Here is a 124489-nt window from a genome sequence, read left to right on the forward strand (position 1 = left end):
TTTTAACCAAGATTTATAATGTGATTTGTGTAACTTGTTACGGTCTTGTGGCCTGAGGATTTCCTGATGTATGACCTCAGGTCATAAACTTTAAGCCAAGAAAAAGAATATATAAGTTGAAGCTTTGCATGAATAAAATTGGAACAGTCACCTGCAACCTTTGAGTCATGTGGTTTCTGTCTCCCACTCGCCGATGCCGTGACCCACCTCGAGGGACCCCCCGGCCTTGCTGCAGCTGGACTGCGGCAACTGTTTTAAGACTTGAGTTTAGGATCTGGCTGTACCAAGTTTATACTGTTTTCTTCGGCTTATTTTTATTGATATAATGATCGATAGAAATGATTGTTAGAAAGCATAGTTTGTAAGCTCACTGTTTCAGCCATTAATTTGAATCTTTAAATGGGGGTAGGGTGGGCCTGCCTACAAGGCTATGGAAAGCTAAACCCCACCCCATGTCATGAGTGCTCAGGACATTCCAACAGGAAAAGACTTGCCTAGGGGGCTGTTGGCAGATTGAAGGGTTGAAGGGGAAACAAAAGGAACAAGTTGTCTTAAATTTTGAACTAGTGGTTTGTGTCAGAAGCTGGAAAAAATTTGGAACCATGAAGAAATTCTCTTCTCTAAGAGGCAGCCTGAAATGCTTGCTAAAAGACCACCCAGATCCACTTGTCTAGTGGAAGTGGGAGAAACGCAACAATAAAGAGACCGGTTGAGTCGTAATTTCCTATCAACTTGGGTGAAGATTGACAGTATAACCTGCCAATGAAGTCACAGCCAATGGTGCCTCTGTGTGGGCCTGGCCTTCTCCTGAGGATTCTGGGAACTCCTGTCTTCCTTCCTAGAGGTGGGGCACACTCTCTTTGGCTTCACATTCCTGTTGACAAGCCATGTGGAGCCACGCTGATGGCAGCTTGAGGCCTGGAGATGCACTCACCGCCACTGGACCCACAGGACTCTCCACCCACCTGCCTGCGATCTTCCTGCATTCGGCATCATTGCATGTGTTGCGTGAGTCTGAAGAGGAATTTATAGACTGTATCGGACATATGAGCTAATATCAGACTTAAGGACTTGATCTGCACTGTTTTCTTTTGAGATGTCGTCTTAATATACAATTACTCTTCGATATAAAGTTCTCTCTTACACATAAATGTCAATGAATTTGTTTATGTCGCGAGATAGTTAAGGTTTATTGTGGGAACCTGGCCAATAAACACATGTGGAATTAATTGAAGGGCAGAGAGATAAATGGCTCGGTGAGCCCCACTTTTCTGGTTCTCTGGTCTCTTGTTCTCTGATGGTCGGACCAGGGAGCCAGCCCTCTCTGCCTCAGCTTGCAAGGCTCACTTCCTGGGAGACATCCCTACGGAGAAACCACATGGACCTACCCTGATGCAGCCCTGGGTGCTGAAGAAGCCGCGGAGAGACCCCTGCCAGTGCTGAGATGCTTACACTGCCACTGGATTCAAAGACTTTCTACCCACTGGCCTGTGATCCTCCTGGATTCGGTGTCATTGTGTGTGAGTTTGAGGAGGTCTTTGTAGATCAGTGTGGGGCATATGGGCTAAGTAGGACTTGTGGGCTTGGACTAGATGGGGTTGGGATGCTTTCTGCATGTACACTCACCCTTGATAAAAAACTCTCTCTTTTACATATGGGAGTTTCTGTGGGTCTGTTTCCCTAGTCTACCCAGACGAACACGTCTTGTCGACCCAGCCCTAATGGAGGATGGGGAGACGACTTAGTTCTCAAGTGAAAGAACCGTCAGCGGTTTCAAACATCTTTTAATATGAAAAGTTAGAAAACACTTTCTGTTTTGGTGAGCAGCGATGGCGGAACCCTGAGCAGCACCCAGTGGCTCAGGAACGCAGCAAAAGCACCGAGGGGCCTGGCCACGTGGTCCAGGGTGGAGCAGCGGCTGGGGAAGGTCTCAGTCCAGGGGTAAGTTCAAGTCCACGGGAGAAACTGCCAGGATACCCTCCTGTGGGGGAAGGAGAGTTGTACAGAGCTAGTGAGCAAGGCGGGGCTCCTATCGAGCCCGTCCCCACCTCAGGAGGTCAGAGACACGCAGCAAGGACCCAGGGGTCCAGAGGGAGAGGGGTACAGTTCTAGAGAGAGCGGGACAAAACCCCAGAGAGACAGGAGACAGAGACTAAGAGAAGGGGGATAAGGGGAAGACAGAGATCAGGGGGCGGGGAGGGTACAGAGAGTCAGAGAAAGGGAGACAGAGGCCAAGAGAGTGTGGGGGAGAAGAGACCCAAAGAGAGAGGGACAGAGGTCCAGAGAGAAAGCAGAGACCCAGAGAGAGTGAAGTGTCCCAGAGAGAGGGGGACAGAGACCCAGAGAGAAAGAGACAGAGATACAGAGAGGGAGGGGGGCAGAGATACATAGAGAGAGGGGTGGACAGAGACTCATAAAGAGACAGAGATACAGGGAGAGAGGGGGACAGAGACCAAGCGAGGTGGTGGGGGCAGAGGCTTAGAGACAGACTGACAGACACTCAGAAAGGACAGAGAGCCGGGGCTGCACTCTTATTAGGTCCCCCCCCCCACACACACACAGAGTCAATTACAGACAGGGATAGAGGGAGAGAGGCAGGCAGGGCCAAGCTGAGGTTCAGAGTTCTCAACTCTGACCCGGCGATGCACAGACGGCAACTGGACACAGGGAGCAGCATGAGCTCTGCAGACGCTGCCGTGCCAGAGCCCGTGACGCCAAAGCAGGTCTGTTCAAGCGACAGAGCAGAGCCAATCCCTTGAAGCACATCTTTCTCTTTAATCAGAATCGAACTCACTGCCATCAAATTGATGCCAGCTCTCTGCGAGCCGACAGGGCAGGGCAGAACGTCCCCTGCGGGGGGAGGGGGGGTTCTGAGACTGTACCTCTTTATGGCACCCGCAGAGCGTCGGGTGGTTTCGAACTGCTGACCTTGCAGTTAGCGGCCCAACGTGTAAAACCCACTATGCCCGCAGGGCTGCTGGCGCTCACAAATGCAGAAAGTAGGTCTGAGAGATCTAAGAAGGACTCCGACAAGCCCACCCACTCCCCACAGGGCAACTGGATCAGGAGAGCGGGGCGGGGGAAGGGCTTTGGCGGCTCACCCAGCCCCCGTGGGCCTGGATCCAGGGGGTGAAGCTGTGCACGTGCTCCACACTGAGTCCTGCCAGGGTGCCGCCCAGCCGAGCCACGCGCCGGCTCAGCTCCATGGCCAGGGCCAGGCGGGCCAGGGGCTCCGGGGAGGGCGGTGGGGGCCCGGGACACGGTGACAGTGGTGGCGCACGGCCGCCATGCGGGCTGGCTTTGCGACTGCAGAACAGCTCAGCGAGGCGGGCGAAGGAACTGGAGGAAAGGCGAGCCAGCCGGCGGCGTAGAGCTGGGTCGGAGGCCAGCTGCGAGACAAAGAAGAGAAGAGGTAAGGCCCGCCCCTGGGCACACCCCCTTGCCCAAGGCCAGCCAATCAGAGGTTGGGGTGTGTGGCTTTGGGGCTCTGGTCCAACCTCTCTCAAACTGCAGCGACTCACAGTGACCCTACAGAGCAGGGTAGAACTGCCCCTGTGGGTTTCGGAGACTGTAACTCTTTGCAGTAGGAAGCCTCGTTTTTCTCCCCCAGAGCGGCTGGTGGTTTTGAACTGCTGACCTTCAGGATGGCAACACAATGGGTAACCATTATACCACTAGTCTGGTGCTGCCTAGATGCTTCCTATCCAACCACGCCTCTACCCAGCCCATCACCCAATCACCAACCAGCTTCTACCTATCCAACCACGCCTCTACCCAGCCCATCACCCAATCACCAACCAGCTTCTACCTATCCAACCACGCCTCTACCCAGCCCATCACCCAATCACCAACCAGCTTCTATGATGACTTCTACTCCCAACTATGCCCAGGGAAGTGGTCCAGCCCTGATGTGAAGCCACGCCTCTGCGATGCCTCAACAGCTAATCCAGACCAAGCCCCACTTGATTGGGGGCTGATTTCTAGCCCCACCCACTACAAACCTCCAATCAGAGCCCTGGCCACGCCCCCTACCAATAAACAACCCTCCCCAAAGCAAACTCACTGCCATTTAATTGAGTAAAAGTCTTAGTGACCCTTACAGGGCAGTGTAGAACTTTCATAAACTGTAACTCTTTATAGGGGTAGAAAGCCTCATCTTTCTCTGGAAATGGGGCTAGTTGTTTTGAACTGTTGGCCTTGAAGTTAGCAGCCCAATGCATAACGATTATGCTACCAGGTCTCCAGAATCTCAGAAGGCTATTCATCTAAAGTACTTGTCCTGCCCTTTTCCCACCAGTCCATTCAATAAAAATGAAGATCTAGCCTCTTAGCTGGTGCCCAGCCAGCCCCCCAAATTCCTGTCTCCTTTGGAAAATGGGCCAGCCCCGCCCATTACCTTCTGGTTGATGACTTCTGCTTCCTCCTCCAGCAAGACCACCAGCCTACGCAGCAGGGCTTCCTTCTCGGTAGTAGGAGGGGCGCCCTCTTGTTCTGTGAAGCAGGAAGAATTCAGCTGCGGGCAGCACCTGCCTAGCTTCCTGCTGTCGGCTCTGACCCCAGGCTCCACACAAACACTGCGATCCCTAGTTTCTCCTGACTGGTTTTCCGGAGATTACCAGGCCTTTCTTCCGACTCTGTCTTGCTCTATAAAACCTGCTCAGCATCACAGCACACAAGCTCCCACTGACAGGTGGACAGGGAAGGTACGTGAGGCGGAAGGGCCAGGAATCGAACCTCGGTCTCCCACAGGGAAGCCAGGGACTCTACCACTGAACCACATCTGCAGCCTGACTGGCCACACTCCTGGCCCCATCCTTCTGCAGCGACCTCTTGGCCTCACCTGGGCTGGGAGGTGATCTCAGCTGCTCTTTGACCAACTGCTCCAGCCGCTGGGCCACCAGGGTGTAGAAGTCAGGTGTGGCAGTGCCTGGGGTAAAAGTTGGGGGTGAGGGGTCTCCAGGTATCAAAAACTTAAGACCTCTCTCCTCCCAATTACCCTACCAGGCAGTTACAATTTCCATGCTGGGCTTTGACTGTTGACGCTGCACTTGACCCTGAAGAGCATCCCAGCCAAGGAAATAAAAAGTCTGGTATTCCCAGAACTATCACCCTAGCCCAGGTCTGTTTCAGACATCACCAATGGATCACAGCACTCTTCTCCCCAGCTATAAAATCTTGGCCAAGAGACTAATGCTATCACCAGTCCTCAGCCTCACCTAGCAGAGGAAACCTGTTTGACACTGAAGTCCCACGCCACCCCATTGCCATTTCTCCTTTGCTCTCGGAGGAAACGGGGGGATCAGGAAGGGAAAGGACGTCCTCAGTTGTGTCCTCAGCCAGGGAACAGCTACTGAAAACTAGGTCTCCTATCTCTTTCCAGTGGGAACCGGTGGCTACAAAAGTTCTGGGGGGCATGGATGGAGGAGAGAGGCAAGAACTAAATATCAACTAGCTATAATTAGGTGGAAAAGAAACGCCCTCCCCTAGCCAGCACATGGAATCGATAAATTAAAATATCTAATTGATAAGAGCCAGTCAGGGTGCAGTATAGCACAGATGAAACATACAACTTTCCTCTAGTTCTTTAATGCTTTACCCCTCCCCACTATCCCCCGATTCTAGCATACAAATCAGGCTAGGCCAGAGCATGTACGCTGGTACAGATAAGAGACTGAAACACAGGGAATACAGGACAGATAAACCCCTCGGGACCAATAATGAGAGTAGCCATACCAGGAGGGTAAAGGGGAAGGTGGGGAGAGAAAAGGGGAACTGATCACAATGATCAACATAGAACCCCCTCCCAGGGGGGTAGACAATAGAAAAGTGAATGAAGGGAGGCAGCGGTTGGTGTAAGACACGAAAAAGAATAAATGATAAATTATCCAGGGTTTATGGGGGAACAGAGGGGGAAGGGGAGCAAATGAGCTGGCACCAAGGTCTCAAGTAGAAAGAAAATGTCTTGGGGATGGGCACAGAACAGGATGGTGAGTTTGGCTACAGAGGCCATACACCGCATCCCTCTGGCTTCTGATTCCATCAGTGCTTCAGGAATGGAGGCTCCTGGCCCTGCTGGTTTTACAGGTGATCCAGGAGAAACTGCTTACCAGGTTCCGAAGCATAGCAGGGGTGGAGGGGCAGGAAGCAAGGCCGAGGGGACTCAGGGGGCACTGCCCCTCGGCCCAGGGGACAGGGAAGGCATCGGCGAAGGCGGCTCAAGAAGTCTGTGGACTGCTCCTGACTGGGGCTCCTGGGAAGGAGGTCTTCAGACACTGAGTCCACAGGACCCCTGGAAGCTGTTTCTTCTTCGAGGCTTCGAGGGTCACCTCCCTGCAACCTCGGGACAGGGACCAAAGCCAGTAGAGAGGAAGTAAAGGAAACAGACTGAGTCCAGGAGCAAGAGTCTGAAGAGGTTCCATGCTGAATGCAGGCCCCCCTCTTTTACCTGGGTGGAGTGATCACCGGAGCCCCGGCAGCCTCACCCTTCTTGAGGAAGGCTTCAAGGACCCTCATGGTGTCCTCTCGGAGGCCCAGCTCCTCGGAACCCGCCATGGGGGTCCCTGTGAGGGAGGAGGCTTGAGCTTGGTGTTCAAGGTCCAGAGGGGCGAGGCAGCTTGGGGTCCAAACTCTGAATGAGGAGGGGCCCAGGGGCTTGAGATGGTTAATCCCCAAGGCAGAAAGGTGCTGGAGGTCTGGGCTGTGGTCCAGAGCCCAGAGAGAGAAGGGAACTGGGGACTAAGGGTTTGGAAGTCTAGGTGAGGAAGGGGCAGAGGGAGAAGGGGTTGGGGACCCAAATTCCTGGGTCTGGAGAAGGGGAGCTCAGGGGAGGGGGCGCGGGGGGGGGGGCTCCTAGGTCTGAGGGAGAAGGAGCTAGCTGATGCTGGAACCTCCTCCCGGGTCTAGGGGTCTGGGGACCCGAACTCCTGGCTTCTGAAGGCCACATTTGCCAAACTAGTAAATTTAGAGGATCCGGGCACTACCAATCCCAGGCGGTTCCCTGGCACGCGTGCCCCCGCGGTTTGCTAGTGCTGGCAAAGCAGCCAGCCGGGAGGAGGGGTTCCGCTGTTGCTCAGCCTGGACTCACGTGGACGCGGGACGCGCGGGTGTCGGAAAAGCAGGGAGGGCAAGCCGGCCACTGAGTCCCGGTCCCTCCTCGGTCCTGCGGCCCATCCCGGGTTAACAACCGGCTCACCTGGCCCCGGGGCCCACCTCCGCCTCCACTGAACTTGCGCAAACTTTTCAAAGCTTAACTTCTATGCGCCTGCGCACTGGGCCGGAGGACTACCGGCCCCGGCGTCGAGGGGCGGGGCGCTGGCCGCCGGCAATTTTTGGCTTGTGGGGTTCCCAGCAGGCCTGAGCCAGGAAGACCTTAAAAGAGCGTGGGGGTGGGGCCTGGGCTGGCGGGACCGCCCCTTGAGTCTGGAAGGGTTGCACGCACGGAGCTGGATCGGGTCGTGCTCATGGAGAGGAAAGCCCCACTGCTTTAGAATTCCGGAAAGAGAGGGGGTCGCACAGTGTAGAGACCGATCCCAAAGACCGGGGAGACCCCCAGCACTCTGCGACCCTCGACCTAGGTGACGCGGAAGAGCCGGTGCCATCTCAGGGTGAGGGACTGGAGAAGGCGGGGGAGGGGTGGGTGGGTGGTTGGCAGCGAGGCGAGGAGGGGGCTCCGTCTCAAGAGGGGTCTCCACTGGGGTGTCCAAAGAGGACGGTGAGGATTGTGCATGGACAGTGGATATGGGTGCATGGGGGGGTCTTCAGTGGGTGGGGGCACTATCGCAGGGGTCTGCTGGAGATAGACGTCTACATGTAGTCAACGTACCCACTCATTGCCATCCGATCTATTCCGACTCACAGCCACCCTGAGGAGGGCAGGCTCTCCAGACGCGAGCAGCCAGCCTATTTTCCGCAGTTCTGCGGAGCGGCTGCTAGACTTGAACCCCAGACATAGGAGTTAGCAGCCCGAAGCTTACAGGGAGTAGCATCTGACATAACTAGGGAGGGTGATGGGTCGCAGCCTGGACACTGGGGTGGGGGTGTGGAACTGTCAAGGAATATGGGAGGGGGTCCTCGCTGCGTCGAAGAGCGGGTGGGAGGAGGAAGGGGCTCTGTAGGGTCTCAGGCGCCCGGAGGAGGCAGGCTGGCACCCCAGGAGGAGCCCGCGAGGGTGGGCCTGGAGAGGGAGGCGCGGGTGGATCGGGTAGGGTCGCGCCCACAAACTGCCTGACCCTCTGCCCGCAGGCCGGAGCATGGGGACCCAGAAGCCGCGGATTCTGCCTTGGCTCATTTCGCAGCTGGACTCGGGGCAGATGGAGGGCGTGGCCTGGGTGGACGCGAGCCGCCAGCGTTTCCGTATCCCATGGAAGCACCGCCTGCGCCAGGACACGCAGCAGGAGGACTTCCGCATATTCCAAGTGCGGAGGGCCGGGGCGCGGGAAAGCCCGAGCGGGGCGCCGGCGAGAAGGGGGCGGGGCGCCGGCGAGGAGGGGCGGGGCTGTCGCCCATGGGGCGGGGCCCTCCGCGGTGGGCGGGGTCAGTCCGACCGGCGAGCGGAGTGGAGGGAGGATGCTGTCCTTTGAAAAGGGGAAAAAGCGAAGGGGTTTGGCTTGTGACGGTGGGGCTCGGAGAGTTCGGAGGAACCTGTGGGTGGAAGTGGGCGGAGCTATGCCGATGGAGAGGCTGGTGGGCTGGCTGCTGGCGGGTCCTGGAGCCGGTTCTGTGAGGTTCAAGCACCCCAAAGTGGGGGTGCCAGGCGCAAGGTTGTTACAGAGGGTGCCCAGGGCAGGTGGTCGTGGGTTCGAAAGCAAACACCTTTGAACGCTGTGGGGTAGATCTTGGACCACGCAGAACCCCACAGTTCAGGGGGTCAGGGGTGGAGGCTTGTGGGGGTAGCCTTGCTGCTAGTGTTAGGTCCCCAGTCTTCTCCCCTCCTACCCCTAGGCCTGGGCTGAGGTCAGCGGCGCCTACAATCCCGAGAAAGATAGGCCAGACCCCCCTACCTGGAAGCGGAACTTCCGGTCAGCCCTGAACCGGAAGGAGGTGTTGCGTGTAGCCGAGGACCACAGTAAGGACCCCGTGGACCCACACAAGATCTATGAATTTGTGACATCAGGTGTGCGACCAGCGGGCTTTTGCATGGAGACTGGGATTTAGGGGGGTCCGGCACCCCTACTTGGCTCACCTTTCTTTTTGACTATAGATCGGGACTTTCCTGAACCGGACACTCTTCCAGGCACCAATGACTGGGGAAGTGCTTCTTGTAGTCAGGTAAGAATCACCCCCCTCTCCTAACCTTCCTGTGGGCACCCTGTTCCTGTTTGGCCTACCCTCTCCCTTGCTCCCAATTCCCTCCCCCTCACCCCCACCGCGGTGGTTCGCCAGTCTCAGGATTTTGAAAAGTTTTCCTGCTTGGCAGGGAAATTAACCCCACTACCACAAGGTCAGCAGTTCAAACCCACCCGCCGCTCGCAGAAGAGGAGGCTGTCTGTGTAAAGCGTTAACTCTTAGGGCCACTTCGCCCGTCCTCTACAGACAAGTGGCTCTCAACCTTCCTAATGCCTCGACCCTTCCATACAGTTCCTCATGTCATGGTGACCCCCCCCAACCATTAAATTACTTTTGTTGCTCCTTCATAGCTGTCATTTTGCTACTGTGAAGGATCTGTTTCATTGTTACAAATTGAACATAGCGATTAATTACAAAATTATATGTATCGGTAATTACTATCTCGTGAAATATTTGTGTTTTCCAATGGGCTTAGGCGACTCCTGTGAAAGGGTCGTTTGTTCAACCCCCAGGGTTGAGAATCGCTGCTTTAGACCCTCTGTGGAGTGACCCACGATCTTTGAGAGCACCCAGGTGGCACAGTGGGCTTATGCATTTGGGTGCGGTTCAAGCCCACCTGCTGGCTTCTTCTGGAAGCCCCATTGGGATGGAGGAGCAGGGGGGGGCTATACCTTTGGGGGCTTCCTAGGCTGTCGCCAGGCCTTTCTGCCTCGGCCCTTAGGTGGGTTCGCCAGTCTTGTGGTGAGCAGCTGATTGCTTAACCCCGTAACTCATGGCCACTGCAGTGCCCGGGCGGCTGTCTCTTCTTTTCCAGGACGACATCCTGGAGGACTTACTGGACAGAATGGTGCTGGCCCCAATCCCAGATGGGGGTCCCCCAAGCCTCGCCGTGACCTCTGAGGACCCCTTTCCGCTCTCACTGAGCCCTACTGTGGACCCGTCTGTGCCTTGCCAGGGATTGGTCCCCCTGGCAAACCCCCTGAAACAGCTGCTGGTCCCTGAGGATGGTGGGTGCCAGGGGTGGATGAGTAGGTGGTGAAGAGGCCGGAGTGGGGGTCCCCGCTGGCCCCTCTTCCACTGGCTAAACCATCTCTCCTCTGCTCAGACTGGGAGTTCGAGGTGACAGTCTTCTACCGGGGTCGCCAGGTCTTCCAGCAGGCGGCCTTCTGCCCCGGGGGCCTGCGGCTGGTGGGCTCCGAAGCGGCAGAGAGGGCCCTGCCTGGGCGGCAGATGCTGCTGCCCAACCCCGGGCAGGCCCTGGCAGACACGGTGGCGGTGGAGTACGTGAGGCGCGTGCTGGGTTCGCTCGGGTCAGGGCTCATGCTGTGGCGGGTGGGGCAGCGGCTCTGGGCCCGGAGGCTGGGCCACTGCAGCGTCTTCTGGACGGTCAGCGAGGAGCTGCTCCCCAAGGACACACACAGTGAGGTCCCCAAGGACTTGGGAGGCGTTGTGTTCGACCTGGGACCCTTTGTGGCAGGTGAGTGGGTGGATCGGACGATGGCTCGATCTGCCGTGGGTCCTGGGCCGAGGCTTTGGCTGCTCTGGGTCCATGTCCCCCAGTGCACTGACAGTGCCGCTGTCCTCAGTGCGCCAAACGGTGGCTATGGTGGCGGAGACAAATGCCTGGTGGGCTATGCTGTCCACACGTGACCGCCAAGGGCCGGTATGGTCAAGTAATGATGACTCTACGAGGTCCCTGGTGGCCCAGTGACTAAGCATGTGGCTACTAACCAAGAGGGTGGTGGTTCGAACCCGCCAGCCGCTCTCCAGGAGGAAAATGAGGCAGTCAGCTGGGGTGAAGGAGGCAGTTAGCTTGGAAATCCCTGGGCAGAGCCCTTCCTGCCCTGCAGAGTGTCCGGGTGTCAGAACCCACTGGACTGGGCGGTGGTGAGTGGTGGTGGCGAGGGGCCTGGTTTGGGGTGAAGTGCACAGGCCGGTGGCCCACACCCACCAGTGGCTCGGAGGAAGAGGAGGTGGGTGGTCTGTTTCCGCCGAGATGTCAGGTGCAGTGCTCCTCTGCCTTGCTGGGTCGGAAGCCAAATGGCACAGGCCTCAGGGCTTGGGGGCAGGTGACACCCAACACCTCCTCCTCAGGGACCACTGATCATCTGCAGAAAGCAGACGTCCCTCTGGAGCAGGGGGGGGGGGGGTTGGCTTGGTGCAGGGAGGGGGACAAGGGTCGCCTCTGTCCCTGCCAGGGCTGTGGGGACTTTGCTGGAAGCAAGCGCCCCTGGGTTGTGGCATCAGAGCTGTGAAGGGCCCTGGGTTGAGGAGGTGGAAGGTGGTGAACTCGCGAAGTGGGAATCCTTCCTGCCCCCGACACCCTCTCCTCACCCCCAGATCTGATTGCCTTCATTGAGGGAAGCATGCGCTCACCCCGCTACACCCTGTGGTTCTGCATTGGGCAGCAGTGGCCCCAGAATGAGTCATGGACCAAGAGGCTGGTGATGGTCAAGGTTGCCTGGGTCTCCTGAGGCTGAGGGGTGGGACTGAGGGGGTGGGATGGGGGGAGAACACGCTCCCAAGAGACAGGACCCCCCCCCCCCAGAGAGCCCTCTGGGAAATGACAACTTCCACTAGTTTCAGTTCTCCTAGGACGTCCCGTCAGTGGCCTCGCCTGGACAACAGGCTCCCTTCTGACCATTGGCCCCTCAGCCCTGGGGGCTTCTGGGAACCTGTCTCTTAGAAACCGGCCCTGGCCCCCCCTGTTGGTCAAACTGCAACTCCCTGCAGCCCCAGGCCTGATGCTGCACCATCCAGACGCCACAGCGGGGGCAGCTGGGAATTGTAGTCTGAGGCTGGCGGGGCAGTGGGGTTTGCCCCTAATTCGGCCATTCTCCGCCTCCTGCAGGTAGTTCCCACCTGCCTCCGGGCTCTGTTGGACATGGCCCGGGAGGGGGGTGCCTCCTCCCTGGAGACCGTGGACCTGCACATCTCCAACAGCCCCTTGCTCTCCCTCACCTCCGACCAGTACAAGGCCTACCTGCAGGACCTGGTGGAGGACATGGAGTTCCAGATCGCCGGGGAAGCCTGACCCCCAGTGAAACACCCTGCTGCAGGGCCACCGCACCCGACCCCCAACAATAAACTGGTCCCCATGACAGCCAGCGCTGTCTGGTGTTGGGTGGGCTCCGCCGGGCATTGTCGGGCCCCAATATTTACTCACAATTCTCACTCGACACCCTCCCAGTGGCTAGCTTCCCAGTGACCTGGTACGGAGGCAAAGGTCACTTGGACAGGGGCAGGGGTCAGGAGGAGGTCACACCAGGTCCACATCCAGGGACAGGCTGGCTGGTTACCCAGGGGGCAGGTCTCCCGCCTCACTTGGACCTAGGGGGACACCCTCAACTATGTCCCAGTTCTGCTGCAAGACCCCATCAAGTCCCCTTGGCCCTGGGCTCCAGCCCTGCCCGGCCTGGTGGCCCTTGTCGTCTCCTTGCAGGGAGCAGTGAGGTCCTCCCACTCACAGGGCTGCTCCCCAGAAGCTGACAGGCCCTGGGGCAGTGAGCCCCCTTCTGTGGCAGCCAATGTGACCCTCAAGGCCTGGGAGGAAAGGAGGGTGGGGGGCTCACATATCCTAGCCCTCCCCACACGGGTCTGAGAGGCCAGAGTGGAAAGGAGGCTGGGCCAGCAAACGTCTCATGAAATCTTTAATGGATTTGAGGGTGAGAGGCATGAACAGAGTGGGGGCCACAGGGTGGGCTCAGGGGCAGGGGGATGGACAGCGGGCTGGGTGGGGGTGGGGTAGGGGAGAACGACGAAGACTCTCTTCCCTGCAGCAGCCCTCCCTCCTCATCCCAGTGACGGGGGAGGGACAGGGAGGTGGAGCCATAAATATGTCCAGACTTTCCACAAGGCAAATAGGGGGTCAGGGTAGCAGGGCCTCAGAGCGGGGGCAGGGGCAGGCCCGGGCCGCCCTTGTCAGGGGGACCTGGCTCCTTGGGCACCCGCGGCGGAGCAGGGGGATCCCCAGGCTTGCGGCCGTGCTTGCGGAAGTAGCGGTAGCGCTGGACGTAGGCCCGAACCAGGTTGCTCACCTTGACGGGGTTGATCTCCCCGCTTTTGCTGTGGCAGATCTGGGGGGTGGGGCAGCAGGTTACCACCTCCCTGTGGGATGTCCCCCCTGGGACCACGTAGCTCAGTTGTGAGGACAGAGCTCATGCCACCGGTGTGGTGGACCAGGGGGCGGGGTGGCGAGGGCTGAAGGAGGTGCGGCCACCCCTACCGGCTGCCTCCCCGCCCGTCCCTCGGGTCCCACCTTGTGGACGGCCTTCCTCAGGATGTCCTTGTACTCCTCCTTGGTGATGTCCTTCTTCTGGTAGTACGGCTTGATGGCCAGCTTGACCTCCTCCACTGCCCGCTCCTGCGTGTGCAGTTTCTTCAGGTACTGCAGGGAGGGGGGCAAGACAGACAGGGTCACCTGGCAGAACCCACCCATTGCCTCCAGCATCCGCCCTGTGCTTCCTCCCCTGGCTGCCTGGCTGCACCTGACCCTCAGCCTGGCCCACGTCAGCTGTTCCCGTCCTCAAAGGCGGCCACTGGTGGGGGCAGCTGTGGGCAGAGCCACTAGACCCCCGCACCGCTTGTTGAGCGGGTGACTGCTGGAACCCAGGACTCTGAAGGGCAAGTCAGCATCCTGGACTGTCAGCATGTGGAGTCTGGGGCAGGGACCCTCATTCTGGGATCCGTGTTGCAGTATGGTAGCCTGCCGTGGGGACAGGAGCCAAGGAGGGAGAAGTAGTCTTGTGGGCAGGGAAGGCCAGCCTGTGACTGCAGGCTGAGGCCCTGTGGGGAGGCACCCTGAACCCCACCCCGTCGCCTAAGAGCAGGCTCGACGGAAGCAGGGGGACCTGCCCCAGAGACACCTCACTTGAGCCGGGCACTTCTCTCTACAGTTCCTGGCCTGAGGCCGATGGGAGCTGGTAAACGGAGGCCTGGAGCAGGGCCAGCACCAGCCCAGCCTCCTGTCTGCGGAGCTCCTGGGCACCTAGAACCATGGGCTGCCCCAGACAGCTGGGAATTCCTAAGACGAGACCCCAGAAAGAGGCATGCCTGTGCCCTATTGGTCACGGTGAGGGAGGACAAAGGGCGGAGGACAGACTCAGGGGCCCTTCCTGTACCCACCCTGCCCCACAGGGCACAAGCCAGGGCCATCCCACCCACTCTGTCTTCAAGCAGGAGACCAGCGGCTGTGTGGACAAGACAAAGCTCATGCTTCCACTGGGTCGGGGTCCAGAGAGAATGGCGGGGTAGTCACCGAGGGGAGGCTGGGCTGGGTTGGGAACCACCAGCAGGCCAATCCTGATGCCTGGCAACCCCCAGGTGAGGGAGAGCAACCCTGGAGCGGCCCCCTCCTCGGGCAACCACCTTCTGGTTCGCAGCCCAGCACCTGGGTGGAGAGGGGTGTGCGTGGGAGGTGGGATGTGTGTGGGTGGGTGTCTTAAAAAAACTTGTGCAAAAGCAGAATGGAAAGAGGACTGGCTTTTCCCGGCCACTCTGAGCCGCCTGGAGGAGGGCCGCGGGTGGCTGGGGGTTCCTTCCAGTTGAGTTGGTGCAGACCCTGCAGGGGTCTAGCCGACCACAGTGCCCGAGGAAAGGCAGATGGGGTTCCCTGGGGCCTCTCATCACGGCACCACACCAACTGCTCATGGACAAAGCTTGCCATCTGCACGTCTGTCTGTTTAACAAATCCATGCCCTTTAGTCCATTCTGACCTCACCCCACAGGGTGGCACAGAGCTGCCCCACCAGCACTGTGGCTATCAGTCCTCATGGGACCAGCCGACTGTCTTGCCCATGCAGAATGGCAGCTGGGCTGGGTTGGGCTGTGTGGTTAGTGACCAGTACCTCAACCCGGGGCCAGCCACACGGCCCCTGGCTCCTTGGCTGCAGGCTGAGTCACACATCACAGCCCTTGCCCTGTGAGCCCGTGACAAGGCAGCCCGTCAGTCAGCTCTTCACCGGGGGCCTTTACCCAGTGGAGCCACGAGAAGGCGGCACTAACACGCGATGGAGGCGTGACAGGTGGTGTGGCTACAGGGAAGCTCCTTAGTCTGAAGCGGCAAGGGAGGGCTGGGTGGCCCTGACACGGCTCAGACCCTCTGCCAGAGACTGGAAGAGGGACCCGCGGTTACACAGATACCGTCGTGCTCGGAGCCTGGGACCCTTGCATCCTGCCGTCAACCTCTGTCCCCGTCCCCTGTGCAACGGCTGCATCGAGGGCCCCCCCCACTCACACAGCTCACCTTGTCAGTGTCCCCGCGTCCCTCTGAGCTGCTGCTGCCCTCTCTCTTGTCGGACGCTGCAGCCAGCCCCGTAGGGGTGGGCGGGGTTGAGCCGCAGCCCCCCAGGGGGAGGTTGCCAGGAAGCAGGTAGCTGGAGGGGCCGGGAGGCAGACCCAGAGAGGTGGGCACAGGAGCTGGCGTCACCCCCAGACTTGACGGGGGCTTCCTGTGGCTGAGGATCTGCAGTGGAGGGGGTTGGGGGGGGAGGTGAGCAAATGGGTGGGGATATTGATGGGGAAGTGCGGGGAAAAAAACCACCCACCCCCATGATTTCCCAGCAGCTCCAGGGCCGTGGGCTCCTGGCCCAGATCCAGGATAAGAGCAAGGCAGGGACCAGCCCTGGGAGCCCACCTGGTTGGTGGCCTGGATCAGCTCCTGGGCCTTCGCTCGGCTGGCCAGGTTGGCCTCCTCCATCTTGAAGAGCAGTGCTGTCACTGCAGGACACCAGGACACAGGGGCAGATGTGAGGCACGTGGGGGCCCTGACTAGTGTCTGCCACCCATCCCAGTTCCTGGCATTGGCAACACCACTCAGACCAGGGCCTTGGCCAGGACATGAACCTCCACCCAATCCACCTGAGCTGCTCTTGCAGTCAACAGGGTGACTGACCTGAGGCCTGGACATCTGGACCAGGTGGTGGCAGGAGAGCATGTCTCTAAACCCCCACCACCCTTGGCCTGGCTTCTCCCCCTTCCCTCTAGCTGCCCCCACCCCACTACATGCCCCCAGGCCCAGTGTCCACCGTCCAGCTTCCCGGGACCCCACCTGCTGCCCAGACCCTTCGAGTCCCTCCAACCAGGCCGAGCCCGCCCCAGGGACACTCACGGGCCAGGACGCCGCTGGTGGTACAGTCCACACCCGCCGGCAGGTTCCAGGGCATGGGTGGTGGCAGCGTGGGCAGCTGGGAGACCCGGGCGGTTGGCCCATCCTCAGCCCCCGAGTCACCGGCGGTGGAGCCTGCACTGGGGGCAGTGCTGGGGGCGGCGGCAGCCGTGCTAGTAGCTGTGGTGGTGGCTGGCTGCTGCTCCTCCTCCTCCTCCTCTTCCTCCTCCTCCTCTTCTTCCTCCTCCTCCTCGACCACATCCCGAGCCCCAGCGTCCTCACAGACCTCTTCAGGTAGAAAGGAGACCTCGGGTGTCTTGCAACTGCTGTCCACAGTCTGGGAGTCAGGGGTGAGCGCCGGAGGGGGCGGGGGCGCCGCCTTGGGGGGCGGGGTGCTGGGTGCTTTGGTGGCCCGCTCCTCCCCAGACCAGGATGGCTCCTCAGCACCCTTGGGGCCAGCAGCCTGGCTGCAGCTGTCCGCCTTGGACTTCTTCAGCGTTCCGGGGCCCCCACCCCCGCTGCTGCGCACTTTCTTGCGTGTCTTGGACGGCTTTGTCTTGCCCTTGGTCCCCTTGGCCTTCTTGGCCCCAGCTTTGACCTTGACCTTGGTCTTCTTGGGCTTGGTGCTGCCCGGCGCAGCCTTGGCCACCTCAGCGGGGACCCGTTCGTCGGGCTTGAGGAACGGGGAGCGGCTCTCGCGGTCGCGGCTGAACTTGACGCCTATGGAGCCCAGGCCAGCAGAGGCGGCCTCCTTGGCGGGGGTGGTGCTGCTGACGCCCTCCCGGATCAGCACCGCCACCTTGGACTGCAGCTTCACCTTCCGCGAGGAGCAGGACGAGGACGACGAGCCCGAGCCGGAGCCGCTGCTTACCGGCTTTGGGGGCGCTGGGGCGGGCACCGACTCCTTCGGGGGCCGGGCCTTCTTGGATGACCTGTCCCTGTCCCGGTCGCCCGCGTCCAGCGCCTTCCTCCGTGACCCCTTCTCGCGGGACGAGGCGGCGGCGGCCCCGGAGCGGCGGCGGTCCTTCTCGCTGCCCTTGACCCCCCGATCATCCCCGCTCAGGCCCTCCGAGTCGTACAGGACCTCGCGCTTGGGCGACGAGGCGGGCACCGGCGAGGGGGCCCGGGGGTCGCGCTGGTCGGGCCGGCCCACCGTGATGGTCCGCTTGATGGCGAAGAGGTCGTGGTCCGTGAGGTCCTGAATGGACGGAGGCACGGCCCCCCGGCGGCGGCTGTCCCGCTCGCTGCCCGGCACGGCGGCGCCCGTGGCCGGAGGCACCAGCAGCGAGCCCTTCTCCGAGCCGCCGTCCCCCGACCGCTTCTCGCCCCGCGACCTGGACCGCTTCTTCTTCTTCTTGCTGCCGCCGCCGCCGCCGCCATCCCGGCGCTTCCCGCGGTGCCGCTCGCGCCGCGAGGACGAGGACGAGGAGGTGGCCGGCGGCGGGGAGGCCGAGCGCCGGCGCCGGCGCCGCTTCTCCCGGGAGCGTGAGCGGCGGCTGCCCCCGCGCCGGCGGTCGGCGCTGCGCGAGCGGGAGCGGCGGCGGGCGGAGCGGGAGCGGCGGCGGGCGGAGGACGAGGCGTGCGAGCTGGGCTTGCGGTCCCGGGAGCGGTGCTTCTTGGAGTCCCAGGCGGCGGCGGGGGGCGCGGCGGGCTGGCCGCCGGGCGCGGGCGAGGTGGCCTCCTTGGCCTCGCCGCTGCCGCCGTGGCGCTTGTGCTCCCGCTTGGACTTCTTGCGGGCGGGGGGCGCGGCGGGCGTGGGGGGCGCGGCGGGGGACGCGGAGCGCTGGCGGTAGCGTTCGCGCCGCTGTGTCAGGATCTTGCGGCGGAGGTCCAGGCCCCCCCAGCGGGGGTCGGCGGTCGGCGTCACTGGGGCCGGCTCCCCAAGGTCCACCTGCAGGCCGCCCTCGCCGTCCGAGTCGGCGTGCAGGGACAGGAAGTCATCGCCCTCCGGCGCCCGGGGCGCGGGGGCAGGGGCCGGGGGCTGGGCCGCGGCGGGGGGCCGGGCGCGAGCCCGGAAGAGGGCCGGCAGGGCCAGCCTGGGCTCGTCCTCAGGCTGCACGATCTCGCCCTCCTCGATCTCCGGGTCGGCGGGGGTGGGCAGGGGCACGGGGAAGGCAGCGCCCCCGCCGGCTGTCACCACCTCCACGGAGACCTTGCCTTCCCGGCAGGCCTCCGCCTGGGTGCCCACCACGAAGACGCGCCGGCGGGTGGCCCCTTCGGCCCGCGTGGAGTCGGCCTGGGGCGGGGTGCCCGGCTCAGGGGCAGGCTGCGGGGCCGCGGGCTCTGGCCGGGGGCTTTCATCGCCTGGGAAGTCCTGGCTCAGGCTGTTGTCGTCGTAGATGCCCGCCAGGGTCTCTGAGATACGGCTGATGCTCTGGGACAGGGCCTCTTCCTCCTCCTCTTCCTCCTCCTCCTCTTCCTCCTCTGGCGAGGGGGTCCCGGCTGAGGAGCTGGGGTTGGAGCCGGTGGGGTCAAAGGGGTCGTACTTCTGCTCCGGGGCGGGAGGTGGGGAGTAGGCCTCGTCGGTGGGGTGGAAGGGGTCATAGATGTCAAATCGAGGGAGGGGTGGGGCGGGAGGCGCTTGGGGGGGTGGAGGGGAAGGGGAGGATGAAGAGGGGGACGGGGAGGGTGAAGAGGAGGCAGAGGAGGGGGCAGGGGGTGGGGCAGGACCCCCGTCCCCGGTGCCCAGGGTGAGGAGGTGGCGGGCACAGGCAGGTCGAGACACATGGGACTGCGGAGAAGCTGCAAATGGAGTAGGGACAGCGGGAGGTCAGGGGCCAGAGCTGCCCTTCTCATGCCAAACAAGAGCACCAGCACTGGCACCAGTCTGCCCCCAGCACGGGCACACAGGCCACACGGCCCCCAGGATCTTCACACTGGACCACCCAGCACTGCTCACTCATATCCACCACCTGCTCCCAGCTGGCAAACAGGCCCTTCACACAGGGCCTCCAGCAATTTTGTCTATACCCGTCATCCGGCACCTTCACCCATGCACCTAGCACTCAGAACCTCCCGCAACAGCACCCCAGGCCCTGGGAAGGATGGGGCAGCCTCACCCTCTCACCCGAGGTCTCGCAGCCGCCCTCAGGGGGCAGAGGAGACCATGGCAGGAGGGGGGCGGGCTGCTGCCATGCCTGCAGAGCAGAGGCAGTAGGTGACCAAACTGCGGGGGTGGGGGGAGGACGGCCCAAGACTCCCCAGTGCTCTGCACCAAGGCACCCCAACAGGCATTTCTGACATCAGTACACAGACCAGCGATCCGGCTCACCACAGAGACCCCAAGAGGCTGCACCACACCACAGGAGGCCGGCCGGGCTGGGGTCAGCATTCAAGCCCCCACTGCCCAGCCCCACGACCACACTCTCAACAAGTACAAGGCCCCGTGGGCTGGGGAAGCCCCAAAGTAACCCTCCTAGGCGCCTGGCCTTGTGAACACAGGTGGGGTTGCCTCCCCAGCACCCTGGCATGAGGGGTACTATAGCTGGGAACCAACTCAGGGGCACTGGGTGAAGGTGGGGAGCCTGCCAGGTTATGGCCATGTGCCGTTGGGTGGACCCGGGCGGCAGAGCAGCCCGGCAGATGGCCAGGCCTTCCTTGGCCACCAGAGGTCCCACCTAAAACCCTGGGGGCCCTGTGTCCCGGGGATGGGGTGGCAGCAGCAGTACCGCCAGGACCTTCCACTCCCCACCCTGCACCCCAGGGGGCCATCTACGAGGTCACACACAGACAGAGGAGATAAGTCTTTCCCCTGGTTCTGGGAGCAGGGGAAGGCCGTGCCCTGAGAGGTGGTTAGACCTACCTGCTAAGGGGGATGCTGAAGGGTGGGCCACACAGTCTAGGGTTGAACAGGCCTGTCCGCCCAGGGGGCCGCAGACCCAGCAGGACCATGGGGCCACTGCAAGCCTGCACTTTGTAACCTGGAGGAGGTGCCCCCAGTGGAAGAAGGGGTGCCAGCACCCCAGGGACAGGCAGGTCAGCCATGCACTCAGTGGAGGCCCCGGCCCCTCACGCAGGGTAGCTGGGGTAGGTGTGTGTGCACGCATGCGTGCCTCTGACCCCCCACCCCACATCCCCCACCCCAGATGACTATCTGCATCTGTGTGCCCGCACAGCCCTGCCGGCTGGCAGGGAGCAAGACCTCAAGATCCAGGCCACATCATCGCCACTCCAACAATGATAAGCTGACTAGAAGCCACCGCCCTGCCCCGCCCCCACATACCTGATTTGCCTGTCCTCCAGGCCCGGAGACGGGGCAGCAGGCTGGGCACAGGCAGGGGGCCGGGATCCCTGTCCCCGATGCGGACCTCAGCCACCAGCTCCAGCAGGTCCTCGCTTCTGTGTGCAGAGGGAGCAGTGAGGCTTGGCCTTGGGGCTCCGCGTGTGGCCTGGCCACCTCTTCTACTTGGTCACCCACTACTCACTCGCCAGGCCGCAGATCCAGCCGGCTGGACACCCAGGTGTCCGGGGGCTCCAGGATGTTCACCAGCCCCGCCAAGAAGCTGTCAGCAGCCACGTCCAACACCTGGAAGAGGCCAGGTGGGTTCCAGGTGGTGATTGCCCCCCCCCAGGCACCCAGAAGTACCAGCTCCCCATCCCCGCCTGCTCACAGGTCAATGAGGCTCCAGCCCCTCCTCTTGGCCTGGCAACCTTGGGAGTGGGTGAGGCCCAGCCCCTAGAACCTTCCACATAACCCTACTAGCACCTCAGAACTGAGAGCTCAAGTCTCTTAGTTCCCTCTTCCCTCAGACCCAGGCTCCAGGAGAGAAGAAGGGTCCCCCTTACTCACAGTCGCTGTGTCTGTCCCCCCGGACTCCTGGATCCGGGGCTCTGACCTCGGGCTCCGGCAGCGCCTCCAGCGAAGCCCATAACACCTGGAGCTATCTGGAGAGAGAGGGGGGGTGTTGGGCAGGGTTTACAGCCCCTGGGGATGGAGTGGGAGAAGGGTGGGTCCCCTCCTGACTCACTCCCCTGGAGAATGTCCCCAAGGTGGCTCACAGGTGATCCCACGGCCTGTCCTGAGGAAGAGTCCACCACATGCCCCTGCAAGACCTGACCCTCCCCACTGCCCACCAGGATGCTGTCTAGCTGGTGGGTCACTGGAGGCCCCTCTGTGGTCAGGGCTCCCCTCCATCCAAGGAGGGGAGGCCCAGAAGGCAGCCTACCTTTCTCATTGGGCAGCTCCCCCTGCAGCGAACTCCCCACCGCCTGCTGGATGGCCCGCTGCGGGGGGAGGGAAAAGGCACCAGAGGAAGTTCTCAGCCTTCCAGAGACCCCACTCGGGGGCTTCCAGGGCCCCCTGGGATGTGGGCCCCCCACCCTGCTCTTCCTGCCCAGCCAGCTGCCTCACCAGGATGAAGGCAGATGGCGAGAGCGTGGGGTCTCTGTCGGGAGGGCCGTCACCACGTTCCTCACCCGACTCCTCTGCCGCCCCTCTAGATTCATCCTCCTCCTCCATGGTCACCTGGCGAGTGGAGGGGGCCAGTTTGCAGGGGAGGCAGTGGGAGGGGCGGAAGCATGGGGCCTCCCACACTGCTCCGACTGGTGTTCTGGGTGTGGGATGCTCTCCATCCCACCTCCCCTCCAGGACACAAGCCAGCCTCCCATCACAGGGGTCCCTCCCCTGCCTGGCTTCCAGCTGCCTCTTCCATTGAGAGAGAAGGCCCCAGCAGGCTTCTCTCTCATCCCGCTGGGGCCATGGCAGGGGCCCTAGGGCTGCCCCCCAATCTCGCCCCACTCCAAGACCTACTCCCAACCCTGGTGAGGGCTGCTCCAGCACAGGGGCGTTTATCCACTGATCTGTGATGCCAGATCCCATACTACTGCCTGATGTTAACCCACCTTCCCTAAATCCACCCGAATGCTGGTAGGAGGGGCGGGGGGTCCCGGGCACATCGCCTCAGACCCCACATGGCTCCCTGCGAGCATCAACTGGCCTCACTAGTAAGGGACGAGGGCAGTGCTCCTGGGTGCATGGAGGGGCACTCGGGGAGGGCCTCCCACACACCAGGGTGCTGCTTTTCAAAGGAACACACTGACTTCCAGGGAAAGCCCACTGTCCCCAGGACCTGTTCAGCAGGAGCCTCCGGCGAACATCTGGGCAACCTTCACAGAAACCCTACAGATCTGTGGCCCAGGTCAGCCAGTGGGAAAGTCACCTTCGGGCTGGAAGACGAGGGGGTTTGTCCTGAGTAGTGGGGTCTGGGACACACACGCTGACTTCAGCGGTCAGCGCTCACCCCCCATGTGCAAATGGGGGCCACCCTGCAAACACCACCCGGGGCTGCAAAGATTCGATGCCTGCAGACCCACTGTGTGCTCCGTTTGCTTCTCCAGAAAGCGGGCCAAGTGACCACAGCTGCTGCCACCCAGAAGGGTCTGGAGGGGAGGCGAATCTGACCCTGGCCATATGCTTGTCATCACGTCTGGGGTGCTCAAGACAGTCACTGGTTCCCAGGGTCCCAGCTCCTCCTACACCTGTCTCCACCCTCCCAGCTCCACATCTGCATAAAGGGCTCCCCCCACCAATTTCTAAGTGAGCCCCAAAGTCCCCACTTTCAAGCTTTTGGCATACTAAGCCTGCGGGCCCTTCCCCTGCCCACCTGTGATGAGTAGCACCTGGCCACTATTCTCACCCATCCCCAGTCCCAGTGGGCAGCTCCTGGTCCAGGGCTGATCTTGAGCACTTTCCAGACAAGCCCAAGCTACCAGGACCTGAAACTGCTCTCCTGACCAGCTCGAGCGTCCAGGCTGTGAATAAAGCTGGTGTTGGGGTCCAGGCCAACAAAGTAGACCCACCCAAGGGCCTTGGCAGATCAGAGGGCCCTGGGAACACAGCTCAATCTCCAGCATTTCCCGAATGAAGGCAATTCCGCAGCAGATGGCATCACGAAGGGGTCAAAAAATTTTTTTTAATTTAAAAAGCCCACAGCCATCAAGTGCATCCTGACTCCTTGTGACAGTGCAGAATTGCTCCCCAGGGTCTCCAAGGGGACAGGCAGCCTCATCTTTCTCCCTCAAGAGCTACTGGTGGGTTTTAACCCCACACCTGGAGGTCAGCAGCCCAAGGGCTTCACATCAAAAGGAGTACGTGGAAAAGGGACGTGGTGGGACTTTGACCTCCTTACAAGTGTCTCTGTAGGCAATGTGCTGGGTCTCCATGGAAACTGTATTTCTTATGGCTGATCAAGGTCAAAAGCACTGGGCTTGCAGGTCCTCTAGACTTTTTTCCCAGGGTATCAAGGCCCTAACCTAGGGCAATGCAGGATACTGTAACTTTTCCTCCTCAGTTCCTTTCTGAGGTGGGGACACAGTTTCCAACACCCTCTTCTGGGGGAGGGGCGAAGGTGGGACTTACTCTCTTGGCCCAAAAGTCATTCGAATTTCCGCCAGGCTTACAGGCCTGGCATGTGTACCCCCAGGTACCATTCTATTACCGCACCCCTGGAAGTCACACCCTAAGCCACTCTGGATGGCAGCAGGCCCTTCTAAGCGCCTCAGTCTCCTGTCATCCTGATCAGACGCCTCCCCAGACCTCGGGTGGCCCTCCACGGCTCTCGGAACGTTTCTGAATCTGCCTCCCGCACCGTGGGCACCTCCAAGTCTTCTGGGAGTGGGGAGGGGCCCTAAGAGTCTCCCCCCAGCCCGTGAGGACGACTTGCAGGCCCACTAAATGGCCCCAGGGCCCTCGTGGACGAGCAAATCCGTGTAGACACTGCCCAGACCTAACAGACTCTGCAGAACGCCCTCGCCCCCAGGAACCCATCTCAAGATGGCCCCAGAAGCCTCCCAACAGCCCCCAACCTCCGGTCAACCCAGACAAGCAATCCCCAGTGCCCACGACACGGCCCGGGCCGGCGCGATGGCCGGGGGCAGGCCCCAGGCGGGGTCTAGGCCCAGTGGGCGCTCCCTGTCCTCTCGGAAGAGCCCCATAGACGAACCCCGGCAACCACCGGGGCCCCGAGAAGGCCCCCCGCTCGGCGCCAGGCTCGGCCGCCGCCGCCGGGTCCGAGGCCGCCCCGCTAAGCCCTCCGGGCCCCGCGGCGTACAGAGAAGGCCCCACGACAACTAGAGACCCGACTCCGCCCCGCCCACCCCAATAGGCCGGAGCCCCGCGGGCCCGGGCACCGCCGCCATCTTACCCCGCCGCTCGGGCTGCGGCTCCGGCCCCGGCGCGGGGCGGGGCGGGCTGGGGCGGGGCTCGCCAGTCCAGGAGGTGGGGAGGGGGCGGGGCTACGGCGCCGCCGAGCTTGTCGGGATTTCAAGTACTGAGCACGGTAACGTGAAGGCTAGCGGGGGGCGACCGGACTCGGCTTCCCAGGAGGCAACGGGACTCTCGGGCTGGCTTCGCGCGGTGTACGACGGGAAGCGTAGTCCGAACGAAGGACAGTGAGAGGGTGAGAGGTGAAGTGGGCGGGACTGCGGGAGCCCGCGAGAAAGCCCCACAGTGCCATGCGCGCGCGCGGAAAAGGTGGCGGAACCGGAAGTGACGCAAGGAACTCCCGTTCAACAGAAGATGCAAGGGACTTGTAGTTAGTTCCGCAGAGTGGGCTGGAATATAAAGCCCGGCTCGTTAGACTCCGAAACCATAGAGCAAGTTCTGCTCTGTCCTGTACAGGGTCGCTGTGAAACGGAATCGACTCAATAGCAGTGAGCTTTTTTTTGGTTTTTTTTCAATGAGTGGACGACTCATCTCTGCCCACACTCTGAGGAATCTCAGACTCCCATTTGACAGTTCTCTCCAAACTTGGAAGCATGAAGCCCGGATCTCAAGCCTGTTCATTAGGATTCCCCACTCCTCTCATTTAGAGCAGGGGGTTAGAGAGACCTCGTTCGTCAGAGCCACCATCCCGCGACTAAAGCACCTCCCTTTCACACTCGCACTTTACAGGAACAGAAGACTGGGGTCTCCCACCCTAGCGTTCCGGACCCCCAACTCCCTCCTTCACCAAACAATCATCAAGACCTGTCCCCAAGACTCAAGAGGCCAAGTCTTCGGCCCGATCCTTTCTCAGGGACCCAGAAATCCTAGCCCCAAGCCCTTCCTGACCCAGGCGTCCGGGCTGGGTGAGCTGGCTCATAGGTTAGGAATGCGGTGATCTCACCGCTCCTCCCTGCTCCGTTACCCGACTGTCCCCCTCCAGGGCCCCAGCTCCTCTCCCAGGCAATCTTCCGTTTGGCTTGGGCAGCAGGAACCGGAAGCTTGGGTCCCTACGCAGCGAAGCCGCCAGCCTCTAACCCAGACATTCTGAGTCCCAAGCTTGGCCAAGCGCCCAGGTGGGAGGTGGCGCTCCCCCGCAAGACCTGCGCGGGCCTCGGAGCGCGCCTATATACGGCCGCGGGCGCGCAGGCCAGCGAGCTCCGCCTCCCAGGATCCGGCCTCTGGGAGAGATGCCCGGAGAAGTGGTTCAATTGGACGCTTATTTGCATAGCCACGCCCCAAGCGAGTCTCCCGCCCCGCCCCCAAGCGGCCAGCCCGCCGGCGCGTGGCGCCGCTTGGAGTGAGCAAAAGGCACTGATTAGCATATGCCCGCCCCCTTCGGAATTCCCCCTCCGCCGCGAACGCTGTTCACCGGACCTTAATTAGCATAGTCCCTCCTCCTTGGCCTTGCCTCCTCCTTAAGTGTCCCGAGAGGAGAGCCCTCCACGCCGCATCTCATGAATATGCAGTAGCCTCATTAGTGTGGATCCGCCCCTAGACCCCGCCCGGCTCCCACCGCCCCCCCCAGGCGGTAGCGGCGGCGGCAGCAGCGGTGGCGACATGAGCAGCGGGGCGGCGTCCGGGACGGGGCGGGGGAGGCCCCGGGGCGGGGGGCCAGGGCCCGGGGACCCCCCACCCAGCGAGACACACAAGCTGGTGGTCGTGGGCGGCGGCGGCGTTGGCAAGAGCGCGCTGACCATCCAGTTCATCCAGGTAGTGGGCCCTCTCCCTGGGGGGTGCCCCCTGGGGACCATGCACTAAGCCTTTTGGGGTGGGGAGCCCCGAGCCTGAGGAAACCCTGTAATTGAAAAAGAGCTCCTCAGCTTGTGATCCTGAGCCCCCCTCCACCCTTCGCCCCTCTAATCAGGCCCGGCATCCTGCCAGCCACTTTCCTTGCCCTCAAGACCCCGGATTCACTGTTTGCCCAGCCCTGACACTAGCCAGGTGTCTCCACACCCTCAGTGCCACCCCCTTCTCCCTAAGCCCCATCTCACCCAGCCTCCACACCCCACCTACTCTGAACCCCTCTAGAGCATGCCTCTGCCCCCTCCCACCCTTGAAGGGACCCCATATCTCATTCCCTCAGGGTCCAACGCGTCCTTCAGCACCCGAACTCCCTCAGCCTGAAGAGATTTCAAAACCATCCTACCCCTTAGCCAGTCTAGCGAAGCCCAAGAACCTAGTCCTCCAGACCTCTGTCCCACCAGACCCAGGTCCCCTCCCTGCAAAAGCCCAGCGCCTTGTCCACCTTGTGTATTCCTCTCTCTCTCTCTCTCTCTCTCTCTCTCTCTCTCTCTCTCTCTCTCTCTCTCTCTCTCTTTCTCACTCACTCACTCTCTCCTGTGTCATTTCTCTAGAAGTCCCCCTGACAGCTGGCACTCTCAGAAAGACCTTGGGCCACCCTAAAATTGCACCTCCGGGCTCCTCAGAGTCCCTTGACACAACTGTGCCATTCTGCCTCAGTTCACCCCAGGCCCTCACCCTTGACCTTCTCAAGCTGTGCTCTGCCAGACACACCCCTAAACACCACCCCCAAGCTGCAACCTGCCCACGGCAGGAGTATCCTTGCACCCCACCCCGCTCTGACAAGCCCCCACAGAGGACTCCTGTAACAGGCAGGACACAACCTATCGCCTCCAGAGCCCCCGCCACCAGACCACCCCTTCCCTTGCATCTTGGACCCCACTCTGACATGGGTCAGAGAACCCCCCAGAAAGGTGCCTGTCCCTGAGACGCCCGCCGGCAGAGGTCCCTGGGATCCCAGACTCCGTGGGAGACCCTGGGTGGGAGCCCTTCCTAGGTCCAGAAAGCCCCAGCCCTGGGCCTCAGGCACCCAGGGGCTGACCAGAGCAGGCCAAAGGCCGGCTGGCGCAGGAGGGACCCAGGCAGGAAGGGAGGGGCCGGGCTGAGGGCGGTGCGGCTTCTCCGAGGCCGGGTTGGAACCAGGACCTTCCCCAGGGAGGAGGGGGAGGGGGAGAAGGAGGAGGAGGGCGAGGCCCGCCCGCAGACGTTCAGAATAGCTTCCAAACCTGAACCCTTACTGTGCTCTCCTGCGGGTCCCCAGGGCCGGACTAGATGCCCTGCTGCTGGTTCCCTTGGTTTCTCAAGGTTCCCTTGGTTTCTCAGAGAGGGGAAGCAGGCCCTCCGCTGTCGAACAGCCAGGAAGCAGTCACTGTGGCAGAGATGCATTTTGTGCAGGAGAGGGAAGGGGAAGAGGCTCTGGACAAGGGACCAGCAGAGCTCTAGAGGGAGGGAGGGACAGGGCTAGGACCGAGATCCAGGGAGGGAGGGCAGTGGCTCAGGGAGAGAGGGGCAAAGACCTAGAGAGAGGCAATGGCTGAGACTCAGAGATATAGAGGGCAGAGATTGGGAGAGAGGGGGACAGAGACTCAGAGGGAGGGGGTACAGAGGCTCAGAGAGAGAATCTTAGAGAAAGGGAGACAGAATCAGAGACCTAGGGGAGCAGACACTAGGTACCCAGAGAGAAAAGAGGACAGACCCAGGGAGAAAGGGGGACAGAGACTCAGAGAGAGAAAGAGAATCTTCAGAGAAGGCGACAGAGAATCAGAGACCTAGAAGAGCAGAGACCAGGGACCAGGGAGAAAAGGGGACAGAGACCCAGAGAAAAGGTCATAGACAGGGAGGACAGAAGCTCAGAGAGAGAGAGAGAGAATCTTAGAGAGAGGGAGACAGAGATCAGAGACCTAGAGGAACAGAGACCAGGGACCCAGAGAGAAAGGGGGACAGAGACCCAGAGAAAAGGTCACAGACAGGGAGGACAGAAGCTCAGAGAGAGAATCTTATAGAGAGGGAGACAGAGACCTAGAGGAGCAGAGACCAGGGACCCAGAGAGAAAGGGGGACAGAGACTCAGAAAAATACGGGCACAAAGACCAGAGAGATGGGAGTAGAGTCTCAGAGAGCAAGGGAGACCCGGGGTGGGAGGGTGGGGTGGGCAGAGACCTAGAGGGTGACAAAGAGGCAGAGAGGAGAGAACAGAGACCCAGAGAAGTAGGGGACAGAGACCCAGAGAGCAAGAGGGACCCAGACCTAGAGGGAGAGGGAGACAGAGACCCAGAGAGGGTGACCAGGGTGGGTGCCCCCCACCTGCCCCCACCCTGTGGAGCACCTTTGTGACAGCCCCTTCCCCTCCCTCAGTCCTACTTTGTATCTGACTACGATCCCACCATCGAAGATTCCTACACCAAGATCTGCACCGTGGACGGTGTCCCTGCTCGCCTGGACAGTGAGGACAGGGTCTGGGGGGGTGGGGGGCTGCGGAGGGTCCCTCGAGGATAGGGGCAGGTGGGGGGCGGGGCAGCCAGGGTGGAGGGAGCCTCCTGACACTGACATGGTGGCCCTCTCTCTGCCTGTCTCCACAGTCCTGGACACGGCGGGCCAGGAGGAGTTTGGGGCCATGCGTGAACAGTACATGAGAGCTGGGCACGGCTTCCTGCTGGTGTTTGCCATCAACGACCGGCAGAGGTGAGGGCTGAGGGGTAACAGAGCAGAGTGGGGGGCCCTTCAGTCTCCCTCCCACCTGGCCCAAGGGCGCTACTCCGGCTCACAGATCTCCTCCGTAGCTCTCTAGTGCCCTCAGATCAAAGTCCCAGGTCTTCCAGCCTGTATTGGATCTCCCTGCATGGTCTCATCCCTCTCTCCCCCTGGGAAGGGAGGCTGAGTGGTGCAGTGGTGAAGGGCTCAGCTGCTAACCACAAGGTGGGTGGTTCAAACCCACCAGCCACCCGGCCGGAGAAAGATGAGGCTTTTTGCTCCTCTGAAGGTTTCTAGCCTCCGAAACTCACAAGGAGCAGTTCCACTCTGCCCTGTGGGGTCACTGGGAGCTGGAACTGACTAGATGGCAGTGGGGTTTGGGTTCACTCTCTAGGGCAGTGGTTCTCTACCTTCCTCGTGCCGCGACCCTTGAATACAGTTCCTCATGTTGAGATGGCACCCTGCCAACAATACTGTGATGAATCTGGCAATGCCTGTGAAAGGGTCTTTTGACACCCCCCCCAAGGGGTTGTGACCCACAGGTTGAGAACCACTGCTCTAAGGAGAGGGCCCTGGAGGCATAGTGGTTAAAGCAGTCAGCCGATGACCGCAAGGCTGGCAGTTCAAATCCACAGAGGACACCATCGGGAAAAGAAGTAAAGATCCCAAGCAAGCAAACAAACTCAATGCCATCTAGTAGATTTTGCCTTCTAGCAGCTATTGTACAGAGCAGACTCACCCCTGTGGGTTTCTGAGGCTGTAAATATCTATATCTATATCTATATCTATATCTATATCTATATATATATATATATTAATCATTCTATTTGGGGCTCTTACAACTCCTCTGAGAGCTGTCAATCTTTACCCAAGCAGAAAGCCTCGTCTTTCTCCCTGAGGAGCAGCTGGTGGGGCTCAAACTGCCAACCCTGCAGTTAGTAGCCCAACACATAATGCACTATGTTACCAGGGCTCCCCCCTGCCCCACCCCTTTGCATTGAGTCTGTGAAATCTTGGAGCAGAGCAAAAAGCCTCGTCTGTCTCCGTCGGAGCTGCGGAAGGATTTGAACCACTGACCTTGCCGTTCTCACTGCCATTGAGTCATTGCTGACTCACAGCAATCTGAGACCGTAACTGTTTTCGGGAGTAGAAAGCCCAGTCTTTCGCCGCTGGTGGTTTCAAACTGCTGACCATGTGGATCGCAGCCCATCGAGAAACCATGATGCCACCTTGACCTTGCCATCAGAAGCTAAACGAATGTGTGACCCACGCCGTAACTGGGGCTCTTTTCCTGAAAGACTTACGGTCTTGGAAACCCACCGGTGACTCTGAGTCGCAATCCCACTCTGGGGTAGTAGGTTTGCATTCGGGTTCTCCCCTGGTAGCGCAAAGGCTTAAGCTGTCCTGTGGGGCGGCGTCTCTCTCCCAGTTTCAACGAGGTGAGCAAGCTCTTCACTCAGATCCTCCGCGTCAAGGACCGTGACGACTTCCCCGTTGTGCTCATCGGGAACAAGGCCGACCTGGAGAGCCAGCGTCAGGTGGGGGTCCCCAGCACCCCATCTCTGGCCTGGCCGGCCCCCTCCCCGCTTGCCTCCTGGCTCCCATGCTGGTCTCATCCTCCTACACTCTATAGCAGATGTGTTAATTTCAAGTTGGGCCCAGGGAAGGAACCAGCACCCAGGAGAGCCCAGAGAGGGGCTGGATGTAAGAAAAGGAGTCTGTCGCCCTGTCAGCCACCTGTCCCCTGAGTCCCTCTGCCTTGTCCCCTTGTCCTTGGTGGTACTCCACTTGCCTCCTCTCCCACCTAGTCCCTCACTCACGCTGGCTCCCAGCCACCTGTTTCGTTTCTTTCTTTCAGTCAACTGGCCCTGCCCCTTTCCCTGGGCTCCCACACCTCCCATGGCTCCCTAGTGCCCACAGGACACTGTCCCCGCTCTTCCACCTGGAGTTCTGTACCCTGAATGGCTTTATTGCTTCGTCTGCTCTGAGGGGGAGCCCCGGTGCTGCCGTGGGTTACAAGTTGGGCTGCGAGTTGCGAGGCCGGCGGTTCAAAACCACGAGTCACTTGGCTAGAGAAAGACGAGGCTGTCCACTCCCATAGAGAGTTACAGCCTCAGAAACCCGCAGGGGGCAGTTCTACCCTGTCCTATTGGGTCGCTGTGAGTCGGCATCGACTCCCGTGGGCAGGGAGTTGGAGCATTTTGTTTGTTTGAAGTCAACCGTGTGTTGGAATATTGAAAGCAACACAGGTGCCCAAAAGGAACAAATCTGTCTTGGAAGGGATGCAGCCAGTGGTCTCCTTAGAAGCACAGATGGTAAGGTTTTGTCTCACGTACTTTGGACATGTGGTCGGGAGAGACCAGTCCCTGGAGAAGGACATCACGCTTGGTAAAGTGGAGGAGCAGCCCAATAGATGGACACCGCAGCTGCCACCCCGGGCTGGGGCTCGGCTTTAGGACGGCGCAGGGCCTGCGGGTGTTTCGTTTCGTTCTGTTGGGTGTGCATGGGGCCGCTATGGGTGGAAGCCGCCTCACTGTCCCCTGAGGGCCACAACAGTGAGCAGGTTTACGACACACCCACACTGGTGTGGCCTCCTTAACATACCGGCGCAAACTGTCCCCCACATGGGGCGGGCTCTGCCAGTCTATGCTGGGGATTTGGTGCTAACCCACAGTGACCCGAGGGGACAGAGGAAGAGCACCTACTGAGTTTCCCAGGCCTCCACCTGTATGTGGTGGTTGGGTCCAGTCCATTCCAATCACCGCCACCCTCTGTGTGCACGGAATCAGGCCAGGTTTCCTTCTGCGACACGCCAGGTGCTCTGAGGCAGAAGAGCCGCGACCGTGCCAAAGCTGAGTGCCCGTCTTTTCCTCGAGCGCGTGTGAATCGCCAGCTTTCCGTCACGTGGCTGGGTGCCAACTCACTGTGTCACCACGGCTGCAGTATCCACCGCCACGGCTCTTGTGGTCAGGTGCCATGGAGTCGGTCCCGGCCCGTAGCGACTGAACACAACAGGAGGAAACACCGGCCGGCCCTGCGCCCGCCACCATCCTCACAATCGTAATGTCTGAGCCCATGGGTGCAGCCAGCTGTGTCCATCTATCTCTGGTAGAGGGGCTTCCCCTCTTTCTGCCGTCCCTCTACTCTACCAAGCATGACGTCCTTCTCCAGGGGCTGGTCTTTCCCAACGACCTGTCCAAAGGATTGCATGGAAGACGACATCGGAAGGGGGAGTTGCACGATCCTTGCCTCGAAGGAGCATTATGGCTGTACTTGCCCTGAGTCAGATTTGTTCATTCTTCTGTCTGCCTGGGCTTCCATCGCATGGCCTGTTCTCATGTCTGCTCCACACTCGGCAGGCCCTGGGTTCGCGCCCTCGTAGAACCGCCTGGCATCCCCAAACATTCCTAAATCAAACTCACCGCCATCCAGTCCAGGTGGACTCAGAGTGACCCTGTAAGGCAGCGTGGAACGGAGGGTCCTCTGGGTTTCTGAGACTGTCGCTCTTGGTGGGAGAAGAAAGCCTCTGCTCTCTCCCACTAAGCCGCTGGTTGGTTCGAACTGCTGGCCTGGCAGTGAACAGCCCAGTGTGTTGTCCACTCCGCCACAACAGCCCAGTGTGTTGTCCACTCCGCCACGAGGGCTCCTACTTCCCCCAGGCAGAGAGGTTAGGATCTGGAGCACCTGTACCTAGGACACCAGGGGTTGGGAGTTCAGATCCACGCAGAGAGAAGGCTCGGAGAAAGGCCTGGTAATCTCCTTTGGGGAAACCAGCCGCTGCACACAAAAGGCCAAGGGCACCATCGCAGTTCTTCCCAGAGACGCACGGCGGGGGCGGGGGGGGGGTGCCAGGTGGAAGACATGTGTTTGCACTGATTGCCCAGAAACCCAACTTTTAGCTTGAGCCTTTGGGGATTCCCAGTCTTGCCACTTTCCTAAAAACTGTCTCCTCCCCCACCTGAACTGCCCTTTCTTCTTCTGTGCCTGAAGAATTTCCAGTTCTCTAACCTGAGAGGGCCCAAATCGCCCCGGGGCTCTCAGGCTGCTTTCTCCCAAAGAAATTCCGATCTTGCCACACCTGGAGGCCTCAGGATGCATATTAAACCACCTGCCTGAGCCTTGGGGCTTTAAGGCAGGGTGAGAGAGAGAGAGAGAGAGAGAGAGAGAGAGAGAGAGAGAGAGAGAGAGAGAGAGAGAGAGAGAGAGAGAGAGAGAAAGAGAAAGGGAGGAGGGGAGGGAGGGGAGGCAGAGAGAGGCTCAGAGCAAGTGTATCTGTCCAAGTATAGTTTAGATTCAGGGTTTCAGCCTTTTTAGGGCAGCTTGTTGGGGTGGGGTGGGGGGAACTTCTGCAGAAAAGCGAACATGGCCTTTAGGAAAATAAGGGGGGGCTTCTGGGGGGTGGGTGGGGGAAGGGTTGGCACACAGAACTAGGATAGGGCAGCCCTATTGGGAAGGTTCTGGAACGGAGACGTAACTAGCTGGCATCTTGGGCACCATTCTGCCTGCCGGTGCTTTGTCAGCATGAAGAGGTGGGGGGCGGCACGTGACAGCCCCTCCCACATTAGAGCTCACACACAGCACTCACAGTCCTAACTGCAATGGGAGGGGGGGCGCCCTCCACCAGGCCAGGGCCCTGAGCCCTCCCTGCGTACCCCCTCTTCCTCTGCCAGGTCTCCCAATCAGAAGCCTCCAACTTCAGCGCTGCCCACCACGTGGCCTACTTCGAGTCGTCCGCCAAGCTGCGCCTCAACGTGGACGAGGCCTTTGAGCAGCTGGTGCGGGCTGTCAGGTGAGCTGAGCCCAGTCCACCCCACCTATGACCGCGCCCGTGACCCCGCCCCAGCTCACCGGGCGGGGCCTCTCCCTTTCCCGTCCCCCCCAGGAGATACCAGGAGCAAGAGCTGCCGCCCAGCCCGCCCAGCGCCCCCCGCAAGAAGAACAGGGGCTGCCCCTGCGTCCTCCTGTAGCCCCGGCATGCAGGAAACACCCACACACGCTCTCTTGGGACCAGCTGCCTTCGTGCACCTTGCTGAGCCTCAGTTTCCCCATCTGGGTCTCCCAGAATACACTACACCCCCGCTCCTACTCCAGGGCCCCCTGGAGCCATCGCCACTGTGTGCCTTCTGCCCATGCCTCCGGTCCCTACCTAAGGTGGGGGCGCGGGGCTCCCGGGATCCCAGATCACTGCTGTACATAGCTCCACTCCCCGGAGGAATAAACGTCACTGCCAACACCCGGGGCTGGCTGCTTCGTAAAGTGGGGACAGGGTGCATTTGCAGGGTGCACGCGCCTCGCTGGGACTTCGCTGGAGCGGGACGGTGCTTCCCAAGGTGGACGACACAGTCCCCTAGCCGGCAGCGCCAAAGTGACCCTGCTAGCAGATACCTACACTTTATTTTGGATTGTGCAAGAGCCCGGCTGGCAGGGTGGTCATGCATCCGACTGGTGTGCATAAGGTTCCTACTTCGAAACCACCAGCTAACCCGAGGGAGGAAAACGGGGCTTTATATTCCTGTAAACAGTCAAAGTCTCTGCAGCTCAACAAGGCAGATTAGGGACGACTCCACAGCAGTGAGTTTTTGAGTTTACAGGCCTTCGTAATTTTTTTTTCTTTCCTGAAAAGAAAAAGGTTGGCCAAATACGTTTGGGAATCTATGGTCTAGAACGGGTTGAGCAAGCTTTGGAGAGGGAAGAGCCAATCCTGTCCTTCACAACAATCTAAAAATTATCCAACCTCCATATATAGATTTATTTTTTCATATATATATATATATATATATATATATATATATATATATATAAAATCATTTTATGGGAGCTCTTCCAGTTCTTATCATCCACCCATCCATTGTGTCAAGCACATTTGGGCATATGTTGCCATCATCATTTCCCAAACATTTTCTTTTTATTTGAGCCTTTGGTATCAGCTCCTCATCTTTTTCCCTCCCTCCTCCGCCCTCCCTCCCTCATGAACCCTTGATAATTTATAATTTTTTTTCATGTCTTACACCAACTACGATCTCCCTTCACCCACATTTCTGTTGTTCATCCCCCTGGTGGAAGTTATACATCGATCATTGTAATTGGTTTCCCCTTTCTCTCCCCACCTCCCCCTTCCCCTCCTGGTATCGCTACTCTCATTATTGCTCCTGAGGGGGTTATCTGTCCTGGACTCCCTGTGTTTCCAGCTCTTATCAGTACCAGATATCCTCTGGTCTAACCGGATTTGTAAGGTAGAACTGGGGTCATGATAGTGGGGTGTGGAAGCATTAAAGAACTAGAGGAAAGTTGTATGTTTTGTCAGTGTCATACTGCACCCTGACTGGCTCATCTCTTTCTTGTGACCCTTCTGTGAGGGGATGTCCAATTGTGAATAGTTGGGCTCCGGGTCTCCACTCTGCACCCTCACCCTCATTCACATCCATTTGATGCCTAATACCTGATCCCATCGCCACCTCATGATCACACAGGCAGTTGTGCCTCTTCCATGTCAGATATATATATATATATATATATATATATATATATATTTCCCAAACAATTGCAATCACCGTGATCTGAATAATAGTTTCAGTTTCAATTCTTCAGAGCCCAAAGTCCACACCAAAAGAGCCACATCTGGCTTTGCCAGCTCCTGGTCTAGAGCCATGTACCCAGAAATCTGCTCTGGTGAAGCACTGGGGTAAGGCAAAGAGAATCAGGCATCTGGAAGGGTGAGCAGTGAGCTTCCAGACACCCAATTTCCCTTCAAAAGAACAACTGTAAATTTTCTGTTGTAGTGAGAGGTCCTGCTAGGCTAAAGCTTAGTTGTTGTGTTCTAGAAAGTTCTAGAACTTTCCATTGCCCTTTTTTGACAGGCCCTGTCACCCTGTGCAGTAGAATCCATTCTGCCTCACAGCGACCTCGTGTGACAACGCAAAGCTGTCAGGTCAAATGACAGAAAAATGAAATATGGGGGTTCCAGGATAAAACAACAGAGACAAGCTCTGCTGGGCAGAACTTTCATAGTACACATCCCCACCCCCACCCATCCCCAGTAGGCAAGCACTGAGTAACTCACTCTGAGTTAGTGCACCCAGTGGAAAATGTTAAAGACAGACAGACAGTGGGGCAGAGGGGCTCCTCGTCCCATGCCAAGACTGAGAATGTATTTTTCTTTTTTAAAATACTTTTATTGGGGGCTCTTACATCTCTTATCACGATCCATTTATTTATCCAGTGTGTCAAGCGCATTTGCCGCCATCATCATTTTCAAAGCCTTCTCTTCCCACTTGAGCCCCTGATATCAGCTAGATAATCTATTTTTCAATGGATATATGTAGGGGGGCTTACAGATCTTGCTTAAGGCATGCATGTCATACAGCCAACATATACATGGTCAGTGGGCACTATCATAAGTGATTAACATAATAAACCAGCAATGAGGTGAGTTAGTTTCTTGACCTGGTTCTAGTTGACCTCAAGTCCCCTGAGCCCTCCCCAGGGGTAGCTATCTCTTATCAGTATCAGCAAGAGATGTCCAAACAGAGTTTGCTCCATTTTATGGTGGGTTGGCTATGGAACCTGATTGCTCTTATCTACAGATAACCTTTAGGCATGGTGAAGTCGCCAGATACAGAAATGATTCATCTTGTATGGTAGCTCCTCTAAGACAGTTCTTTGATGGGGGGGCTGTGTGATTGGAGGGACTGTGTCCAGTCATGAGAATATGTATTAAGATTTATTTATATCTAATAACTGTGAGGATCTTCCCCCACCAGAGTCGGCTTTCCAGCCCCATAATTGTGAGCATGGGTGATTGAGCTGTATTCCATCTCATCCAGTCCCTCAGCTCACCACAGGACTGCTCTGGACTAGGGTGCTGGTAATACAATGGGTTATGCAATGAGTCACACTAACTCCCAACATCAGCTGTTCATAACCACCAGCTGCTGCAAAGGAGAAATACGAGGCTGTCTGCTCCCATCGAGTTAAGATCTCAGAGACACCCAGGGGCAGTTCTGCCCTGTCCTTATAGGGTCTCTGTAAGTCAGAACCTCCTTGCTGGCGGTGGGAGTTCTAGAAGTTTCCAGGATCAGAGACGTGGGCAGCAACTGCTACAGGTGGGCAGACTGGTGCTCAAGCGGCTGGCTGACGAGTTCTCAGATCCAGACAGTTCCCAGAGGGGCTGACGTGGGAGTCTAAACCTCGAACGTAGCTTGGTGCCCATGTGGCTACACCCTTTCTCTCTCTCTCCGCCCCCCCTCGGGGACTCAAAGATCATTCATGTCTTAGGACCATCTGGACTCCTCCATTTTCAGCCCCTGGAAGCCCTGATAGAGTAATGCTCGTGCATTCAGCTGCTAAGCCCAAGGTCAGTGGTTCAAAACCACTGGATGCTCCAGGGCAGCGGTTCTCAACCTGTGGGTCGTGACCCCTTTGGGGGAGTCAAAGGACCCTTTCACAGGAGTCGCCTAAGACCATATTTCCGATGGTCTTGGGAACCGAGACACCTCTCCTGTATCCGTCTCCAGGCGGGTCCACCCACAGGCATAGACGCCCACATACCAGGTCACCACAACAGGAGGAACTGTGTGAAAGGGTCGCGGCATTAGGAAGGTTGCTAACCACCGCTCAGTGGGAGAAAGATGAGGCTTTCTCCGTGATAGTGTCTGGAACCCACGGGGTCAACTACGCCACCCTATGGGGTTGATAGGAGTCAGAACTGACTCAATGGGGGTGAGCTGTTGTGAGTTGGCATGTACAATCCGGGTCCCCCAATTCTGCACTCTCGTCGCCCCCCCCCCCAGACAGCTGGAGCTGGAATACCAGACCCCTCCCAAGGTTATTTCGACAGACCAGGTCTGGACTTCAAACCTCCTCAGTACACCAGGCCAGCAAACTCCACCTAGATGTCCATGCGTTCTGGGACTTGGCCCACCCTCATCACTGGTCAGGAGTCCTGGTGGCTTAGATCAGCGGTTCAAACCCACCAGCTGCCCCTCAGGAGAAGATGCAGCTGGCTGCTCGCAGAACAGATTCCATTCTTGGAACCCCAAAGTGATAGACTCAGTGGCAGGGCTGGTTTGGGTTCACCCGTCAAGGATGTATTCTGCCCACCAGGATGGTTTGGAAAGCTCAGCAGCACCCCGAGGCCCTCGTCTCGAGAAGCAGCTCTAAAACCATTCCCCCTCACATCCGTCCCAGAGCCTGGTTCTGTAGGGCAGGGAGCTGCCTGCACCCTGGAGCCTGTGGTGGTGGAGCCGTCCCCCACTCTCATGGTGACCCCAGACACAACAGAATCGGTCCTGCTCCGTTGACTGATGTCTGGAAATGCCCAGGGCTTGCTTTTCAGTCCACCTTAGTCTGGAAGCTTCCCTGCAACCCACTCAGCGACAGAGTAGCACCTAAGCGTCATGGGTGGTGGCTCCCCATGAGGTGCATTGTCTGGGAATTGAACCTGGGATGGTTGCGTGCTCATCTGGGTGGACTACAGAAATTCATAAACACTCATGTGTGAAAGAGAGAGCTTTCTATCAAAGAGAAATTGTCTATTAAGAAAGCCCACTCCAGATCAAGTCCATAGTCTGATATGAGCCCCTATGTCTGATACCAGTCTATAAACTCCTCTTCAGACTCATGCAACACATGCAAAATGACGCCAAGTTCCAGAAGATCACAGCCCAGTGGGTGGAACGTCTGTGGATTCAGTGGCGGTGGAAGCATCTCAGCGTTGGCGTGGGTCTCCACGTGGCTCCTCCAGCTCCAGGGCTCTGGCTCCATCAGTGTGCCTCCATGTGACTTGTCAACAGGAATGTGAGACAAAGCAGAGTGTGTGTGTGAGCCATTTCTCTCCATTGAGCCTCCAAATGAGGTCATCAAGTGGTGGCCTGATTGAAAGGCTAGACTCCACCCCTTCGTAAGTTGACAGATTATGTAACTGTCACATAATTGGGTGGACAGGGGAGTTTTACTACAGACCATGGGGTTTTACCACCATGGGGCTGAATGGGTACTGCCGAAGAGAAAGGACCATGTACTGAAAATGATGGTGGCAACCTATGTACAAATGTGCTTGACACAATCGATGTGTGGATCGTTTATAAGGGCTGTAAGAGTCCCCCCCCCAGTGAAATGATTTATTAAAAAGAAAAGACAAAGACGGGCTTTTGTTTCTTTGTTTTGGGCAAAGAAGGTTTTTGGGGCGCTGACAAATGGTCTGATTGGGACAAGTGAGGCGAGGGTTTGTACATTTCTCATATTCGAATATCCTCAGATCAGCCCATCTCTCCAACAACGTGGAAGAGTGTGTGGACAGCAGTATCCTTTGTTTTTTGGTCTGCTTTAAAGAGGTCTTTAATATAGCTCTTAATCCCTTTTTCTCTTTTGCTGTTTAAAAAAATCATTTTATTTGGGGGCTCGTAGTGCTCTTATCACAATCCATCCATCCATCCACTGTGTCAAGCACATTGGTACATTTGTTGCCCTCATCATTCTCAAAACATTTGCTTTCTACTTGAGCCCTTGGGATCAGCTCTTCATTCTTCCCTCCCTCCCTCCCTCCCTCCCTCACCATCCCTCCTTCATGAGCCATTGATAATTTATAAAGTATTCTTTTTTCTGACAGCAGTATTCCTGGTTAATTATCATCATTGATGAGTGGGTGCCGAGCTCTCTGTTACTATTAACCATTACAGGTACCCCCACAGCCTCTGCTTCCTGGGAGCTCCTTCTGCTGGATTTCCTATTAGTTATTTACACACAGCTTGCTTTTCCCTAAAATCCAAGGGCTTTCCAGTTAAAAGTTTAATTTAAAAAAAAAAAAAGAAAGTACCGTGGACTGTGTCGCAGTTATGTCATCTCCTGTCAACCTGAGTGAAAGGGTGGAGTCTAGCCTGTCAATGAGGTCCCAGTTTGATGACCTCATTTGGAGGCACAATGAGCTCACTGGAGGCCAGACCCAGTCTCTCTGCCCTCCCTTTCCTGCTGCGAGACCCTCAGAGAGCTGGAGGAGCCACGTGGAGACCCACACCAGAGCACTGAGATGCTTCCACTGCCACTGGATCCACAAGACTTTCCACTCACTGGCCTGTGATCTTCCTGCGTTCGGCATCATTGCATGGGCTGCGTGAGTCTAAAGAGGAATTTATGGGCTAGCATTGGACCTATGGGCTAATATCAGACCTATGGACTTGATCTGGACTGGGATGTTTTCTGAATATACAACTGCTCTTTGATATAAAACTCTTTCTTAGACACAGATGAATGTCCCTGGATTTGTTTCCCTAGTCCACCTGGACTCACACAGACTGCCCAAGGAACAAATCGATGAACCTCTCTTGGAAGAGCTACGGCCCTAAGGTTCTGTGGAGACAAGGCTGGTGAGGCTTCCTCTCGTGTTCCCTGGCCGTGTGATCAGGAGGGACCAGTCCCTGGAGAAGGACATCATGCTTGGTACGAGTGGGGCAGGGAACAAGAGGACGGACGGCTCTCAACCAGACGGATGGACACGGTGGCCGCTACCATGGGCTCAGGCATAAGAACATTCGCGAGGGTAGCATGAGACCGGGCAGTGTTTCCTTCTGTCGCACACGGGGTTGCGGTGACTCAGAACCAACTGGACAGCACCTAAGAACAAGGAGCCATGGTGCTGGGGTGCAAAGCCAACGCTTCCCTCGCTGCCTCCAGGTGGAGGAAACAGGTCCATGGCAGAACCCAGGGAGCCAGGTGGGTGAGCCCGGGGCTCAGGGAGCAAGCAGCCCGTCAGGCAGGTACCAAGTGGGACCTATCAGTGACCGGTGGCCCCACTGTTGTCCCCTTGCCCCAGAATCATGAATGCCCTTCTGTTCTCTACAAGAACACCGGCTCGCTCAATAGCCCTTGCCGGGTTTCATTATCTCTGCATCTTGGCCGGGCTCCAACCTTTCCGCCCTGAGAATAAGCCGTCTTGTGTTTTAAATCTGTCCTTCCCAGGAACCCCAGCATCCCACCCCTGCCCCAGCGCCTACGGCAGAGGAAGGCGGTGGCCTTGATGGGTTTCCCCAACCAACACGCGGCATCCACACCCAAGCCTCCCCCTCCTCTCCTGGCCAGAGGTGAGGCGCATCACCCAAGAGAAATAAATCCATTGGTCCTCTGGCCCCTGGGTGGAGGCGGTGGCTGGGGGGCAGGGACACTGAGCCACGCCGGGAATCCCCTCCCCCTACTTCCCTTCCAAAAGGTCAATTCCAACCCTTTTCGATTTGGGTATGGGAGATTCAGTTGGGATCAGGTTTAACCGAGAGAAGGAAGCAGGGCGGGGAGGAACGTACTAGTTTGCCAGGCGGTGGTGCTTTTAGGTAGTACCTAAAAGACGAAGATCGTGGATTGCGGCTCGGGTCACCCTCACAGACCGGGCAAATATAGAAACGTTTCCACCACCTCAGCTAGTCCTGTTGGGCAGCGCGATCCCAGAAGGTTCCAGAAGCTGGCCAGCGCCAACTTCATCCCCCGCCGCCACCGAGTCCCACCATCCACAGTCCCCCAGCAGAGGGGCCGAGCCTGCCCCTCCTAGGGCCAGGTTCTTAGCCAGGACCCCTGGCTCCTGGTAGGCCCAAAATATACGTTTCATATATATTCCCCAAGATCCACTTTTGAGAGGGCGACGAAAGCTGTTTCCCCCAGGGGAAGGCACTCGAGCGATCACATGCAACAACTGGCAGGCCATTTCTGGAAGGTTCCTGAGCTCCTTGGACAATGGCTGAGAGGCCGGGCCAGTCTAGTTGGCTCCTCAGGGCACTTGTGTCCGTGGTTCCTGCCCACCCCTGGGCCTAGGCCCCTTGGTTCTAAGGCTCCTGGTTTGACATCTCAGCCTTCTCTTCTTGCCACGTGTTGGGGGCTCAGTCCAGCCTCGCGGGGTCTCCTGTGATGGGTCCCTGGAGATGTGGGCCCAGCATCTTGAGGGTTCCCATTGCATGGTCTTCCTTCGTCTTGACAAAAGCCCTATTTTTCAGACGACAGAATTGAGGGTCAAGGCTATTGGCTGCTGTGCCTGTTAAGTACTACAGCTTGGGGGCTGTTGAGCCCAGTGGAGTCCTGGTGGCATAGTGGGGTGTGCGGTCAGCTGCCAACCTTAAGGGCTGCGGTTCAAGGCCATCGCTCACTCCACTGTCTGTGGGGTCGCTGTGAGTCAGGAGAGACTCAACATCAGTGATTTTTAATTTTTCCGACCCCGAAGTCCAACCAAGGCTATTTTGTCCCCTTTGAGATGACTCTGTCCCAACACTCATGCTCCATACACACCACCAATGTTCCCCTCCAGAGCTCCGACCTGGGACTCCGCACCCATCCTGGAAGTGTTGACCCTGGATTGGACAGCCCAAACAGGTCACTCCATTGCCCGCAGTGACATCGCTTGTGTTATAGGCCATGATTGAGGGAGTCGGATGGTCCATCCTCAACTGCATATCTACCATTCTAGAGAGTCGACGGTCCCCAATGGGCTCCACCGTCATGGTTTTGGAATGTATCTTACTGGCCCTAAACTAGGCTTATAGGATGTAGATGGGGGTGCAGGGGATACCCAGAATTCTAAAACAAGTAGATTGTGGACTGCCAGGGAATGAAGTCCAGCCAGACTGCTCCTTAGAAACAAGGCTTGACTTCTGGCAAGATGGTGCCCAGGTACGCAGCTTGCTTGAGAGCTCCATGGTGATCAGTAAACTCACTGATAAGAGACCAAGTGGGGAATTCAGCAGTTGATAGTTACATAATTGCGTGTCAACTTGATAAGTAATGTGTAGGGGTGGAGTTGAGCCTCTCAATCAGGTCACAGCTTGATGACCTCTTGGGGGGGGGGCATGACTTAGATGATGGCTCCCTGGAGGTGGGCCACACCCCTCTGCTTCACCTTCCTCTTGAGAAGCCACAAGACCTGTGAGAGCCCTGGAGATGCTTCCACCACCACTGGATCCACAGGACTTTGCACCCACCAGCCTGTGATCTTCCCGCAGTCGGCATCATTGCATGTGCTGCACTGTGGGAAACCAACACGGAGGGAAACAGGATGAGGACTAGATTCCCTAACTTACCACAGAGGGAATCTGGAAAGCTGATAGTCCACGGTAGGAAAGCTTCCACTTTGGTCAGTTAGAGGTCAAGTGCACGTACATGATCCTGCTTTAAACATCATTCCCACAGATTCTCCCCAAATAGCCATGCTGCCTGAAAGTGAGCACATGGTTGATTCTATCTCCCTACAGAAGCAGACGTCCTTTTCTCTCTTCCCACGGTGTCACCCAGCTCCCCTCCTACCTTCCCCCAATGCAGGTATTAGGCTTCCTCACCTGTGAATTCAGGGACTTTACTATGGATACCACCCACCTTGTGCTGCATGTAGCTACTGAATATGCATGTCTATGGCTACCTATAAATGTCCCAGTTCTACATGGACCATCCAGAGGAGCTGAGCATGCTACCATAAAAATATGCCTGGCTTCTTCTCTATCTTCCTTGTCCTCTATGACCTTACTCTCATCACAATAGATCATCACCTTACAATTGCACCTACTGGCCCTCTGGTGGTTGGAGGCTGGATTCCTCTGACACTGCATGAGTCTGAAGAGAATTTATGGACTAGTATCGGACTTATGGACTTGATCCGGACTGGGCTGGGACGTTTTCCTCAATATACAATGACTCTTTGATATACTTATGAGTGTCAAAAAAAAAAGGGCACACTTCCTTTCCCGTACTTTGCACCTGAGGATGGGCCGGTCTCTGGGTGACATTGTGCTCAGTAGAGGGTCCGTGAAAAAGAGGAAGTCCCTCGATGGGATGTGGCTGTTAACAAAGAGTTCAAGAAAAAACAAACAAAGAGCTCAACCTACCAACCGTGAGGACACAGGACTGGCCAGTGTCGCACTCTGTACACACGGGCCACTGCATGGGAACCACGTCCAGGTCCTTGTGTGTGTGTGTACCAAGTGCTCATGAAGTTCAAGTCTACCCAGAGACACCTCGGAACACAGGCTGGCAAGCTCCTTTGGGAAAACCAGCCGGGAAAACCTTGCCGTTGCTAGGTGCTGTGGCCCGGTTCCAGGTCAGAGCGCCTGCACAGCAGGAGGAAACGCGGTGCAGTCCTCACAATGGCTCCTGGGCTCAAACCCACTGTGCCCATCCGTCTCGTCGATGGCCTTCCTCTTTGCCCCTGGCCTGTCCACTCTACCAAGCATGACACCCTTCTCCAGGGACTGGACTCTCCTGACAACACGTCTGAAGTTAGGGGAGACCAGATGGCACCATCCTTGCCTCTCAGGGGCACTCTGGCTGTGCTTCTTCCAAGGCAGAGCGGTTTGTCCTTGTGGCCAATCGTCTTTGCCAGCACAATTCCAAGGCCTCCATTCTTCTTCAGTCCCCCTTGGTCAACAGCCAACGTTCGCATGCACACTGGAGGCGACTGAAAATACCAAGAACACCCCCTGAAGTCGTCTCCAAACCAAACCATTGCACTTACTTCAGGAAGAACGGTTGCCCTGAGCACTTAAAAAATTAAAAAAAAACACCCCACAACAATCTAGAGTCCAGGGTGTAAGTTGACAAACAGTAATTTAAAAGATGAGCCAGCAAACGGGGGGAGGTGGGGGTGGAAGGGGGGCAGGGAGTTCCTAGAGAAGAGGAACAACTCAGAGGAGGAGGAGGAGGAGGAAGATGGTGGGGGACACACAAAGAACTTCATCCATGACACTGTATGGCACATGTAGACATGGCTGAATGGGTCTGTGTTGCGCTATGCACGGAAGAACTCTCTGGAGCCTAGTTCCACTCCAGTACACAGCACGGTTCCCATCAGCCACTGGACGAGCTGACAACTGACTTGCAACATTGAGGGTAGTGACATAATTGCGTGTCAGCTTGAAGATATAAAAAAGCATCAGGGTGGAGTCTAGGCTGTCGATCAGGCCACAGCTTGGTGGTGCCTCCTGGCGGGTGTCGCCTTCTTATGAGGTTCCTGGGAACTTCCTCTCTCTGCTTCACCTTCCTGCTGTCAAGTCACTGGGAGAGCTGCCAGACACCACTGGTGGTGTTACATAATCTGGTGTCAATTCAAGGATTCAGAGTGAATGGGTGGAGTCTAGCTTGTCAATCACATCAGAGCCAATGAGGCTTTTGTGTGGGCGTGGCCTTCTCCTGAGGATTCTCAGAACTCCGGTATTCCTCCTTGGAGGCGGGAAACACTCTCTCTGATGACACTTTGGGAAACATTGCAGCTGACAAGACACATGGAGGTACTCTAGTGCCCTAAGTTGGAGGAGCCACGTGGAGACCACTGCCAGCGCTGAGATGCTTCCACTGCCACTGGATCCACAAGGCCATCCTGCAGTCGGTGTCACTGCATGTGTTTCACGGGTAATATGGACTTGGATCTGGACTGGGCCAGGCTGTTTTCTCAATATTCAATTGCTCTTGTCTACAAAGCTCTTATACATGAGTTCCTATGAATTTGTTTCCTAGTCTACCCAGACTTAACACACTGCCATTGCCACTGGATACACACAATCCTGCACCCAATGACCAGTGATCTCCCTGCATTCTGCATCATTGCATATGGCTGTTAAGTCTGAAGTAGGATTTATGGACGAGTAGTATCGGACTTACGGACTTGTTCTGGACGGGGCTGGGCTGTTTGCGCTCTCTCTCACATCTGCAGGAGTATCACTGAATTGTTTCTCTGGTCAACCTGGGCTAACACACTCGGCTTCATCTAGATCACTCGGGTGACCTAGATCAGTGATGACCACCTTCCCAGGTATGCCCACTGGCCATCCATCCTCAAAAGTTGGAAGCAGTGTTCCGGTCTGGGGGGAGGGCACCTGGTATGCCCACTGGCCATCCATCCTCAAAAGTTGGAAGCAGTGTTCCGGTCTGGGGGGAGGGCACCTGTTGACAATGAGAGTTTGGGGTCTAGAATGACCAGGGCCTTTCCCCTAGAGTTCTGCCAGCCAGCTGCCAGCACATGGAAACCCGCTCCAGAGCAGTGCTCTTCCAGCTTGAATGCTCCTCGGTATCTCTGCCTCGTCTTTACCGTCAAGTAGATTCAGCAGGATCTGAGAAACGGCTTGAGATTCCACAGCTCTACAAGCCCCTGAGCGATGGAAAGTGTGCCGATGTCCAGCCCGCCTTTTGAACCCCTAAAGCCCGAGGGTACAGCCACCTATCCTCAACGCCGCCTTAGAGGGAGGATGGTGAGACTCCCGTCTCGAGTCCTTTGGACGTGCTGGTCAAGAGGGCCCAGTCCTTGAAGGGCATCAAGCTTGGTCGTGGTCAGCGAAAGAAAAAGAGGAAGACCTGCAATAGGACGGACGGACTGATGCACACAATGGCCGCCACAGTGAGCGCCCACCTAACAGTGGTGAGGTCGGCCCAGGAGGGGGTGATGAGTTAGAACCAACTGGCTGGCGCCCAACATCCTCAATTCTGCAGGCCAGCGTCTACCATGCTGCAGTCTAGCAGTGGCTCTGGAGCCCCGGGATTCAAAGACCCAGAAGCCCACCTTGACTCCCGGACACAGCCAAGACAGTCAACTGCTGATGTCCACCACTCTTCCCTTTAGCAAAGAGCTTAACTGTCCCCTCTGGACTGAGCACTGGAGGAGTGACCAACTAAGTTTTGTGGCTTCGCCTCCCTTCTCTGGCTCGGACCCCTTGCTCGGGGTGAAGCCGGCGGCCAGGGGGGAGGATGCTCGAGCAGCACGGGAGGGAGGCCCAGGAGGTGAGCAACTGAGACCTCTCGCCCACAGCCAGGTGAGTCTCCCGGCACCGTCACGCCCTCACATGACGACAGCTTTGTGTGGCACGGTCGTTGAGTGTGCCCTTTCCTGAGCCAGAACCAACCCGGCTCAGCCACCCTCAAACTCCTAAGCCTCAGGACAGGTGATCGGAGGAATGTACGAAGAGTCCCAAACATGTGGAAAGGGCTCTTAGGTTAGGAAGGCTGCCCCAACGACCTTCTGGGGCTTTTACAAGAACTCCTGTAACAGCCCCTCTGACACGATCCCCCCAAGCCCCACCAGCCCCCCAGATGCCGAAGAACAAAGCACGCCAGCCTGCTGGTAAAGTGTTTGCCGTTGGATTTCGTTTGGCTGGTTGTGTGTACACAGTGTATACAATTGAGTTGTACAGAAGCCCAACAAAGAGACAAAGGGTGGGGGGGTAGGGAAGGGGGGAGTCGGGTCAGAGAGATGGGGGAGGGGGCAGTGGCGGCAAGGAGACCAATAAAAAATAGAACCATACCCAGACAACAGTGGGAGGAGAGGATGGGGACGGTGGGTGGTGAGGGGGACAGACACAGACAAATTGCCGTAGAAAAGGGAGTGGGGTGGGCAGAGGGAGGGGACCCATCACCCCCTCCACCTCCCCAGCCTGTCCCACCACCCCCTCCCCCAGCCCCAAGGTATGTACAATAAATAAGATTAAAAATAATTAACAAGATGCGTTTTTTTCCCCCCTTTCCCGCTTCCACCCGACAGGGAATGCCCTGGGGAGAGGATGGCCCTTTACCAAAGATCTTGGCCTGAAGGGGGGCTTGGGGGGAAGGGGGCCCCCCAGCTTGCTGAAGCCGCCTCAACCCCCTCAACCATACATAGACTTTCCTATACATTATGTACAAGGTGGAGGGGGGGGCTATGGCCGTGGGGGGGAGGGGGAGGGAAGAGGAGGGCAGGGCAACCGTTACTAAATAGACATTTATACATATATATAAATAATTTCTCTGTACACCGAACAGCAGGGGGGACAGGGAGATAAAGGAAGGAAGGAAAGGGCTTGGGAGAGGAAGGGAGCTGACCTGTGAACTCTGCCCGGAGTAGGGGGTGGGACAGCATGGACACACCTTGACCCATGACCCGCCCTCCCACCCTTACCCCGCCCCATCCCCTTCCCTGGATACAGGGCTTGGGCCGAGGTCAGGGTTCTGTGCCCACTCTCGGGGTTGGCGCGGTGTTGGCTGGCGGACGGGTCACCCGCAGCGGCTGTGGGCCTGGGCCTGCGCCAGCAGCTCGCTGAAGGCGTCGAAGAGCTGCTCCAGCCACGGCTGGTCGCGCATGCACTGCTGCACCACCTCCTCCTGGCCCAGGTCCTCAGCGCCGCCCTCGATGGCCAAGGTCTGCGGGAACACACGAGGAGCTGGAGCTGGGGGCCAGCATCTCCTGGTCTGAGGGGGGACGGGAATGGGGGGATGGCTGGACTCCTGGGCTGAGGGAGCAGGGCTGGGGGTCAGGACTCCTGGTCTGAGGGAGGAGGAGGGATGCGGGTCAGGACTCCTGGTCTGAGGGAGGAGACTAGGGGGTCAGGACTCCTGGTCTGAGGGAGGAGGAGGGATGGGGGTCAGGACTCCTGGTCTGAGGGAGGAGGAGGGATGGGGGTCAGGACTCCTGGTCTGAGGGAGGAGGGCTGGGGGCCAGGACTCCTGGTCTGAGGGAGGAGGGGCTGGGGGTCAGGATTCCTGGTCTGAGGGAGGAGGAGGGCTGGGGTCAGGACTCCTGGTCTGAGGGAGGAGGAGGGCTGGGGGTCAGGCCTCCTGGTCTGAGGGAGGAAGAGGGATGGGGGTCAGGACTCCTGGTCTGAGGGAGCAGGGCTGGGGGCCAGGACTCCTGGTCTGAGGGAGGAGGGCTGGGGTCAGGACTCCTGGTCTAAGGGAGGAGGAGGGATGGGGGTCAGGACTCCTGGTCTGAGGGAGGAGGAGGGCTGGGGGTCAGGACTCCTGGTCTGAGGGAGGAGGGCTGGGGGTCAGGACTCCTGGTCTGAGGGAGCAGGGCTGGGGGTCAGGACTCCTGGTCTGAGGGAGCAGGGCTGGGGGTCAGGACTCCTGGTCTGAGGGAGCAGGGCTGGGGGTCAGGACCCCTGGTCTGAGGGAGGAGGAGGGCTGGGGGTCAGGACTCCTGGTCTGAGGGAGGAGGAGGGCTGGGGGTCAGGACTCCTGGTCTGAGCGAGGAGGGCTGGGGGTCAGGACTCCTGGTCTGATGGAGGAGAGGTTGGGGGTCAGGACTCCTGGTCTGAGGAAAGGGGATTCTTGGGTCTGCAAGACCTAGCCTACCCGGATCTGAAGAGTGGGGGGACTCCCAGAGCTGAGAAGAAAGGGGGCGGGGAGCCTGGACTCCTGGGTCTGCAGTGGCGGCTGGGGCAGGCCAGAGGGAGGGGCGGGTGCTCACCTGGTCTCGGCAGCGCAGGAAGGTGTGGTACTTGTAGTGGTGGAGTGAGTGGTACAGCGTGTAGTACCCCGATTTCTCCAGCTCCACCTTGAACTCCTGGGCAGGCAGAGTGGACTGATTCAGTTTCCCTGTCCAGCGCCGGGCGGGCAGCCTCCTCCCTGTGTGGCCCAGCCCCTCCCGGCCCCCAGCACTCACCTGGGCTCGGACCACACTCCTCTTGAGCTTGCTGAGCGTCTTGCGATTGTAGGGCTCCCCGGCTGGCCGCAGCCGCACAGCCCCGTCCTCAGGGGGCTCCTCGCCAGTCTGCTCAACCTGCAGCTGTGGGAACGTGTGCAGAGCATCCTGGGAAAAGGCAACGGCGTCAGTGAGACGCCTGCCTGGGTGGCCACCCAGGAGCACCTCTTCTGTTTGGGATCCTTCAACTTTCCCACCCCGGATGCTCCCCATCCTTCTCAGGGTTAACCCAAGCATCTGCGCCAGAACGCTGGGACCCTGAATGCCCAACCCCATGGGATGACTCTAGAACTTTCCAACACTTGAACGATCCACGCAGACTTCTCAGGCATAGCCCGGCAGTCTGCAGACCACCTTCCCATCAGTTCAATGTCCATGCAAACCTTGGGGGTGGGGGGGGGGCAATCTATTCCACAAGTCTGAGGAGACTAACAAGAGCATCTTCCAGAATTTCCAGAGCTGCTACGCCTCCATTCAGAATACTTGGCGTCACCAGTTTCTGGGCTCCCGGATCCTGGGAGTGAGAGGAAACGTCTTCCCAGGAATTCCCCCACTGCCCAACAGGCCGGCCGTTATCACAGAAGTCTCGGGCCAAGCTCAACAAGCGGACTCCACAACGCTCCAAGACACCCAGACATTCCAGCCAGCATGCTCAGAGCTAGAACATTCCATTCCAGAATGCTCTGCGCCCGTCTACGGACCCGTCCCAGAATCCTCTGGGCCACCCCCGGAGTGTCCCGGAATCCACCACAGCTCCTGTGACAAACTCTCAGACGCAGTGAACACCCTCTCAAGAGCATTCAGGATGGCACGACCTTTCTACCTCGGAATTCTCAACACCGGCCTAGGAACCAATGCGTTCCAGACTCCCCAGTCACCCTGACAGCCTACCCAGGACTCTCCAAACATCACTCTTAACCCCCCACCCCCACCCCACCCCTCTTAACCTGCGAGCTCATCGCCAGCCTTCAATTCTATCCCAGAACCCTCGGGGAACAAGTCTCCCCGATCACTTCCCGCATTTTGACCAGACGACAGACTATGCTCCGGAGTTTCCCAGAATTCTGAGTCACCCAGTAAGCATACTCCAGAATTCTCGGGACGAACTGAGCCGGCCTACCCAAAATTCTCAGTGCTGGCTGAAAACATTCTCTCCCAAGATTCTCAGCAACAGCCGTGCGGCTCACCCACAGTTGCCCAAAAGAGCCCAGGAATCCGCCGCCCCAGGATTCTTCAGTTAAGACTCTGGGTCAGAATGGGAAAAATGAGGAGCTGATCCCAAGGGCTCAGGTGGAAAGCAAATGTTTTGAGAATGATGATGGCAACGAATGTACAAATGTGCTTGACACAGTGGATGGATGGATGCACTGTGATAAGAGCTGGATGAGCTCCCAATAACATGATTCAAAAAGAAAAGACTGGGTCCACCCAGGAATTCGCCAGTCTGGACCAACTTCCTGACCAGACGGCTCATACTCGCCCTGATGTTCTAGACTGGCCTTCCCGGCACCAGCCTCACATTGCATCTCAGCGCCTTAGCCGGGACCTGAACGTGTCAGACAGGAAGCGACAGAGGTCAGAGGACGGCGGGCAGGGCAGGCTTTTCACACCTGCATGACCTCACTGGAGAAACACTGAGCACGGACCCAGGGGCTGGCATCCAGCCCTACCTCTCCTCCGCATGCTGGGCCACTCTAGGGCTTTCCCGGCAGCCCACCCTGGACCTTCACGGGGCTCCGACCCACACCTGGCCAAGACCTGCAACACCTCCTTCCTCTCGGCCCTCAGAGCTGTAGGACAACCCCCACACGGCCATCTCTCCGATGTCCACTGTTCTCTTGGCCATGTGCACCCTGTCTGGTGAGCCCCCGGTGGGACCTGATGCCCTGGCCTGTGCCGGCTGGAGCCCTCTGAGCCTGAACCCCCAGCCCCAGCCCAGCCCTGGCACCTGCAAGGCGGGGCTCAGCGACAGCCGCTTCAGGACTTTCTTCTTGTGTTCATTTAGGAGGCCGTCAATCTTCCGCATCGGTGGGAGGTACAGTTCGTCTGGAAGGTGAGGAAGTGGGGGTGTGTGTGTCAGGAGAACCCCGGCCCCATGATGCACCGGGCCAAGGACATGTCTGGGGCTTGGACCCTAAGGCTCCTCCTGTCTCTCAGACCAGGGAGTCCTGGCCCCCAGCCCCTCCTCTCTCAGACCTCGGAATCGGAGCCTGCCGCCCACCATCCTTCAGACCCAGGTGGCCCGGCCCCAGCCCTCTCCTCCCTCAGACTCATGAACTCCAGCCCCCTCTTCCCCCCGACCCATGAGTCCAGGCCCCAGCCCTCTCCTCCCTGAGACCACAGAATCCCGGCACAAGCCTGCACCCTTCCCCCCCACCCCCCGCCATCTCACCGTGCGTGTCCTCCAGGGCCTGGATCATGTCTGGATCGAGTGCCGTGCTCACCAGCATCTCCACGTAGCTCCGGTACATCTCCCGCATGGCCCTCGTCTTCAGCAGACGCCCCGGGACAGCCCGCTCTGGGAAACACAGAAGGGGGCTCCCTGACTCAGGCGGTCTCTGAGGCCAGGGAGGTCCAACATGGGGATGGGGCCGTGCACCCAACTGACAGGGCCGACCGGGTACCCGGAGGCCTCCGATTCAGCCTGGGTAGACGGGGAAGGCTTGTGCAAGGTCTTGAATAACAGAACAGACCATTCCAAGCGGAAGAGCTTGAGGTTTAAAAGGACTGGCTGTTTCACCGCGCTTCTGGCCCAACAGCAGTAAAACCAGAACCCAAACTCCGTGCCATTGAGTGGACTGTGACTCTCGGAGCCCTTATGAGAGGGTAGAACTGCCCCCCGTGAGTTTCCCAGATTCTGAATCTTAAAGACTGCATCCTCCTCCTCCTTCAGCATGGCCAGTGGGCTTGAGCCATCAACCCAACACGGCAGTTCTCAGGCACCGTTCCTAGCCCACTGTGCCACTAGGGGGGCCTCGTAGCCAAACACGAGGATCTAATCTGGGGTGGGGGGGATCTTTAGCCCTCTGACCCAACAATTCTGCTCGGAGGTATACCATTGGCCCTTCATTCTAGGAATACAGACACCCTCCCGTATCCGCCACCCCTGATTCCAAGACCCCCAGGGAGTGCCTGAAAGTGGAGATAGGAAGTACTGCATCCTACAGACGAGGAGCTTCTAGAAGCTCATGGGGAGAACTACCACCTCTTCATTCCATAAACGTTTCAAAGCCCTCCCGTACACCGAGTGTGTCCTGTACCAACACATGGGCAACAAAGGCGTGAGCTCACTGCGTTTCATCCCTCAGACGGATGGACAAGAACCAGGGGGCAGTGAGTACTTCTACAGACACCGTCCCTGGATAAAGCTGCTCCTTAGTGGGGAGCAGAGGGGACAACTGGGAAGCAACGGGGAGCTAAGAACCGGAAGGAAGAAAATGCTCTAAAACGGCTTGTGGATTTAGCAGGGCAGCAACAAAGCCCGCACAGAAGAAGCGCACCAGCCTGTGTGATCGCGAGGTGCGGACGGGATCCGGTATCAGGCATCAGAAGACGCTAAATAAATATATCGACGCAAATGGTGGGGGTCGGAGTGGAGACCTGAAGCCCATCTGTAGACAACTGGACATCCCTTCACAGAAGGGTCACAGGAAGGCAGGGGACAGCCAGGGTGCAGCCCAGCACTGAGGGAACACACATCAGACCGCTGTTCTTTGACGCTTCCTCCCCACCACTATCATGACCCAGTTCCACCTTACAAGTCCAGCTAGGCCGGAACATGTACAGTGGTACAGATAAGAGCTCTTGACACACAGGATCCAGGACAGATAAACCCCCCAGGAACAGCAATGGGAGTCGATACCATAAGGGTAGGGGGAGAAAAAGGGAATCGATGACAATGATTGACATATAATCTCCCCGCCGCCCCCCCAGCCCAGGGAGATGAACAACAGAAACGTGGGTGAAGGGAGATGGCAGACATGGAGAAGAGATTTCTTTTTCCTGGTGGGGGGTAAACAGGGAGCCATGGGAGGTCTATAAGCAGGGGTGGGTAGTCTAAATGGAAAATATTAGGAGGCTATGGGGTGGGTGCGCTGGATCAGGAAGAGGGGCAGCCAGGACCTGGACCAAGTGGGAAAGACAAATCTGAGAGGAGGCCGCGAGGGGACAGGGAGACTGAGAGGGTGGAGAGCAGGGGGCTGGGTCAGGGCCCAGGTGGGTCTGTTTGGGAAACAAACACTGAGGGAAACAGGACGAGGACTCCATTCCCTAAACTTAAAACAGAGGGAATCTGGAAAGCTGGTATTCCACGGTAGGAGAGTCTCCACTTTGGTTAAGTCCAAGTCTGTGATCCTGCTTTAAATATCGTTTCCACAGACTCTTCCCTGACAGCTGTGCTACCTTACAGTGAGCCACATGGTCGATTCCGTCTCCCTGTAGAGGCCGACATCTTTTTCTTCTCTCTTCCCGCCGTGTCACCCAACCCCCCTTGTGCCTTCCCCCAATGCAGGTATTAGGTTTCCTCACCTGTGAGCTCAGGGACCTTACTGTAGATACCACCCACCTTGTGACGCTTGTAAGGACTGAAGATGCATGTCTTAAGGCTACCTATAAATATCCCAAGACAGTAAAGGCTCGCTCTCCCTCCTCCCAGTTCCACGTGGTCCATCAAGAGGAGCTGAGGTGAGCATGCTACCATACAATGTGTCTGACTCCTTTAGTTTAGCAGCACCAAGGTCCAGGACAGGGCTGTGGGGAACACATCACAGCGAATCCCTAAACCAAGAGACTCAGGGAAGAGACACGCAGGAAGGTCAGCAAGCGGTCCCAAAAATCTCCCAGAAAGAAGCCTTTGTGATTCACCCAGGCTCTCGGGCAGCTAGGAATGGCCACGTGAGAAGGTCTGGCCTATGGGCTATATGCGCAGACAAGATGTTGGCCGGGACCAGATGTGGAGGCATTACCAAGGGCCACGGGGGACTGCTTCACGATGTGAGGCACAGGCCCCCCCTACCCCATGTAAGATAATTGGACAGTCCCTCATAGAAGGGCCACACAGAAGGGATGATAAATCCAGGGTGCGGTAGGGCACTGATGAAGCACCTAATTTATCCCCTGGTTCGTTTTTATTTCCTCCCCTCACTATCCAGGCTTGCTTTTTACCTCAATATTGTTAGACCCACACAGGGTCATTTGTGTCATTAAGGGTGTTCGAAGCAGGAATGCCACGATGGATGACCCTTCGGAAACAGTATCGGGAGCAATGATTCCCTGAGGATGCGGGAAGAAGGGGGAGGGGTGGCCAGTAACAGTGGCGACTGCATAACCCTACTTGAGGACAGCAGGAGACATAATGGTAGGTGAATGAGTACATCAGTTGAGGTGAAAAAGCCAAATATACTTAAAATAACAAATACATAACAATCACAATAAAAGTTCCCAAGGGGAAGGGGAGGGGAAGGGTTTAAAGGGGAGCTGATATCAAGAATTCAAGAATAAAGAAAATGTTTTGATGTGGATTATAGTAGCAATTGTACAATCATGCTTGGTCCAGTTGAATGATGGGATCTTATGACCTATATAGGAGCTCCCAACAAAAGGATTTTATCGATTGGTTTTTTTTCTGACTTCCAGTCCATCCCGATTCCCACTGTAGTTCTGTCTCCCTCTCTTTTTATAAAATAGATCATTTAAGAAATCATTGGGGGCTCTTACAACAATCCATACATCCACTATCTCAAGCACATTTGTACATATGCTGCCATCGTTTTCAAAGCATTTTCTTTCTACTGGAGCCCACGTTTCGGTTGTTCGTCCCCTGGTGGTATGTGCATGTGTGTTATATGGGAATCATTGTGATCGGTTCCCCTTCTATTCCCCACCCATAAAATGGCTTTAAAAAAAAAAAAAAAGAGGCAAGGCAGGCAGAACCTCCCATTGTCTCCCCAGGGCAACGCCAACATCTTGCCAGGGGGGTCTTAATGCCCCAGTTCCTTTGTGTGTCAGTGTGGCCCGAGGAGGAGGAGTATGAGGAAGAGGGGAGCAGGAGGAAGAAGAGGAGGAGCAGGAGGGGAGGAGGAGGAGGAGCAGGAGCAGGAAGAGAAGGAGGAGCAGGAGCAGGAAGAGGAAGAGGAGGAGCAGCAGCAGGGCAGGAGGAGGAGGAGCAGTAGAAGGAGGAAGAGGAGGAGGGGAGGAAGAAGAGGAGGAAGTGGGCAGGAGCAGGAGGAGGAGGAGCAACGGAAGCAGGGTCGGACTACAAACACAAAGCCACCATTTGGCTTCTTCACAGACTCAAGGACCCAAAACCTGCAACCCCAGGGGTCTGTTGCGAATGGCCCTCTCCTCCGTCTCCTGTGGTGAATGGAGTACCCTTGTGTGGCCTGGTACCTTCATTCTTTAGAAAACAACTCGCGAGATGTCCCCTGTGCCCCGAGGAGTTATCTTTACCCTGGGTTTTCTACCTCAGAGGGGGGTCTGTGAATTTAGTCCAAGGTGAAGGCTACTTCCCCTGGGCCCAGCTTTTTAACCATGTGTGGGTTACTTTTTGCCCAGTCCTGGGCCGCTTGCCTACTCTGTCACTGGATGCCGCCTGCCAGGGATTCGTCAACGGGTTATGCAAATGAGGGACCTGAGCTTCCTGAGATGGGAATGATTGGTCTGTGGCCCTGGGAGAGGGAGGGACATACCTAGAGAAGGACCAGGCGTTTGTGTATTTAAGCAGCCAAGCCCTTTCAAATGAGGGGGTGCAGAGTGGACACCCATAGTCCATCTGTAGACAAATGGACATCACCTCACAGGAGGGTCACAAGGAAGGGACGAGCCAGCCCCAGGCTGCAGTATAGCATTGATGAAAACATACAACATTCCTCTAGTTCTTTAATGTTTCCTCCCCCATCATGACTTACAAATCCGGCTAGGCCACAGCATGCACCCTGGTACAGATAAGAGCTCACGACACATGGAATCCAGGACAGATAAATCCCTCAGGAACAATAATGGGGGTAGCATACCATGAGGGGAGGGGGAACGTGGGGGGGAGGGGGAACCAATTACAGTGAATGACGCATAAACCCCAACACCACCCGGGGTGATGAACAACAGAAACATGGGTGAAGGGAGACATCGGACAATGTAAGATGTGACAAAATAGTAACAATTTATAAATTATCAAGGGTTCATGAGGGAGGGGGGAGCGGGGAGGGAGGGGAAAATGAGGAGCTGATGCCCAGGGCTTAAGTGGAGAGCAAATGTTTTGAGAATGATGAGGGCAATGAATGTACAAGTGTGCTTTACACAATGTATGTATGTATGGATTGTGATAAGAATGAGCTCCCAATAAAAATGATTTTAAAGAGATATGACAATTATAATAATTTATCAAGGGTTCAGGAGGATGGGCGGAGGGGGGAAGAAAGAAGAGCTGATACCAAGGGTTCAAGTATTAAGAAAACATTTTGAAAAGGATGATGGCAATCTATGTACAAATGCGCTTGATGCTGTACGTGTGGATTGTTAAGAGAGCTGTCCGAGTCCCTGATAAAATGATTGGGGAAAAAAGCAGCCGAGCCCACAGGGGTTTGACAGACAGAAAGACAGACAGAAGCAGGCAGAAGAGAAGGAAGCTGAGAGAAAGAGGAATCGGGCGGGGCGGGGGGAGGTTGGAAAAAGGGGTAAATTTTTTTAAATTAAAAATTTAAATTAAAAAAGAGGAATCAAGGGCACTCCTGAAAGAGCTGTTAATTAACACCGAAGTTCAAGAAGACAGGGCCGCACAGGGAGGGCCTCTTGACAGTCAGTGGGACACACAGCTGTGACACAGCACTGCCCTGGGTGCATCAGCTAATGTGGTGAAGAGAGCAGAGTGTCCAGCTATCAAAAGATACAGCGTCTGGGGTCTTAAAGGCTTGAAGTAGCCATCTAGCAGGGAAGCAAAGAAGCCCACATGGAAGAAGCCTGTGTGGTCATGTGATGTCCACAGGATCAGGTATCAAAATATCCCAAACAAACAACTGGATGAGACCCAAAGCCCATCTGTAGACAACGGGACATCTCCCCACAGAAGGCTTACAAGGAAGGGGTGATTCAACCAGGGTGCAGTGTAGCACCTACGAATCACACATCACTCCTTCTAAACCTTCCTAATGCCTGAACCCTTTCATATAGAGCTCCCCCACTACACCCAACACCATAAAACTATCTTCATTGCTACTTCATCACTGTCATTTTGCTACTGTGATGAACTGGATGAACCCTGTGAAAGGGTCGTTAAACCTCCCAAAGGGGTCGCGACCCACAGGTTGAGAACCGCTGTTCTAGTTCCTGAATGCTCTCTCCCACCCACTAACACGACCTGCTTCTACCTCACCAACCTGGCTAGATCAGAGAACACACATTGGTAGATATGAGCTCTCAACACATGGAATTCAGGACAGGTAAACCCCTCTGGAACAGCAAAGGGAGTAATGCTGTCATGAGAGTAGGGAGAAGGCTGAGGAGGGAGAGAAAGGGGGAACCCATCACAACGTTGATATATCGCCCCCCTCCGAAGGGGATGAATAACAGAAATGTGGGTGAAGGGAGACAATGGCTAATGTAAGATATGAAATAATCATAACACTATAAAATTGATTGAGGATTCAGGAGGGTGGGAAGGGAGGAAAGAGGAGCTTATACCAAGGGCTTAAGTAGAAAATGTTTTAGAAATGATGATGGCAACATAGGTACAAATATGTTTGATACATATAGTTGATGTATGGAATTGAGTCCCCAATAAAATGATTTATTACAAAAAAACATATCAAAAAGGTTGGGTCGTGTTGAGCTATGTCAGACCTCTACTACCAGGGTGGGGGGGCGGGGCGCTGGGAAGAGGGTCCTGCCTTGAGTTGTCCCTCTAGTGAAAGACAGGCACCCCACGTACTTCCTCTCTCTCACTAAGCTCCAGCCATACCAGGCTCCTTGCAGATAATGCCCCACCCAACCCCCAAGGAACTCTGCGCCCTCAGAGTCACATGACCCAACTGCAGGCCCCTTCATCTGCAAGGACCTTGTCCTACTCAGAATCGCCATCAAGATTTCTCAGGCTGTTTTGTGTTCAACTCTAGAGTCCGTATCCGTCCAAGCGCCAAAGAGGTCCCTGCGAGGAACTCCAGCTCACGGCACATAGTAGGTGTTCAAGAAACGCCTGCTGAGAGGAACTGGGGGATTCAAGGGAGAGGGGACGTCACAGCAGCCTCCTTTGAGAACTTCCACCACTGACCATTGTGGAAAGCAGTATGGAGCTGCCTACAATAGCGGGTGTGGCAGTTACATCACCTCCTGTCAACTTCCGAGGGTGAAGTCTAGCCTGTCAATCAGGTGGCAGCTTGATGACCTCATCTGGAGGTGCAATGGAGAGAAAGAGCTCACTGGAGGCCGACCCACGCCCTCTGCTTCCTCTTCCTCCTGACAAGCCACCTGGAGCCACTGGGATGAAGCCAGAGTCCTAGAGCTGGAGGAGCCACGCCCACACCAGAACAGAGATGCTTCTACCGCCACTGGAGCCACCAGGCTTCCTACCCACTGGCCTGTGATCTTCCTGTATTTGGCGTCATTGCATGTGCTGCCTGAGACTGAAGAGGAACTTACTGGACTAATATCAGACTTAACGGATTTGAACTGGACCGGGCTGGGATGTTTTCTCAGTATACAATTACTCTTTCACATAAAGTTCTCTCTGACACACATATATGAGTGTCTACGTATGAATTTGTTTCTCTGGTCAACCCTAACGAACACAGCTGGGTGTAGAAATTCTGTTAAGATCCAGCCAGCCCTCTGCTGGGCAGATACCCCACAGAAGAATCCTAAGCTGGACACAGGCACACCCATGTTCACGGCAGCAAGCAGATGGAAACCACCTAGCGGCCCGTCGTGGAAGAAGGGATAAGCACCTGCTGGTACAGACACACAAGGGGCCCTACGCTTCACCGAGGAGTGGGGAGGGAGCCTGACGCACCTCCTGGTCATGGGTGGACCCGGAGAGGCAGTGTGCCGCGTGGGAGTCCAACACCAGAGGACGGATACTGAGTGAGAACAAGGGAATCCAGGACCAAGGTTTGCATTCCCGGAGAAACTGATTTTGATGGTTACCTGGGCAGGAGGGCGGGACGATGGAGCACCAGGCTGAAGGGCAGACAGGTGCTAACCTGGGTGAATGGGGGAAGACAGCAATCCCCATGAGGAAGAGAAACAAAAGGTAGGGAAGGGCACAGGGTACCTTTTTTTGATGGGAGGGGCACAGAGGGGCCTGGTGTAATCAGTAGGCCGACGCTGTTAAAAGCGAGATGATCGACAGGAAACGCAAACCCTCACGTCATTCACAACAAAAAAGTTAAAGGGGGGAGGGGCTCAAGTAGAAAGGAAATGTTTTGGAAAGGATGATGGCAACATAGGTACAAATGTGCTTGATTCAATGGATGGATGGTGGTCAGAGTTTGGGGTAAGGCAAAAAAAAAAAAAGTTAAAGGAAAAAAAAAGAAGAAAGGAGAGAACTCGAAGTCACAACCTAGACTTAGAAGCTTCTGGAAGGAGTCGGATGTGAGCCATCTCAGAGAAGGCCTGGGGACTGAACAACGGAAAGCAAGTGGGCTACCTGATAGGTGGATTAGGTGGCAATAAAAACTGGGGGGTGGGGGACAAACAAACAGAAAAAAGAGAACTCGAGTGGGCTGAGGTCCCTGAGCTGGTGAGGCAGGGCCTCTCAGACTCTGAGAGGCCCGCCCTCCTGTGACAGGTCTTGGACTAAGTCGGGAGGCAGGGAGGATGCCGAGCTGGACAACAAGGACACGCTGCTCCCTGAGAGCCGACGCCCCGTTCTGGAGCCTGTGAAATGCTCCTGGAGCTCCTGGTGGTGCAGCAGGCGAGGCACCTAGCTGCTAGCCCTGAGTTCGGCAGTTCAAACCCAGCCGCCGCTCTGTGGGAGAAAGATGAGGTTGTCGGGCGCCTGTGAAGACCGTTAACGTCAGAAAGCAAAAGGAGCCAAGCTGTGCCACCTTCATAGGGGCCGGAAACCCGTGAGAGGAGCGAGTCTGGGTTTTGGGGGATGGGGATGTTCACAGCAATGTTGTTCACGGAAGCCAGAGAATGGAAGCGGCGGCCAGCGCATCGCAGTCCAGAGAAGCGGCGGCCCCTCCACTCGGCGGCACAGTGGTCAGGCTTTCAAAGCAAAAAGCAGCACAGGAAGGATGCTCTGGGCATTAAGCCAAGGGCAAGCGATGCTTCATGTGGCAAGGCCACGTCTCCTCTGATTCCTTTTCCGTGAAGTACAGAGAGCCATGGAGACAGAGAGATTCTGGCTGCCTTGGGCACGCATGCCGGCATGCCTGTGGTGGAACCCTTAAGCCTCATGCCACGACCCTTTCAGACAGCTCCTCGTGTGGTGGGGAACCCCCACCATCAAATGATTTTTGTTGCTACTTCATCACTGTCACTTTGCTTTCACAGTGCGACCCGTCAAAGGGTCGTTGGACTCCCAGAGGGGTCGCGACCCACAGGTTGAGAACCACTGCCTAAAGCAGATGGCCTCAAAGATGAAGGTTGGCGGTTCGAATCCACCCGTGACTCGGGGGAGACAGGACCTTGCCTAGAAAGAGGACGTCGAAGAGAGCCCTTGGTGGGTCCGGGGGGGGGGCGGGGGGTTCTGGTATGCTGTGTAGCCGTCCATCAAAAGCCCCGGAAGCTGACACCAGGGCTCGAGGAGGAAGAAAACGGCTCGGAGGTGATGGCGGCAATCCAACGGAACGATGGGCTTGTTACCATATTTCTGAGCGTGCCCCCTCCCCAATCAAGTGAGCCATTAAAAAAAAGGCTCCACGAAGGGGCCCGCAAGGAGCCCAGTGGGCAGTCCCACGCTGTCATGGGTCGCTATGTATCAGAACAGACTCAACAAAATCGGGCCCCCAGGGATGGGGACTGATGGCTGAAAGGTGTCGGGTTTCTTTTTTTGGGGGGTGGTGGTGAAAATGTTCTGAAGGAGCCCTGGTGGCGTAGGGGGTGATGCGCTGAGCTGTCAGCACAAGGTTGGCGGTTGGAGACCACCAGGAGCCCCACAGGAGAAAGACGAGGCGTGTCCGCTCTTGTCAAGAAACGCACAGGGGCAGTTCTGGACTATCCTGCGGGGTCCCTGTGACCCCGAGCAGGGAATGACTTGGTGGCAGTAGGTTTCTTCAAGCCAGTCCTTTGGGCGCTGGTGGTGTCACGGCTCGCCGGACAACCTGCGTCCTGAGCTCCGAGGAGCAGGTAGTGTCCCAGGCAGAAGTCCAGCCCAGGTGGGTCTGGTGCCACTGAGAGCCAAGCATGCTGCCCCTGTGCTGTATCTAGGACGACCCCGTTTCATAGGTGAGGCCGCTGAGGCACGAGGAGGCAATGCCTCTTTCCCAAGGTCACCCAGCGAAGTCGCGGGCAGCAGTCACAGCATCTCTCAGCCACTCAGCCCTCAAGATCTCAAGCACACCAGCCTGTGTGATCATGAGGTGTCGCCGGGATCAGGTATCAAAAGACCCCAAATGAACAACTATAGCAATGCAAATGAGGGGGTTTGGAGTAGAGACCCAAAGCCCATCTGTAGACAATTGGACCCCCCCCCCACCTTCCACAGAAAGGTTACAAGGAAGGGACAATTCAACCAGGGTGCAGTGTAGCACTGATGAAACACACAGCATCCTCTAGTCCCTGACTACGTCCTCCCTCCCACTACCACGACCCAGTTCTACCTTACAAATCTGGCTAGAACCTGAAAACACAGAATGGTACAGTTAAGAGCTCTCAACACATGGGATTTGGGACAGGTAACTCCCCCCACCCCCGAGGAAGAGTAACAGGAGTAGCCATATCAGGAGGGTAGGGGGATGGATGGCTGGGGAGGAACAAGGGGGAGCCTATCACAAGGTTGGATATAAAGCTTACCCCCCACCCACCCCCGATTGGGACGACTAACATAAATGTGGGTGAAGGGAGACAACGGACAGGGTAAGATATGAAATAATATTAACAATATATAATTGATCAAGGATTCACGTGGGTGGCAGGTGAAGGGAGGGAGGGGAAAAAAAGAGGAGCTGATACCAAGGGCTCAAGTGGAAAATGTTTTGGAAATGATGACGGCAACCTATGTACAAATATGCCAATGATGGATGGAATGTTACAAAAGAGCTGTAAGAGCTCCCGATAAAATGATGGAAAAAAATATATATCTGTTCTCAGACAAAACAGCACAGCATAGAGGACAAACAGGAACAGCATGGGGAGCCCCTGGATGTCCCCCAATCCTAATGGGGTGGGACCCCACATCCCAGCCGCAGGGCACCCTCTCAGTGCCTATCACCTAGTGTATGGAGGAAGTAAACAGTAGCTACTTTGTAAACTCACTGCTATCGAGTCACTTCCGACTCAGACTCACAGCAACCATGCAGGGCAGGGTAGAACTGCCCCTGTGGGATTCCAAAGTGGTAACACTTTCCGGCTGCAGATAGCCTCGTCTTTGTTTCTTAGAGCAACTGGCGATCTTGAACCGCTGACCTTGCGGTGCATGGCCTCATACGTAAGTAACCGCTGTACCATCAGGGCCCCTGACCGCTATCATCCACGTTGCATGGATGTTTCCAGCAACGACGCGACAGTCCTCACCCAGGGACCCCCCTCCCCACGCCTCCCTGGCCAGCCCGGGGGGTGCCGAGGGCAGAGGGCTCACCATCCTCACTGGGCGCTCCGGGGGATGATTCTGAGTCCGAGGAGCTGCCGGGGTTCCCCCCGCCTGTGGATGCGTTGCCCCCCGCCTCTTTCAGCCACTTCTTCCTCTTCTTGGGGGGCGGCTCAGCCTTCACCTTGTTGGGCCGGGTCTTGGCCAGCCGAGTGGCGGTGGACTGCCCTGTGGTCAGGCCCCGCTCCGGCCGGGTCTGCCGTCCTCCTGCAGCCCGCTCCCCCCGCACTGGCCGCTCCCCCCGCTGAGGCCGCTCCTTCTCCTTGTCCTTCTCGGTGGTGGTGGTGATGGTGGTGGTGGCGGTAGTGGTGGTGGTGGTGGCGGTGGCGGCGGCAGCAGTGGGCCCCGGTGGAGATGGCTGCTCAGGGGGGGGAGGCTCGGGCGTCTCCGGCATTGGCTCTGGGGGCTTTTCAGAGGTTGTCTTCTCAGGGGTGTCTGGCTTCGGAGGTGGTGCTGGGGCTTTGGGGGGAGGGGCGGAGCTGCCCCCAGAAGATGCGGGGCCCCCCTTGGCCTGGCCAGAGCGTCTGGAACAGGGTGGAGAAGGCACTGCGGTCAGCGGCCAAGATGCCCACTTCGAGCCCTGGAGGCGGCCAGCTCAGGGCAGACAACCCCGAGTTTCCCTCTGCTGCGTCTCCCCACAACCCTTGCCCTCTGTCCCTCCAACCCCGGCCCGGTCCCTCCTTTCTCTGGGTCGCTGTCCCTCCCCCACATGAGTCTTTGTTGCCCACTTTTGCTGGGTCCCCCTCTCTCTGGGTCTTTGATTCCGCCCTCCCACCCTTCTCTGGTCTCTGTCCCTCACCTTCTCTGAGTCTTTGCCACACACACGGCCCTGAGTCTGTCCTCACCCCTCTCTAGATCTTCACACTCCTGGATCTTTGTGCACTTCTTTCTCGGGGCCTCTTTCCCCCTACCCCTATCTCTTGGTCTCTACCCATCTATCTCTGTGGGTCCCTCTGTCCCACTTTCTTGGGGTCTCTCTCACTTTCCCTCTGGGTCTCTGTACCCTCCTGTCTTTCTTTCTGGGCCCCAGTCTCTACTTCCTCTCAGGGTCTCAGTCCCTCTGCACGCCCCTGACTCCATATCTCCAGTGGGTGATCCCATCCCTATACCCATCCTCCTGTCTCCCAGGCCTCCCTGAGCCCTGGTGGTACCTGATGGGCACGGGGGGCCGGTGCCAGGGCTTCCGCGCACAGACCCTCACGTAATCCTTCTTGTTGACGTTCTCCAGGAACTTCACGTACAGGCGCTGGTACCGGTTTTTTGCATTCCCAAAATACCCCAAATACTAGGGAAGGGCATAGGAAGAACTCTCACCACTCCAGACACATGCCTGTGACTCCCACCTGCCCCAGCCCCTGCCTGGAGCCTTCAGGGGGTTGGGGGGGGTGCCCCAGAGCACAGGAGTCCAGCAAGAGGGGGGAGAACAAGGGTCCCACGAGCTTAAGCTTAAGCCTTGCTCCCCTACCGCAGAACCCAAACCCAGGGGAGCTTGAGCCCTGTTCCTCCACGCCCCCCCGCAGAACCCCGAGCCCTGCCTCCCCCACAAGCCCGAGCCCTGCGTTCCCCTCAGCCAACTTACATTACTTGTGGCACAAAACTGTCTCTGCCCGTCCTTGATCTCCGGGGTAAATTTCTGCAACAGGGCCTTCTGTACCCGCCAAATGGGTGGGGGCTCGCGTCCCGTCTGCAGCGCCAGCTGGAGAACACACCAACCAAGCCAGCTGGGTCAGTCCCCATTCCTGCACCTCCCACCCTCATCTACACAGACCCAAACCAATCCAACTCGTAGTGGCCTCTGGGCAGGGCAGAGCTGCCCCTGTGGGCTCCCGAGACTATACACCTTAATATGGGCAGACAGCCTCACCTTTCTCTCTCAGTGCGATTGGTGGGTTGGAACTACCGACCTCGCCATTAACAGCCGAATGCTTAACCGTGAGGGCCACCGGGGCTCCTTATCCAGTGCAGCATCCACTAACATGTATCCGACACGTGCGGTAGGGCTCCACCCACTGCCATGCAGTCGATTTCCACTCAGGCTGTAAATCTTTACAGAAGCAGACAACTACATTTTCTCCCTCCCGAGAGGATGGCTGATTCGAACTGGCAACCTTGATGCTTACAGCCCCCACGTTTTACCTACTGTGCCATCCAACTCTTCTGGTATTCCCCCAAACTCCCTGCCATTGCTTGGATTCTAACTCGCACCAACTCTACAGGACAGGGTAGACTCGCCCCTGTGGGTCTGGGAGACTCCAACTCTTCACCAGAGCAGAAAGCCTCGTCTTTCTCCCTCAGGACACCCGGTGGTTTCAAACTGCTGACTCTGGGGTTGGCGGCCCAGTGAGGAACAACCACCTTACCAGAGCAGCTCTGTCCGAGCTCGGACACGCATGCTAAATGCTAGAGTAAATGCTGCTTCCATCTGGCTGCATCCTCCCAATGCTCTTCAGATGCGGCATCATGAAGTATTCCATCGGGCGGTGACATAAAATCCCAGTGATTACCCACTGCCCCCGAGTGGATTCTGGCTCATAGCCACCCTCCAGGACGGGGCAGAACCACTTCTGTGGGTTTCTGAAGCTGTCCATCTTTCCAAAACAAACCAACTCACTGCTATCCAGTTGACGCTCATCCACAGCGACCCTACAGGACAGGGTAGAACTGCCCGTGTTTTTTTCTTTCTTTCTTTTTTATTAAATACTTTTATTGGGAGGCTCTTACATCTCATATCACAACCCATATTTTCATCTATTGTGTCAAACACACTTGTACATATGTTGCCGCCATCATTTTCAAAGCATTTTCTTTCTACTTGAGCCTTTGAGATCAGCTAATTCCCCCCCCCCCCCCGACTCCCTCCCCCACCCGCCCCTGTGGGGTTTTTCGAGACTGTAATTCTTTATGGGAGTAGGAAACCTCGTCTTCATCCAAGGAACAGTTACTGGTTTCGAACTGAAGGCCTCTGAGCTGTAACCACCAAGAGCTCCCTTAACTCTTTAAAGGAGAACAAAACCTCATCTTTGTCCCTCAGGGCAGTTGGTGGGTCTAAACTGCTGGCCCCGTGGTTAGCAGCCCAATTTGCAACCCACACCAGCGCTCCTTCATCGGAACTCACAGGGGGACTGTAGGGTTTCTCAGGCTCTAAATCTTTCCCAGAACAGAAATGCCTCCTTGTTCTCAGGAGGCATGGTGGTTTGGGTTTGAACCAGTGACCTATAAGTTTGCAGCTTGACGCCTATCCAGCAGTGCCCCCTCCATCTGTGAGGGCAATGTAGCAACCTGCGGCTGTCCAGTCTCTCCCAATTCACAGTGACCTCAAGTGCTACCCAGATAAATGCTCCCTGCATTCAGGCTTTCGTGGCCCGGCGTCCTGTTGGCGCAGTGGTTATGAATCGTGCTGATAACTGCAAGGCCAGCAGTTTGAGACCATTAGCCGCTCCTCGGGAGAAAGACGAGGCTTTCTACTCAAGAGTTCCAGTCTTGGAAACCCACAGGAGCAGTGCTACGCTGTCCTATGGACTCCCTAAGACTCTGAATCGAATTGATATCAGTGCATGCCTTTTTTTCCCTTCCCCGCAAAACTCGTCAGAAGCAGACTGCCAGGCCTTTCTCCCGTGGCACCGCGGGGGTGTGTGTTCAATGCCGGCATCAGGATTAAGGGTTGAGAACAGGCTACTGGCGCCACGGAAAGTTCTTGCCGATAACCTCCGCACTTGTGACTCTTGGGCCCGAGGGTGGCTTTCCGGCAGGTCCGCCCGCGACGTCACTTCCGGTTGACCTCATTCACGGTCAGTGTCCACACGCTGACGCTCGATTCTATAGGAGCTCTTACTGTTGTCCTGCTTGTTGGAGGTGTCGTCCAATGAGTCGAGTCCGACTCTTTGCGTCACGCACGACTCTTTACGGCACGCGCGCACGACTCTTTGCGGCACGCACGCACGCACGCACGCTATGGCAGAAAGACTCCCTGTCCTGCGCCATCTTCCCCAATAGACCTGGTTCTCCACACGGCTCGACCGGGCGCTTGAAGACAAGGGGCCCAGGCACGGATCGTCTTGCTGGATGTACAAGGAGGCTCGGGAAAGTTGGTGGGGAGTGGATGGAGGTATGGATTGTGACAAGAGTTGCCCGAGCACCCCATAAAATGACTTAAAACAAGCAAAAATAAGAGAGACACCGGAGAAAAAAAGAAACGTTGGTGGGGAAATGGAATAGACGGTAAAAAAGAAAACAAAGGTAACAGCCTCCCAACCATGAGACCGGAAGAACTAGCTGGTATCCTGCGACCACCACCCGACTGCTCTGAAAGAGATGCCCCAAACGGATGTCTTGGATTGAGTGGGAGAAAAATGTAGACCAGAACTTAAGATCCCGAGAGACCAGGCTGACTGGTCGGACAGAGAACGGAGGAACACCCCGGTCTATGGTGCCTCCTCAACCTTCAGGTCTGAAAACGAACTCAACCTCATGGCTCAACTTTCAGTCTAGTAGAGAGGTCTGTAATGTAGACAACAGGGACCCCTGGTGCATAGTGGTTACCTGTTGGACTGCTAAGCTCCAGGTCAGCAGTTCGAAACCAACAGCCACTCGGCAGGATAAAATCCAAGGTTTCTGCTCTCCAGTCTTGGAAACTCAGAAGGCAGCTCTACCTCGCCCGAGCCATGACTCGATTCCACACGGACCCGCTAACAGTAAGTAGGAGCCACACACACCTTTACAGTAGCCAGATAGTGAGAGGGGCTAATAGAGGAGAGACCAGACTACCACCAAGAAAGAAGAGCTGGGAATAGAACATGTCCTTGGGACCCAGGCTTCCTGTGCTGAGAACCTCCTAGACCCGAGCAAAGATTGGTGCCAAGACACACAGAGAGAGCTGCAAAGGACGCTGGGTCCACAGATGTCAAAAGGGACACAAGGACCTCCTCTCAGAACCAACACACAGAGAGAAGGCCTTTGCCCTAGCGCCTGCACCCTGAATTCATGATTAGAGCCCCCTGAAGCGTGAGAACATAAATTCCTGTTCGTTAATTAACCGTTAATTAACTCACAGGCGGCATTTCCGTTACAGCATCCCTAGATAAGGAAGACAGCACTCACTGCCATCCCGTCCATGTGGACTCACAGGTGACCTTCCAGGACATGGCCGACCAGCTCCTGTGCGTTTCTGAAATGGTAACTCCTTTTTTTTTTTTTAATTTAAATCATTTTACTGGGGCCTGTTACAGGTCTTAGCACAATCCATCCATTGTGCCTAGCACCTTTTGTACATGTTGCCATCATCATTTTAAAAACATTTTCCTTCGACCTGACCCCTTGGGTTATCAGTTCGTTTTTTCCACCTGAGATGGTAACTCTGGATGGGAGTAGAAAGCCTCATCTTTTACCTTTGGAGCAACTGGTGGTTTCAAGTTGCTGACCTTGTAGTCAGCAGCCCAATGTGTAACCACCATGCTACTGGGGCTCCCTAAAACGGTGGGTTTTCAAATATACATATTATGTTAAATACACATTATGTATAAAAACATATATAAGTATATAAATGGATATATGAGTATATGCATATAGTATATTCATTTATGCAGTGTTTCCAGCCCTGAAGATGATTAAAGATAATGGTCATCAAAGGTAATAATGAAAACTGAAAGCAACAGAGGGAGGGAGAGATCCTGGACTTATGTCAGAGCCAATCTCCAAGGGAGGGTTGTTGGAACAAACCCGTCATTTGTCGGAGACCCCGGCACGATCACTTCATAACACAATGACACAAACTTTCCAAGCAACACTGGGAATCCAGAGAGAGTAGCGATACCAGGAGGGGAAGGGAAAGGTGGGGGGAGAAAATGGGAACCGACCACAATGGTCTACATATAAACCCCTCCCAGAGGGACGGACAACAGAAAAGTGGGTGAAGGGAGACACCAGACAGTGTAAGACATGAAAAAATAGTAATTTATAAATTATCAAGGGTTCATGAGGGAGGGGGCAAAATGAGGAGCCAATACCAAGGGCTCAAGTAGAAAATGTTTTGAAAATGATAGCAACAAATGTACAAATGTGCTTGACACAATGGATGAATGGATGGACTGTGGTAAGAGCTGTACGAGCCCCCAATAAAATGATTAAAAAAACCCAAAACACTTTCCAAGCCACTCAAGTCAGGACATTCCCCAAACACCCCGCCACCATCTGCCCGCTCAAGGACGTCAGCCTTCTATGAGGCAAGAGAAGAGGACAAGCGTGTGGCTTGTGCCAGGAACACCAACGGGTGACAAGTGGTGGCTTGTCCCTGTGAGCTCCCACCCCATCCCCATAGTGACTCCCTCCACTGGCAGGAGGCGCCCCGTGGCTCAGTGGGCTTATGAGTTGGGCTGTGAACCCCCAAATTTGGCGGTTCAAACCCACCAGAGAAAGATGAGACAGTCCATTTCAGAACCCCCCAGGGTGGGGGGGGCGCAGTGTCGCTAGGTGTGGGAACTAACCCACTGCCCCCGAGCCGATTATCCGACGTGGAGAGAACCCTTAGGACCAAGGGGAACTGTCCTGGCCCCCTTGTTTTTCTAAGGCTGTCCGTCTTGATAGAAGCATACCCCCCCCCACACACACACATCTATCTCTTGGGGTGGCTGGTGGCTTCTGAACCGCTGGCCTTGCGTGTAACGGGCACTGCCCCTGGTGCTCAACCCACTGTAACACCAGGGCTCCATTGGCTCATTCCTAGAAGGTACGATATCACCTCCCAGCCACACCTGCATACGTGTGTTCATGAGGCGGTATCCACCAGCGTGGGTGTGCTTTAAGCCCACTGTGGACTTTTCAGACAGGGAATCCAGGACAGATGAACCCCTCAGGACCAATCATGAGAGTAGCCATACCAAGAGGGTAAGGGGAAGGTGAGGGGAGAAAGGGGGAACTGCTCACAACGATCCCCCTATAACCCCCTCCCAGGGGGATGGGATGGATAACAGAAAAGTGGGTGAAGGGAGACATGGGTCAGTGTAAGACATGAACCAATAATAATTATAAATTATCAAGGGTTCATGAGGGAGCAGGAGCGGGGAGGGAGGGGAAAAAATGAGCTGATTCCAAGGGCTGAAGTAGAAAGAAAATATTTAGAAAATGATGATGGCAACATAGGTACAAAGGTACTTGACACAATGGATGGATGAATTGATTGTGATAAGAGCTGTAAGAGCCCCCAATAAAATGATTTTAAAATAGTTTAAAAAGTGGGGAAAATGTTTGGAGAATCATGATGGCAACTAATATACAAATGTGCTTGTCACAATGGATAGATGGATTGTGATAAGAGTTGTACGAGCCCCAATAAAATGAATTAAAAAAAGAAGATTAGAAATGGGGGTAAAAGATCCCCAAAGGGGGGTAGGTGAAAAGATCAAGGAGCTTCTTTCTCTTGGGGCTGACAGAACCAGAGAGCCTTCCGCCCCCCAAAACCGGTGCCCAGAATTGGGGCTTCCTGGCACCGTCCGCTGGGAAGGGCCAGTCTTCGGAGAGGGACCTGGTGGTTCGTGAAGTTGAGGGTCTGGGAAAACGAGTAAGACCCTTCTGTGAGACGCATCGGGGCCGCAGATGGCCCTGGCCACAGTGATCAGTGTGAAGGATGAAGACCGAAAACATAGGCGTCAGGATGAGGCGCAGGGGGCCCCCTGGCAGTGTGCTACTGTCATGCTGTACCCAAAATTGCCGGGAGCCAGAGGCGACAAACTGAGAGAATATTGTTTTTACTTATGGAAGCCACGACCTTGTGGGGTTGCAATGGCCCCTCTAGAGGACGGGGATACTATGTTTAAACAGGATGAAGCCTTGTGCCCCAGAAGAGTGTGTCTCACAGCCTTGCCTGCGGGGCGTGGAGGGTCAGAACCTTGTACACTCAGGCCATGTTTCCAAACCGGCTCCCTCTGACCGGAAACGGGAATGGAAAGTCCCTCTGTTTCCACCCCACTCCTTACAACTTGAGACACTCCCACCCTGGCCTGCGCCCAGGATCTGACCTCAGGGTCACAGAGACACAAATGTATGACTCTTATCTGCTCCAAGGAGGCTTCCTGGAAGAGGTGGTGGTGCCTCTGAGACTGGGAAGGAGCTTCGTATCCTCGCCAGGGGGTGGGGGTTTGGCAATGACCGTGGTTGCCCAGGGGCAAGGAAGTGACAGCTGTGGGTCTAGAATAGAGAAACTGACAGACATGGATAAATAAAGCACAAGGGCATTGTGGGAAAGCCGACAGGCAGCACCAGGGACGTTGGGAGAAGCCAGAGATAAACTAGAGGTGGTGGCTGCCTTCACACTGGATTCAGAGGGTGATGCCAATGGATTGGTCATGGTGGCTCCGAGCACTGGCCTCAGCGGGATCGGGTACTGGGATCGATTAGCGATGTCTGTCACGGGCACCTGCTGGAACACTGGGGGTGGGGTCTGCTGGCTACGGATTGGTGATATACCTACGGTTTTACACCCCGCTTGTCTTGACCTTTGGAACAACAACGGGACACCCAGAGAAGGGGGTTACCACCCTTGTTCGTAACTGGATGGAAATGAGATCCAGGGAGAGGTCTTGCTCAGCTGCAGTCACACAGTCCATGTGAGGCAGGAAGAGACTGAGCAGGTGTCCTGGGCCATCCCCACCCCCACTCCCACCCCCAGGCAGTGAGAGTCCCTTTCCTCCCCACCGGGATTGAACAACCCAAGGGCTACCACTTCCTGCCTGACTCCAGACCATCGGGGCTTCCATCTCCAAAGGCGACCGTCGCTCGCCATGTGACCTCACTGCCCTGTTGTGGCTCTAAGGAGCCTTTCAGAAAGTCATCAGACCATTCCTGCCTGAAGAGACATTCCCCCATAGCCTCCTGCTCACTGTCCTCCGAAGAGCGAGCAGATGCTCCCTGGGGCCGGGGGCCTCCTGCTCACCCTGTGCCCACAGAGTTCAACCTCTCTCCCTACACAGATCCTCCTGGATTCTCCACCAGCCTCGCAGTGATGAACCTCTCCTGGGCATTTGAACCAATCAGAGCCTCTCCTGAGAGTCTGAACCGGGATGAGCTTAAGGCCTGGAAACTATGAGCAGCCAATGTCTGAAACAAAGTGTGGGCTCGAGGAGCCCAGGGCCCATTAGCAAGGGATAGGAGGAGCCAGAGTCACAAGACATGGGCAACAAAATGCCATCCAGGCCTAGCCACCTCCCTGTTTGTCAGAGGCCCATGTCCACAAAGCCCATGGGTGGGTCATGGGTGGGTTTGAACCATCTCTTGTTAGCATTTAACCCATGCCACAGGGCTCCTTAATTCCTTCCATAGCTCCCACCCACTTCACCCTGGTATCCAATGTCTAGCGTGGCCTGGTCCCGGCACGGCCTTGTGCCCAGCCTTGTGCTCACTGCGCCGGCCACCTGCCTGACACCTTGCATCCCAGCTCAACACAAAGACACCAGGTTCCCCTCTACACTTGGGTTCCCCTTCCCCATTCTCTTCTGCACCCATCTAAGAATAAGTGCCTGAGCTTCACCACTTGTTCCTCCTCACAGCTACCCACGGAAACGGGCAGTTCATGGTACTCCCCGTTCCCCACACTGGGAAGCTGAAGACGAGCGGGATGTAGCTCAACTTGCATCATAGACTCAGCTCTGAGCACCAGACTCAGCAGAAGCAAGTGCTGTGATCGATTAGTGATGTCTGCCACGGGCACCACCTGGAACACAGGTTCTGGACATCCATACCTTAGGGCCAATTGCCTTTTTTAGTACTCAGATCTGAACTGAGAGATGCCATCAGATGTGGAAATCTGAGAAACAGGAAGAGAGTATATGCAGACACCCTAAGTGTGGCCCACTCCCTTCTGTTAAGGATTATATAGCTCCCCTGGAGAAGAGCGCTGGGACACCTAAGGTCAACTAGCTCAGGAAGGCCAAGGTTAAGCATGGTTCTGTATGTGCCTTCCCGTCACGTGTATGCCTCTAGCACAGTGGTTCTCAACCTTCCTCACGCAGTGACCTTTTCATACAGTTCCTCATGTGCTGGTGACCCCCAACCATAAAATTATTTTCGTTGCTACTTCACCACTGCAATGTTGTTACTGTGATGAATCGTCATGTAAATATCTGATAGACAGGATGTATTTTATTGTTACAAATTGAACATAAAGCATAGGGATTACTCACAAAACAATATTGCAGTTATACTGAAATATTTATGTGTTTCCCGATGGTCTCAGGCGACCCCTGTGAAAGGGTCGTTTGACCGCCAAAGGGGATGGCGACCCACAAGTTGAGAACCGCTGCTCTAGTACATGTCCTTCCTGTATGCCGTGGCTTCTGTGGCCGATGGTTATGTACGCCTGTGAGAGAATACATTCTCTCTCTCTCTGGTTCCAGAATCCGTGGAAGGAGGTGAGCCCTTGCATGCCTTGTCTGATGTCTCTTTAATGTACCCTTCAATTACACAACTGCCCTTTAGGGCCCATTCAATTGTGGAGACTGGTCCCCCATAATCAGAATACATTGGCACGCTGCAATGATACTGGAAAGATTTTGGCAGTTTCGAAGATAGACTACAAAGAAAGGCCTGGTGAGCTTGTCCTGAAAAATCAGCTCATGGAACCCCATGGGTCCCAACAGCCTCTTTTCTAACCGACCTTCAGGAGGGCTGGCGTAGGGCTGGGCAGGGGTCCATCTATTGGGCGTGCGTGCCCATGAGCTGGGGTTCAACCCAGCACCGCGAACCAACCAGCACGAGCATAAAACACACGCTGGGCTTTGAACCAGCGGTATGAACAAAAAGGAAAATGTATACGAAACATCTCACCGAGCGTCTGGCACTCTTGGACGACGACAGTCGCGATGTATTGTGGGCGGAGAAAATAGGAAGAAAACTCTTTCCAACAACTAAGGTCACCCGATCTCTTTCTTTTTTCAATGTAGCCCCCCCACCCACCCACCCACCCAACTTTTAAATGACATAGATGGCTCACACAATCATTTCTATTGGGCCACACCCCTCCGGGATGCCCTGGTGGCACGGGGGTTAGGCAGTGGGTAAGCTCGCCGAAACGTCCATGTTTTGAACTCCCTAGCCACTCTGGGAGACAGAAGCGGCAGCCTGCTTCCATTTAGTGTTACAAACCAAACCAAATTCACTGCCATCCAGTCAGCTCCAAATCATAGTTCCCTATAAGGCAGTGTAGAGCTGCCCCTGTCACCTAGGGATACACTCCTTACGTAAGCAGACAGCCTCATCTTTCTCCCTCAGAGGGGCTGGTGGTTTCGAACTGCCCAGCTTGGGGTTCGCAGCCCAACAGGTCAGAGAAAGAGAGACGACCGTGGCAGAGACCGTCATGCCTCCCACAGAGCTGACAAGCCACTCTCAAAGGCTCAGGCTCGCGAGAGGTAAAAAGGGACCCAGTCTTCAACCACGGGCCTTGCCCAAGGTCACTGGGATGAGGAACAGAAAGGAGCACTGGGCGGAAGCCACGGGTCGCCGCCCAATAGCTGAGGTCTCCAAGCCACCAACAGGCCAGCCCTCACCCTGAGGGAGCCAGCAGGGCCCTCGTCCGTTTTACAGCCCCAGCCAGCCTGCCCTCACCTCCCCACCCCGAGGCAGCAGGAGTGGCCGGGCCCGCGTCCACCAGCACCCACGCCTGTTGTATTTTAGGCAGCTGAGTGCTTGCTTGCTGGCCACCGTCCCCTGTCCCTCGCCAGCTGGGGGTGGTGTCAGATGGCACTGGCTCCCATCCCGGCCTGGCACTCACCAGCTGAGGCCCCCCCACCCCCCAACCAGCTCTCTCAGAGTGCACGTCCTCCTCTGTCAGACTGAGGGTCATGGGCCCCACCCAGGAAGCTGTGGCCTGCGGCTGACAAGTCAGGAGGAGGGCACCCCCAAATCCTAACCGAACCCCACCCTCTGTCCAGGCGGTTCCCACTGGAAGGGATCCTGAAAGACAGAGAACTGTCCCACAGGGCGTCCGAAGAGGTCATCTTTACACAGAGGAGCCCTGGTGGCACGCGGATTGCAGGCTGGGTTGCTAATCGCAGGATCAGCAGTTCGAATCCATCAGCTGCTCCACAGGAGAAAGAGGAGGCTTTCCGCTCCTGTAGAGTGACAGGGTCAGAAACCCCAGGGGCAGTCCCTATGCTGGCCTAGGGGGTGGCGGCTGTGAGTCAGAATCAACGAGGTGGCAAAACTCAAACACACTGGCATTGAGTCAATCCTGACACACAGCAACCTTACAGATGGGGCAGAGCCGTCCCTGTAGGCGACGGGACAGCCTGTGCTCTGTACTGAGGCAGGCAGGCATGTCTTTCTCGCTGGGAGCAGCTGGTGGTTTCGAACGGCTGACCTCTGACAGCAGTAGGTATCAGGAAGGAGACGATGGGTTTCACCAAAGGTCATGAGCCCAGGGGTCCTGTGAAGGGTGATGAGAAAATGTCGCAGCAGTTAACGGTGCCGGTGGCCCAAGGTGAACGCGATGTCACTGAACTGTACCGGTCGAAACGGCGCCCAAAGTCTGGTAAACTACGCCACACGATTTAAGAAAGGACCAGCAGGGCGGAGAGGGGAAGGAATTCATTCAATTCATAGAACTGACTCAATTAAGAATGGCCATGATGATAATGATGCCTATCCTTAATGTATCCCATAATTACATCCCCCACATTTTTGAAAAAGTGACTCCCCAATCCCCCCAATCGGCCCACCCCCGCCCCGTAATGAAATGAAACCCAGAACTGTCCAGCTAGGGCCAGGTGTTCAACCCAAGTGGACCATGTAGTTTAAAATAAAATGAAATAAAATGGGATTGGCGGTTCACATCTACCCAGAGGCGCCACAGGACAAAAGGACTTGGAGACCTGCTCCCATCCAAACACACCCAGCCCGGAAAACCCTCCAGGCGGTTACATGGTAACAAAGGAGGAGGGGGTAACATGGTAACACAGGGCGGTGGTTACACTGTTAACCAAGGGACTGGTGGTTACACTGTAACACAGGGGCTGGTGGTTACACTGTAACACAGGGGCGTGGTTACACTGTAACACGGGCATGGTTACACTAATGCAGGGACAGGCCTGGAAATCCACTACACTGAAACTGACAAGCAAATCCAAGGTCCCCCAGGTCAACACCACATCCGTCTCTTTCTGTATGCGATGGCCTTGGCCATAGCCTGCTGACCTCCTCAGCCGGCTCCCCCTCCCATTCCCTGCAGAGCACCACTGACCACACGTGCTGCCTGTCACAAATCCCCCAGTCTTGTCGTAGCAGAGAAGTAGCCACGCCGGCCTCGTCCAAGGGCCAAACCTCAGCAACCTGAAGGACCCTGCTTACCAAAAACCACAGGGCTAGAGACCACATGCAAATGAGCAAGCGTGCCCATTCCCACGGGGTCCCCCAGACTCACCATGGCGACGCTAGGGGACCGAGTAGAACTGCCCCTGTGGGTAGCTGAGACATGGCTTTGTGGGCACAGCCTAGCCCCTCGTCGCCCTGGGAGCAGCTGGTGAATTTGAACCGCTGATCTGTCGGTTAGCAGTTTAATGCACAGCCCATGATGCCCCCAGATCTCCTGGGTTCAGGTACGGGTTTCCAGTAAGACTTGATTTACAGAGGGTAGAGGGGACATGGCAGGGAGATGGGGGAAACATCACAATGAACAACGCATAACACGCCCCGCCGCCCGGGGGACAGACAATAGAAATGGGGGATGAAGGGAGGCAGCGGACGGTGGACGATAAGAAAATAATCATTTATAATTTATCAAGGGTCCATGAAGGGTGGGGGAGGAGCTGATACCAAGGGCTCAAGTAGAAAGAAAATGTTTTGAAAAGGATGATGGCAACATATGTACCATTGTATTTGATACAATGGATATATGGATTGTGATGAGAGCTGTCAGAGCCCCCAATAAAATAATTTATATGTATGTGTGTATATGTATATATATATATAAGTCAATCAAGGTTTTTATATATATATCACCATAAAAACCAGTAGTGGCCTGGATTTGGCCTGTGGGGTATAGGCTAACTGCCCCTTAAGGGAAGGATGAGGAGGGAAACAGACTGGTCTATAGGGAAGATGCTGAGGAAAACACAGTGAAATTCATTACTGGCCAGCACCTTCAGACAGGTTCCCAGGCTGTACTACGACTTTGCGGTAGAAGACAGCCTCACCTTTTTCCAGCGGAGCGGCTGACGGGTTCGAACTGCTGACCTTTTGGGTTTCCAGCCACAGTGCTTCCTCTCTGCACCATCAGGGCTACCTGAAACCTAGGCAGTCTCCCGTTCCCCGCTCCCCCCAACAAGCCTTCAATTTACAAGCGGGGTAGTTGCCTGGGCGTCTCCGTGGGTGTCCTCACGGACTAAAGGGCGTCCTCCCCTCCACTAAGATGTGCTGACATTCTCACCTGCAGGTCCCTTAGAATGTGGCCTCTTCTGGATGCAAGGCCGCCGAAGATTTGATCAGTTAAGTTCACACACAAGGTCCCACAGAGCAAGTCCTAACCCCACAGAGGCAGCTAGGAAGAAGGCGGCCAAGGGCCCCGAGTGGAGCCGGGCAGCAGCACAGAGAATATCCCCAGAAAGACCAGGTTCATCAGTCCCCTTAAAAATCACAGCCTACAGGAAACCGATCTGCACAGCCAAGATGTTACTTTAATAAACTATGGGGGGGTGGGGGTGGGACAGGAGCTGACACTAAGGGCTCAGATAGAAAGTAAGTGTTCAGAAAAGAATGACGGCAACATAGGAACAAACAGGCTTGATACAATGGATACACAGATTTGTTGTAAGAGCCCCCATAAACCATCTTAAAAAGAAAAAGACATTATGTGATACTTTGTTGCAAAGCCCTGCTCCTCGGTGATTCCCGTTTCCACTTTTACAGCAACAAATCACTCACATCCCCTCCCCTCCGTAAGCGCCAGGAGAGAGCCTCATTCTCTGGCCAAACAGAAGGCTTCACTTCAAAAGCAGCCCACTGGGTAACACAGGTACTTGGTGTGCTTGATACAACTGATGTATGGATTGTTATAGGTGCTTTAGGAGCCCCCAATAAGTGACTTTTTTTTTAAGTAGCCTGTAAGCTGCAAGGTCAGCTATTCAAATCCACGGGCTGCTCTCCAGGAGAAAAGCAGGGTTTTCTAAAGGCAGGGTTTGTAAAGTTTGTTTTGGAAATGCTGTGGGGGGGATGGCAGGTCTACCTTATGTCACAGGGTCCTTGGGGGTCAGCATGGACTCCCTGGCAGGGAGTTTGGTGTTTAGGTTTGGGTATACTGAGTCAAACGTTTAATGAACTCACCCCTGACATCATAGAGCCCTGGTGGGGTAGTGGTTAAGTTAGCAAGGTATAGGCAGTTCAAAACCACCAGCCACTCTCCCCACGGGGGCAGTTCTGTGTGCTATGGGGGCTGCTATGTGCCGGAATCTGCCTCTCTTTGGTGAGATGCGTGGTGTCAGCTGGTATTGATGATTTCTCGGGCCTTCTGCGGCCTCCTGGCCAGACATCCCCCACCCGCCCCACCCACTCCTGCAGTAAAGCACCGGCCCCCACCCATCCCTCCAAAATGTATTTGGTGAATCGCCCTCTTTTCAGAAAAATAGCTCAGCAGGACTTTGGTCATGAAAAGCTTTTGTCATCAGAGAGGATAAAGTGGAGGCATCTGCTATGGCAACGCCCCTCGGGGCAGGGTGGTGGCGCCCACTTTGGGCAAGACCGGCCTGGCGAGCGCGGGCGGCGATTACACAACTTGTGTTCAAGGCTGTTTAGTCAATCACGGGGAGAACCAAAAGAAAGCGTTCTGAAACGACCAAGGTAGCGGCCGGACAGTTCGTCTTGGTAGGACTGAACTATGGGATAGCGTGATAGGTGGATTAAGTGCCAATCAAACGGGAGAGGAGGAGGAGGAGAGAGAAGAAGAGGAAGGCCTCGTCTGGGTTGTTCATGGTTGTAGCCCCAGCACCCAGAGAGCTGGACCCCTGCGGGGAGTAAGGGTCACGGGCTGGGCTGCTAACTGCCAGGCCAGAGATTTCCACCCACCCGCTGTTCCCGGAGAGACGGATGAGGCTCTCAACCCTTGTAGAATGACAGTCTCAGAAACTCACAGGACCAGTTCTACCCTGTCCTGGAAGGCCACTGGCAGTTGGGACAGACTAGGTGGCAATGAGTTTGGCTTTTCTGGTTTCTTCCAGACGCATCCTCAGAATGTGCAGGAGCCCCCCATTGGATTCGACTCGACGGCGGTGAGTTTAAGAGTGGACACGCAGAGCACTGGCATCCTGATGCCGCAGGGGGCAAGTGCCGGACTGCTGGACGCCAGGTCAGCAGGGAAGAGATTTGAGGTCAGAGGGAGGGGTTTGAGGCTTTCTACAAGGGAAATCAGCTTCCGTCCCAGAACCCCGCAGGGCAGTTCTACCCTGTCTACAGGGCTACTGCGGGTCAGAATCAAATCAACGGTGGCGGCAAGTCTGGAGTTTGGTGAAGTGGCCTCACCAAGCCCCTCAGCCTCGGCGCCAACCTACAGGCAACCACCTGCAGGACCGTCACGGCAGTTCGGCTCTGTCCAGCAGGGCCAAAGTGATCCGCCCGCCATGACGGTCCAAAACAGCCCCCAGAGAAGCTTCCTGGAGCCACAGTGGCCCCGAGCCACACCACCAACCGTCTCACCTCACTCACAGGTTGAGACGAGCCACACGGCCTCCCACCAACCATCCAAGCAGTTGCCAACCAGGGCTTCTGACTCCCGGTCACCCCCACCTGTGAGTCACAATAGAACTGGGCTCCCCCCAAGTCTTCGGGGCCTGATTTCCCAAAGCGGACGGCCAGGCCCCTCCTCCACAGTGTGCCTACAGTATATGAGCACAAAGGGCTTGGCCTTCCGGTTAGAGGCCTCCCTTGCACCATCGACCCAGGAGCGACAAGGCTGGCGGTTCGAGCCCACCAGCCGCTCCAAAGGGAAAAGCCGAGGATGCAGGCTGATCCCAAGGTTCACAGCCTCGGAAACCCTAGCTAGAGCAGCGGTTCTCAACCTGTGGTTTAAGACCCCTTTGGGGGACAAACGACCCTTTCACAGGGGTCGCCCGATTCATGACAGTAGCAAAATGACAGTGATACAGTAGCAGCGAAAATAATGTGATGGTTGGGGGGGGGGGGTCACCATCACATGAGGAACTGTCTGAAAGGGTCGCAGCATTAGGAACGTGGAGAACTTCTGCCCTAGAGTGTGGTTCTACTCTGTCCCGCTACGCGTCGGGATGGCAGCAGACTTGGGTTTCGTTTCACGCACTTCTCTGAGCCAACCTGGGTCTATACTTAGGACTTGTCTCAGTTAGGACCCACAGACTCAGTTCTGCATCCTGTTGAACAGAAGGAAAGCAAGCTGCCTGTCCTGCATCATCCTCATCATCGGCATTACGTCTGAGCCCACGGTGCACCCAGGAGCCCTGGTGGTATAGCGGGTTGCATTGGCTGCTAAGCACAAAGTCGGCAGTTCAAAACCACCAGACGCTCCATGGAACAAAGGCGAGGCTGTCTACTCTCTCTGAGAGAGTAAAAGTCTCTGAAACTCACAAGGTCAGTTCTACCCTGCCCTCTAGGGTGGGTCTGAGCATGGACTCAGTGGCAGTGAATATAAGGCAGACACGCCTTTCCAACTGATCAAAGACCTGACAACCACCGAGCAAGAAGGGCCAGGAAGCAGTGGATGTCCTTTGAACCCGAGGTTCCTACGCTGAGAACCTCCTAGCCCCAGGGGATGAGTGTGGGCTCTCTGGGGAGATTGTTACAGCCACCGTGTCATTCCATCGCATCGCGAGTCTCCTTTATCTGCTGCCCCTGCCCTTCACCAAGCGTGATGTTCTTCTCCGGGGACCGGAGACCAATGACAAGTCCAAAGACACACGCACACGCCATGGACACACACACACACACGTCACATCTCGGGAGCCCCTGCTGTCCCCCCAGTCTGACGGGCTAGAGCACACTCACCTTCAGAGAAGGGATGTCCTCGGCCCGGATGACGAACTCGTCCCGCTCACGGAAGATGCCTTCCCCGCCACTCTCGCCTGCCTCCTCGTCTGTCTCACCGCACACGGCTGCCGTCTCCTGCTTCTTGGCCAGGTGCAGGGGACGGGCATCGGGCGGCTCGGGCTCCTCTGGGGATGGGGCCGTGGCGGCCGCAGCAGCGGCGGTGGGTTCCTCTGGAGGAGCAGCAGCTGGCGCTGGTGGTGGGGGCGGTGGTGGTGGGGGCAGAGGAGGAGGGGAGGGCAGGGCAGGTGGTGGTGGGGGCGGCGGCAGCAGCGTTGACGGTGGTGGTGGTGGTGGCAGTGGTGGTGGCGGTGGCAGCTGCTGTGGCGGTGGTGAGTTGGCTGCAGGGGCCACCAGCGGCGGTGGAGACGGCAGGGCTGGTGGTGGTGGTGGTGGTGGAGGAGGAGGCTGAGGTGGCTGAGGAGTGGGAGCAGGAGGTGGGGAGGGCGGGGGCTTCTCCTCCAGCATTGGAGGTTCTGGTGGTGGGGGGAAAGAAGGGTGCCAGTGGGGGGAGGTTCAGCTTGTGAGACACCCCGCCCTACTACACTTTGACCTCAGTAGCTTTCAATCTCCTTCAAGCCCCTGCTGCCCAATCCATGCTGACTCGCTGTGCCCCCAGGCACCCAGAGCACAAAACTGGCCCCTGGAGAATGCTAGGCCATCACCTTGAGGGAAGGAGGCTGGTGGGCATGACCTTTCACAAGCATGGGGCTGCTAACCACATTGTCAGCAGTTCACATCCCCCAGCCTTCTCAGAGGGCGAAAGCTGAGGCTGTCTGCTTCCGTAACAGGAAGGAGACCCAAACCAAAATCAACCCACAGCCACTAAGTCAATCCCGACCCACAGGGACCCGAGAAGGCCAGAGTTGAGCTGCTCCCTGACACCACATGGCCCCTCTGAAACTGTCCCCAATGTCCTGCCCTACGACCCACCCTTGTCATCCAAGATACACACCTACCTTATAACCTACTCCTAGAGGCCTGTCAGTCTGTCCTTCCCCAAGACCCACCTGTCCAGTCCCTCAGTGGCCTGGATCTTTTTCCTCCCTCTTCATTCCACCTCCCAGATAAGCTCCTTTGTCCCTGATCCGACATACTGTCTGCTCCCTAGAGCCCTTCTTAGGAGCCCTGGGGCTTTGAGGTCGGCGGTTCAAAGCCACCGACTGCTCTGTAGGATAAAGATGAGGCTGCCAGCTTCCTTAAAGACTTACGGCCTCAAAAAGCCACAGAAGCAGTTCTACCTATCCTACAGAGTCAGGACTACCTGTCCTTAAGACTACAGACCCCATGGCACTGTGTTTTAATATACATGTGTTGTTTTTTTCTTTTAAGAAAGAACTATTCCCAGGCTCCATGCCTGAGTTCCTAGAACCCACCATCTGTCCCATGCACGTATCACCAGCCCTGTCCCTTCTCGCCCCATCCCCCACATCCACTTTGGGGTCACTACTAATCCACAGGATTTCTCAGGGCAAAACGAGGAAGATATCCCAAGATGCCATGAGGCCACACGGTGACATCAGCTGCAACGGTGACGGAATCCATGGGAACAGTGCAAAACTATTGCATCAGGCTGTCTCTGAAAAATCAGCCCACTGCACCCAAATCCAAGCCCGGGGGTAGGGGGGGCAGCTCACCAGGCGTGCCGTTGCTGCTGGCGCTGGGCAGCCCCGGGAGGGGGGGTGGTCCTGCGACTGTCGCCGCAGCAGGAGCCAATGGAGGCCCGTCGGGGGCAGGCGGAGTATCCTTGGGCCCGGCGAGGGGCGGGTCGTCCAGGGCGGAGATGGCAGAGGAAATGCTCTCCTGCAGGTCCCGGTTCTTAGCCACAGAATCCTCCTCGTCCGAGGAGAACGAAGGCAGCGTCTCCAGGTTCCGCTTGAGCTCCTCGTCCAGGCGTTTGCAGGGTGAGGGGCAGCCCAGGCCCAGCCCCTCGTTCTCGGCGGCCTCCAGGGCGCCCCCAAGCCCGAAGGCGCCGGCGGGCGGCGGGTGGGGCAGGGGCGCGGTGGGGGGCTGAGGCTGCAGGCCGCGAGCTGGCACGGAGGGTGGTACGCTCTTGGGGGGGCTGAGCGGGGGCGTCAGGCCGGCCTGGTAGAGCGGCGGATGGCGCTTGCCAGACTTGAGGAAGTCCAGGAAGGAGGCCATGAAGCCCGACTTCATCTCCGGCTGCTTCTCCTCCACCTCCTTGATCTTGGCCTCGATCTTCTCCCGCGTCAGGCTGGAGTCCAGGCTGTTGTGGTCTGCGCCTGGCACGGCGTCACCCGACGAGACGCCCAGGCCCTCGCCCGCCTTGGGTACAGACAACTTGATCTGCATGTGGGGGGCGGGGAATCAGCACCCCTCCCCAAGACACGTGGGAGTCCTGGACCTTGCTACCTTCATCCCTCAGACCCTGGGGCCCAGACCACGCCCTCCTCAGGCCCCTCCTCCACGACTCCAGACCACGCCCCCTCTAGCCCCACCCTCCCTCAGACCCAGGAGTCGATCATGTCTAGTCCTCTCAAGATCCTGGAGTCACCCCAACCTCCTCCTCTTCCCTGGGACCCTGACTGTAGTCCCCCCATCCACCCTCAGACTCAGGAGCTTAGCAGCCACCCTCCTGCCCCCAAACCCTGGAATCCAGTCCCCAGCCCCCTCCTCCCTCAGAACCCGGTGTCCAGTCCCATGCCCCTCACCTTAAGTGGCTTCAGGGGCTCCAGCCGGTTGCCCCCTACCTCCTCGGCCTTCCTGCCCCGTCCCCGACCGCGTCCGCGGGGTTTCTTGGCTCCATCGGCGGGCGTGGACGCGGAGGCTGGCCCCATGGTCGTGGGGACCTCCAGCGGGCGGATGCGGGGTCTCCCCCGGGGCCGGGGCGGGCCGTCGCGCTTGGCCTTGGTGGGCTTGCGGCCTCGGCGCCGGGGGCCATCGGGGCCCGGGTTGGGCGGGCAGAAGTCGATGTCGCCCAGCGGGGAGAGGGCTGGCCGGGAGCGGCAGCTGGACACCAGGTCGGGCAGGCGGCGGGGGTTGAGGCGGATGTCAGCCGGCACATCGGCTTTGTCCTCATCGGCCTCGAACTCGTACTCCTGCGCGTAGAGCTTCTTGGGGGTCTGGAAGGGGGGATCCCGGCGCCGCAGCAGGTGGAAAGACGAGGTTTTCAGCAGCTTCTTTGGCTTGGTTGAGCAGAAGATCGGCGAGGTCAGGCCGCCCTTGGGCTCCGAGGCGGGCGGCGGTGGGGGAGGCGGTGGAGGGGGGGCAGCCTGGTGGGGCCCGCTCTGGATTAAGCCCAGGGGCTCGGCGTTGACCGTGGAGGGCAGCTCGGGAGGCTTGTCCAAGCCCAGGCCCGGCGTCTCGGGGCCGCCTGCGGACCCCCGGCTGGGGCAATAGGGCCCGTAGGGGTCATAGGCGGGGGGACCCTGCGGTGGCCCGGCGCCCGCCTTGGGGTCGCCCTCGTCCTCCGGGGGACCGGCCTTGGCATAGTCGTCGGCCGCCCCTCCCCCAAACATCTCCTCCATGGTGGGGAAGAAGCCCCGCTCCTCATCCTGCAGCAGCGAATCAGGGAAGCAGATGGAAGTGAGTGGCACGAAGCGGGGAGCTTTGGGGCCCTGTGGGCTGGGGCTGCGGTAGGCACCGGCTGGGTCCTTGCCCTCCGCGTTTGGGGGGCCCACGCCCGTGTCACCGGGCCCTGGGGGCAGCGGCTCCAGGGCCCCGAGCAGTTCTTGCATGGTCCCTGGGGGCTCCAGGCTCTCGTTGGGGCGCAGGCGGGGACTTGGGGCGCCGGGCTCCAGGCCGTGACTGCGGAGGTGGGCCTCCAGCTGCAGGGGGATGGGAGGTGGCGGCGGGGGTGGCGGCGGCGGTGGGGGCCCTCCGTCCCTGGAGGCTGGCTCTAGGAGGTGGACTCCAACTTTGGGGGCGCCCGGAGAGGGGCTGGGGGCGTGGCTGAGGACCGAGGGCAGCAGCTGTGGGGGGGGCGGAGGCAGCACCATTGGGAGGTCGGGACCGCCGGCTTCCAGGAGCAGGCCGTGGGGCGGGGGCTGGGAAGGCTGAGCCGAGGGTGGAGCAGGAGGGGGGCTCTTCTGCAGAAAGGCTCCCAGGTCCTTGGTCCCGGCCCCGTAGTGGACCACGGAGGTGGCCAGGCCCTCGGGGGTCTCACCGCCCCGATCCTGGCCCTTTTTCTTTTCCTTGAGCCTTCCCAGGCCCAGCTCCAGCGCTGCCGTGGCCCCCTCGTCCAGGCTGGCACTGGTCCGGATCACACTTTGCAGGTGGTAGCGTTGGGGGTCCTCCTTGGCCAGCTCGTAGGGCGTGCCGGGTGGGGCCCCAGCCCCCCCGCCACCCCCAAGTCCCTTGGAAGCATCGGCGGTGCCATCCTCGCCCACCAAGCCGTCCGCCCCTGAGGTCCTTGGGGGGCTGGGCGCCTGCAGGAGGTGCTGAATGAGAAATTCCTCGTCCTCCGTGCGGTCAGCTGGCGCTCCGCCGGGCCCCGCCAGCAGTTCCGAGCCGTCCCCCTTGCCCTTGTAGCCACCTGCTCCTGCTGCGTAGCTGCCGGCTCCCGGGGGTGCCAGGAACGGGGCTGAGGCCAGGACTGAGCTCAGGTACTTGCCCGGGGCTCCCGGAGAGGCGACGCCGGGTGGGCGTCCTGTGGCGGGTGGCGACTGCAGCGGGCGGATGATGTGCGAGGGGCTGGCCTCCCCACCACCGCCCAGGGAGCTGGGACCCCAGCCGCCTCCGTGGCCGGACAATGCTGGTGAGTGGCCGGTACTATAGCTGAGCGAGGGGCTGGCGGTAGGCAGCCCCTGGGAGTGGGCGGCTGGCCCGGGATATGGCTCTCCCTGCACCCCATAGAGCTGCCCCTGCAGCTGGTCAGGAGAATAGCTCTGACATGTGGCCAGGCCAGGAGGTGGGGGACCGCCAGGGGGCTGCGGAGGTCCCCCTGAGTAGCTGGGGCCTTTACTCAAGTCCTGGGCCTGACCCCCTCCAAACCCTTGCCCATAGGCCTGCGGTCCCAGAAGCCCTTGGGGCTGACCCGGGGAGTAGGCCTGGCCTCCGGCCCCACCAGCCCCAGAGGCTTTCCCAGAGGCATAGGCAGCCCCCGGGCCCCCCAAGCTCTGGCATTTGGGTGTGGCGGTAGAGCGAGGCGGTGGGGGCCTGGTACCTGCCCCAGTAGCAGCCCCATAGCCACCTTTTCCCGTCTTGTAACCTGGTGACTGGATGATGGGTCGGTAACCCCCGCCACCACCCCCAGCTCCACCACCCCCAGCTGCCTCGGGGCCTGTGGCCCGACCCGATGCCCCAGTGGTGGCTCCGCTGGGACCGGCCTTACTGGGCTCGCCAGCCCCTGGGGAGGGCTCCCCACCGCCCAGGGGGCTGCAGGCCAGGCTGGCCCGGTGTCCCATAGGATAACTGCCTCCACAGCTCAGGTAATGCTGGAGGGCATGGGCAGGGGGTGGGGGTGGCGGGGGCTGAGCGCTGGCCGGTCTCTGGTAGTGTTTGATGACCGTGTCCTGGCGGGGCAGGGCCCGCTCAGAGGGTGGCGGGCCTGGGGTGGCCCCTGAGAAGTTGTATAGCTGTGGGGAGGACTGCTCAGCCGCAGCGGCTGCTGCAGAAGAGGAAGCCAGCAGGTTGAACTGAGTGGGGAGGTGGCGGGGGGGCGGGGGTGGGTCTGGGGGTCCCGGGCGGTAGGGGGGCGTCTGAGCCGGGCCTAGACCAGCGGGTCCCAGGACGCTGCCCCCTGCCAGGCGTTCGAAGCCCAGCGAGGAGGGCACGGTGGGGGCCTGGGAGGACTTTAGATGCAGCACATCATGAGGCGACAGAAGCCCATTGGCGGGGGGGCTGAAAGGGGGGTCCTGGAGGCTGAGGGACGAGGGCACCGGGAAGGGACGACTGCCAAAGGAGGCCGGGTGCTGATAAGCCGACAGGGCAGAGGAGGATGGAAAGGTGCTGGAACCTGGCAGGGCACCCGAGATGAAGAGCTCCGTGGGGCCTGGCGTGTGCATGGCTGAGGAAGAGACCTTGGGTCAGAGTGGACCACACGCCAATCCCCTGTATCCTGGCACTTCCCGAGGCTGGGCCTGCGCAGGGCTTACCTGTTTGCCAGGAGGGGCTGCGGAACTGGGAGAGGAGAGAGGAGGCAGAGGGGCCAGGCTGGGGGCCCCGAGACTCCAGGGCCGAGATGAGGTTCATGACGGAGGCGTCGGGCCCAGCTGAGCCAGCGTGGTGAAGGCCAGTGTCGAAGAGTCCAGAGAGACCTGGCCAAGGACATGGTGTGTGTGTGTGTTGGGCTGGGGGAGGGGGGCAGGGCAGTCAGTTGGGTGGGGTTCAGGAGAAAGAGGGCAGACAGCAGGTTGAGGCTCAAAGGGAAGAACCGAAGACACAGAGGAGGAAGTGGGGGCAGAGTCAAGGAGGAAAAGCCAGGTGAGAGGAGGAAGATGAGAGAAAAGAAAGATGAGATGAAACCCAACAGAAGAGCAAGGAAAAGGAGTCAAAACTGGAAAATCTGGGACGTGAAGGGGACCGGAGCCAAAGACGCTGCCATCAGTAAGGGCGGGAGAGAGGGATTTGGGTAACATCACCCATGAGGGAAACCAGAACTTTCAGAAAGAGGTGAGTCAGGGTGGAAGGAAATTCCTAAGGAAAAGCAGGACCAGACCCGTGGTTGATCTCATTGCTCAGGCACAGAGCAAGGAGAGGGCGGAACCAGTCAGAAGCAAAAACTCACACCCCTCCAATCATTTCTGACTCACAGTGACTATAGCACAGGGTAGAACTGTCTCAGGGGGGTTTTCCAAGGCCGCCAATCTTTATGGAAGCAGACAGCCTCATCTGCATGCCCCGTGCCAAGCTGTTAGTGGTTTAGAACCACTGACCTGGCAGCTAGCAGCCCAACTTGTTACCCACCATGCCACCAGGGCTCAAACAAGGAGCAAAACTATCAAAAAGGAGACCAGGAATTGGAGCCAAGCAGGAAGGAAGAATTCAAAGAAGCAACGAGAAGAAAACCCAAGGGGAGGAACTGGGGTGGGCAGAATTGACGATGAAGGGTCTGGAACGGAAGGTGGGATTTGGGAACTGACCGGACAGGGTCAATTGGAGCCCCCCACCCTCCCGAAGGGAAGGGCCAGAAGCTGGGGCGGAGGAACCCAGCTAGAAATTAACCAGCCACAGAGGCAACCAATGAGAAAGGAGACAGCAAGGGGCGGGGCGGGGCACTGGGGAATAACCAATCAGAAGGGGTGGAACTTTCAGCGGCCAACCAGCTGCCTCGAGGGGCGGGCCAGCGCGAGGGGCGGGCCAGGGGCCGTACCTGCGGGGTGGTGGTTGGTGGCATAGCTTTGCAGTGGGTGGGGGGCCGCGTAGGCCTGGCGGTGTAAGATGTCCGTCTCGGGGTGCGAGGTCCTGGAGCTGCCATAGACCAAGCTGGGGGGTAGGAGTGAGGTTGTGAGGGAGAAGGGAAGAGAGAAAATATTAAGGTATCCACAAAAGCCCCCGAGGAAGGCAGTTCAGAACTCCCCCCTGGGGCTGGGGAGGAATCTTCCACTTGACAGGGGTTAGGCCAGGAAACGGGTCTCTAAGGACGAAAGAAAGACAAGGGAATCGGGCCCAATTAAGAGCCACGGGAGTGGCCCCCACCTCTGAGCCCCAGTAAACATAGCCAATAGTTTCATATTTACAAACACCAGAGGGGAGACGATTCGGAGGAAGTGCCTTGAGCTTAAGGTGATAAAGGCTTGGACCTCCTGCCTCTCAGCCCCTAGGGTCAACCCCAGAGGTGCACGTGCAAGGCCCCCTTTCTCACAGACACGTGGGGACAACTAGGCCCCGACCCTCCCGGTCGGAGGCACGGTCTGGCTGTTCTCTGATCGAGTATGGAGTGAGGGGGGACATTGGGACATGTGCATACAGGAAGATCCTCCAACGGCCTTGGGTTCAGGTTCAAATGCAAAAGCCCAGATAAAGCCAAGCCATGCGTGCAACTGTGGATCCAACGTAGCCAGGAGGAAGAAAAATATCACCGTGGAAGGAGTCCCACTTGGAAAACCCTAAAACACGTGGGGTCCAGACCAACCAGGCAGGGAACCCCCCCCCCGGGTGTTTGTGTGTGTGTGTGTGTAACGGAGTGGGAGATTTGGGACGAGGGCAGGTGAAGCGTAAAGGGCGTGCCACCAGCAAACGGAAAGGGGTCACACGCACGGGACCCACGCGCATCCGTACAAACACACACTCGGGAAACAGCAGACTCTTCACCAATCCGTGGAACAGTCGCAGGTCACAAACTCCACACCCTGCCTTTGGAGGTGGGGGAGCTAAGGGGGCGTGTCAGAGATGCTGGACCCCCCCCTCCTTACAGGGCACACAGAACCCCAGCTTACAAAGGGGGCGGGGCTCGGGTCCCACTCTGCGCGCGGAATTTCATGGGGGGGGGGGTTGCGGAGAGTGGCGCGGCCTCGAGCAGTCACGGAACAATAGGACCCGAGGGGGGACGCGCGCCCCCCAGGTCTGCGTTCTAATTCTCTCCTTCCCACCTTTGCAGGGGCTGGGGTGCAGGGGGGAGGGGGACCGCAAGTCTGGAATCCAAGGATAGAGGGGGAAGTCCAGGCCCTGCTTCGCCAGTCCCTCCCACCTTCCCGAGGCCTTCCAGTGCCCAAATTGTTTTGCACCCCATTCCCCCGCGCCCCACAACTGCATTTCCCCCTTTGCATGCCCGGTGGTGCTCTGGAGGAGTTTGCAATTTGCAAACTGGTGCGACGGCGTTGTTGCAAACCCGGGAAGGCCGCTCCCTTGCAAGCCGGAGGGGAGTTTGCGATGGACGCATCGCCGGGCGGGCCCAACCGGGCCCGGTTGGGCCCCCACCCCTTAGACCCTTCTTCCAGGCCAACCCGACTCCTTACCTAGCTTTCGCTGACCTCTCGTAACTCCATCCCGCCCCGGCGCCGAGCGGGTCCCCGAAGCCGGCGCTGGGGTAGTTCCTGTCCATGAATTGGCCGCGGTGGAAATTGGGGGGAGGGGGAGGGGGAGGGAGGGAGGGAGGGGGCGCGCGCGCGCTCTCCTCCGCCGCCGCTCCCTCCGCGGCTGCTTTTTCTCCCTTCTCTCTCTCTTTCTCTCTCTTTTTCTTTGCAGCCACGGAAGGCCCGGGAAGGCCCCGGGCGGGGGAGGGAGGGGACAGGGGCGGAGAGGCGGGTAAGGGAGGGGGTGCAGCCGCGGAGCCAAGGAGGGGGGAAGGGGGGGTTCCCCCTGGAGGAGGGAAAGGGGGGGAGGAGGGACCCCGCTGTCTCCGCCTTTGCCCCGGCGCTTGCAAGAGAGAAGGGGGGGCGCACGCTCAGGAGGGGGCGTCCCGGGCGGCCCCGGGGTGGGTGCGGGCGCTGGGTGCTCGCTCTCTCTCTCCGCCGCCGCCGCCTCCTCCTCCTCTGCGCTCACGGTGCAGCCATCTTTGCACAAGGCGGCTGGGGGAGGGGGGAGGGGAAGGGGGGGCGGGCGGCGGGGTGTCTGGCTGCGCTCCGCTTCCTCCCACAATCCCGTGCAAAGGCAAAAAAAAAAAAAAAGAGAGAGAGGGAGAGGAAGAGAGCGCGCGCAAGCAGGGCCTGGGGGTGTAGGGCGCAGCGTTTGCACTGAGAGGCAGCTCCGCCGCGCTCAGAGGCGACCGGGAACGCGGCTACGCTTTTCTTTTTCCGTATTGTTTCGGCTTTTGAAGTCTTTTTTTTCTTCCCCTAAATGGTCTTTATTTGGGAGAACAGCTTCAATCCAGTCTCCACCCCCATCCCCGAGGCAATGGGAGAGAACCTTGTTGCTAGTATGCGCCCCCGACCCCCTTTCTTTCCCCGGGTTGTGAAGCACCCCTGGGCGCGTGTGCGTACATGGGGCTCTGCTTGTGCGTGGCCCGTGGGACTGGAGGGCGACGGCTACGGGTCACAGCTGCCCACACAGAAGTCCGCAGAACTGGTCCGTGCGCCAGGGTCCGAGGGCGGGGCTGGTCGGTGCCAGCGATCAGAAGACCGTGGGGGCCCGCTAGCCTGAGACAAGTGTGAGTCCGTTCGGGGCGAGTGTCGGGCTCGAGCTAGACGACCCTTCCTTCCACGCCCACCGGCTCGGCCCGGATCTTTAGAGATTTGGAAGATTCCGGAGACGGGAAGAACCGGGCGGTCCAGGGAACCCGGCTCTGAAACTGCTCTTCAGTCTTGAGGCCTCCTGAGGCTGTGAGGGGAGGGGCATAACGGAGAGTCAAAGACCCGGCTGTTCTCCCCCCCGCCCCTCCCCATCAGCCAGGACCACGCCCACCCATCCTGGCCGCTTTAGCCAATCCCAGGGCTCTCTGGGCGCAAGCCCCACCTTCCTAATGCTCCGCACTCAACGCTGGGCCACGCCCCTAGACCATCGCGTCCGCCCCGTCCGCCTAGGGCTCCAGGCCCCGCCCCAGACAACATACCCGACGTTCTAAGTCCCGGCCCCACCTCCCACGTAGCCCTCCGCCCCCTCCCGAGCCCCGCCTCATGGACAGAAACCCCGCCCCGTACCTGGTGTAAGGGGGTGGAGGTGCGTCGTGTACCCCGGAGGCCTCCAGGGCCTCCTCATAGGTGGGGAGGCCTGGAGGTGGGGGTGGGGGCAGGGGCGTCGGCGGGTCCAGGGGGCTGATGAGCACCACCCTGGGGGCAGAGAGGAGGTGCTGTTAGCCAGGAAAGTCTCTGGACAGACAGACTCAGGGGAAGGGGGTTGGATCCGAATAGACAAGACTGCAGGGGGCAAAGGGCTGGAGGTGGCAGGCATGAGAAAAAAGAAGGGTCACCTTCAACTCAGCCTGCCCCAGAGAAAGGCCAGGCAGGCGACCACGAGGGCAGACAGCCCTGCCCACGCAGACACCCAGACACCGACAGACAGAGAAACAGGCACATGCAGATGCCAACGCAACTAGAAGTAGTCTAGCTGCAGACATCTCCCAATTCCTCCATCGCATGGCAAGCCCCTGACCCATTCTCTCATGCTATCATACATTCGCTCCCACCCTCTCCCACCGAGAGGCAGACTAAGACACACACAGACACACACACACACACACACACACACACACACACACTGCAGAACCCACACGCCACAAAGGAACAAAACCCCAGATAAACAACAAATACCTTTAAAAAACATTTAAGTCGAAGGACCCCTTGTAGCTTAGTGAATTACATGCGGGGCACCTGCTGATCCCAAGGTCTATGGTTTGAAAACACCTCTAAGGAGACAGGCTTTGACGTTGGCTTCCAGAAAGACTGACGGCCTCAGCATCCACTTGATGGCCGTGAGGCTATCAAACCAAACCAGCTCCCTGCCTCCGAGTTAATTCTGATGCATCACGACCCTATAGGGCAGGCTAGAACTGCCCCATAGAGTTTTCTGGGCTGTAAACCTTATGGGTACATTTGGATCGTGGTGCCGGAGAATACTGGACGTACCACAGACTGTTAAAAAGGATACACTTATCGGTTTTGGAAGAAGTATTGTGGGAGCGCTCCTTACTGACAGAGGCCAGGATGGTGGGACTTGCTCGTACCTACTTTGGACAGAAGGTCAGGAGAGGACAGTCCCTGGAGAAGGACACCATGCTTGGTAAAACGGAGGGGCAGCGGTAAGGAGGAAGGCCCCCAAGGAGCTGGACGGACACAGTGGCTGCAACAGCGGGCTCAGGCACAGGACACTGGGTCAGAACCAGCTCGATGGCACCTAACCACCCCTGGAGCCACTGGGCAGCTTCGGATTGCAAATCTCTAGGGCTGGAATTGAGCGCTTTAACCATTGTGTCCTTAGGGCAGGTTGACATAAGGCAAAACTGAGCCAACAGTGACCCTTGTGGTCACTGTGGTGACCCCGTAGGTCAGAGCAGAACCCCCTCTGTGGGTTTCTGAGGCTGTCAGGGTTCATAAAGGCTGGCTGCCACATCTTGCTCCCTCAGAGCAGTTGGTGTGGGCTCGAACTGCCGACCGTAGGGTTAGCCGCCCAGTGGTGACCTCACAGCACCATCAGAACTCCTAAGGGAGGGTCCCTTAGAAGTATGCCTTAGGCAATAAAACCTATAGTCCTGGAGTCCACTCTGACTCCTGGCGACCTTGAGGTTTCCAAGGTGTTTGTAAGTTCTTCATAGCAGTGGCTGGTGGATTAGAACCGGCGACACTGCTGTTGGCAGTCCAAGGTTTACCCAGCATGGCCATGACGGCTCCTTATCCCATGCACCAGCTGAGCTACTATTTTGAAGCAGATGGTGGCAGCAATTGTACAATTGTGCTTGATCTAATGGAATCACGGACTGTTAGATCTGTAAGGGCCCCAATAAAATGATTCAAAACAAAACACTGCCCTTAAAGGGGGAACCAATTACGAGGATCTACATATAACCTCCTTCCTGGGGGATCGACAACCGAAAAGTGGGTAAAGGGAGACGTCGGACAGTGTTAAGATATGACAAAATAATAACTTATAAATTATCAAGGGTTCATGAGGGAGGGGAAGAAAATGAGGAGCTGATACCAAAGGCTCAAGCAGGAAGCAAATGTTTTGAGAATGATGATGGCAACAAATGTGCTTAACACCATGGATGGATTGTTATAAGAGTTGTACAAGCCTCCAATAAAATGATTAAAAAAACAAAACACTGCTCTTGACTCAGTTCCAATTCATAGCAACCGTAAAGGACGAAGTAGAACTGTCCCCTGTTATGGGAGCAGACAGCCTCATCTCTCTCCCTTGGAGTGCCTGGTGGTTTCAAACTGTAAACCTTGTGGTTAGCAGCCCAACCTGTAATCAACAAACCCACTGTGGCTCCTTATTTCTACTTTTAAAAAATATAAGGTTTTTATTATGTATCTGGTATAGACAGACAGGCAGACACAGCTCCCTCACACAACCACAGTGACATAAAGATATTCAGCAGATGCCACCAGCAGGCACAGTGCACACAATGTCCCCTCAGGTCTTTCTTGGTGCCCACCAACCCTTAGCCCATTCTGCAAGTAGACCCTCCAGTCCACTGGCTCTCCCTCCCCTCTTTCTCCCCACCCCAGCCTCCCCAAAGCCCCCTTACTCTTGAGGACTGGACTGCCGGTTTCGGCGCCTTCGGTAATTCAGATACCAGAGAGCTCCCAAGCCAGACAGGATGATGATAAGAAAACCAGAGGCCAGCCCCACTGCCAGGCCAGCGATGTCCACACGTCTGCGCCCTGAGGGGCAGGGGAGAGAAAGTCACTGCCTCAGGGGACCACCCCCTCCCAGAAACACACCCCATGCATTACCCGAACATCCAGTATCCCTGCTTCATGTCCTCAGAAAGGGCTCTGAAGTCAGGGAGGGCGGGGGGGTGGTGGGGGGTGGGGGGGGTGGTGCACTTCCTAGCCGTCAGACCTCAAGCAATTCACCGTACCCACTTCTCTGAAATGGGCTTGCTGCTCTGAGAAATGGGAACGAGATGGATGGGCTCACGGACTGGGGGGACATTTCAGTGACATCAGCTGTATCAAAGTATAAATGGATTGTGCACAGATCGCAAGGACAGGGGGCCTGTGGCCTGTGTCACTGTCTGCTGACCATGGGCTCAAGCTTCGGAATCATTGTGAAGATGTCCCAAGGCGGGGCTAAGATCGCAATGGCTGGCACCCAACGACAGCATGGTCCAGGAAAGGTTTGGGGTGCATGTATAGGAAAGCAGAGACAACCTCTGGTTATTCCTATGAAATTCAAACTCGATGGGGTGGGGCGCACAGGACCCAGCTCTTAAATTCAAACACACCACCTAACCGCTGCACGCCCGAGGCTCCTCCCTCTACGGGCCAACCTAGTTTTTTTTTTTTAGGATGCTTTGCTTTATAGCGCTTCGCAGACGCTGCGATTTTCAGACCTTGGAAGCCCGTGGCCACCCTGCTCCCCCAGCAAGTGGCCGCGTGCCCAACAGCAGATGCCCCATTCAACTCTAGTTGTGGTCCTAGCATAAAAAGGGCCCAGTGCGAAGATTCCCAAACTTCCGTGGCCTACAGCCCCATTTTCAAAAACAAAAAAACTCGCAGCCCCTTGGGCAATGCCAAACCTAACCTTCATGGGATTGAGGGATCGCCCATCATTCGGGATGAAAGAGGAGGGATCGGCTTTTGCGGAGCTCCCCTAGCCCTGGGATCTATGGACATGGACGCAGTGCCAGCCTCTCTCTTCTCCCAAGAACAAAACTCACTGCCATCGGAGTGTAACGCCGATTCACAGCGACCCCACAGCTGGGGTAGAACTGCCCCTGTGGGTTTCACAGCCTCTTTCTCCAGGAGCAGAGCGGCTGGTGGTTTCGAACAGCGGACTGGGCCATTAGCAGCCCAGCAGGCTACCCACGGCACCCCCCAGGGTGGATACCTCTTGTTTTATCCTGGATTGCCATCTCTCTTATCAAAGTTTTTAATTGGGGGAGGGACAGGGGCAGGCACTTAATTCCCCCCCCCTGAAACGTGGGGGGGGGCGGTCGGCCAAATGAGTTGGGGGAATCTATGTGACAATGAAAACTCCTGCGAAGAACTGCTTTGGGAGGTGCAGGCTCCCCCCCCTTGCCACCCCCCACTTCCCATCCCCTCCAGTAGTAACCCAAAGCCTCATTTCTAAGGAAATGAGGAGCCAGGGCAGGTGGGCGGGGCGCTCAGGCTTGGTGCGGCCTTGATAGGCGGTTTGGGTGGGCTTTCTTTGGCCTTTATTTCCTCCAGCCAGGGCCCCTGGGCTTTCTTAAGCCCCCTTAGCAAACTAGCCTAGACAAGGCCCGTCCCGCGGACGCAGACAGGACCCTTGTCAGGTAGATGCAGGGTGGCAGCAGGCCTCTCTGGGCGGGTAGTGGAAGAGGGGCCGCCCCTAGCAACCAGGAGCCAATGTGAGCAGAGCAACCTGGAACTAGGGCCTGTTGCTAAGGTGCATTCCCCCCTCGCCCCCCTGCAAGCAACCATGCCAAAAGGGGGTGGGGCATCTGTGCCGGGATGGGGACGTGTGTGTGTCTTTTACAGTGGGCAGGAGGCCTTGGGTCTTTGGGCCTGACTAGGCCTGGTTGCTAGGGAGAAGGCCCCCTTAGCAACCAGGCCCAGACTGGATGGGGCTGTGGGGGAGGGGAAGCCAGCTAGCCAGGTACTTCCTCAGACTGGCCTGGCCAGCCCTCGTTGCTAGGGAGCAGCCCCCCTTAGCAACAAGGCTGCAGTCACCGGGGGAGGCCTCAGAACTCAGAGGGGAGGGGGTGGACTGGTCAGGTAAGGATGCCCCCGGCTTGGCCAGTCTCCGTTGCTAGGGAGCAGCCCTCGTTAGCAACGCAGCTGCCTTGGGGCTGAGGTGGCAGAACACCAAAAGGGTGGCTCTGGATGTCACCTCTCCCTCAACCCGGCCACAATTCCCTGGATGAGGGGCAGGGGGTGGTCTCAGGCAGGGAGCGGGAGGCTTTCCACAGCCCCATTCTGGAATTCAATTCAGGGAGTGTGGTCTTGGGAAGGCAGACATCCTAGGGGGATGGGGACCCTGGTTTGGTCTCCATGGAGAAGGGGTAGCCTTAACTGAGCAAGGTGAGGGGGGGCACTCACCTCCTTTGCCATTGTGGGTGTAGGTTTCCCAGAAGCGCTCCTGGAAGGAAGTGGGGGTTAGGGGTGGGGAAGCACATCAGTTGGGGACTCACCCAGCTCATACCAAACCCAACTCCCTGCCCTGCTGATTCACAGTGACCCTATAGGGTGGGGGTCCCACTGCCCCTGTGGGTTTCCGAGACTGTCTCTCTTGACTGGAGTCAAAAGCCATTCTCCTGGAGATCCAGCTAGGCAACACCCAGCAAAGCCCTAACGCCCAACTCAGTGCCCTTGAGTTGACTGAGACCCCCTAGGGACTCTACAGGACGGAGCAGGAGGTTTCCAAGACTGTGAACCCTGACCCGAGCAGAGCAGGCAGCCTCAGCGTTCTCCCAGGGAGAGGCTGGGGGGAATTCAAACCGCTGACTCCAAGCAATCAGTCTAAGGTATGACCCACCATCAGGGCTGGAGAACACCGCCACCCCGGCCCCCTGGGAGGCGGGAGTTGAAAGGTCTGGAGGATATGGAGAGCCTGGGGCCCCAGGGTGCACCGCAGCGTCTGGAGCCTCACTGTCAGTGTGTTGTCCTCGAAGACTTCCCGGGCTTCCTCCCAGGAGCACCGCTCTTCGATGCACTCCCTCTCCAGGTTCCCTGGTGTCAGCAGCTCCAGGTCCCAGTGATTGGCTCTGGGCACTCGCCTGCGGCTGCCCAGGAAGCTCTGGGCCTCTGGGGTATCCAGGAAGACTTCTGGGCTCAAAGGACGGACAGGAGGGGCAGAGAAAGATGGGGAGGGTCCTTAAGACTGGGGACATGAAGGAAGTGGACTGGTGATGTATGGGGGACCGGAGATGGAGATGTAGGGGCCTGAGTCTGAAAGAGGAGAAGCTGGGGGCCTGGACTCCTGGGTCTGAGGGAGGAGGAGGTTGAGGACCAGACTTCCAGGTCTGAGGGAGGGGCAGGGGGACCGCCATTGAGGAACCTAGACTCTTGGGTCTGAGGGAGAGAGGGCTGGAGGTCGAGACTCCTGGGTCTGAGGGAGGAGTGGGGTGGGCGCCTGGATTCCAGACTGGTGTTCTGGAACAGGGTAAGATTAGCACCACCTGGACCCCCAGCTCTTTCCCCCAAAAACAGTCACCTTGATCGTGCTCCCCACTGGGAGAGGTGTCCAGGCAGGTGGTCAATCCCAGGTACAGCAGCAGTAGAGAGGGGTGGCCCCTCATATTTTGTGGACACCTAGAACCAGGTGTGGTATAGTTGGTCAGCCTCTGGGGACCAAAGCAAAGTCCTCCTAACCAGTCTAGCCCAGCCTATTCTGTGCTGGCTGCTATTCCAAGCTGTTCACGGACAACCCAGACCAAACTCACGGCCAGCCACTTGCGGCCGATTCATAACACGGCGTAGAACAGCCCCTGTGGGTTTCCAAGGCTGTAAACTGTTCAGGGGAGTAGGTAGTCCCCGTTTTGTCATTCCTCCTCCTTGGAGAGGCTGGTGGCTTCAAACTGCTGACCTTGCAGTGAGCTGCCCAACACTTAACCACTACCACCCCACAGGGGTCCTGATTTGCACAAGACTCCGATTACTATGCCCATTTTACAGAGGGGAAAGCGGATGGGCCGAGGAAGTACCGTGTATACTCGTGCATAAGCTGAATTTTTCAGCACAAAATATGTGCTGAAAAACTGGGATTCGGCTTATACACGGGTCAGTGGTACCCCAGCGAGGTGTAACATCTCACTGCCCACCCCCCCTCCCCAGGTAACGGGATGAGCGCCTGTTAAGGGTGATTGCCATTTCTCCGCTGTTCATTCAAAGTCCCCCCCACCCCTGACACTGCAGGGCTTTGAAGATTTGTTTACTCACATCTAACCAATCAGAGCCGTCCTATGACGTGTATCTTTGAATAAGCCTTTTAAAGACCGTGTGTAAAGGATGTGGCATGAATGGATGTCATCTGGTCAAGCCCGACTAACAAAAGGAGGAAATCTCATGAAGCCTGACATAGAGTTAATAGCAAAGTGGGTTCGAGATGCATGGGAAGACATTCCAGAAGTCATGGTGCGACGTGCCTTCCAGAAATGTAGTATTAGTAATGCTATGGATGGCAGTGAAGACTGCGCTTTGTATGAAAATGACAGCAGTGGTGGTGATGACGGCGATCTCAGTGAGGACAGCGTCTATGATGACCTCACACCAGCTGAAGCTCTGCATTGGGATACGGATGGTGATGAGGAATCCAGTTTTGAAGGATTTTAACTCTTTACATTTTTGCTTGGTTGCTGATTGAGCTCGGGGAACAGTACTCTTAAGGTATCATTGTTGATACCTTATTGTTTTTGTTGAACCTATTTTCCACTTACTGTGCTGGTTTACGAATGTTAAACGACTTGTCTTTTTATTTATGTTTTTATTTAAAATAAATATTTAAATACATTACCCCACTGATGTCTCAATTTTTAGTAATTTTATTTTCATTTGTTTTGATTATTGAAACTCACCAATAGCTTCTACATTTTCCACCCTAGGCTTATACTCGAGTCAATCAGTTTTTCTGGTTTCTCAGGTAATAATTAGGTACCTCGGCTTATACTCGGGTTGGTTTATGATTGAGTATATGCGGTAAACTAGCTTGCCCAAGTTCATGCTGAAGTGTTTTGCAAGTAGAAGAGACATGCTCTGAGTGATCTGGGCAGTGGGCCTCCAGTGCTGGTCTTTCCCTGCAGGGAGTTAGAACTTAAGCTCCTCAGCTGGTTGTGGGGGGAGGTCAGATGTTTACAGACATCCCTGAAGGCAATCGCTGCCAGACTGCTGTCTTGCCCCACCACAGGGATGGGCCTGCTTCCTGCCACTGGGGACAATGGATTACTTCTCCCTGAAGCTTGCAACCATTAGCTTGGTTCCTGTAGGTGGGGTTTACACCCTACTGATAATGGTTCTTATGGCGATCCAGCTGCCATCCTGACTCTGGGATCTGCCCATCTTGCCACATGTGTATCACCAATCCCTCCTCTTCCTATTGCGTGGATCCCCCTACCTAGATCACCCTCTTCCATTACTGTATTACCTACAGCACAACCCCTTCCTGTAACGTATGTCTTCACCTGTAATTAGGGGGCTTGCATGTCCCCAGAGAATATAAAAGCCTTGGTTAGCATTAAAGATTCTCTCTCTCCCTCCATGTGGGCCACTAAGGGGGGCTGAGGTGAGCATGCTACCATGAATTGTGTCTGACTCCATTTATTTCAATATTTCTCTTCTATCTCTCATGCTCTCTATAACTTTACTATAATCTTTACTTATTATCACTGTACAATTGCACCTGCCGGACCCATGATGATGTTAGGGGCTGGCTTCCCCTGGCAGCTGGTAATGGGAGTCCTGGCAACCTCCACGCAGTATGTACGGGTCCACCCTTCTCTGAGATCACTACCACATCCACCCACAGAGGGCAAAGACTACGGGAGAGACAGAAACAGAAACCCAGCAAGCGCTCCCAGTTCCAGGGGAACGACTGATGGGGGTGGGTGGTGGGTGGGATGGGGGCAGCTGTCCTGGACAACTGGGCCAAGAGCCTGACACTTCTAAGTCCCAGGAGGGCAGAGAGTCAGGTCACCAGGGTCCCTAAGGCAGGTTCTGCCTCCAGGATACTCACCTGCCCAGATCTGTGAGCACTGTCCTGTCCACTTCGATCCGGAGAGGGGGGCGGGCCTCCTTGGGCAGCTGTGGCCAGCTGTGAAGGGGAGGAGGTGGGGGGGGGGGATAGGCAAAGGAAAAGGGAGAGGGAGGAAGGGTGACCCCCCCCTGTTCCTAGTAACCTGAGTCTGGCTTCTGGCTGAGGGGCGTGGCTTACTATTTACCTGCCCAGGGCGGTACTCAGGAAAGGGACAATGTACTTAAAGGGACCTTCGATGAAATGCCTAATGTCAAGAACCCCACAGAGAAAACGGGGTCTTTGGCACCTTTGGAGTACCTAAGGGAATTGCATACGCGTCCCCCGCCTTCCGTCCTGTCACCGTCCAATCGCCTGGCTGAGCTAAAGAAATAAAATATTCAGGTTTTGTTATTATTTTTATTAAGAGTATTGTTTTAGGTATCTAGAGACTGACGGGAACTGAGTGGCCTGGTCCCTGGGGATAGCTGGGCGGTGCCGTACTAAATTCCTGTTTTCTGAGTGTGATTTGAACGGCTTTGATGTCTGCGTTTCTCAATGACTCCCGTCTACTAAATGGGAGTAAGGACATCTTGCCCCTTCAATTGCCCCTTCAGATGCAGCAAAAACCATTAAAAAGTGGATGATATATACATATACATATATGCATATATATGTAGGAAAGTGGGCTGCCCCATCTCTGAGGGGGCCTGTAATTCCTTAAACTCGGGTTTAGGATCAAACAGGAAATCGCCCGCCCAGTAAAATGCGTAGTACTACTGCTGAAAGGTGCCTCGAATACTAATAAACGCGGGCTTTCGGTACCGACCGGAACCCTTTGAGTGGGCGCTCACGTTTCCGGAGGGAGGAAAAGAAGAAGAGAGGACTTACCCAGCCCGATGAAGTACCTCCGCCACTAGGGGCGAGTTCACTTCCGGAAGCTGCTGCCTGGCGGAAGTAGGCGGGGCGGAGGAGGGGGAAATCGCGCTCCTTTCCGGTGGTTGGGCACAGTCGGAGAAGCGACGAAGGGACGCACAGGCGGGTGTGAGGTGAGTTCCAGATGCTGATGGGATAGTGTCGCTGGGATTGCCTTCCTCGGGCTCCGGTCCTCCGGTCCTGATGGAGACCGGGATTGCTGAACACGATCATTAATAGAGCGTTCCCGGCGTCGCAAGTTCGTAAAACAACTACACCTCCCAGCATGCCCTGAAGGTAGACGGACTCCAGTGGGCCGGTCGTAATCGAAATGTATCATGGGAGTTGTAGTTCGGTGTGGAAAATGGCAACGGGCCGGGGAAAGGGCAGTGGGAGACCCAGGGCTTCAAGGATTCGCCGTTGAGGAAGAACGCCCTTCTTCTTGGTCAGTTTTCCGGACTGTGATGGGGCCAGCAGGCGATTCAGGAGGAGGGCCGGACTGTGTAGTGGCCACCCCCTCACGTCCTGATCGTGCTGTAGGCCGGTTCGTTGTGAACTTGGGTCTTGAGGGGTGCTCTCAGTGCATGCTCTCAGTCTTCTTTATTGAAATGCTTCTGGCGCCGTGGGTTAAGCGTTGACGCTGATGGTTGGAACTCAGCAGCCACTTCGCAGGACTAAGAGGGGGCAGTCTGCTTCCAGCACAGCCCCTGGAACCCCGATCAGGGTCGCTATGCTGCAATGTGGGTGCGGTATAACATGAAAATATTCAAACATCCCATGAGACAAAAGAACTTGCTAACTGCAGAGATGGGTGTTGCAAACCCACCAAGCGGCTTCGTGGGAGGAAGATGAGGCTGCCTGCTCCCCTAAAGGTTTACACTCTCAAAAGCCCAGAAGTAGGCAGCTGTCAGAATCATCTCCATGACAGTGGATTTGGAATCTGTGTGGAAACGGGCGCTGGTGGTGCGGGAGGTAAAGCACCCACCAGGTTGACTGGGAGAAGCATTAGGAAAACCCTGGATGGGCGGGTTTTTCCATCAGGGAGAGTCACCATCAGTTCGAATGGACTGGGTTTGGGAGGCTTTCCAGGAGCCAGGTCTTCCTCCCACAGAGTGGCAGGTGGGCTCAGAGGGAGCACCTCTGGGTTAGCAGCTTACCTGTTTGTGGCCCCAGCACCCCTTTCCCAGCGCTCAGACTTACAGACTGTCTGCTTCCCCACACTAGCTGAATCGTGTTTTTAAACAAACACAAGCATATGAAAGGCTTTCCCAGCCTTTGGCACTTCACTGTTAAAAATGTCAGGTTGCTGGTGTCAAAAACAACAACAACAAAAAAGGGTGGGGTGGAGGTTTCCTTACACAGGAGACCCTGGGTGGGACAAATAGTGTAGCTTACTAACCCAAAAGGTTGGGAGTTTGAATCCATCCCTTAAACACATGGGGGAGAAAAACAAAGGCCATTTTCAGCTGAAAGATCACAGTCATTGAATAGTGTGGAATGCGCTTCTACCCGGACACACGAGTTGCACTCGACCACAACTGGTTGGGGGTTTTCTGATACAACCCTAGTTTCACGATGACACTTTACAGAAACACTGAGCTCCAGGCTCGGGGAGGGGGTGTCTGCGGGAAGAGAGGACTACTCCTTCAAAAACAAGCCACAACCCAAACCAATGGTACCCTTGATGATGCATCTCATAGCAACCCAATGGTACCCTTGATGATGCATCTCATAGCAACCCAATGTTTACCCTTGATGATGCATCTCATAGCAACCCAATCGTGTCCTTGATGATGCTTCTCATAACAACCCAATGGTACCCTTGATGATGCATCTCATAGCAACCCAATGGTGTTCTTGATGCGTCTCATAGCAACCCAATGGTACCCTTGATGATGCATCTCATAGCCACCCAATGGTACCCTTGATGATGCATCTCATAGCAACCCAATGGTGTCCTTGATGCATCTCATAGCAACCCAGTGGTACCCTTGATGATGTGTCTCATAGCAACTCTATAGGACAGAACAGACATGCTCCACAGGTTATCCGAGACTGAGGCGCTTCAGGAAAGCAGCCTGCCACTGCTTTCTCCCACCGAGCAGCTGGTGGGCACAAACTGCTGGGCCTTGGTTGGCAGCTAAGGACTTTGGCCATGACACTCCAGGGGTCCTTATCGGTAGTCTATTGTTCCACATGTATCCACACAAATCCCGCGATTGTCTCAAACCTACCTTTTTGTCTTGGTTGACTCAGGGCGTTCATGTTGGTTTGTCTGAATTAGAAGTCAGAGCATTTTCACCACCACAGAAGGAAACGCTGTACCTATCAGCAGTTCATTCCCTGTTGCTCCTTACCCCCCAAGCCTCAGGAAACCACTAATTTACTTCTTTCTATCCAGGTGTGCCTGTTCTGGGTGTTTCATATGAAGGGAAACATATGTTGCGTTTTCTGTCGGACTTCTTTCACTCAGCACGAGGTGTCGACACTTGTGGTACAATGGATTGCTTCTATATGGCATTTCTAGCCACAGTCTCATGATGGCCATCACATGATTAGATGGGGCTATGCAGTTAAGGTGCTTGTGGTCCATCAAGGGAATTGACAGCTTGTTCATATGAATCAGGTATAGGGCACCCATGTAGGAGTGGGGCCATGCAAATAAGGCTTAAAAGGAGTCATCCCAGAGGTGGACAGGAAGTACTTCACCACTGCTAAGAAAGAAGAGCTAAGAATGGGGTTTGTCTTTTGGACCCAGGGTCCCTGTGCTGAGAACCTCTTAGACCCCAGAGACAGCTATACTACCAGGAGGTGTGAGAGCTGGAAAGAAGCAGAGGCAGCCTGAAGGCTCTTAGCCCCTCCTCTCTCCCCTCTTTCTCTGAGTCAGTGAGTGTAGATTTCTCACTCCAGGGGTGTGGGAAACTGAGAACCGGGAAGAGAGCGTATGGACAAATTCTCTACGCTCATAGTGAAGGAGGCTGGGAAGCTGAGACTCTCGTGGAGGGAGGCCTGCACGCTTGTGAGTTGAAGATGAATCCCAGCCACATTCTCCCAACTGAAGTTATTCCCCACAGTGTGCCCCTGTCATAATGCCAATTTTAAGTTGGTGCCTGCAGTTTTAAGATGCTTGCTACTACGGGATGTGCTTGAAGGTGATCTGCCTGAAGATTGTTAGCCATCAAGATCGATCACCCCACCACACCCTAAGTATGGCCCACTCCCTTCTGATAAGGATCATAGATTGCTTCTCTGCAGGAGGGCTCAGGGACACTTAGGGTCAAGCAAGCTCAGAGAGGACCAAGGTGAGGGGGCCATCTTAACTCTAGGACCCACCCATCTTGCTTCATACGTGCCTTCTTGTCAGGTGTATGTCCCTGGCACATCCCCTTCCTGTCCTGTATATGCTTCTAACCCATCCCCTTCCTGTTACATATGTGTATGATGTGGCCTGCAAGCCCCAAGAGTATATAAGCCTGAGAGAACACATTGACACTCTCTGGTTGGTCTCCATGGAAGAGGTGAGCCCTTGCATGCCTCATCTGATGATGCTTTAATTACACATCCCCCCCCCCCTTTCAGTTGTGAAGGTTGTCCCCACACACAGGAGTTAGGAAGCCCGTTAGGCCATCTCCTGCTGATCTCAGGATTCTGCGGCCATCTTTTCTGTGCTTTGTTCTTCAGGGAGCCCCTGATACTTTCCTCATTCTTTGCCAACACCGAATTTCAAATGCACGACTCTTCTCTGGTCTTCCTTACGCGCTGTCCAACTTTCACATACATCCGAGGCAACTGCAAGCACCATGGCGTGGGGCAGGTCCTCTGTGCTCCTTAACACAGGAGGAAGTCTTCTACAGAAGATTTGCCCAGTGTGACCTTTGACTCACCTACTACACCCATAATCATTAGTATAGTCTGTGAGCTCTGTATGGACAGAGCAGCAACCCAGCAAGTGTGACACAGCCAGGGAGTGCTGTGGGAGGAGGGAGGTCGGGCGTCAGAATTAGGTTGGTGATGTCTGATCCGATAGGAGTAATCAGCGCTGGGCTGGTGCTGATGGTGCTTCTCCCACCGTTGTGATGTTAGAGGAAATCAGATGCCTCCACCCGACTTTTTTTTTCTTCCAAACAGCTGGTGTCAGAAGTGGGATTTGTCGCACGAGAGCTCTAGGCTCCTGGGAATAACAGACCTTTTTACAATTAAGAATGAAGGTATATGGGAGGTGAAACTTGATTCTCAGGTAGTTAACTTGGGTTGTGTGTCATGGCTGAAAGGAAAGTGACCAGTGGGGAAACCAGCTCTGTCCTGTGGGAAACAGAAGCCTATTGCTCCGTAGAATGGCGTGTGCCCGGTGAGACTCAGTCTTAGGTGCTTTGGACATGTCATCAGGAGGGACCCGTCCCTGGACATTGTGCTTGGTAGGCGGGTCAGCAAAAAGGAGGACCCTCCATGACGTGGGTTGACACAGTGGCTGCTGTGGTGGGCTCAAACATAGGAATGATTGGGAAGGTGTCACTCAGTGACGACGACAGCTTCTTTGAGAAACTCCATCCCTGCGAGTGGACCTGTGAGTTCTGTGCATCACTGCCAGCCCCGCAGGGAAATAGAGAATGCAGAGGAAGGCACCCTTGGGGTCAGAACCGGTGGCAAGGTTGGAGAGGAGGGATGTCTGGCCTCTACCTCAGCCTTGGCTCGTGGATACTGCCCTTAATGACTCTCCTCCCTCCTTGTGAAGTTAGAGGAGACTCACCATGCCTCTTTCACAAAGGCTAGTCCACGTTGGGTGCTAATGAGGGCGTGTGGCTGAACAACAGGCTCTGCTCGGATCTCTGTACCACATTGGGTTCTTCCATTGGTGGCGTGTAACTTACCACAGTGGGTCCTTCCGTCGTTGGCGTGTGACTTTGGAGGCTCCGCTTGGCAGAGTAGATCAACCCCATGTGGTTGGTGGGGGGTGGGGGGTGGAAGCAGACGGACAGGCTTGTTTCTCCCACCATGGGTTTGAACCACTGACCTTGGGGTTACCAACTATTCATGCCAGCATGGCACCCAACCCACTCATCTGTTGATGGATACTTGACTCTTCTGCACCCACCCCACCCCCCTTTTTGGCTACTGTGACCTCCCAACATTCTTTGGGACTCGTTGCCCTGATCGCTCCCTACCTGGTAATGGATGCCCACCTTTATTGCTGCTCCCCGCACTCTGGGAGGGGGATACCAACCCCAGTGTGAAACCAAGAAGCCTGGAAACCCTGGGTCTGGCCACATGACAAGCCCAGAGCTCTGGAAAATGGGTGCCCGGCGCCAAAATACCACCCCGGGTCAAGGCAGTTGACAACTAAGAATAGAGTCGGGGGTGTGTGTGGCATGAGGAGGTGACCTTCATGGGCACCATTTGACGAGGGGGCGGGGCAGGACTGGCTGGGCGGAAGTCCAGGGCCGGGGCTAGAGGGGGTGCTCTGGAAGGTACAGACCTTCGGTGGCGGGGCAAGGGGAAAGCAGGGGAGAGACAGGGTGAGCTTGGGCTTTTTGCCCAGATCAGCGGAGCAGGTTGCTTCTGGGGCGCCTTGCCTGGGAAGGGGGTCCAAGAGAATGTTCTGGAACGACAAACACATAGATCTTGTTTGGAGGCGCCCTATGGGTGAATGCGCACGTTGGTTGGAGGAGCCCCTGGTGTTGCAGCGGTTAAGCGCTCGGGTGCCAACTGCACGATTGGTGGCTAGAAACCCCAGGAGACAGTTCTACTGTGTCATGGCGGGTGGGATCCCTTCGAGTCAGAACCAGTTCAGGGGCACAAGGAGCCCCAGGGGTTCAGTTCTCAGCCACTAACTGCCAAGTGGGGGATCCATGCCCCCCCAGTGGCTCCGAGTTGTGGGCGGGAGTGGGAGAAGAGCAGGGAGGGATTGCTGACACCCGGGAACCCCGGTGGGGTAGTTCTACTCCATCTTGACAGACGGACGGCATGTGGGAACAACATACTACATACCAGTCTTCCCCAAAAGTTGGCCCACAAATGGGATTGAGACGTCATGGGGATTGCCCACGGACTTTGGAGAGCCCTCTTGCGCATTTGCCCAAGCTCCTCAGAAGGGCACCCCTAAGTCAAGCCTCCACTTAGTGTATGGAAATGCGCGCTGGAGAGGAGAAAAACAAGGAAAAGTGTCATTTGAGCCTAAGGCACCAGTCGGGGGGAGAGGGAGCTGTGTGCTTCACGTGTCTCCTGTCCTTTGTCACGTTTCTATTGTGCCCGCGGCACATGCTCACAGAGCAGATCACGGCCTCGCATGCAGACACTTACACACACATGTGCCCCCCCCCAATCCCATCCCTCTCCCACTTCCTCCCTGTGCGCCGTCTTCATACCTCCGCCCTTCTGATCTGAACTGGTTAACGGTTCTAACTCGGGGGACTACATTGAGATCCAGACCTTTAAGGGGAGGGCCACCGTCTTGGGGGACCCAACCCTTCCGCGTGGGCTGGTCTAGAACTCTGAGTTAATTTCCACATTTTTCTCCTACGCTACGAAATAAAATAAAAACCAAACTCCCTTCCGAGACTGGGGACGGTTACAAGAGTAGAAAGCCTCATCTTTCTCCCTGGGAGCTAGCTGGTGGTTTCGAACCGCGGACCTCCTGGATCCCAGCCCAATGGTAACCACTCCGCTACCAGGACTCCCCACTCTGAGCACGACCACTTAATTCATAGGAGCCTTCTGGGAGCAGCTGACGTGTTGTATTTCAGGTTTCTACCAGGAAAGGAAAGTTTGGGGGGAATTTTTAATAAAGATGAAGTTGCTGCCCAGCACCTCACCCACAGCGCCACCAGGGCCCCTTAGCGTCATCCACCCACTGTTCTCGTTTGAGCCCCTCGTTACAGCCGCTGGGTCAGCCCACTCTGCTGGCTCCCTGGTCTTCTGCTCTCCCCAGGGCAGCTCAGTGCTGAGGGGCTCCCTCTGCCCACCCGACCCGGTCTGACATCTGCCCCTTGTGCCCAGGATGACGCGGCACGGCAAGAACTGCACGGCGGGTGCCGTCTACACCTACCATGAGAAGAAGAAGGATACAGGTATTAGAGGGGAGAGCAGGCCCCACCATGCTTTGCACCACTGGCTTGGAGCTCTCTCTCTCTCTCTCTCTCTCTCTCTCTCTCTCTCTCTCTCTCTGCCAGTGCACACTTTCACGCCAACCCATTCACAGCCCACGCTCAGGCTGCCACGCTCAGCCCTAACCCTGGGGGGCTCACACATCCATTACTCACTGCCCCACTCAGCCGTTCAGCCCTCCCCCGAGCAACGCAACTGCTCACTGCTTCTTGCGGGTGAGCTGGCTCACTCCTCACCTTGCACCGTCAGTGTGGGCAAGGAGGTGCAGCACGGGCTGGGACAGGCCTGACCCTCCATCTCACCTCCCCGTCTCTGTCCCCAGCGGCCTCGGGCTACGGAACCCAGAACATTCGACTGAGCCGGGATGCCGTGAAGGACTTTGACTGCTGTTGCCTGTCCCTGCAGCCCTGCCACGACCCTGTTGTCACGTGAGCTGGGCACAGGGTGGGGAGCATGGAAATCCTGGGCAAGCCACGTGGCCCGACAGACCCTTGGTGTCCGCAGCTGGGACCTGGTTGCTATCCTTGGGCTGGTCCGAGGGCCTGGAAGAGAAGAGACAGACTGGCCCACTCCCCACTCTGCCTCCTACTGTTGGTCCTAGTATATGCTCAGTTAAAGGGTTAGAGAGAGAGCCCCAAGACAAGGCTGTCCCCTGGCTGGACACGGGGGTGGGTGAGGGGATCTTTAAGGGGTAGCCTTCGGGGCCACGAGTCACAGGAAGGACTCAGCAGAACTTGTGCTCACAGTGTCAAATCACTGCCACCAAGCCCCTGCATGGATTCTGACTCATTCTCTTCCCAAGGAGTGGCGGCTGGGCTCCAACTGCCAACCTTCCCGTTCACAGCCGAGTGTTTACCCCCCATGCCACTCAGGCCTCCGGTAATCATCATACGGAAGGCAGTGAGAGGCAGCAAAGGTCCAAGGCGCCCGGGCACAGTCCGGGAGAGACCAGGCACCAGCATCCCATGACCTGACCTCCCAGTGTCGTGCGGGCAGAACTTGTCTCTTAGCAACGAGGGTTGCCAACCTGGGACGCTCACTCGAGCCTGGTGCCTGGGCTGTGGTTAGGTAGCCGTGGAGCTGCCCACGTGAATGACCTTGGTCTCTAGCCCCTCATGTTGATACCGCATATCCCCAGGTCCCAGGTAGAGGGGGTTGAAAGGTTGCCACCCACCCAGGGGCAGGATAAGGGCCATAGCATTTTGTAGGAAGGTGCAGGGTTTGGACAGCCCAGAACCTTTTTCTGACATGTCCCTGCAAAACACCAGAAGCTATGACAAAGCTACGATTGTTAAAACGGTGTGTCTACAGCACTAAGCTGAGCAGTCAGTGCATTGGTATCTGCAGGGTGTGTCAGGGGTGCCCGGACAGGAAACCGATGTGCTGCTTGGCCCCGCTGCCCTGTAGGTGAGGCATGGGGCTGCTGACCCCAAGATTGGCGGTTCAAAACCCACCCGGCACTCCGTGGGAAACCAGTGAGGCTGTCTGCTCCTGCACAGACTGCCCATCTCGGAAGCCCTGTCTCGGCTCCACATGAGTCTGAATCAACTCAGGGGTCGTGGGTAGGTTGGTTGACTGGTTTGGGTGTTGACCTGGGCCAGACCTTTACTTCCTGCCCAACCTCTACCTGCAGCCCGGACGGCTACCTGTACGAGCGTGAAGCCATCCTGGAATACATCCTGCACCAGAAAAAGGAGCTTGCTCGGCAGATGAAGGTGACGGGCGAGGCGTGCAGGTGCTCCCGGGGCGGGTGGTGTTGATACTTGGCTCTCATCCCGAGCCCACTCTCCCTGTCCCCTGTGGACCTTTGTGCCCCTCTTCCTCCTGCCAGGAGTGCTGGTCGTCTGGCTTCTCCTGTGGGGTAAACCCCTCTCACACGTTCCCCCCCCACCAGACTTCAGCCTAGACATGGCCGCCTCAAAGCAGCCCCAATGGCGTAGTGGTGACATGGCTGGGCCTGTGACCTCAGAGACTGCAGCTCAGAGCCACCAGCCACTCCTTGGGAAAAAGATGGGGCTTCCTACTTCTGTTCCGAGCAAACAGTCTCAGAAAACCACAGGGGCAGTTCTTCCCTGTCCTATAGGGCTGCTGAGTCGGCATCGACTCGATGGCTGTGAGCCCACAACAAAAACGCAACTCCCTGCTGTCGAGTGGATGCTGAGGACAAAGCCAAGTCGCTCCTGTGGGTTTCCGAGACTGTTAGCTCTTCACAGGAGTAGAAAGCCCCATCTTTCTCCCATGGGGTGGCTGGTAGTTTCAAACCGCTGACCTTTCAGATTGCAGCACAACGTGTAGCCCCCCTGCCACCTGTGGCCCCAGGCCCTTGGTCAATGCTTTCTCAGTGGATTTTCTCTTCCCTTAAGCGGGCCTGTGGCGCTTCGTTGCTGTCAGGTTGATTTCTAACTCATAGCAACCGCCTGCAGGAGTGGGCTGGCCCGCTGGGTCTCCTAGGCCGTGTGTGTGCTCTGTGGGGGCAGGTCACCAGGTTGTTTCTTCAGTGGAGCCACTGGGGGGGGGGATTCGAACCCCCAGCCAGTGGGTTAGCAGCCCAGCGATGCTTGGGACATGAAGGGACTTCGACACGTGGCCAGGCTTCACCAAGCCTGCCCTTCAGGGCCCTCTGGGGCCTGTGAAACCCAGAGAAGCAGCAGGCTCCTTGCCCCACCCCTGACTGCCCCCCATGCCTCGCCTGCCCGCCCCCAGGCCTATGAGAAGCAGCGCGGCGCAAAGCAGGAGGAGCGAAAGGAGCTGCAGCGGGCAGCAGAGCAGGACCAGGTGCGCTGCTTCCTGGAGAAGGAGGCCACCATCGTCAGCCGGCCCCTCAACCCCTTCACACCCAAAGTCGCCTCAGGCCTTGGACCAGGTGAGCTCAGTTGGGGCGGGGCCCAACGGGGCGGGTTCCTTCCCCGGGCAGCGGCCTAAGAGCCCCTCTCTGCCACCCCCAGATGAGGCCCAGCCTGGCCCCAGCGCGGGCCCTGCGAGCAAGGACAAGGACAAGGCGCTGCCCAGCTTCTGGATCCCGTCCCTGACCCCCGAGGCCAAGGCCACCAAGCTGGAGAGACCGGTGAGCGGCCTCCCTGCGCGTGCCCGTGCCCCCACTCCCACCCTCGCAGGGGAAGCCACGGAGGCGCCCCTCCCAGTCCCGGTCCGTGCTGACCCTGCGGCCCGCTCGCTCGCCCACCCGTAGTCGCGCAAGGTGACCTGCCCCATGTCCGGGAAGCCGCTGCGCATGTCCGACCTGACGCCCGTGCGCTTCACGCCGCTGGACAGCTCCGTGGACCGCGTGGGGCTCATCACGCGCAGCGAGCGCTACGTGTGCGCCGTGACCCGGGACAGCCTGAGCAACGCCACGCCCTGCGCAGTGCTGCGGCCCTCGTGAGTGACCCGCAGGGGGGGACATGGCGTTGGGGCAGCCTGGCCGCGGACCGACCGTGGCCCCGTTTCGTATCCCAGGGGGGCAGTGGTCACCCTCGAGTGCGTGGAGAAGCTGATTCGCAAGGACATGGTGGACCCGGTGAACGGGGAGAAACTCACGGACCGCGACATCATCACACTGCAGCGGGTGAGCAGCCCAGGCCACTCTCTGGGCCCTCCCCTCCTCCCCGCCCCGGCGGGCCACGCCCCCTCCGTCGGGCCACGCCCCCTCCGTCGGGCCACGCCCCATGTTCGACCACGCCCTCACCTGGGACCTCCTCCGGGACCACGCCCCACTCTGGTTCCTGGCCGCCTGTGGCCTCAACCCAGACCAGGTCTCCCTTCCTGGGTCACAGACTCCTGTCCCCCGCGCCCATCTCACAGTCCCCCCACCCCCCTTCCCTAATGGACCACACCCCTTCTAGCCCACCCCTCGGGCCCCATTCTTCTCCAACTCAGCCTACCTTCTCTGGGACCTGCCCCTCCGCCCTTCTTTAAGGCCTCTTCTCTCCCCTCGGTGGGATGGGGGGGCAGTCCCCTCACTTTCTCATCTTCCCCTTGCCCCCTCCCCTCGCCTTTCGCCGGGTCCCTAATGCCCTATCTCCCTTGGCAGGGCGGCACCGGCTTCGCGGGCTCCGGAGTGAAGCTGCAGGCGGAGAAGTCGCGGCCGGTGATGCAGGCCTAGGGCCCACGGGTTACCAATAAAGGCGCATGGCCTCGGCCCACGTGTGGCACCTTCTTTAGCCGCGGACGCCCCCGGACCCCCCCGCGGCGCGCACGACCCAGTTCCGCGTTCCCAAGAGCTGGCACCTCTCTCGAACCGAGGTCTTGCGAGATCACCTGCCTGGTTTGAAGCTCTGCGTTTAAATTCGGCAATGGGCACCCGAGTGGAGGCCCCAGCCAGGACCGCGCAGGGGCGCCCTCCCTCCCGAGTCAGCGTGCCCCGTATTGTGCCAGCGACCAGGCGGCATCACTCACTCTGGGAAACTGAGGCTTGAGAGACGACGGGTTGCCCCTCCCATGTGTGCTAAGCCTCCCTCTCTGCCCCCCTAGAGGGGGTTGGGAAGGAAATCAGGCGAGCATTAGCCATCCAGGAAGACCTCCAAACTGGGCATGCTCCAATTCAGGCCCCAGCCAGGTGGGCAGTACACCTGGTCTGCCCAAACTAGGCCCAGGCTCATGACCCCACCCAGGTGGGTTTAGCACAGCCAATGGGGTCAGGCAGTCCTTTGAAGCACGCCTCCCCAGCCAGAGGTTTAAAATACCGTCGCGGCGGCCATAAGGTTGTTCTCTCTACCTCGCTCCAGCACCTGCTAGTGCTGTGCCACGCTCTCTCTGGCCTCAGCGCCTCACTGGGGGTGTGCTGATCCACGAGGCTGCACGAGTCCAGTTGTAAAGTTCAGCCCAGCTACCGCGCTGCTGGTCACACTTCTCTGAAAATAGCGTGTACCCTTTTGAGACTGTAAAACCTGAAACTTCTTCCCATCCTTCATAAAAAACATCCCTTGGGGTGATAAAATACCTTGGATTACGAACCAGGTTTAGGCATGAATTCTTATGGGGAGTCAAGAACCACGGTATTACCCACCCGAGAAACCTCACAGAACCAAAAAAAAAAAAAAAAAGACCATCTTAACTCTTCACAGGAGGTGAGAGCTTCATCACCGAACTAGCTGGTGGCGAGTTTGAACCACCAGCCTTGAAGGTAGCAGGTGAACTCCCAGAGGGTTTGTGGGGAGGCGCTGTGGGTGGGCTGTAACTCAAGTGACCATGCACAACGGAACAAGCAGCTCCTGATCCTGTGCCATCTTCACAATTGTTCTTACCTGTCATCCCATTGTGGCACCCACTGTGTGGAGCTGTCTGGTTGAGGAGCATCATCTCTTTCGCTGCCCCTTTCCCAAGCATGATGTCCTTCTCCAGGGGACGTGTCCTTCCCGGTGGCATATCCAAAGTACGTAAGAGGAAGTCTCACCAGCCTTACTGGTAAGGAACTGTCTTAAATCCACTTGACTAGAGAAACAAATCCACATATACACATATGTGTATAAGAAAGCTTTATGTTAAAAAGTAATTGTATATTAAGAAAACATCCCAGCCCAGTCCAGATCAAGCCCATAAGTCCAAAATTAGTCCGTATGTCCAATAACCAATGTATACATTCCTCTTCGGACTCACACACACATGCAATGATGCTGAATGCAGGAAGATCACAGGCCAGTGGGTGGGAGGTCTTGTGGAGCCAGTGGCGGTGGAAGCATCTCAGTGCTGGCGTGGGTCTCCACGTGAGTCCTCCAGCTCCAGGGCTCTGACTTCCATCATCATCGTTCCATGTGGCTTGCCAACAGGAGTATCTCACAGCGAGTGTGAGAAAGACAGGTGTTCCCAGAGTCCTCAGGAGAAGGCCATGCCTGCACAGAAGCCTCATTGGCTATGACCTGGTTGACAGGCTAGACTCCACCCCTTCGCTCAAGTTGACGGGATGATGTCACTGCCCCAGGTGCATTCTGGCTGCACTTCTTCCAGGACAGATCTGGTCAGTCCTTTGGGCAGTCCAAAGGACTGACCATATTCTTCACCAGGACCATAATTCAAACGCAAACATTCTTCAGTCAACTCTTCCTATTAACTTAAAGCCCCAGGGACGAGCAAGGGTGAGCTTCAGAGGGGGAGGAGGGGAGAGCCGGCAGATAGGAGACGCTGGAACTTGCTCCGGCCGTGGTTTTGTGGCAGAAGCAGTGCTTGACACGGTCCCTCCCCCACCCCACTTCCATCAAGTCAATTCTGGATCAGAGACCCTTTAAAGCAGCGGTTCTCAACCTGTGGGTCATAACCCTTTTGGGGGGGACAAACGCCCCTTTCACAGGGATCACTTGATTCATCGCAGTAGCAAAATGACCGTTAGGAAGCAGCAACGAAAATAATTGTATGGTTGGGGGGGAGGGGTCACCACCACATGAGGAACTGAAAGGGTCGCGGCCTGAGGAAGGTTGAGAACCGCTGCTTTAAAGGGTTTTCAAGAGTAAGTCTTCACAGGAACAGGCGGCAGCCTCTTTCTCCCAAGGAGTGACCCCTGGTGGGTTTGAACAGCTGACCTTGGGGTTAGCAACCCCGCCCGTAACCCACAATCCCTCCCCCCAGGGCTCTGACATGCAGGATGGTTTGGGAGGCAAAGGTTGGCATCTGAAAATGGAAAAGTGCTCCGGTGACTACCACGGGCCACCGCAGATGGGAACCATGGCCACATTCAGAGGAAGGATGGCCGGTGGCTTTGAACGTGGTACTGGCCTCCCACTGCGAACCCACAGTGCCAACAGGGCTCTTTGGGCCGACCACCTTCCAGTTGTCATTTTTCTCCACTCAAACTGAGACCCCATGGATGATGAATTATATGCCAGTAAAACAAAAACCACTATCACCAACAAAAAAATAATTCAAAACCAAGACACCCCCCCCACTGTGCACACCATTCTGTCTGTGTGGCCCCCACCTTCCCATTTCAGTCACTGTCACCCGGCCCCCAATGTCCACCCATAAGGACCAGGGCACAGCCTCCAGGGGCACAGAAAGGTTCTGATGCTCCCTGTTGCCTGGAAACGGGCATTTCCTGGCCTTGCTGAATCACACATGCACACACAGTGCTGAGCGAGCCGTGCCAGGACCCACTTCAAAGAAACAGGCCACTGAGGCCAAGACGGCATGGAGTATCCAGGGTCACACTGCTTGGGAGTGGCAGAAGACGGCTGCTTCCAGACACCATCCCAGCTAGTCTGGCCCGGCCCCCACCCTGTGTGCCTGCTTTTCTGAGTCTGTTTATTCTCACCCCATCCCTTTTTTTTAAAATAACACACACACGCATTTTACAAAGTTTTGACATGCAATTCCTGTACTGTATTATTCAATAGTTTAAATTCACCCTCTCTCTTTAAAGCCTGAATGCCTTCAATTATCCCACTCCACATCCATTCCCTAAGACCCCTTCGGCGACCACCCATGCCCGTCCACTCTCCCCATCCCACCCCAGATGACCAGCCCCCAGTCTTGTTCATCAGTGACACCAACCACCCCCAGCCCCAGGGATTCCCAATATGGGCACCTTTACAATTCCCTGCCTCCACAGACCAGCCCTTGGATCCACCCTTTCGGTGGCACGGGGAGGGGCCGGACACCCAGGGCCAAGGAGGTGTTGTGTCTGCCATTGAAGGAGCCTTTGTGGCATAGCAGGTGGGCTGCTAACTGGCAGGTCAGCTGTTCAAAACCCCAAGCCCTTCTGCAGAAGAATGAGGAGGCTGTCCACTTCCATAAAGCATCACAGCCGGAGAAGCCCCTGGGGACAGTTGGATCCTGTCTTATGGGGTTGCTATGTGTCAGCACCAACTCCACAGAGGAAGGGGAGGTTCTTATGGGCCCCAGTTTAACACTCAGCTGCTAACCAAAAGTCCAGGAGTTTAAACCCACTGACCACTCGTTCCACTGGAGAAAGATGTGGCAGTGATCTTAGGAGAGGGAGGAAGAAAAACCCACTCCCATCAATTCCAGAGGAGCCCTGGTGGTGAAGTGGGTTACAAAGTGGACTTCGATCTGAAAAGTCAGCAGTTCAAAACCACCAGCGTGCTCCTTAGGACAGAGACGGGGCTCTCGATTTCCCATGAAGAGTTACAGTCTCGGGAACCTACAGGGGCAGTCCTACCCTGCACTGGGGGGGTCACTATGAGTCATCAAGCACGCCGTGGCACTGAATTTGGTTTTCAATTTTCTATTCCATCACAGCACCCCCTAGGCAGTAGCGGCCAAGAGCCTCACCTTTTCCCTTTGGAGCGTCTGGCGGTTTTGAACCACTGACCTTGCAGTTAGTAGCCCAACACCTAAGTCACAGCAACCTTGGAAACCCTAGGGGTCAGTTCTACTCTGTCCCAGAGGGTGGCTGTCTGTAGGAATCCGCTCAACAGCCCTGGGTGGATCGGCCGAGTATATAAAGTTGCAGGACGAAGCAAAAATCAGGAGAAAGAAGAGACCGCAAGTAAGACCAAAAACAATCTTGTCTTTCTGAACAGAGAGCTTTGGGACTACTGTCTTGAGCCCAGAGATGGACTCAATGGCCATATCGGCGACAGAATGTTCTCGGCTGTGACCCGTCTGCTTGAGTTGAGGTCCACAGATGCCTTGAAAAAGTATTTGAAGAAGACAATTAAATATGAGATTTAAATGGAGCGATCTCTTGCGGAATTGCCAAATCGTAAGGATAGAAGACCAATCCCTATTCAGTGTCCAACTTTCACGTGCCTACGAGGCAATTGAAAAGAAGCACCTGGGGTCAGGAGCACTTTAGCCCTCAAAATCACATCCTTGCTTTTCAACTTCGGGCACACAGTTTCCCCCAATGCAATCGAACGTTCGCGCCGCTTCCATGAGCATTGATCGTGGTCTCTAGCCACTGGGCGGCGGTATATCACCGTCAATCGAACTCGGAGGCTGGATTCAAATTCCCAATCACACCGCACTCCCTGTAGAGTCTAGGTAAATCTACATCACAATCACCAGAAGCCACTGGGCATCCGCAGGCTGGGGCTGGATGGAGTTGACACTCAGGAAAAAGGGAAAGGCCCACGTTTGTTTGTTTGTTTGTTTCTGTCTGTGGGTGGGAGTTTAGCTTACGTGAGAAACCACAAAACCAAACACACTGCCATCGAGCTAATTCCAACTGAGGACCCTAAAGCACAGGGTAGAATTGCCCCTGTGGGTTTTTGAAACTGTAACTCCTTTTTTTTTTAATTGTTTTATTGGGGGCTCGTACAACTCTTATCACACTCCATCCATCCATCTATTGGGTCAAGCACATTGGTACATTTGTTGCCATCATCATTCTCAAAACATTTGCTTTCTACTTGAGCCCTTGGGATCAGCTCCTTCATTTTTCCCCTCCCTCCCGAACCCTCCCTCATAATTTATAAATTATTACTTTGTCAGGTCTTACACTGTCCAATGTCTCCCTTCACCCACTTTTATTTTGCCCATCTTCCAGGGAGAAGGTTATATGTAGATCCTTGTCATTGGTTCCCCCTTACTACCCCACCTTCCTTCCACCCTCCCCGTATGGCCACTCTCACCACTGGTCCTGAAGGGAATATCTGTCCTGGATTCCCTGTGTTTCTGGTTCCTATCTGTACCAGTGTACATCCTTTGGTCTAGCTGGATTTATAAGGTAGAATTGGGATCATGATGGGGGGGGGGTGTTGTAACTCTTTACAGGAGTAGAAAGCCCTGTCTTTGTCCTGAGCAGTGGCTGGTGGCTTCAAACTGCTGACCTTGTGGTTAGCAGCACAACTTGTAACTCCTAGGGGTCCTTAAACCAGGAAGGGCAGCCTAAAACCAGAAGAGAATCCCAGAGTCTTCACAGCCTACAGGAGCCAAACCTGTACCCGTGAAGGGGTCCCCACAGCAGGAGAGTGAGGAGGTGAATCTTGGAAGAGAGAACCAGAGAGGCTGTCACTCCAAAGGCTGTGTAAACAGTCAAACAAGAAGCATGGCTGTCAGTTGGCTCAGACTCATTGCGACCCTGGATGCACGACAGAAGGAAACACAGCCCAGTCCCGCACCGTCTTCACAGCCGGGATGTTGGAGCCTGTGTTCGTCTGGGTACTTTAGAGAAACAAACCCACAGAAACTCATGTATGAGAGTTTTATATACAGGGTAAGTGCACATCAAGAAAACATCCCAACCCGGTGCTGCCCAAGCCCACAAGTCCAACATTAACCCATATGTCCCACACCAATCCACAAAGTCCTCCTCCATCTCACAAAACACACAGAATGATGCCGACTGCAGCAGGAAAGCTGAATCAGTGAACGTGTAAGCGTTTCAGCGCTGGCAGGGGTCTGTTTCCACACGCTGCTCCAGCATCAGGGTAGGTCCATGTGGCTTCTCCTCAAGGATGTCTCAGGAAGTGAGCCTTGACAGCTGAAGCAGGGAACTGGCTAAGGCAGCTGCACCCTGGTCCGACCATCAGAGAGCAAGAGACCGAGAACTAGAAAGGCAAGGCTCACCAAGCCATGTATCCCTCTGCCCTTCAATTAACCCCACATGTGTTTATCGGCCAGGTTGGCACAATAAACTAACTCAGAGAGCCTGTAGTCGTACCACTGTGTCAATCCAGCTCCTTGGGTGTCTGTCTTATTTTTGCTGGTCCTCCAAGCAGGGCGGCCCCTTTCAGAAACTTGAGGGCCAAAAGCAAGAATGGAGAGAGCCAGCGAGGGGAGCCATAGCAACCAGAAGACATTTGCCCTTAGTTTGTGATCCCACTGTGAAGAATGGAAGGTGAGGGAAAGTCTGAAAGGAAACCAGAAACCAGTCATGGGCGTGAGAGTCTCGAACAGCCTTGCCTCCTGGAAGCGATCCTGGCCATCTTGACTTTGCAGGGTGGAGCCCCCTCTTGTCCAGTGGGCCATCCCACAGACACGACCTGAATTTGTTCTGGGAGCAAGGGTCCATGACAGAAATGTCTCCCCTGGCCTTTTGAATATTGTTGGGGGGTCTTTTCCTTCTGATGCATTTGTTTGGGGGTTTTTTTGTCTGCATACCACCTCTTACCACCTGAGTGTAATTCATTTTAAATTGTTTTCTGTTGGGTCTCCCCGCTGTGAAGCATCGGAGTGGATGCACAATGAGAACAACTGTTACAAGGGGTCCTAGGGAATGCAGGGGCAGGGGTGGATGATGGGTTGGGAAAGGGGATTTGGGGAGTCAACAACAAAGATGGGAGGGGGGCAGGAGCTCTAAAACACATTGAGATTTACATCCTTTATTGTAAATGAGGAGCTGATGCCAGGGGCTTAAGCGGAGAGCAAATATTTTGAGAATGATGAGGGCAATGAATGTACAAATGTGCTTTATACCATGGATTGTGGTGAGTTGTATGAGCCCCCAATAAAATGAATTTTTAAAACAATGAGAAGCTGATACCAAGGGCTCAAGTAGAAAGAAAATGTTTTGAAAATGATGATGGCAACAAATGCACGAGAAAAAAAAAAGACAATTTAACCAAGGGGGAAGGGAATGCTCTAAAATTGATGTAGGGGTGTATGATTGTGCAATTCTCCTGGAAATGATTGATGGAACCATTAAATTATATGATATGCAAATTACTTGCCAATAAAACTGTTGGGAAAAATCTCTCTCTATATATGCATATATATGTACCCATACTTATATAATAAATTATATGTTTCACATTATAAATATAAATGCTATATTGTATATAAATATTATGTTATAAGTATAACATCTTAAGCACACCAGTCTGTGTGATCACGAGGTGTCGATGGGATCAGACATCAAAGAATTAAAAAATCCTATCATTGTGAATGAGGGCAAGTGCGGAGTGGGGACCCAAGACCCATCTACAGGCATCTGGACATCCCCTTACAGAAGGATTTCGGGGAGGAGACAAGCCAGTCAGGGTGCAGTGTGCTACCAATGAAATACACAACTTTCCTCTAGTCCTTTAATGTTTCCTCTCCTCCCCCACTATCATGACCCCAATTCTACCTTACAAGTCCAGCAAGACCAGAGCATGTACACTGGTACAGATAAGAGCTGGAAACACAGGGAATCCAGGACAGATAAAACCCTCAGGACCAGTAATGAGAGTAGTGATTCCAGGAGGAGAAGGAGAAGGAGGGAAAAGGGGGGAACCGATCACAATGATCTACATATAAACCCCTCCCTGGGGGATGGACACAGAAAAGTGGGTGAAGGGAGACATTGGACAGTGTAAGACAAGAAAAATAATTATAAATTATCAAGGGTTCCAGGGGGGACTGTCAGGGAGGGAGGGGAACAATGAGGAGTTGATCTTAAGGGCTCAAGTAGAAAGAAAATGTTTTGAGAATGAGGATGGCAACAATTAGACAAATATGCTTGACCCAGTGGATGGATGGATGGATTGTGATAAGAGTTGTACGAGCCCCCAATAAAATGATTTTTTAAATTATTTTAAAAAACAGATTCATTTAAAAATGGTGGTGGGGGGTGGGTCGGAAAGATGTTGACTGCCAAATGATGAACTGGTTTGTAAAACACCACCTAGTTCCCAATAACAAAACTATTTCTTTATTTTAAAAGTGCTTGTCTAGAATTCGTTCAACGGGGACTGAATTTGCTGGGTACACTTCCACCTTAAACACAATAAGATATCATCATTACGTTTCAAATTTACCCAGAATTCTACCCACAAGAAAACTATCCCTTGATATTTTTGAAAGGGGTAAAAAAAAAAAAGTGTTTTTTTTTTCTATTTCTAAGTAAATCTAAGTTGGCATAGAGGGCAGCTGGAAACTGCTAAGAAATTCATTTTTTCAGGCTGAGGAGGAAATGAAACTGGAGAGCAGGTCTGATCTCCGGGAAGCCAAGGGGCACACAGGAAACTGCAAATATGCATGTAAAGAGATTTCTTCATCCCTTCCTCTTAATTAAAAACCAGAACGCAAAAAAACAACACTGGACTATGGGAAGTCAAAAAGTTCCATGTTGCCATGTGGGGACCAGAGAAGTTATTCCCATTTGTCCCCCCCATAATATATGCCAAACCTAAGGCACTGACTCTACACTTGGAGGTCAACTGCTTAAAGGTTGTCTGCCTGAAGGTCAAAAGCCATCTCCAGCAATGAGACCCTGGAGTCTGTCCCACCCTAAGTTGAGCCCACATCCCTTCTGATAAGGATAATGGGTGCTTCCCTGGAGGAGAGCTCAAAGACACCTAAGGTCAAGCCAGCTCAAGGACGACCAAGGTTAGGCTGCCTTCTTGACTCTAGAACCCGCCTATCTTGTTACATGTACACCTTCCTGTCACATGTGTGTCCCTAGAGACTCCCCTTCCTATTGCATGTACACCCCTAGCTCATCCCCCTCCTGTTACCTATATGGATGCCTGTAATTAGGGGGACTTGCACGCCCCCTGAGTGTATCTAAGCCTTGGTTGAAAATATACTCTCTCTCTGTGCTGACCTGGTTCCTGAAGTCATGATGGTCCCAGGGGTGAGCACGTGCATGCATTACCTTGTCTGATGTCTCATGAATGTTACCCCCTCAATGACACCACCGCCCTTTGGACCTGTTGGATTGTGGGGGCTGGTTCCCCACATCGCCACACGCTGTCCACCGCATGAGACACCTGACAAGGCTACAAGGAAGTGCTTCCAAAAGGGCTCGGGAGAAAAGGCATGAGAAAGTAATGGAACTTTCCCACTGCCTCTGAAGTCCCGTGTAGTACGAAGGATTTGGAGAGGGACATTGCCAGAGAACTTCACACTGTTGCAGGGTTGATCCAAATTGCCTGAAGAGTGTGTGTGTGTGTGTGTGTGTGTGTGTGTGTTGGAGGGGCGGGGGGGCGGATGAACACTCAATTGTGTCAAGAGCCTGGTGGTACCTCCTTGTGGACGTGACCTTCTCATAAGGAGGGTCATGGGAACGTCTCCTCCTTCTCTCTCTCTCTCTCTCTGCTTCACCTTCCTGGGGACAAGCCACTTCGAGCCACACTGACAGCAGCCAGAGCCCTGGAGATGCTTCCACCACCACTGGATCCACAAGAAGTTGCACCCACCGGCCTGTGACCTTCCTGCATTCGGCATCATTGCATGCGCTGTGCGAGTCCGAAGAGGATTTATGGGCTAGTATCGGACTTATGGAAGTGGATATGGACTGGGCTAGGATGTTTTCTTAATATACGATTACTCTTTGATATAAGGCTCTTTTTAATACACAAATAGAATACATAAATATATATATTGTAATAAATTGTGTGAAGGAAATAATGTTATTATGCTGAGCCCAAAGCCCCCAACAAACCCATTGCTATTAGCTTGGGTCTGACTCACAGAGACTCTGAAGGCCAGAGTAGAACCGGCCCCGTTGGGGTTTCCACGGCTGAAAATCTTCATGGAAGGTGAGTGCCTCATCTTTCTCTATCGGGCCAGCTGGTGGTTTCAAGCCTCCAACCTTTGGGTGAAGTGCTTTAGCCACTGTGCCACCAGGATGCCTTCTCATTCTTCTTTTTTTAAAAATTTTTAAACATTTTATTAGGGGCTCATACAACTCTTATCACCATCCGTACATATACATACATCAATTGTATAAAGCACATCTGCACATTCCCTGCCCCAATCATTCTCAAAGCATTTGCTCTCCACTTGAGCCCTTTGCATCAGGTCCTTGCCTTCTCATTCTTAGCACAACCACCACATCAATGTGTGAGTCTGAGTGGACTAGAGAAACAAGTCCAGAGACACTCACATGTGTATAAGACAAGAGCAATTGAGTATTGAGAACACATCCCAGCCCAGTCCAGATCATGTCCATAAGTCCGATATTAGTCCATATGTCTGATACCAATCTATCTATAAATTCCTCTTCAGACTCACGAAACACATGCAATGACACTGAGTGCAGGAAGATCACAGGCCAGTGGGTGGACAGTCTTCTAGAGTCAGTGGTTGTGGAAGCATCTCAGCGCTGGCAGGGGTCTCCACAGGGCTCCTCCAGCTCCAGTGCTCTGGCTCCATGTGGCTTGTCAAGAGGAATGTGTAGCAGAGAGTGGGTGTCCTGCTTCCAGGGAGGAACACAGGAGTTCCCAGAATCCTCAGGAGAAGGCCATGCCCACACAGAGGCCGCATTGGCTATGATCTGATTGACAGGCTAGACTCCACCCCTTTGCTCAAGTTGACAGGAGATTAGGTAACTGCCACAATCAGTGATGCCAAAAGCTCTAGTTAAAAACCCAAAGTAGCCCCTAATGCAACAGTTTAAAAACATACAACTCCCCTCCCAGAAGGGTCTCAAGGAAGGGATGAGTCACCAGGGTGCAGCAAAGCACCGATGAAACACAGTATTCCTTTGACTCCTTGAGGCTTCCTCACCCCCCACTATCATGACCCCAGTCCTGCCTTTCACCGCGGGCTAGACCAGAGCATGTGCACAGGTGCAGATGAGAGATAAGAGCTCAGGACACATGGAATCCAGGAAGAGAAGTGGAGTAGCAGTACCAGGAGGGAAGAGGGAAAGTGGGGACAGCAGGGGAGAAAGGGGAAACCGATCACAATGATCGACACATAACCACAGACACCCCCAGGGGCACAAACAACGGAAACCATGGGGAAAGGGAAACAGTCCATGTTATAAGATATGAAAACAATAATAATTTGTACTTTATCAAGAGGTCAGGAGTGTGGGGGGAGGGAAAAAAGAGGAGCTGATACCAAGGGCTCAATAAAAATGGTTGGAAAATGATGATGGCAACATTTGTACAAATATGCTCGATACAATTGATGTATGGATTTTTATAAGAGCCCCCAATAGAATGATATTTTAGTTTTTTTATCTTTTAATTAAAAAAAACCCCAAACCATACGACTCACATACACAACTCTTGCTGCCCTTCAGTCAATTCTGATTCGTAGTAACCCTACAGGGCAGAGTAGAACTGCCCCTGTGCTTTTTGGAGACTGTAACTCTTGATGGGAGTAGAAAGTCTCATCTTTCTTCCATGGAGCGGCTGGTGGTCTTGAACTGCTGTCCTTGTGGTTAGCAGCCCAACATGTAACCACTACACCACCAGGACTCCCCCCCCCCACATCAATGGGCTAGGAAAAATGGGAATAAGAACAAACAGAAGTG

General features: G+C 56.3%; 7 protein-coding genes across 16 annotated transcripts; 3 read left to right on the top strand and 4 right to left on the bottom strand.

Annotated features, from left to right (window-relative positions):
* Positions 1–1773: 1773 nt before the first annotated feature.
* On the bottom strand, positions 1774–7289 carry BCL2L12 (BCL2 like 12). 2 transcript variants are annotated; one of them, XM_075536864.1, is made up of 7 exons: positions 7085–7289; positions 6446–6560; positions 6108–6337; positions 4841–4927; positions 4397–4491; positions 3102–3389; positions 1774–1981 (listed from the first exon to the last, which is right to left on the bottom strand). In XM_075536864.1, exons 2-7 carry the CDS (start codon positions 6550–6552, stop codon positions 1931–1933), a joined length of 858 nt encoding a protein of 285 aa, XP_075392979.1. In that variant the 5' UTR covers positions 6553–6560; positions 7085–7289; the 3' UTR covers positions 1774–1930. The 2 variants fall into 2 exon arrangements, with proteins under 2 accessions (XP_075392979.1, XP_075392980.1); XM_075536865.1 differs by having other exon boundaries at positions 7193–7284.
* Positions 7290–7388: 99 nt separating this feature from the next.
* Positions 7389–12388, top strand: IRF3 (interferon regulatory factor 3). Its single transcript, XM_075536863.1, has 8 exons — positions 7389–7604; positions 8242–8414; positions 8941–9112; positions 9200–9267; positions 10100–10292; positions 10391–10762; positions 11626–11741; positions 12137–12388. The coding sequence occupies exons 2-8, from the start codon at positions 8250–8252 to the stop codon at positions 12317–12319; spliced, it is 1269 nt and encodes a 422-aa protein (XP_075392978.1). The 5' UTR covers positions 7389–7604; positions 8242–8249; the 3' UTR covers positions 12320–12388.
* Positions 12389–12917: 529 nt separating this feature from the next.
* SCAF1 (SR-related CTD associated factor 1) lies at positions 12918–24947 on the bottom strand. 2 transcript variants are annotated; one of them, XM_075538004.1, is made up of 11 exons: positions 24532–24947; positions 21741–21854; positions 21556–21613; positions 21180–21274; positions 20815–20915; positions 20613–20728; positions 16394–19132; positions 15920–16002; positions 15530–15748; positions 13544–13672; positions 12918–13361 (listed from the first exon to the last, which is right to left on the bottom strand). In XM_075538004.1, exons 2-11 carry the CDS (start codon positions 21846–21848, stop codon positions 13170–13172), a joined length of 3840 nt encoding a protein of 1279 aa, XP_075394119.1. In that variant the 5' UTR covers positions 21849–21854; positions 24532–24947; the 3' UTR covers positions 12918–13169. The 2 variants fall into 2 exon arrangements, with proteins under 2 accessions (XP_075394119.1, XP_075394118.1); XM_075538003.1 differs by lacking the exon at positions 24532–24947 and having other exon boundaries at positions 21741–22448.
* Positions 24948–26103: 1156 nt separating this feature from the next.
* On the top strand, positions 26104–34316 carry RRAS (RAS related). Its single transcript, XM_075536761.1, has 6 exons — positions 26104–26303; positions 28748–28835; positions 28972–29074; positions 30513–30621; positions 33754–33872; positions 33966–34316. The coding sequence occupies exons 1-6, from the start codon at positions 26151–26153 to the stop codon at positions 34048–34050; spliced, it is 657 nt and encodes a 218-aa protein (XP_075392876.1). The 5' UTR covers positions 26104–26150; the 3' UTR covers positions 34051–34316.
* Positions 34317–47151: 12835 nt separating this feature from the next.
* On the bottom strand, positions 47152–90651 carry PRR12 (proline rich 12). Of its 3 annotated transcripts, none has more exons than XM_075537725.1 (14): positions 90102–90651; positions 88517–88629; positions 87300–87461; positions 83916–87211; positions 82881–83529; positions 81205–81719; positions 64799–64915; positions 64371–64504; positions 63211–63743; positions 51874–51999; positions 51430–51527; positions 49443–49589; positions 49248–49343; positions 47152–48250 (listed from the first exon to the last, which is right to left on the bottom strand). In XM_075537725.1, the coding sequence occupies exons 1-14, from the start codon at positions 90185–90187 to the stop codon at positions 48056–48058; spliced, it is 6267 nt and encodes a 2088-aa protein (XP_075393840.1). In that variant the 5' UTR covers positions 90188–90651; the 3' UTR covers positions 47152–48055. The 3 variants fall into 3 exon arrangements, with proteins under 3 accessions (XP_075393840.1, XP_075393841.1, XP_075393839.1); XM_075537726.1 differs by having other exon boundaries at positions 47152–48202; positions 82881–83550; XM_075537724.1 differs by having other exon boundaries at positions 82881–83550.
* A 46-nt stretch (positions 90652–90697) lies between these two features.
* On the bottom strand, positions 90698–101608 carry PRRG2 (proline rich and Gla domain 2). 3 transcript variants are annotated; one of them, XM_075536936.1, is made up of 9 exons: positions 101284–101608; positions 100714–100776; positions 100396–100473; positions 97882–97979; positions 97318–97493; positions 96768–96807; positions 94268–94403; positions 91722–91850; positions 90698–91401 (listed from the first exon to the last, which is right to left on the bottom strand). In XM_075536936.1, exons 4-9 carry the CDS (start codon positions 97964–97966, stop codon positions 91380–91382), a joined length of 588 nt encoding a protein of 195 aa, XP_075393051.1. In that variant the 5' UTR covers positions 97967–97979; positions 100396–100473; positions 100714–100776; positions 101284–101608; the 3' UTR covers positions 90698–91379. The 3 variants fall into 3 exon arrangements, with proteins under 3 accessions (XP_075393051.1, XP_075393052.1, XP_075393050.1); XM_075536937.1 differs by lacking the exon at positions 100714–100776; XM_075536935.1 differs by having other exon boundaries at positions 100396–100776; positions 101284–101320.
* NOSIP (nitric oxide synthase interacting protein) lies at positions 101342–113344 on the top strand. Of its 4 annotated transcripts, none has more exons than XM_075536932.1 (9): positions 101342–101441; positions 108301–108371; positions 108731–108836; positions 110042–110123; positions 111112–111271; positions 111354–111472; positions 111596–111783; positions 111862–111970; positions 112436–113344. In XM_075536932.1, the coding sequence occupies exons 2-9, from the start codon at positions 108302–108304 to the stop codon at positions 112505–112507; spliced, it is 906 nt and encodes a 301-aa protein (XP_075393047.1). In that variant the 5' UTR covers positions 101342–101441; position 108301; the 3' UTR covers positions 112508–113344. The 4 variants fall into 4 exon arrangements, with proteins under 4 accessions (XP_075393047.1, XP_075393048.1, XP_075393049.1 ...); XM_075536933.1 differs by having other exon boundaries at positions 101409–101441; positions 108233–108371; XM_075536934.1 differs by lacking the exon at positions 101342–101441 and adding an exon at positions 101464–101604.
* Positions 113345–124489: the final 11145 nt, after the last annotated feature.

Source organism: Tenrec ecaudatus, chromosome 18 (assembly GCF_050624435.1).
Source record: "Tenrec ecaudatus isolate mTenEca1 chromosome 18, mTenEca1.hap1, whole genome shotgun sequence".
Taxonomy (NCBI): domain Eukaryota; kingdom Metazoa; phylum Chordata; class Mammalia; order Afrosoricida; family Tenrecidae; genus Tenrec; species Tenrec ecaudatus.

What these genes read in the sequence shown, in the direction of transcription:
- BCL2L12 (XM_075536864.1), bottom strand. Translation starts at nt 6,552, where the DNA reads ATGGCGGGTTCCGAGGAGCTGGGCCTCCGAGAGGACACCATGAGGGTC. An exon ending in CCGGTGATCACTCCACCCAG is followed by an intron (nt 6,338 to 6,445) that starts GTAAAAGAGGGG and finishes CCCTGTCCCGAG; the next exon opens with GTTGCAGGGAGGTGACCCTC. An exon ending in TCCAGGCCCACGGGGGCTGG is followed by an intron (nt 1,982 to 3,101) that starts GTGAGCCGCCAA and finishes CTTCCCCCACAG; the next exon opens with GAGGGTATCCTGGCAGTTTC.
- IRF3 (XM_075536863.1), top strand. Translation starts at nt 8,250, where the DNA reads ATGGGGACCCAGAAGCCGCGGATTCTGCCTTGGCTCATTTCGCAGCTG. An exon ending in AGGACTTCCGCATATTCCAA is followed by an intron (nt 8,415 to 8,940) that starts GTGCGGAGGGCC and finishes TCCTACCCCTAG; the next exon opens with GCCTGGGCTGAGGTCAGCGG. An exon ending in GCTGCTGGTCCCTGAGGATG is followed by an intron (nt 10,293 to 10,390) that starts GTGGGTGCCAGG and finishes TCCTCTGCTCAG; the next exon opens with ACTGGGAGTTCGAGGTGACA.
- SCAF1 (XM_075538003.1), bottom strand. Translation starts at nt 22,208, where the DNA reads ATGGGATCTGGCATCACAGATCAGTGGATAAACGCCCCTGTGCTGGAG. An exon ending in CGCCATCTGCCTTCATCCTG is followed by an intron (nt 21,614 to 21,740) that starts GTGAGGCAGCTG and finishes CTCCCCCCGCAG; the next exon opens with CGGGCCATCCAGCAGGCGGT. An exon ending in TGATCCAGGCCACCAACCAG is followed by an intron (nt 15,749 to 15,919) that starts GTGGGCTCCCAG and finishes CCTCCACTGCAG; the next exon opens with ATCCTCAGCCACAGGAAGCC.
- RRAS (XM_075536761.1), top strand. Translation starts at nt 26,151, where the DNA reads ATGAGCAGCGGGGCGGCGTCCGGGACGGGGCGGGGGAGGCCCCGGGGC. An exon ending in GCCATCAACGACCGGCAGAG is followed by an intron (nt 29,075 to 30,512) that starts GTGAGGGCTGAG and finishes TCTCTCTCCCAG; the next exon opens with TTTCAACGAGGTGAGCAAGC. An exon ending in ACCTGGAGAGCCAGCGTCAG is followed by an intron (nt 30,622 to 33,753) that starts GTGGGGGTCCCC and finishes TTCCTCTGCCAG; the next exon opens with GTCTCCCAATCAGAAGCCTC.
- PRR12 (XM_075537724.1), bottom strand. Translation starts at nt 90,187, where the DNA reads ATGGACAGGAACTACCCCAGCGCCGGCTTCGGGGACCCGCTCGGCGCC. An exon ending in AGGACATCCCTTCTCTGAAG is followed by an intron (nt 64,916 to 81,204) that starts GTGAGTGTGCTC and finishes TGTGTTCTCCAG; the next exon opens with CTGGCGCTGCAGACGGGACG. An exon ending in GGCCCTGGAGGACACGCACG is followed by an intron (nt 51,528 to 51,873) that starts GTGAGATGGCGG and finishes CTCACCTTCCAG; the next exon opens with ACGAACTGTACCTCCCACCG.
- PRRG2 (XM_075536937.1), bottom strand. Translation starts at nt 97,966, where the DNA reads ATGAGGGGCCACCCCTCTCTACTGCTGCTGTACCTGGGATTGACCACC. An exon ending in TCGAGGACAACACACTGACA is followed by an intron (nt 96,808 to 97,317) that starts GTGAGGCTCCAG and finishes ACTTCCTTCCAG; the next exon opens with GAGCGCTTCTGGGAAACCTA. An exon ending in CGGCAGTCCAGTCCTCAAGA is followed by an intron (nt 91,851 to 94,267) that starts GTAAGGGGGCTT and finishes CTCTGCCCCCAG; the next exon opens with GGTGGTGCTCATCAGCCCCC.
- NOSIP (XM_075536931.1), top strand. Translation starts at nt 101,646, where the DNA reads ATGGGAGTTGTAGTTCGGTGTGGAAAATGGCAACGGGCCGGGGAAAGG. An exon ending in CGCCTCAGGCCTTGGACCAG is followed by an intron (nt 111,272 to 111,353) that starts GTGAGCTCAGTT and finishes TGCCACCCCCAG; the next exon opens with ATGAGGCCCAGCCTGGCCCC. An exon ending in ACATCATCACACTGCAGCGG is followed by an intron (nt 111,971 to 112,435) that starts GTGAGCAGCCCA and finishes CTCCCTTGGCAG; the next exon opens with GGCGGCACCGGCTTCGCGGG.